This window comes from Xyrauchen texanus, chromosome 11 (genome assembly GCF_025860055.1).
Source record: "Xyrauchen texanus isolate HMW12.3.18 chromosome 11, RBS_HiC_50CHRs, whole genome shotgun sequence".
NCBI classification, from domain to species: domain Eukaryota; kingdom Metazoa; phylum Chordata; class Actinopteri; order Cypriniformes; family Catostomidae; genus Xyrauchen; species Xyrauchen texanus.
In genome coordinates, this window is record NC_068286.1 from 21,118,978 (window position 1) to 21,263,156 (window position 144,179).

Below are 144,179 nucleotides of genomic sequence, written 5' to 3' on the forward strand. Positions count from 1 at the left end.
CGCATACAGACGCATTCAGGGCCATGTATGCGCCATCGCATACATGGAGAAATGGAGAAATTGCGAGGAGAATTCTAAGGAGAAATTGCGCTGTTCATAGAGGTCCTCTTCTGCCCTGTAAAATCTCACCCAAATTTTTTCCACTACCTTGGGGTGGAGTTTCCACTCCCCCGTCGGTATTTTCTGTCTGGACAGTAAATCTGCTCCCACATACGGGCATCCAGGGATATAAACTGCCCTGAGTGACAGGGGCTTGCCCTGGGCCCCAAGGAGAATCTGACGTGCCAGAAATTTACCTGACGTGAATGTGGACCTCCTTGATGGTTTATGTAAGAGACTACCGCTGTATTGCCCACCCGCACCAAGACATGGCAGCCTCTGGAGGAAGAATTTCAGGGCCAGAAATACAGCCATCAGCTCGAGACAGTTTCTGTGACAACCGAGCTAACGACCCTCCCATTCCCCTTGAGCTGGATGACCACTTAACCCTTTCGCATGTACCATCACACTGGTTTGATCATTCCAGAGTGGTCCCTGGGGAGTACCATCAAACCGGTTTGATTAGAACGTTCGTGTCTGACGTCATCAACTGGCAAATTTTAAAATTCAAATCTGCATTCCTGCTGTTTAGCTGCTAATGCTACAGAGGGGGATTGGCTAAGCAATGCAATTTACATGCCTAAAAAAGCCACTTATCTTTTCAACCACATGTTTGTTACAGGCATTCAAACTAACACAAGACTACAAATTTACACAATGTATAACCGTGCAAAACTAACTGAAACTCACCATATCAGCTGCCGTATGGTTTAGTTGCAACATAGCACATAATGTATAAACAGCTGCTCGAACAGTCTTTTCAAATCACATGAACATTTTTATTTTACGTTGTATGCATTCAAACAAACATAGAATACTTACCATATAAGTTTACTGTCCATATCTACACATCGCGTATTACAGCATCAAACTAGATGATAAACTCACCAAATCTGCTTTCGTGTTGTTGTATACACGTAGTTGCCATTGCTATAGAAAGAGTAACTAATAAAATGCTTGTCATTTATGTCTAAAACAGCTGCTCGAACAGTCTTTCATTTTTATTGTAGTCAAATAAACAGAAGTATTGGAATACAATTTTCCAGCGCATATCTACACACTCATGTCTATGACAACAGCGAGAAAAACAATCAAATTTCAAACACAATGTTTTATTCACATGAAACATATGCTGTTAATTATTTTTAATTGTGAATCTGTGTAAATATATATAAAAAAATTCAGACATCCCTGTACTTTAAAAAAAAAAACTAGTAATAAAAAAACATAATGGCTATGACCATAGCCTATCACTAGTCTTCCTTTCCCCCCAGTGACATCACGGCATGTCACTTTTACCTCAGACTCGTATCGGAGCTAGTCATATAACACACACACACACACACAAATTTGATATATTTACAGTTTTATTTACACAATTGCCACAGAAAACTGTCTTTAAAATGAAAACAAATTACAGATGAGGAGATCAGAGACATATTTTTTAATACTGATGAGGAAGAGGTAAGTTTTGACAATGAGGGAAGTGACACAGATGAGGAGATGCCCCCCAATCGCCAAGCCCTTGATGCTGAGGATGAAAATGCCTCAGCAAATGCTCCTACGCCTGTACACACAACACCAAGGGAGGTGGAGGAGGTAAGCTCTTCCTGCTGGAGTTCTACCAGTAATTTGCATTTGATGCAACCCTCCAGAATCACCCAATGAAGTCCAGTGTTTTAAGATGTTCCTTACTGAGGAGCTAATTGAGGAAATTGTTGATGAAACAAACTGCTATGCCTCAGAGCTGCAGGAGAAAACACCACCTGATGTGAAAGGCAAGATTGCAAAATGGGTTTCAACAAATGCTCACGAAATGTACACAATCCTGGTGGCAGTGCTGCTAATGGAAATTGTGAAGAAAAAAAAACTCACTTTGTGATTATTGGAGTACAGATCCCATGCACCTGACACCATTTTTTGGAAACTTTGTTTTCCCAGGACCGCTTCCTTCTGCTCCTCCGCTGACTTCACTTCTCCAACAATGGGATGGCAAACATCAACGACCCCTGCAAAAAATCAGAAATATTTTCACTGCTTTCACGTCATCATTGCGTAACATCTTTGTGCCCTACAGGGATCTGTGTGTCGATGAGTCATTGATGAAATTCAAGGGTAGGCTGGCATTTCACCAGTTCATACCAACTAAACTTCCCAGGGCAGCAGGACCAGGCGGCACTGCAAGGCCTGCCTATCCAACACTCGCAGGACAAAGCAGAGGCGCCTCACCAAATTCATGTGTGTGCCATGCAACACTCCCTTATGTGTTGCCACATGTTTTGAGGAGTACCACACACTGAAGCATTAATGAGTTAATTACTGATTTCTAAATAAAATAAGCACATTTTAATTAAAAATTATTATTCTTGTTATGGCATTTTTATTAGTTATTTTAATATTTCCATTGTTATTTATTGTATTTTTTTTCCATATAATTGGTTAATTATCTAGGAAATGTGTGCATTGCTGGCTTTTGTTTACCACAAATGCAATGTAATTGAATGTAATGAATGCTATTTATTAGTTGTTATGGTTGCTTGTATTTATAAAAATATTTATATTGTTAATCATTATAATGATATTTCTTTAAAACATTTTATCTATAAACAAATACATAATAAAATCATAGATCAATAGATATAATTAAATAAAATAGAATTAAGAATAATGCTAATACTGAACTTATCTCTTGTCTCTCACAGAGCAAAAATGTCATACTAGTAACACATTTGAGCATCTAATGGTGATGTAAGGAAACAGTGTGACTACACTGCATTACAAATGTTAAACATAGTAACTATGCCAATGTCACTTTTACCTCACTGCATTACAAATGTTAAACATAGTAACTATGCCAACACAGGAACAAAAATGGCTTCAAACTTTATTTTAATTGTAGAGCCAATTGTCACACTCTGTTTGATGGAATATGAGCATAGTTGAGCCAAACCCATCTGACACAAGACAGATCATAATCAAAGAGACCTGATTTCAGTCAACTCAATTTTGTAAAATGTGTATTTTGCCTTTTGCATTAGAGTATATTGCTGATGAATTGCAGATCATGCTATTTTCGATTGCAACTCATTCCTAATATTAGCAGTAGAATATAGACTATACTGCACACAACAGCTTTTGTTCGATAAAATATTAGATATGTGAAATATACCATTAACATTAGTGCAGTAAACTTATTTTTATACTTTGACATTCGTGACAATGCTCATACTCATATTCAAGCCAAACCAACTTGGAAATGCATGAATAGGTTTTCTTTGCCTAGCAAAAAGCTGAATTAAAAAAATAAATAAAATTATAATCTCTAAGTCTAAGGGGCCATAGAACATGTTCCCCTTCCAGAGAAAGATTGATTTAATTGATTCCTATAAATCAATTAAACAATTTAACCATTTGATATTATGACATCACAACAAAATAAGAAATGTTCTTAAAAATATCCTTTTGATGAGACAAGACTCGTAATATTCTAATTCCATTAAACTCAATGACCGTTTGACCTAGAGACATTGTTTTTGGGGTAAATTTTCACTACGTTTTATAGATATTATAATTCTATAGTCACTGAGATTAACAGATTTATAGGGATAATTGAATCTGTATAAAAAATAGTGAACATTTACTCCCAAAAACAAGCCTTGTGCTATATGAAGAAAGATATTCGGAGTGTTTTGCAGCTGATTTCATGTCTCTAGGTCAAACGTTCATTGAGTTTAATGGAATTAGAATATTACAAACATTACATTTTTATTGAAAACATATAGAAAGTAAATTCCACAAACAGAGCCTTGTGTCATGAAAGGGATATTTTTAAGAACATTTCATATTTGTTGTGATGTCATAATATCAAATGGTTAAATTGTTTAATTGATTTATAGGGCTAATAAATGTAGTCACTTAAGTTTTTATTTATTTTTAACGTTTCCCTACACTGTTGGTAGGTCCGGTTGTAGCCGTGTGTGGACAACAGCTGAGACACTTCCTGAGAGACTTTTCCGTTTCGCATAACGAGAGGAAGATTTGCACCTTGTTTATTGAACACGGCGTGGTTTTGCGCACGGCAATTACTTTTTACAATTAGATATTCCGTGTCAGAAATCTTTGACGCTGGTAGTGATGATTCTCTCTGACCAATCAGTGATCTGCAGGATTTTGACATCACATTTAGTATTTGCTCGGCTCGCTTGGAACCTCGACCAAGGTGGTACTAAAAAAGTACCAGGTACTATCCACAGTGGAAAACCCCCAAAAAGCGAGCAGTCTCGAGTTGTACTGTGCAGTGGAAAAGACCCATAAGCATGAGATGGAGTTGTGGAGCACGGAACCGTTCTGAAAACACCATAACAATGGTCTAACTTAATCTAGACTGGACAGAGCAGTGCAAATAAACTTTGAAGTGAGCTGACTATTTATTTAATTAAATCGCAACCCTTTGCAATTTAATAATCGCACAAGGTCATATCGCGATTTTGATTTTATTTAGATTAATTGTGCAGCCTTATGTGAGGAAGGATATTGGTATACCAGTTCCACATTCTCCTACGTTACAGGGCCTGTAGTACAGGGGGTGCAAATAGGATAAGAATGACCATGCAAAATGAGCAAAGAGGAAGCATAGTAGTAAAGTAGTAAGATACTCACAGAGTACATGAGAGCTGTGCAACACTCCCATTTGTGTTAGCCCATGTTTTGAGTACCACGCACTGAAGCTGAGAACTGTGAATTAAAATAAGCAAATGTTAGTTATGTTTACAGTTCCATTGTTATGTATTGTAAATGGTGTATTTTTTTTAAATTGGTTTATAATCTATTAACCTGTTAACCTGCACCCCCACTCAGGGGCTCACAGCTGAAAATGACATACCTGAATTAAAATAAATATAGCTCCTGAGAACAGTGTACCACAGGCACAATTAAGGTCTCTTTGGAAAGAAGACACTTGGCACTCTACTAACAATAAATCAGAGTTGATAATGCTCAAACAAATAAAAAGTTATAAAAGTTGAAGTGCCTCATAAATAATGTGAACTTCAAAAAATGTTTTATTATTTCATGTACAAATATATAAAAATAGACCTGGAGGAATCCAATTAGGTAAAGGATTGAAAGCCACAAGTCTCATCAGTTTATAGTTCAAATTTGAGGAAGATATAATGAAAAATGGGGTTCCTGCAAGCTTTTTCCAAGACTATGTCGGTTCCCTTTCTCCCTTCACCTGCCCGAGGCACATCCCCAGAAATGACATCCCCAAACTAAAATAATTGTAGTTACTGAACAATTTGCTCTACATGCACAATTTAGACATATTTAAAAAGAAGACACTTTGGAGTTTATTACCCAAATGTAAAAGTTGAAAAAACTTACACAGACAAAAATTTATAGAATTTAAAGTGTCTTGAAGATAATTTGTACTGCAAGTAACATTTCATTATTTTATGAAAAAATAAATGAAAACAAACCTGGAGGAATCCAGTTAGGTAATCGATTGAAAGCCACAAGTCTCATCAGTTTATATTTCACATTTGAGGAAGATATTATGAAAAATGAGATTTCTGCAATATTTTTTCCAAGACTATGTCCAGGTACCAAGAAGCCTCCTTGGATACCTCAAAAAGCAACCTAATGACCAAATGTTATGAAGGGTACTGCAAGCTATTTTAGTCATCATTATTCACTATTCATACCGATAGTCAGCCCATTCAACATTCAATGGCTGGTGATGGCCAGTGATACAGACAGCATTCATATGGATGGTCAGACATAGAACCAACAATCACACTGATGGCCAGCCATCAGACAAGCCATTTGTTTTATAAGTGCATTACCTTATCTTTTCAGACCACAATGCATTTACCTTATAAATCAAATGGGAAAACAAACACACACACACACACTCTCTCTCTCTCTCTCTCTCTCTCTCTCTCTCTCTCTCTCTCTCTCACACACACACACACACGTATAATGTGTGCATGTTACATAGCAACTCACCGATGTAAAATTGGACCATCTTTTCCGTCCTCAAGCATATCACCCTCGTCGCTGTATTCACTCCTCAATTTCGTCATCGCTGCTTCGAGTGATCTCAAATAAAACATCTTCAGCAGAAAAAAACTTCTTTTGACGATCCATTTGATGAGATAATCCGTCCAGTAAGTAAGACACGAAAACAGATGTTGACTGGGGAACCGTCTTTTTACTATGGCTCGTTTGTTGTGAAATGACGGGGGTGTGGTCACAGCCTAATTCGCAGGTTAGCTCCTCAAGCGTAGAGTGGCTGATTCAAATAAATAAAAAAACATCTTGTTTGCGAGGAATTTAAACTTCCCGGGTATCGTTGGAATCGTGCACTGCTTGGCTACATTTTCTATCAGTCATATCATTTCAATTCTTTCATTGGCTTTCGTTGTAAAGACAAAACAATAGGATCAGCATATCATGGCGTCAAAAAACTGACCGCAGTGTTTGGATATTTTGACCTATATATTGCCTATCTTTGTATTTGTGTGTGTGTGTGCGGTCTTAATTTGTTCATTACACTCTAAGCAACACACCCATATAACGTTCGGCTACCGGGAGTCTGTTTTTATGCATAATTTTATTGCATAACCGACAAGTATGATACTTCACCCTGAAGAAACTTCGATGTAAACAAAGGAATAACCATCGATGTTACAACGTTATTGTTTCTTTGGACTAAAAATGCTCTATGGGATGTTATTCAGTGGACCCTCACCTTTCCATCCAATCTGGAACTTTTAGCAGTGGATGCGTGTGTGGCTCGTTATTACGACACTACTGGTATGTACTCCGTTTTTGATTACGTGTGTTTTGATCTGTATTGCTTACATAAATGCAAGAAATACATTCGTTATAAGCTTTTCATCGAAAAACAGAGCTCTATCATCGATGCTTGAGGCTTACACCTTTAAAATGAAATATAGTTTGCCAAGATTAATGATGTTCTTTCACGTTAAATCTATTCATAAACATTAAACTGGGGGGGCTCTTCGGTGCGACTGCGCACTGGTGCAGGTTAAAGTGTTAAATGTGCATTGTGGGCTTTTGTTTACCACAAATGCCATGTAATTGAATGTTATGAACGCTGTTTAGTAGCTGTTATGGTTATGTTGCTTGTATTTGTTAAAATATTATATTGTTAATCATTATATTGATATTTATATATATATAAAAAGTTGTATTGTCTATAAACAAATGCATATAAAAAGCATAGATCAATAAATAAAATAATTTTTTTTTTAACTCTCACAGAGCAAAGATACATGTTTTTTTTTATAAAGTATACCCAAGACAGATCATAATCAGAGACTTTCTTTTTTACACTTTAAATTTTTATTAGATTTTTATATCAACAACACAGAAAAAACAAAAGGAAAAAAAATAAATAAATAAAAAGAACAAAATCAGAGGAAGCCAAGGAGGAGGTACCTAGTACAATTGAAACAAAAATAGGTCTAGTTGTACTCATCAGAATCACTGATCAATAAACCTTACATTTACAATACTTCTACCATCTTTTGCATAAATTGACCAGAAACTCAATCAGTAGAATCACACAAACTTAACACACAGTATACAGTTGTGTTGGGAAGAACAGTTATGCAGAATCTAGGGTCAGAAAATGGGTCAATTTTCTCCATTTTTCTTTAAATGATGACGCTCTTAACCTTATAGTGTAGGTTAATTTTTCCATTATAAAAATGCTTTGAATTAAACTTGTCCAGGGGTGTAGATCTGGGATGTTTGATTTGAGCCAACATTTAGTAATAGCCTTTCGGGCTGCAGATAATAAAATCTTGGATAAATACAGTTCCTCCTTCCACACATTTTCTGTGATGTTTCCGAGAAACATAACTTTACATTCCTTTGGGATATTGTACCCCAGCACCTTCTGTAAAGTATTGTTAACGATAGACCAAAATGGTTTAATTTTAGGACATGTCCAGAAGATGTGGGCGTGGTTTGCATCCCTACTACCACAGTCCCTCCAACAGTCTTGAGGCATCCCAAGTTGTTTACTCTTCAAATAAGGAGTGATGAAAAACCTCATAAAACATTTCCAATTAAATTATCTCCACTGTTGGGAGTTGGTGGAGGTCTGGAGTAGACAACATGCTTGATACCATTCCTCCTCCGTGATGACAACCTTTAATTCACACTCCCATTTTGCTTTTACATAGAGTGTAGTGTTTTTCAAGTTCTCCATCAGACTCCGATAGAGTTTAGACACAATCTTATTAGTCTTTTGTTGATAAGCCCCACACATTACTTCAATAAGAGGGTTTACCACGTCAGAAGAAAACCCCTTAATTTCTTTGCAGTAGTAATCTCTCAACTGTTAAGTATCTGAATAGATCCTGATTATTTAGATCAAAACTATCCTTAAGCTCCTGAAAACTCTTCATCTTGTTGTTTTTGATAGTTAAGCAGAGAGCTGTCAGGCCCTTACTCATCCAATCTTTAAAAGTACTGTCATAAATAGCCGGTTTAAATCTGTTATCCAGTGCAATCCATCTCAGTATTTTTTGATAATTTTTAAGTTTCAATTGCTTAATCAGAGAGAACCATATCCCAAGGGAAAATATAACAATAGGATTCAGACCCTTACTTAGAGTGTCATCTAGGCCTTCCTCTCCCAACAGGGTTTGAACATTATAATCTGGTACATAAGTCTCAATATCTTTCCATCGTGCAATATAAGAGTTATCACACCAAAGGCACAAAGGTCGTAGTTGTGCAGCTTGAAAGTATAGTTTTAAGTTTGGCAGAGCTATTCCTCCTTTCTCTTTTGGCAGATGCAAAGTAGAGAGACGTATTCTGGGGCGTTTTCGTCCCCATATGAACCTTGACACCATTTTGTCCCATTGTGCAAATTGTTGAAGTGGTATTTCCACTGGTAGCGACTGGAACAGATACAGGAGCCTTGGCAGAATATTCATTTTTATTACATTTATTCTGCTACTAAAATCTAGTGGGTAGGTCGACCACCTCTCCAAATCTTTTTTTATGTTATCATTTATTGGGTTATAGTTTGCTTTATATAGCAGCTCAGGTTTTTTTGTTATGATTATACCTAAATATTTTAGTGTTTTTGTTTTCCAATTTACATTTAATTTATTTTTAATTTCTTTTCCTGGAGAGTAATTAAAGTGAATAATTTGAGTTTTCGTGATATTTAGTTTATAACCAGAGCAAACATGAAACTGTTCAATTACCTCCAAAAGTTTAGGGAGAGAGGTATCCAAATCCTGCAAGTATAGCATAACATCGTCAGCAAATAGTCCAATTTTGTGCTCCATTTGTCCCATAGTGATACCCTTTAATCCCTCCTCTTGTCTAATGGCCTGTGCCAGTGGTTCAATATACAGTGCAAAGAGGATGGGGCTTAAACAACAACCTTGCCTCTTTCCTCTGCTCAAATAGAAACGCTCTGTTAGAGACCCATTCACTTTGATTCTGGCGGTAGGCTGTTGGTAAATTGCCCTTATAATATTTACTGAGTCTTGATTAAATCCAAATCTTTCCAGCGTTTGGTATAGGAATTCCCACCCCATCCTATCAAATGCCTTTTCAGCATCCAGGCTTATAAGAGCTGCACTCGATTTTTCTCTATTGATTTTTCTGAGTATGTGTAAAGTTCTTCTAATATTATCCTGTGTTTGTCTACCTGGAATGAACCCGGTTTGGTCCTCATCAATCAATTCTGTAACAAATGATTCCAGTCTTTTAGCAATAATTGATGTATACAATTTATAGTCCACGTTCAAAATGGAAATGGGTCTGTAATTAACACAATCATCTCTATCTTTCCCCTCCTTGGAAATCAAAGACACAATGGCCTCTTTCCAAGATGGTGGTATGCGACCTTCCTTTATCGTCCAATTGAAAGATCTTAATATAATTGGGTTCAGTTTGTCACGAAATTTTCTGTACCACTCCACAGGAAATCCATCACCACCCGGAGTTTTATTGGTCTTCATTTTTCCCAGCGTCTTATTTAATTCTTCTAGTGAAATCTCTTTAGTGATTGTTTTGTTCTGTATCTCCCCAATGCTAGGTAAATCTAATGAATACAGGAAATCCCTTATGTACCGCTTGTTCACGTTCTCTTCTTGTGAATAGAGTTTCTGATAGTAATCTCTAAAAATCTTTTCAATCTCATCAGGCTTAGTTTCAATTTTCTGTGATATTGGGTTTTTAATTTTGTGAATTGCAGTATCCGTTTGTTGTTTCCGCAATCTACGAGCAAGTAACTTTGCTGACTTGGGACCAAGTTCATAATAACTTTGCTTGACGTATCTTGCATGTTTCTCTACTTCTTGATTAAGTAAATCTTCTATTTGTATTTTTACTTCAGTTATCTGTTTTTGTGTATTTAATTCTCTTTTACGCTTAAATTTATTTTCTAACTCTTTCAAAGTATTCATCAATTTTTCATACTTCTCTTTTCTAACTCTCTTAAATTGTGCAGTTATAGCTATTAGCTTTCCCCGTAGCACAGCCTTCAATGCATCCCAGAGAATTAAGGGATCAACTTCCCCATTATCATTCTCCCTAAGGAATGTATCAATTTCTTGCTTAATGTCATTCACAATTATCTCATTGTTGAGAATACCCACATTGAGCCGCCACACAGAGTTTTTGGGTGTGAAGTCTATTTGGATAGTTAAGAAAATTGCATTATGATCTGAGATATCAGCGACTCCAATTTTACAGTCCAACACTCTATAACATGTTTCCTTTTGCATTAGGAAATAATCAATTATTGTATGTACGGAGTGCGGGACAAAGTAATGGGTATAGTCTTTTGTGTGGGGTGTAATAGCCTCCATACATCTACAAGTCCAGTTTCTTTAAGGGTAGTGTTTACAAATTTTCCAAATTATAATTCAGTATTACATTGAGATCCCCACCACAAATACAAATTCCCTCAGATTCTAGAGAGATCACATCAAATAAGTCTTTAAAAAAGGATCTATCACTATTTGGAGGTGCATATATACAAACTAGCGTCACTATGCTGTTTTCAGCTTTGCCCTTCACTATAACATAGCGCCCCTCTTTGTCTTTTATTTCTTTATATATGTCAAATTTCAAAGATTTCGAGATGAGGATGGCTACACCTCATTTGTGACTATGAACACAAGAACTGCGGCAGATTTCCTTGTATCCAAATTTTTTTAGTTTCTCGTGCTCTTGTGGCAATAAATGGGTTTCCTGCAGAAAGATAACGTGCTTATTTTCTTTCTTTATTTTTGTCATTACCCTTGCCCTTTTGATTGCATTCCCAAGACCGTTTACATTCAGTGACATTATTTCAAGTTTTTGTATCATTAGATAATAATAAAATAAAATATAGCTCTTCCTCCCCCTAATGCCTCCAAAACAAAAAGCAACAAAAATGAACTAATGAACACACACAAGTAATTAACCTGAACACATTGACTTCCAAAATGAGGTATTGGAAATACACTCTGGGTTATAATCCCAACATCAAATGAGGGGGAAAAGCCTCGTACGAAGCGAGGGCCCCCTCCCAGAACTAGTGATAACGCAAAATGAGTTTCACCCATTCCAGCTCAGACTTGTCATCCTCAAAGTAGGGTAAATATATTCATCAAGCCTATGGGGCATGCTGAAATTAAGTTAGGATAGGGAACGTTGAAACTCCTGTAGTCGATCGCGTACGCGTTTAATAGCTCCCTTATCTCTGTGGCGAGGGACGAGTTGCCATGGTGATGCGTTCTCCAGCTGATCCAGCAGGGCAGCCGTGTCGCGTCCTCCGCAATCCTGGGGTTCTTCCACCTCGATTCCCTGATTTCTCATCTCACGTGCGGCCTCCGCCGGGGTGTGGTACAACCGTGGGCCCATGTCCCAATGGATTCGAAGGTTAGTGAAAGGCGATTGAAATCGGATGCCTTTAGCCTTCAACGCGCTCTTTATATGTTTATAAGCTTGGCGCTGTTGCACCGCAGCCGCGGTATAGTCATGGTCAAAATCTACGGGCTTGTCTCGTATGAGCATCTTCTTCTGCCACGCGTTTTTCAGTACAGTCTCCTTGGTCTTAAATTCAAGAAAGTTCACGATAATGGATCGTGGGGGTGCATCCGCGTTAGGTTTGGGGCCAAGGGAGCGATGAGCTCTTTGTATTTGCGGGTCTGTACCCTCGCTGATCAACCTTTCATTTCGAAGTAGGTTTTCAACGAAGGTTATTGTGGAGCTGCCATTTTCTCCTTCGCGAACCCCATAAATTCTCAGATCATTTCTTCTCCCCCTTGATTCCAGATCGTTAATCTTGTCCATCATCTTCTTTTGCTCCTTTAGTGATTGTCTAAGGGCGTCATTAGCTGTCGCTGACCAAGTCTCAAGCCCTCCTATGTGACTCTGGGCTTCTTCGAGTTTTTCACTCTGTTCCTGCACCGCTAGCTTTGTCACTGTTAGTTGTTGATTGATGTCTTGTTTAAGAGTATTCATCTCTTGTTTAATGTCCGCTTTGAATGCATCCAGATCCGACTTCAGCTCCGCCCGTAGGCCACTTATCTGCTTGCTAATAGTTAGCATAGTTTCGTGTAGGGTCTGCGTTGTTGTCTCGCCGTCGCCATCGTCTTCATCAGTGTTCGTATGTGCTTCGTCTTGTTCGAGATTTTGCTGTTCTTTATCTCCTTGTATTCTCCTAGGCCCTCTTTTGCCTCCCCCTGGCATATTTTCAGACAAAATAGTCTTTCAGAAGCAGTCAACTTGAATTTCAGGGGAAAATACAACCCAACTTTGAGGAGTTCAAAGACTAATCCGCCATATTGGTCAGCCGTCCACCGGAAGTCCATAATCAGAGACTTTCAGTCATAACTCAATTCTGTAAAATGTGTTTGCATTAGAATATATTGCTGATGAATAACATATCATGCTACTTTCAATTGCAACCCATTTCTAATATTAGCATTAGAATAGTCTATAGACTATACCTCACACAACAGCTTTTAATCAAAGTGAACACGATAAAACATTAGATATGATATAATCCACAACATTACACAAGCAGTGAACAGCACGAGCTAGTACGTAAATCACATCAAACTACGATAAATACATAGCATATACATATTATTAATGCATTTGTCATGGTCTACATGTGTTTGCAAATAATTTTCAATCGGAAAAGACTAAAAATGTTCTCCTCAGTAGCAATCCTGTAATGCGTTGGCAGAAAAGTTGCATGTGGGAGTGAAATTCAAAGCCCGAGAAAATAAATAAATAAATATCAATATAAACCATTGGTTAAAACATTTATTATAGTTTATACATGTTTTAAACCAATGAGGAAGGGTTTAAAGTGAAGAAAAAAGCGAAACGCTTACCTATACTCTGTCCACCAGCCTAAAGCGTGACAAGACAGCGGTGAACCGTCAACCGACTGCCGAGAGTATCATGTGACAAGCTTGGTGTGTCACACTGGAGTTTTAAATTTGCTACGTTTTAAAATAACTGCTTAAAAAAAATTCACGCTGGGGGGATCAGTTAAATAATTTTGAATTTACGTGCGAAAGGGTTAAGACCGCTACCCAGCCTGTCAGGGAGGCATCTGTCGTTAGCAACCTGCGATGACGAGACGCACCGAGAGTGGGACCCAAGGTAAGAAACCGGGGTCTGAACCAAATAGAAAGGGAATGAAGCCTGTGGCGCGTAAACCTTATTTGCCTTAGGGGACTGGCCCTTGGATAAAATCCCCTGGCTTTTAGCCACAGCTGGAACGGTTACATGTGCAGAAGGCCCGAAGGGATCACCGCAGACACAGATGCCCTGAGACCTAGTTTTTGTTGATATTGACGAGCAGTGCAACCTTGACATAGCCTGACCTTGCTCAGGGCATTCTGAATGGAAATGATTCGTGCGGGAGACAATTGTGCCTGCATTGTGATCGAATTCCATATAACCCCCAGATAAGTGATTCCCCGGGTGGAGAGAGAACGTTCTCTGACGTTGAGTCTCAGACCCGGAGAAACCAGATGAGCTAAGACAATATCCCTGTGCTGAAATGCCAGTTCTTGGAACTGCGCTAGGATCAGCCAGTTGTCTATATAATTCAGTCGCAAAGAGCCAGTGCTGCATCCATGCATTTCATGAATGTGCGGGTTAATAGGGCTAGGCCAAATGGAAGAACCCGATACTGGAAGGCTTCGCCCCCGAAAGCGAACCTCAGGAACTTCCTGTGCTGTGGCGGAATTCCTATATTAAGATATGCGTCCATGAGATCGATGGTGACCAGCCAAATGTGATGTTGGGCTTTCGACACGATCGTCTTGATAGTTAGCATCTTGGACTTGAACACCCTGACTGGGCAGTTCAAGCCTTGAAGACCTACGGTCTGACACAACCCCCCAGCCTTCTTGGGAACCAGGAAGTATTCACTGTAATAACCTGACTCTTTCTCTGGAAGAGGAACATGTTCGATGGCCCCTTAGACTTAGAGATTTCGCAGTTCTTTCCACAGTAGAAATGCCAGGTCCGGTTTACGGTATTGGAGACCACGCCGTTGAAACATGGAAGGCGGCGAGCGAATTGAATTCTGTAGCCATTCTATACATAGAAATACCTGGCAGAAGTTCCCACGCTGCCAGGTTCTCTGAGATGGGTATTAATTTTGACACTTCCTGTTGAGAAGATGTCGAGTGTTCCGCGTCCTGGACTAAGGCAGGAAGCAACGGTACACCCAACTTTTCGTTGGAAGCCTCTAAACTCCCGAAACACCAGAGGCAGCGGGAATGGAGAGGTTTCGTGGAGGTATCGGGAGGGCCGAAGTGGATGATACATGCGCCCCGTCCCAAGGGGGGCTACCCCCACAAAAAACCATCAGGGTTTTTCCCTTTTAGAAATAACTGCCCTGGGTCTTGCTTTGGGGGCTGCTGAGGGCGATGAACTGGACCCCAGTCTTTACGAGGGGGAGTATAAAGACATTATAAAGTAATTTAATTTGTGTAATTCGGATGACAATGTATGTGGATTGTGCTTTTGTACAGATTCTATATTTTATTTTATTACTTTCTCTTACTCTGTAATACATTCGATTGCTTTATATACAACTGTTATGCTGGGTTTTGAGGTTAAACAGAGTATAATGTGAATATGTATGATTGTTTTTAGGGAATGGTTGTATGTTGGTTCTTATGAACATAATTTTCATACATCATTCGTTGTTAATAATACATGTGGAGATAGTAATTGTGTGAAGAATACACAAACATCCATTTTAATTTACTTAATTTTTCCTTTAATATAACAGTAATGTCTTGTTATTCGCTTTAATGTGTATTACATGATATAATTGTAATACTTAAGCCCAGGGCCGGCCCAAGCCTTTATGGGGCCCTAAGCAGAATTTGATTTGGGGGCCCCTCGGTGCCGCCAATATGATTGAATATTGTCAGTGCTTGATTATTCGCACACTATAAATCTAACACACCCCTTATCAATTTGATTAGTTGTAGCTGTGTTGCTTACAACATACCAATGTCTGCCTGGCATAATTTTACCCTTCTACAGTTTTAAATGTAACAGTAGCACATCTATATTTACCCAATCCTGTTGATCCTCTGTTACCAGTTTTGTGTACTTCCTAGAGAACAATTTGCAGCAGAAGCTGTAGACAGTATCATTTCTTTTTGAATAAGTGAGCAGCTCCACTTACATTTTTTCCCCATTAATTAACTTTCTGTAGGTGTAGTGGTAGTGGAAGCTTCAGCCATCAGGTTTTTCAGGGAATGTGAAGTTTTCCTTTATAGGCAGTGGCACTCTGCTTACCAGATCAGTCCTTTCTGAGTCTGACAGGATAGATGACAACATCAGTGGATGCATGTGCTGGGAAGTGCTCCTCGCATGCAGAGGATGGACCTGATGAAAGATGAAAATAATAATAAAAGCTAGCCATGTTAGATGTCATATTAGAAGGTAATGCAACTGTCTGTCAAAAACAAAGGCATGGTTTATCCATATAAATATAATGATCTGGGTTTGTTGAAAAATCATCATCAGCTGTAGCACTGGAACTTGGGGCAGGTGGCGTTGGTTGTGCCCCACGTCCAAAATATTTCAACAGTGCTCCTAGGGAAGTTTCATAAGAGTACATATTTGACAGAATATTTGACAAAATATGTTATTTTCTCAACACAAATTATTATACACAGCAGCAAGCCATCTGTACTCCTAAAACAACAACTCTTAATCTATAACTAGCTAATTGAGGCATAATGATATTGGAATATAATAGCAAAGACCCCAAAATGGTAGACTAATGTAAATAATGTTAAGTTATCAGTACAAAGTTTATGGAACAGAAGCTTATTTTTATTACAAAAATATATACCCAGGAAAGTTATTTTTACACAGAAGACAAAAACTTTAATCTAAAACTTGCTAAGTAATATGTTATACTAATAATATATTAAGATGTCAAGGCTATTTACGGATGATTAATCAAACTTTCCTAAAAAGAAGATATGCTACATAGGCTATGTTAACTAACTAGCCAGCTAATGTTAGCTCATAACTTAGCCTAGCTACTTAACGTACCTTTATCGTGCTGTTTTTTTCTCTTCCTCTGTTTTATTCTTTTTCCTTTTCTTTGCACCAGAGGATATGTCCTTTTTTGTGACATTGCTATTTTGCTGTCTGAATGTGCTTGCATCCTGCAGCCCGTTAACATAATATTGCGTTTTTGTATAATTACCATTGTCCATTGACAGTATAATCACAAAAAAAATAAAAAAGTGCTCTTGGGGGCCCCCTGGTGGCTGCCTGGGCCCTAAGCAGCCGCTTAGTTCGCTTATGCCTTGGGCCGGCTCTGCTTAAGCCTCAGACCGCGAATGGACGCTGGTGAGGCAAGACGCACATTTTCCCCTTCTCTTCTTCCAGTCACTATTGTGTTTAACATGGGAAGAAGTTAGCGCTATGGATGTTTATCTGATCAAGTGTCCCATATGTTTCCAGGGTCAATAAATGGAGGTGTTTGAAGCTATCCTGCTGTCTCTGGTCTGAAATTTCTTATGTACAGAATTGGATTTGCTACACAAGCAAGGCGAGCACGAAGCATTTTGCCTGAAAGCAGGTTGCAATGCTCGCACCCGCCCCGCTCCAACGCGAGAGCAGCATGCTCTTCCCCCAAACAAACAAAGCAAAACTGATGCATACCTCTCCCGGCCATACAGCGTAAACAAAGGAACACGCATCGTTTCCTCCGACTTTCAGTCATTCTCTCTTTTTTTTTTTTTTTAAGAAAGAAGAGAAAGGAGAAAAGTTTCACTGCGCACTGCCTAACCAATTCTAACTCCTAACAGAGGAAAGAATGTTTGACAGGCTTGTAAGACACACACACACACACACACACACACACACACACACACACACAGAATGGCTCTGAAGAAAATAGATCTGAGGACACGCTGGTGACACATCTATTTATAGCCTGGCCACAGGTGCATCCAATGATCTCACCAGCCGAGGCTATAAATTCCGGTCAATGTTCATTGACGTGTTACACACATATTCACAGCTGGTCACAATGTAGGATTGTTCCCAAAGCGCTTTTCTCAGCACAGCATCCTAGTGAAGCTTTCTGTAAAGGGAACAAACAGCATTTCTTATGACCTTATTGCTATATGTTTGTTTAAAACATCCACATTATCAATATAAATATGTTCACAAAAATCCACATTGATTTCCATTGAACTAGAGTTCCTTAAAAGTAACGTCACACTCTTTGGAATTGCGTCGAGAACAATAGCAAAATCTCTTGGTTTAATAGGAAATTGACATTTTTGAAGAAATTCAGTATATGAAAACAAATTTGCCTTACTAAAATAATTCCTTCATTGTACCAAGTATGAAAGAATATAGATTTATTTTTAAATAGTATTTGTTGTTTCATATAAAATAACTGTGTGGTGAAAAATTGTGCTTGTAGATCATATTCCATGCTAGCAGGGTTTGTTTGAGGAAATTGGCCAATTTGACTGGAATTTTGTCAACAGAAAAATTACACTTCAACAAAAAGTTTATACCCCCAAAAGTATTCAATATTTAATTAAGAAATACATTACAAATACTTATTTTATTCTTCAGAAACTCTATCAACCATCTAATTTTGAAAGTGTTATTAAAGAAATAGTTCACCCAAAAATAAAAATTTGCTAATAATTTACACCCCCTCCACGATGAATCTAAGTTTCTTTCTTCATCAAAACAGAATTTAAGATTTTTAGGATTTCATTTCAGGCCTCCTCCTTTAAACAATGCAAGTAAATGTACTCCATTTTTTTATGATCCAAAATGCATATTTAGGGTGCATCAAAATAATCCACATGACTCGTGTTTACAAGAGAAACTTGCACAGACCACAGACCTATCGACGTTCACAAACCAAAATAATGCAAAACAATTTCAAAACAATAAAAAAATTATAAAACAATCTTTTATTTTCAAAATAATAATAATAATAAACATTACTGCAGTAAATAAGCATCCTTTATTTCGGAGCAATGCTGTTGCATTGATTTTCTTCAGCAGAAATATATAGGCTATATTACGGTCAGGAATCCAAGCCACACAAGTTGTAGTTAGTGAAACCAAGTGCGACAGCATAGTTAGTGAAAACAAGTACAACAGCGTTTACCGAGATTCACAGGATTTACAGTGTTTACACAGTGAGATCAATTGTACAGGTGATATCACACAGAATCCTTAGGGGTAGAAGGTTCACGGCACACCCTCCAATATTTGAGAGAATGTAGGGGTGTACTGATATCCTGTTCAGCGTGATAAGCCAGAGCTTCAATTGCTCATTATCATATATAGGGAATCGATTTATTTTTTTAAATATTTTTTAAATGTTTCTGAAGGTTGAAGCATCAAGGAGACACATGCCAAATTACCATTGTGAACAATACACTTATTCAAATACAAATCTACAGCATATACAATTAAACTTTTGTACAGCGCCCCTTCTCTTGTAAACAATGACGTGCTTCCTGCCTCCTCCTCCACTTGACACGCGGCACCCCAGCACTGTTTGGAGGCGTCTGTGGTGACCAGAACATGTCGGGACACCTGCTGGGGACTCCTGTCTGCAGAAAACAGAGGTCTGTCCATGGTTTGAAATGGCCCCTCAGGTGGGGGTGATGAACACACGCCATGCCCATCAAGGGACTCGAGTCTGAAGCCAGTGTTGAAGCGGTCTCATATGCATCAACCCCCGTGGCGCGACCGCCGCGGAGGATGCCATATGCCCCAGGAGCCTCTGGAATTGTTTTAGAGGAATTGCTGTGCCTGGCTTGAATAAGGTGAGGCATTTCAGCACTGACTGAGTGTGCTCATTGGTGAGGCGTGCTTTCATTGAGACTGCATCAAAATCCATGCTGAGAAAAGAGATGCTCTGAACTGGGGTGATCTTGCTCTTTTCCGAGTTGACCTGAAGCCCTAGATGGCTGAGATGCCTGAACACTTGGTCCCTGTGAGTGCACATTGACTCTCGAGGGTGGGCTAGGATGAGCCAGTTGTCAAGGTAATTGAGTATGCAAATGCCCACTACCCTTAGCGGGGCAAGGGCTGCCTCTGCGACCTTTGTGAAGATGCGATGAGACAGGGACATGCCGAAGGGGAGGACCTTGTACTGATACACCTGGCCATCGAACACGCACCGTAGGAAGGGTCGGTGTCAAGGCAAGATAGAGACGTGGAAGTACGTGTCCTTCTGGTGTACATATTTTTTACATATCACGCAGCCCAAAAGCGAAATACAATTTTTCATGAACGACATGAAAAATTCCATTTTGCAACATGTTACTTCTTAATGTTTGCATATTTGTTTGTTTTTGAGTAGTCTATGGGCAATATAAACATTTTATTTAATTGAAACACGTTTTTGAAAATAGTAAATTATTCGTTTGTGGTATGGCTCTTTTGAAAAAATGCATCAACCAAACATTTTTAAATTGGCTCCTGAGTGAAAAAAGGTACCTGACCCCTGCATTATATGGAGGTAAGATGAAAAGAAAAGGCCATCGAAACTTTTCTGAAGACAGTCAGATCCCTTCAGAGAGACATTTATATAAAATAGTCATAAATGTATTGCATTCAAGGGCTTTATTTCAAGTCTTCAGAAGTCATAATCCCTTTGAGAGCACTTGGATTTTATCACAAGTAATTCTGTATATTTTATACTACTTGTCACATTTTAAATAAAGTGTTGTGACTGCAAATCTGGCCCTGGCGGAGGGAACAACCTGCCGCGTTCTTGGGGAACAGAAGGGGTCACCCCCGCCCCTGGCAGCAGTTCTCCTTCTCCAGGCGGTCGGCAGCGAGCCCCTCCCTGCTCGCGGTCGGCGGTCTCAGACCCCACCGCGTTTCAGCGGCTGGTAGGGGACTCCTCCGCCCCTGGCAGCGGCCCTGACCACTCCAGGCGGTCGGTTAGGAGCCCCTTCTCCCCTCGCAGTCATCGGCCGTCGTCCGCTTCCAGGCGGCCGGGCTCCTCGTCCCCGGCAGATGGCCGTGGCTGCTCCGTTGGGGTGGACGTTAGTGGCGAGAACTCTACTACGGCATATACCTCCTCCTTCCCAGGTTTCGGAACCAGTGTAAAGCAGTCAATGGAAAGGAGGAGGCGAGAACCGGCTTGACAATATAAATAATATTTTAATGAGAAACTTCAAAGACAATCACACACATGATACTTCCCTCTGCAACTGGATCCTGGACTTCCTGACTGGGAGACCTCAGTCTATCCATCTCCACCACCACCACACTGAGCACTGGGGCCCAGTGGGATCAGCTAGACTGTAAGGTGCGTGAGAAGAGCCCAACAAGGCAAGTGCTTCAGGAAGCGTGGGGTGAAATGTCACCTGAGTATCTGGACAAACTGGCAGCTAGAATACCAAGGATATGCAAAGCTGTCATTGCTGCACATGGGGGATTTCTTTGATGAAAACTCTTTGAAGTAGTTTAAGAATTTCAGAATGTATACATTTTTTTCAAATTGTAATAGTAATTCCTGTTTGCTTCCGTTCGGGCTTGAGGTGAGAGAGGCTCTCCTCACGGCTAGTCTGTTTACTCCCTCAGACGCTGCGAGCTGGATGATGATTTCACCGCTGCATCGGAGAGTGTCACAGCGGCGTCTGATACTGATGACTCGACTGGGCTGCCACCTCTGGGTCTGCTCGTCTGAGCCTGCTGCGCAGATGTCCGTTATGCTTGGAACCCTCCGTCCCCACCTCACCCCTCACAGCCACGCCCAGGACCATCTGACTCGGCTACGCAATTCAGTTCGCCAGGCCCCCGCCACCCTTTTGGTGGCGTCCGCTTTACCGTGTGGAGATCACAACCCTTCTACTCAAAGACGTGATAGAGCCTTCCCTCTACGCCGCTCGGGTTGATGTATATGAGACCGCTACAGCACTGACTCCGCCAAGGCGGTTTATGTCGCAACTTGCCCATCTCCGTCTCCTCCGGAGTCAGCCGCGACTCAGGTCACTGCGTACAGCTCACATCCCGAGCCATCTCAATGTCACAGTAGATGCTCTGTCACAGCAGGTAATGCTCAGGGGAGAGTGGAGACTCCACCCTCAGGCGGTCCAGCTGATTTGAAGTCGATTCGGCCAGGCACAGGTAGATCTGTTTGCCTCCCTGGAATACTCCCACTGCCCACTCTGGTATGCACTACTTGCATATTGCATATTTAAAGTATTTTGGTTTCAAAGTCGAAGAGTGTGTTAATGCCCAGTTGCCAGATTTCATTCCTGGTATGAATCTTGACTTTGTCTTTATGCTGGCTCACTTAACAGAAGAACTCGGTCATTCCATTCACCAGTATTTGAACACTTTCAAGCTGGGAAAACGTTTCTGTTAAAGCTTTTTCAGCAGGTACAGAGCCTCATAGCCTCTGCAACAGCAGTCAATCCATTGGGACTACTATGGATGAGACCTCTTCAGTGCTGGCTCAGAAGGTGCCCCATCCTTCATGGCGACACGGTCGTTTCTTGTGGTATCACGCATCTGTTAACCATTTGGAAAACGTCCATATTCTATGAGACGAGTGTGACACTCAGTCAAGTGTCCAGACGCAATGTGGTCATAACGGATGCATTGGACGTGGGCTGGGGATCCCTGTACGATGGGCATCCTGCCTTTGGCACCTGGACAGGTGTTCAAACGACCTTGCACATAAATTGTCTGGAACTACTCACTGTATTTCTAGCATTACTGGCTTTCCGACCAGCCATTCAGGGGTTTCATTTCTGATCAGAATCGACAACACGGCGATTGAAAGGAACATTTCCTATTGATACATGTGACACACATTCCAGGTCACCTGAACCACGGTGCAGATTTGGCACAGGGCATGTAAAAAAAGAGAATGGACTCTCCCAGACTTATTAGAGCTCTTGGATGATTTGGCATTCGTAACCTTCAACAAGATGTTTATACATCTTGAAATGGCGAGCGTTCGCTGATTGGTGTTCCTCTCAAGGTGAGGACCCTGAAAAACACACCATACAGCCTATACTTTATACAAGACATTCTAGATGCTTAGAGATTGGACCAGACTTATCAAAAGCTATTCTTAAACCCACCCAGTAAGGCTACGTGCCAAAAGTTTTGACCACTCCTGTGACATTAACCATAGTTCCCTGAAAGGAGGGAATGGCATGTGCGTAAGCTGGCCGCGCTACTGAAGTGTTAAGTAGTGCTGTGTACTGCCATTATATACACCTGCTGACGTGTGTGTGGGAGGCAGAGCACAAAGCGCTATCTGCCAATTAACATAGGCAACATTTTAAAGAGTTTCAGAGATTGGCTATGCCTGCAGAGGTAACCCCATAGCGTCATCAATGATGCATGATTTCATTCCCTCCTTTCAGGGAACCGTGGTTACAGTCTTAATCTTATTGTTTTTGCAGCTGCCCATGCTGTTTTTCAGTTGTTTTCCAATGTTTTTAATTGACTTATAATGAATGAAATATAATAGTACACAGAACAGTTGGTAGTCAGTCTTGCCATGCAAAGCCACATAGGCACCTTGTACCTTTAATTTTTATTAATGCGTTGTTAACATTGACATTGCAGTGACATTTTGTTCACTTATCCTACGATGTTTAACCAACATAAGCTTGGAATATATACTAAAATGTATATATAAAAAATATGCAAAAAAATTTATTAGATATGAGCATTTAGACAATTTAGTTGTTTACACTGTACATTTAACACATTCATTACAATTGCATAGGCCTATGTTTACATTTAAATTTGGCTGATGCCTTTATCCAAAATGACTTACATTGCATTCAGTGTATACGTTTTATCAGTGTGTGTGTTCCCTGGGAATCGAACCCATGATCTAGGCATTGCTAGCACCAGGCTCTACCTGTAGAGCTACAGAAACTGTATGAATGATGTCTCTGACTCTAAACCTATTCTGGTCTCAGCTTGGACTCAGACTTGAAAGAGCTGGTCTCAACTACAACTATGACTTTTCCTTTAAATATGAAACACTGTCACAATGCCATGGGGTTGGACTGCCACCTTCTGCCTGTCTTGAGAAGATGTTTTTAATATTGTATTTTTTTCCTTTATATGACAGTTCAAAGAAAAATAAAATTTGATCCGTAGCAGTTTGTTCTAGAATTTAATTACACTCCGTATTAGACTTGATATATGGTATTAAGAGGTATCTGACCTTGTAACATTTACGAAATAACTGAACTAAAGATACTTTCCCTCACACCCGGCTGACCTCTTGTTGAAAGTCTCTTATGTAAAAAGCAGAGCTCTCTGATGTGTTAAACAGGTGCCAGTCAGTGATGAACACAGCAGGGTCATAGGTTGTAAGGAACTGGTCTTCTCCCAGGAGGTCGGAGGTCATAGGACAACACACAGGGTTCAGAGGGTGTGACAAGACACCTGCAAAGGGGCTGATGGGGCACCAGTGATGCATACCTTTGTGACAAGTTTGACACAGCAGAGGTGGGGGATCAAAAAGATGAGTTCTTGGGTGGGTCATATTTATAACAAGTCAAAGTCACGAAGGCCCTTTGTTGTCCACCGATTCTTTGTTCATGACATTCTATATACATGACGTGTGTTCATGGTTTTGGTTGTGATGATTTATATTGGTCTTTCCCTTCAATTAGCCTATATTCATCGTTTAAGCTGATGGATTTTCAGCTCTTTTTCTAGGCCATTATTAAGAAAGCATGTATTTCCAACAAAGTGCAAAAATGCTGCTTACACCAAATAAACTCCATTGTTAGCCATTGTTATTTGCCAGTCATGATAACGAAATACAGAGCATTGTCTAGTAATTTTGAGGCATTCACTTTAAGATCGTCAAAAAGGCTTCACCAGAGGGAGCCTCTTTCTCGCTCCACAAAGCACTCACTTTAACGTTCACTCAGATATGCATCTAAATGCAGAGTCTTTTGGATTGTACAAGAACTAGGATGGATATAGAAATGATTTTAGAGAGCAAATGTACAATTTTGTTCTGGAAATAACTATTGGTTATTTATAAAAAAAAAAAATTACTGGATTTATAAAGAAATAAACCTCCAATTTGACCATAATTGTTGATCATCAGTGTTGAAGCATATATATATATATATATTTAGGATTATTAATTTATTATGAACATGCACACCTGTGTAAGGGTGGACAGGACTTGTGACAGCACCACGGTCAGGCTGTTTCCCATTAAGGATGTGCGTGTTTGTGTATTTTTCAGCATGCATAAGCACATGTGTTTCAGGAACGTGTGTGGGCTGTCATGATTGACTGTTATCCCTTCAGATTCACAGTGCAGCTTGTAAACTCCAGATTCTCTCGTTTCAAGCTGAGAGTTGACAGACAGTAACGCAACTTACAAACAAAGACAACTGCAACACATGAAATAATCATGCACATCATGGTTTGCTATGCCTGGCCTCATTAACCAAACCAATATACAAACGAGCAATGGTATTCTCATCGTAAACACGAGATGCATGAGTCATAAGCACAAATATGTTGATTGTTTTTTAGTCAATTACATAACACTAAAACATTTATGTGACTGTCAAATGTCATTGCTAGATAGCAATGAAGAGCAAATGGAGAACTTTGCTAAAGTTTCCAGATTTTTCTCCTAAGAAAAACACTCTACTCTATTCTAATGTTTCAGAAGATTTTTCAACAGTATATTAAACTGTTCTTAGATTTGCCAGTATGCCAAATTCAACAATCAAAAGTTAGATATTTAAGTGTGAATAAAAAAAATTAAAAATTCTCAGCAAATTGTTCCAAGACCAAATTGTCTGGGCTATGCTGTCCACATTAATATTATAGCTCCATACTTATTGTATGTCAACAACTGTCTCATTTGTGTCTATTTCTATTCTCTACTTTTAAGAAGGGAAATTTGTAACAGTTAATACACAAATTAAGCATAACTGACATCTTCAATTAGCCTCGTGGTCTTTGAAAGAGTAACCTTTGAACAATAAAACATTCCAATGGATACTTTGAAAAGTAATAGTTCACCCAAAATTGAAAGGGAGTAGACACCTTGAGTGTTTTGTCACTGAAATATAGGACAATAGGCTTCCTGTACAAGCCAAAATACAGGCCGTCCCGGCTAATACCATATAGTTAGCAACCCTAGTAGCCACCATATTGGATACAGCACTGTTTACAGAGTTAATCAATTATTTGATTTGAGAGTAAGAAACAACTTAAATTACGGTCTGTTCAACATACAAAATTATCTTATGCATTGACACTCTTCATGCTTTATCAAGTGTTAAAGTGAGTAACTGTCTACTGCCATTGTATTGAATTTAGCCAGTAAATATTCATTAAATTATCTCCTTTTGTGTTCCGCAGAAGAAAGAAAGTCATACAGGTTTGGAACGACATGACAAATGAGGAGGAACAGTTCACTGAATGGAATTTTTAAAATCAAGTAGGGTACAATGGGGTCAAAGGCTCAATTGATTTTATTTTCTCCCAAAACACTTAATAGCAACAAAATCGTCCTGGTTACTTCCGTAACCTCTGCTCCCTGATGGAGCGAACGAGACATGGTGTCGATGTAGTGACACAAGGGGTCTCTCTTGGGAGCTCGAGACACCTTCTGATTTTTTTATAAAAGGCCAATGGGAATTGACGAGTGATATTTGCATGCCACTCCCCCGAACATATGGGTATAAAGGAGGGGCGTGCATACCGCTCATACATGTTTTTTGCTGAGGAGCCGAGAATAAGGTCCCGGCTATTTCAGTAGGTAGTTCAGCATTGTGGCAGGAGAGACACATCGTCTCGTTCCCTCCATCAGGGAACTAAGGTTACGGAAGTAACCAGGACATTCCCTATCTGTCACTTACTCTACGTTATGTCGATGTAGTGACACAAGGGGTCCCCTACAAAAATGCCACACCTACTGAACTGTGTTACGTGGATCGTCGGTGCGAAGCCAGCATACCAGCCGGCAAGTAACCTCCCCTGATGCTAGAATGAGTGTCGAACACCCCTTTGGGGACAAGTCCACCGCCCAAAGGATAGGGACAGGCTAGTTTCTCTGACAGAGAACGCTTGCAGGTCCCCTACCCTCTTGATTGAGGCGAGTGCCGTCAGGAGAGCAGTCATCAGAGAGAGTGCCTTAAGCTCCGCTGACTCTAAGGGCTCAATGGAAGCCCCTCGTAGGCCTTGCAGGACTACAGAGAGGTCCCATGAGGGAACGAGGTGCAGTCTGGAGGGGTTCAACCAACTGGCACCTCTCAGGAACATGATGATCAGGTCATGCTTTCCTGAGGACTTACCGCCCACTGTGTTGTGGTGTGCAGCTATAGCAGCTATGTACACCTTCAAGGTGGAGGGGAACAGCCGTCACTCTATCCTCTCCTGCAGAAAGGAAAGCACTGAGCCAATTGAGCATCTCTGGGGGTCTTCGCGCCGGGAAGAACACCACTTAGCGAACAGATGCCACTTCAAGGCATACAGGCGCCTTGAAGAGGGGGCCCTTGCCTGAGTGATCATGTCTACCACAGCAGGTGGTAAGCCACTGAGGTCTTCCGTGTCCTGTCCAGGGGCCAGACATGGAGGTTCCAGAGGTCTGGTTACAGGTGCCAGATGGTGCCCCGTCTCTGAGAAAGAAGGTCCTTCCTCAGGGGAATTTGCCAGGGAGGGGCTGATGCGAGGAGTGTGAGGTTCGAGAACCAAGTCTGGGTGGGCCAGTAGGGTTCTACTAGGATGACCTGCTCCTAGTCCAGGAGGCCAGCTGTGTGTCAGCGCGTCTATACCGAGGGGCGCCTCGGTCAAGGCGTACCAAAGCGGGCCATGTGAGGATTCTGGGGAGGTGAAGAGGTCTACTTGTGCCTGCCCGTATCGACTCCAGATCACCTGGACTTAGAGCCCGAAGCCATTTGTTTTGAGAATAATGGCTGGCTCATGAAGTTATTGGCTGGCTAGCCGGCTCAGCCAAAACCTAAATGGCTGCTGCAGCCGCCAAACTTTCCATAGCTGCAAATGGCTGAAGCTGCCACTTCATGTCTACAGATGTCTATGTTATATTGATTTACTAGATCTCAATATTTCCAAGCAATGCATGGCTTACACTATATTTACTTTCACAACGTATGTACATATTTATTTTGTAGTCTGTATAAAAAAAAAACGACGTTTTTGCCTGCCGTGTCTCGCCTTAATATAAACACACACTGTTATCAGTATTATTTTGGACAAAGTTTTGCACATTTCACTTCAATGTACACTGAAGCATGCGCCGTGAATTAGCAATGTGGAAACGGTGGTTTGTTACTGCAGTAATATCACGTTCAGTGCTATAAATCTCTCCGTTCCACAATATTTGTTTCATAACATCAATCTTTGATTCAGGTGTTTGTGCAACCGTGCCCTGAAGATTTAACAAAAGACTGTGTAGGCCTAAGTTAAAAAAAAAAGCAAGTAGGAATTAGGAAAGTATGTGAGAAGTGACATCAAAATTACCTTGCTTGCTTCTTTCCGCCATTTCACCTCAGTGCGAGAAAAAAATGCATCGCTTCTTCTGTACGGAAAACGAGCAATTTTAATTGGTCGTCAATTCACTGTGAGTCTGTGTATCGTAGCAATGAGCACAAGACTGTGCTGTTATGAATCCAGTGGGAAAATAGATCTCGTGTATTGTTTATATATTTCGTGTGTGTATGTCTCTATGTGATAAGAATTATTATTTGATGCAAATCAGACTTTATCAGATGGCGGCTCAATTTGGCTTACGAAATTATTGGCTGGCGGCGGCTGAAATTCTAAATGGCGCAAATGGCGGCGTCTCCACTCTCCCTTGTTGGTGACCTACCATGACAGCGTATCCGCTGTGGTGTTGAGGTTGCCCGGGATGTGAGTGGCTCGCAGCGACTTGAGGTGCTGCTGACCAGAGGAGGAGACGGCGGGTGAGTTGTGACATGCGAGGGGAGCATAAACCACATTGGCGGTTGATATATGCTACCATTGCTGTGTTGTCTGTTCGAGCCAGCACATGCTTGCCAGTCATCGAGTTAGTTGAGAATGCGAATACCCACTTCCCTTAGCGGGGCAAGGGCCACCTCTGCGACCTTCGAGAAGACTCGTGGGGACATGAGGGGAGGAATTTGTACTGGTATGACGACCCTCGAATGCAAACCGCAGGAAGGGTATGTGTCGAGGTAGAACCGAGACGTGGAAATACGCATCCTTGAACCGAGGCGGGCACCTGGCGAACTGAATCACAAAGCTGAGTCGGACGCATCCAAGCGGAGGTGGTCCCATTGGGTCCCCAAATCGCCCCCAGTGCTAGCTGCGCTGGCCTCATACTCGTAGACAGAAGGACCAAGGTGGGGAGCCACTGGGGTGGCATGCTTTCTTACAGAAGCGAGCCGCGACCGAAACGTTGCCATGGTCATGTCCTTGCAATGTCTGAAGGCGAGAGATATTCCGCAACCAGGAATAACACACAAACGGAAGGAAATCTTTTAAAAGACGTTCCGTTGTGTGCCGCTCTTTTAGAATATACTATTTTAGTTTGTTCTGCCGAAGCGCCCAGGGGCGATCTCTGCAGTGCACCAGTGCAGAGAGGTGGAGAAGCCGCTGCAATGCGCCGTCAGAATCCAGCAGAGGCGAGTGGAAGCCGTGGGAATTCAGCTTGCTTATTTATCAATAAAATAACAATCCCTCGGCCACAAAGAGAAAATCTGAATGAGCAGTATGCACGCCCCTCCTTTATACCCGTATGTTCGGGAGTGGCATGCAAATATCACTCGTCAATTCCCATTGGCCTTTTATATTGGCTCCAAGAGTGACCCCTAGTGTCACTACATTGACACAACATCGAGTGAGTGACAGATAGGGAACTACCATAGTACGTTCCTAAACACCTGTTTTGTTACTATGCACTCGAAAATGTTCTGTTCCATGAGATCTTTGCATGTGGTGTATAAAGGTTGATTTTGAGGCAGTTTTATAAAAATAAAAATATTTATATTTTTTAAATGTTACAAATTTATGTAGCTAATGAAAATACCTGAAATTATCACATTTCTATTGAGACAAAATATGTATTTATAATTTCAGTTTTAAGAACATTACATCCAAATTTTTTAAATAAATATTCAATAATTGAAAGGATATTATTTGGGGTAAAAAAAATTATAATTTCATTAGTTGGAAAATATTGCACAATAACTATTGCCCCTATATTTACACGATACCCTAGGGGCCTTTTACCCCAAGTGAGGGAGCCTTTTACCCCAATTGTTTAATAGAAACAATGAATTAATCTTTTTACACTCCATCAATATTCAATATTTTTTTTTTTATATATATTTTTACCTTGATACATTTTGTGACCAGAAAAAAACTAAATTTCCTTAAGGGGTGCCTTCAGCCCCGTTGTACTCTATGATCTTTTTTGGATTGGTTTAGATTGAACCAATTGTATCGATCCAACTCAATCTTGATTGCATTAGTTCCTGTTGCTCAACTCGTAGACCATGGAAAGTTGCTTTGTATACAATCATCTGCTAAATATAAATGGTTTTGTTTCCTGTATTGGAAATGTGAGAGAAATGAGGTCAGTGGCTTCTTTTATGTTTGCATTCCATACTTTGCATGTCTTACATGAGCTTTTTATCACTTCACTTGTGCTGGAATATGTAAAGGTGAGGTCAATTTACTTTTCTACTTTTACAGATGACCTTGCAAGGTCGTTTGTGCACATGTTTAAGCCAAAATCCATCTCCTTTGATCATACTGCAGAAGGTTGGACTGTAGCTTTTGATGTAGACTGTTGACTTTTTAGTTAGGTAAGCTACAGGGGCCTCCCAGATCTGAAAAGTACTAATACAGCAAGTTTGCCAAGATAAATGACCATTTGCACAGGTTAATATAACAATCCGCAATGCAAGTACCATCATAAAACATTTGCATAGCATGTTTTAATGTGTTTGGGAAAATTTGCGGCCATGGTTTAAAAATGCCTCAACATGGAAACTTTTACCTAGGTGGTCCCATTCTGTTGATACCAATTGTTTACTATACCCTGCTAAGGATCACAGTACAGGAAGATGGACAAAAAAGTGTCTCATTGCACAACCACACATCGCCATGATTACAGTGCCACACACACAGCCATGGTCATGCGCACATCCTGCATTTGAAATACCACACAAAAACACAAACTCTTATGACTTCCTCCAAATTGTAATTCACACCCATCCCCCCTTTCTATCATTCTCTCATACTGACATCTACCTGTCTCCTCCTGCCAATCTCCAGTCTTTGTTCTTGGATGGGGCTGGGTGTGTGTTTACATGACAGATTGGGCCGCAGTAGGAACCATAATTGCATCATTTCATGGATGTGAGTCAGGAATGGAGATCCAAGGCCTTGGAGAGAGGTTCTCTATTAGCTAATTAGCCATGTGCAATGTGGTAGAGTGCCTGACAAAAAGAGATTTGTTGTATAGGCAGAGGTATGAAAGTATAGCAGACACCTGTTGAAATATAGGATAAAACCAAAGTCCCTTCCAAGGCAAGTCACTCTATTAAGAGGCCATTTTGGGAATGCTCCCGGACAGCTATTCAATGTAAACAAACGACATGGAAGTACAGCTCCTATCAACTTAAATGTGGAAAGATTGAAATCTCCCAAACGGTTGGTCAAGATTACAATCCAATAACATATCAAATCAGCAGTAAAATCTGAAAACAATGGTAAAATAAATTATGCTTCTTTAGCTGAGATCAAGCTAAAACACAATTTTTCAGGCTGGTCCAACCAGGAGTGGACTGGAAAGAGAAATGGACCCTGGATTTGACATAGAAACCAGCCCAAAATGCCCCCTTCAGCATATCGCGGGGCTGTTTTGCAGCCCTCTTCAGACAGTTGCGACATGTATGGCATAACGTGGGAGCCCGGTTCAGCATATTGCTGCCTATTTGCCCCCGTTTCATGGCCGGCCCAACGGGAAAATTCCCGGTTCTCCCTATGGTCAGTCTGCCCCTCGGTCCAGCTAATGGACATGTGCTTTCTCTATCTAATAGATCAGGGGTGCCCAATACGTCGATCGCGATCTACCAGTCGATTGCAAGAGCAATGCCCGGATTATGCAAAACTGTCTGATTCCATTCAGTGCAAATCATCAGAATAAGGTAAATGCCCTGGCTATTGTAATCTATTGTGCTGTAGGTGTTTTGGGTTTAGTGTTAAAACTGAATGATATCAACGTTGAACATTATTACATATATGTATTTTTTTTTATTAATTACAAGATTAATTCCATGTAGGGATACATGCACTAGTCCCAACAAGCATTGAAAAAAAATGTAACTGTGTTTTGTTTAGTTGGTAGATCTTATTGAGTTGGCCATTTAAAAGTAGATCATCATGCAAAAAGTGTGGGCACCCCTCTAATAGATGATTGGCTTTTTTAAAGGTAAGACAGGACCTCCTTTTTTACATTTGCCATATTGGGCGTACCAATTTCTCCCATTTATTTTAATACAATTACTCTGTCTAGGGTTAAAGAGTCACTGGTATAACACAACCTTTCATGACGGTTTCATTTTCAATACCTTCAAAGCAACACTATATAACTTTAGGCCCTCTAGTGGATAAAGCATAAAACTGCAAGTTACTTACAGAGGAACATTGAGTTGGGCTTTGGCTCTGCTCTTCTATGCAGATGAATCTGATAGTTTAAGGAGTACCGGTGTGAACATGGTTACAGGTAATCATCTTATTAGAACGAATATCACTAATGACATCAAAATTCCCCCCCTCCCCTAAAAATAAATAAATAAATAACAAAAAGAAGATAAAGACAGATAACTGAAAAATATGTCTTTTGTCTTATATCTGCAGGTAAGTAGCATATCTTCCGATGTTGTTTTGACTTGTTGAAAACAATTGTTTAAAAATAAATAACGTTAAAAAAAGATATGAAAATTACATACTGTAGATATAATGATTGCTAGTGATATCAGATCAAGTCAAATGGTGTAAGCTAGCAGGCATAACCAAGGTAGTAACTGGTTGATTGACATTGTTACCATCATAAAGTAAAACATTTTTTATTGTCCTTTTCTCGAAAATGAAATTGAAAGCATTGCTGTACCGCAGTCCATAGAAAAAAAAGTCCCATTAGAGTGGCTAATGCTATCTAACAAACTACTGTGCTAAGAATCGGTCAAACAAAATATCTTACTTGTCGAGCAAGAAAAACTCCATTTCTGGGTCGTTTTTCAAATCTTTTAGATCTTTTAGTTTGTCGCCATCTCTGAAATAGCGAAGCTGATTTTGTTTTGTGTTTTATTATTATGGGTTCTGTCGCTTTCTTTTTTTTTGCTAGCAGACTCTTCTCGGTTCGAGGTCTCTTTATTTTGAAAATGGGTAATTCCCCAGAGGGTTACCTTTTTGAATGGTCAATGTTGCTCATTTGTTGTGGCTACAAGCTTTCAGCTTCAAACTACTACCACACCTATCACTGCACATATATACGTGTTGAAGCAGCTTCGGACCTTCTTTATTTTTTATAGACATGAAGTAAACATTCAGGAACGAATGATGGAATTATGCAATTTCCCACCAAATCCGTCCTGACTGCTCTAAAATATAAATTATTATTACAGGCTTACCATGGTGAAACAGGGTAAGGAAAAAACATAGTTTGAAAGAAAGATTGTTGGTGTAATTGTTCATTAATTACATTTTCTTCATTTCTAACAAAAAACTCTTACACAGTGTAGCTTTAAGGAGGTATCTCTATAGAGTGCAACAGTTGCCATGCATCCAATTTCTCAGCAGTCTTGTTTCCAGAAGTTCATTTTTCCATAAATGTTTTCCAAAGGTAGTTCATAAAAAACATAAAAATTCATAAAGAAAATTAAAAACTGTGAACCAAACCTACCAGCTCTGAGTTGAATCACAACATTGCAAACTTAGATTTGAAGCAAAAAAAACGACAAAGGTACAAAAATGTCTTTCATGAAGAATGAACTACAGTCACAATGAAGCATTGCAAATGAAGTAACTGAATTTAAAACTATGGTAAAATATAAAACTGTTAAGTTAAAGAAGTTGATTATAAGTGTAGAAACAATATATTTTAAGTTTATTGCAAAAGATGCAGATATATGCAAATATATGAGTAGTGTAAAACTGTAGGGAGACCAATTCATTATGTCATTCGCAGTGGTTATTGGGAGTGGGCAGTCACTGCAGAGCTCTTTTGCCGCACATTGTTTGCCACATTTCTCATCTGGATCATGTGTAGTGTAGTTCTTCACTGACATTTTGCCAATAGACAAATTCTTTTAAGAATTAAATTTAAATTATACAGACTGATGACTTCAATTGAAGTATATCCCATTGTTTAACAACCCCAAAGCACATGGTAGGTCTTTAAGTTTTTATTGAAAATCAATTCCCCTAAAAAAAGAAAAAAAAGAAAAAAAAAGATTTGCTTTCCTAACCAGACTGTTGTGAATGAAAACAGATTGCTGATGCATGTTTTCTCTAATTTTGAGGGTGTGTTATGATCCGCAGCTTCATCAGTGAGTCTCTGAGGGGAATTGGGCCTCCTCAGTCATGGCCACACTTACTTCAGCAGTAGTCCTCAATGACTCAGTTACATAAATATATGAGGTAATAGAATATGCTGCTAAAGCAGGAGTGTGATAAAAGTAGACGTGTGTGTGTGTTCTTGTAAATAGATTAAGCATTGCCTTCCTGGAAATTCATCCATATATACAGTATATACTGTTATGTCCCTTATCTTATGTCATTCCCTTATCTAAACCCATTATCTGTCAGAATAAGTCTTTATGCTGTGTATATGATATTAAAAGCGAGCTTTCCAACCAATCTGAGTTTCTCAAATATTTAGTATACAGTCTCCTCATGTTTATGCTGAGTGCCGGGTTACACTGTTTATGAAATATAGCCAGTCAAAGGCCCTTTGGGGAAGAGAAAGAAAACCATTCCAAATGAAAAACAATGATTCATGCCACAGATAGTAGATAAACTAAAATACACCCCTATCGCCCCAGCTCCCAACACAATTTTGATTGGCTCAGAACAACGCACGGTCAACTCAGTATTGCATTACTCTAAATACATTGGGGTGACTATAGTGATGTGGGTGGTCCTCATTCATTATTATAATGACCACTCGAGCTGATTGATGTTTGAAAATGGAATTTAATAACACTATCAACCTACACTCAAGATGTACTGTTTCTGTTTGTGAAGTTTACTGTAAGGCTTCTCAGAAGATGGCATTGTATTGACGTTTGTTAAGTGAACATTTGGTTTTTGTTGCTGAGGGCATACCATATAACACCTTAATTTAAATACCCCACTTCCTCTTGCAACAAGTTTTAGAGAGCAAAGTGTAAGTGATTGACATTCCAAACAGTGTTTTCCACATTGAGAACTGCTGGACTGTGAGCCATGTTGACCTCTTTGGCATCCTATCAGTGTCCCTCTCTGTCCACAGTAGCATGATGGTGGAAAAAAAAAAAATTGGATGGTGACACTAGAAATTAGACACTTTTCAGCACTAAGCCACAACAGATACCAGGGCCACCTTTACTGTATGTATAATTTAATACCTTGTTTCTAAAGAGAAATACTCTCTTATTGATTTACTTTAGCAGTAGAAAACGTCTCGGGTTACATGTGTAACCCTTGTTCCTTGAAAAAGGCGGAACGAGATGTTGCGCTGCTAAGCGCTACGGGGGAACAGCTTTCGCTGTGAGCCGAGCTGAAATAATGTGTGGAACACGTCAATGAACATTGACCGGAATTTATAGCCTCGGTTGATGTAATCATTAGATGCACCTGAGGCCAGGCTATAAATGGATACGTCACCAGGTGTCGTCAGATACTTCTTTTGAAGAGCAGTCCTGGGGCGTCCCAGTGCGGCAAAGCAGCGCCAACATCTCGTTCCGCCTTTTTCAGGGAACAAGGGTTACACATGTAACCCGAGGCGTTCCTTTACAAAAGGCTTCACTTTGATGTTGCGCTGCTAAGCGCTACGGGAACGCAATACCCACGCCGCCGCGACTTGGGGCTGTCCGGACCCCTACGGTTGTGCAGTGTACTCACAAAAACGCGAGAGGTCTCAGACATGAGCTTGAGATGTCGACTCAAGGGCATAAGAGCCCGGAGTAGCATAAACATCTAAACCATTAAATTTTTATGAATGTGTGTGGAGAGGACCAGCCTGCCGCATCACAAACTTGTTCAGGCATGAGCTGAGATGTCGACTCAAGGACATAAGAGTCCTGAGTAGCAAAGCATCTAGCCCATAAAGTTCGATGAATGTGTGCGAAGAGAACCCTATCGCAACACAAACTTGCCATAAAACTGATGAATGTGAGCGGAGAGGACCAGCTTGCCGCATCACAAACTTGTTCAGGCATGAGCTGAGATGTCGACTCAAGGGCATGAGAGCCCGGAGTGCAGAACATCCAAACTAAAAAAGTCCAGTGAATGTGTGCGGCGAGGACAACCTGCCGCATCACAAACTTGTTTAGGCATGGGCTGAGATGTCGACTCAAGGACATAAGAGCCCGGAGTAGCAAAGCATCTAGCCCACAAAGTTCGATGAATGTGTGCGAAGAGAACCCTATCGCAACACAAACTTGTTCAGGCATGAGCTGAGATGTCGACTCAAGGGCATAAGAGCCCGGAGTGGCAAAACATCCAAACTATAAAAATCTAATGAATGTGTGCGGAGAGGACAACCTGCCGCATCACAAACTTGCTGCAGAGGGAGACCTCTAGCCAAGGTTTTAGAGGAGGAGTGCCCTCTGGTAGAGTGCGCCCTGAAACCTACTGGTGAAGCTTGACCGCGCGCCTCGTAGGCCCGGGCAATAATGAGGATGCCTCTTTGAGGGCACCCTGCCCACCAAGCCGTGGCAAACCGCAGTGGCCAAATACAGCCTGGCAGTGGCAAGGCAAGTGCCCGCTGACAGTTCTTTCTACAGAAAATCCAGAACTGAAGCAAACTGGCAGTTAGCTGGTTCTGTAATAAGAACTTTAGCAGAAGGAAACGCATGCAGGCGCATTTGTGTTTCTACGTTCAGCCCCTCCCGAGGGGGACTGGGCGACTCGGGGAGAAGTAGAGGAGACATTAGCTATCAACAGAGGCGAAGAGGTCCTCTTCTGCCCTGTAAAATCTACCCAGATCAGTTCCAAGTGGAGGAGCCCTAGCACTTGAAATGCTCTCGATGACCTCAAGGATGAGAAGGTCCTCCCTGTTCGAATACGCCCAAGGCGAGCCGTCGAGGAGAGGAATTAACTCCGAGAAACATATCCTGTTCGGCCAGCGCAGCTTCATTATTAGGAGGCAAGACCCTTGCTGGTGAACATTGCCAAGACTCCGGGAGCAGAGAAACCGGGAGAGAAACACATACAGACGCATTCTGGGTCATGTATGTGTCTTAACGTCCAGACCCAAGGGGGCTGGGTGATTTCAGGGAGAAGTAGAGGAGACATTGCGCTATTCATAGAGGCGAAGAGGTCCTCTTCTGCCCTAAGATCTCACCCAAACTTGTTCCAAGTGGAAAAAGCCCGGCATTTAAAAAGGTCTCGATAACCTCAGGAGAGAGCCCTGTGTCCCTCAGTTGGTACCCTTAGGGGCCAAACATGAGATTCCACAATTTCGGGCAGGGATGAAATATTGCCCTGTGCCTGAGATAGAAGATCCTTCCTGTTCGGAATCGAGCCATCGAGGGAAGAGATTAGCTCCGAGAACCAAGCCCTGTTTGGCCAGCACGGTGCTATCAGTAAGAGGCAAAAACCCTTGCTGGCGAACTCTGGGCAACTACTACCTTAGGGTGGCGTTCTTAACTCCCCCGTTGGTATTTCCTGTCTGGACCGTAAATCTGCTCCCGTATATGGGCATCCAGGGATATAACTGACCTGAGTGACAGGAGCTTACCCTGGGCCCTAAGGAGAATCCGACGTGTCAGAAATACAGCTGACAAGAACGTGGGTCTCCTTGAAGATTTATGTAAGAGGCTACCGCTGTATTGTCCACCCGCACCAAGACATGGCAGCCTCAGGAGGAGGTATTTCAGGGCCAGAAATACAGCCATCAACCCGAGACAGAGACTGTGACAACCGAGCTGATGACCCTCCTATCCCCTTAAGCTGGACTGACCACTTAAGGCCGCTACCCGCCCATCAGGGAGGCGTCTGTCGATTAGCAGTCTGCGACAACAAGACGCACCTAGAGTGGGACCCAAGGCAGAAAACCGGGGTCTGAACCACATAGGAAGGGAGCGAAGCCTGAGGCGCGTAACCCTATTTAGCCCAGGGGTTTTGGCCCTTGGAAGAAATCCCTGGCTTTTGGCCACAACAAAAGCGGTCTCATGAGCAGAAGGTCCAGAGGGATCACCGTGGGCGCGTTCAGCCCTGAGACCTGGAAATCGTTGGTACTGATAACAGTGCAACCTTGACCTAGCCTGACTTTGCTCAGGGTGATCTGAATGGACTCAATCCTAGCGGGAGACAGTTGTGCCCGCATTGAGATTGAACTCCATACGATGCCCGATAGACAGTGTTCTGAGTGGGAGAGGGCGGCTTTTCTTGGCGTTGAGCCTCAACCCCAGAGAAACAGATGAGCTAAGGCGATGTCCCTGTGCTGAACTGCCAGTTCCTGGAACTGCGCTAGGATCAGCCAGTCGTCTATGTAATTCAGAATGCAGATGCCCCGAGTCGCAAGGAGCCAGTGCTACATCATGCATTGTGAATGTGCGGGTAAAAAGGGCTAGGCTGAGTGAAAGAACCTGACCCTGGAAGACTTCGCCCCGAAGTGAACCTCAGGAACTTTCCATGTTGTGGCAGAACTTCTAAATGAAGTATAGAAGTGCGTCATAAGATCGATGGTGACCAGCCAAGCGAGTTGTAGGGCTTGAGACACGACCGTCTTGACAGGCATCATCTTGGACTTGAACACCCACGGGTAGTTCAAGCTTTAAGATCTAAGCCAGACGCCACCCCTCACCCTCCATGGGAAACGGGAAGTATTTAGTGTAATAACCTAACTCTCTCTCTGGAAGGGGAACACATACCATGGCCCCTTTAACCAGGAGATTGAGTTTTTTTATTTTTTATTTTTTTTTTTAGGGGTTCTCCATGAGAGAAAAAGCTCTTCATGGAGGTTATCAAAGAAAGGGAAGGGACCCATGAGGCGTTCCCTTTCTTAGATTGGAAGATAAAATCTATCCCCTAATTTGGAGCGTTTGGGGGTCTCTTTTTTGCGTGGCCAGTCCAATCTGGCAACCGCACGAGTAACAACATCGAGCAATTCCTCCGTATATTTTTTTATCGCGGACGGAAAGCTCGGAGGCGGAAGAGAATTGCGATCCACCTCATGATCCGAAGAAGCGTCGGAGCAGCCGAGATCATGTGAAGGACCAGCTGGGTTTGGGGAGAGAGTGAGAGAAAGGGATCAACCCGTCTCTTGCTCCTCAGCCAAATCCATGCACGAGCCCCACTGAACGATCTTTTACGTGAGTGCTGACTCCGAAGCAAGCGAGGCGTAACACGACGCACTCTGCCTGTTAAAGCAAATCGCAGTGCTCGCACCCGCCCTGCTGCAACGCAGAGCAGCGTGCTCTTACCCCCAAACAAACAGCAAAAACTGATGTATGCCGTCTTCAGCTATAGAGCGAGAAGAGAGGAACACGCACCGTTTGCTTTCAGTCATTCTCTCTTTTTTTTAAAATATATATATAATATTTTCTAAACAGAAGAGAAAAATAGAACAACATTCACTGCACACTGCCTAACTGATTCTATCTCCTAACAGAGGAAAGAAAGTTTTGAAAGGGTGTGTGAAAGAAACAGAATAGCTCTGAAAAAAGAGTTTCTGACGACACCTGGTGACGTATCCATTTATAGCCTGGCCTCAGGTGCATCTAATGATTACATCAACCGAGGCTATAAATTCCGGTCAATGTTCATTGACGTGTTCCACACATTATTTCAGCTCGGCTCACAGCGAAAGCTGTTCCCCCGTAGTGCTTAGCAGCGCAACATCAAAGTGAAGCCTTTTGTAAAGGGAACAATACATATGCATGCATGTTAAAGAATAGTTGACCCAAAAATGAAAATGATTCCATTAACCTTGTGCTTCCACACCTGTATAAATGTTTTTCTTCTGCAGAATTCTCACTGCAAATTAACTTACATTTCAGCTTGGTTCTCACCAAACCTGTTCTAACACATTGGGCCTCTTTTTAAATGTTTAAGTGAATAACAATCAACTGCCATTGCATTGAAATCAGTGAACAGGACATCCTTTAAAATCCCTGCCTTTGTATTTTGCAGAAGATAGAAAGTGATACGCTAGGAAGAAAACGATGTTGAGTAAATGATGACAGAATTTAAATTTTTCTGTTAGCTATTCATAAGTCTATGGAACCCTGCATTGTTAGGTAGACATAATCAGCTGATATTAACTCTTTTAATGCAGTGTGTCTACAACAGTGTATAAAATTTAAACCTTTTTTTAACCATTTAATGGAATGTTCCGGGTTCAATACAAGTTAAGCTCAATTAACAGCATTTGTGGCTTACTGTTGATTACCACAAAATGTTATTTTGACCCGTCCCTCCTTTTCTTTAAAAAAAGCAAAAAACAAAGTTACAGTGAGGCACTTACAATAGAAGTGAATGGGGCCAATATTTGGAGGGTTTCATCTCAGAAATCTCAAGCTTGTAATTTGATTAAAGCACTTAATTAATTCTGTTAAAACTCATGTATTAAGACATTTTTTAGTCATTTTAGGGTTTGTTGACATTACATCATCATGGCAACACAATTGCCTATAACTTTACACAGAAAAGGTTAGTAAGTGATTTTATTACTTTTGAAAAAGTGAGTAATTTAATGTTTAACAATTGGCCCCCCCATTCACTTCCATTGTAAGTACCTCATTGTAAACCAGATTTTAGCTTTTTTTTTTTTTTAAGAAAATGAGGGGCAAGTGAAAATAAATGTTTGTGGTAATCAATATTATTGCACACATGCTATCGATTGAGCTTAACTTGTATTTAACCTGGAACATTCCTTTAAGGTGTGATGTTAGATCCAAACCAAATAAGTTTTAAAAAACATAATTTAGAAGAAAATAAATAGATTATTTTTGTATTTTTGTGTTTAGAAATAAAAGTAAACAACATATTTTCCAATCCACTACTAAAAGACAAGGGTTTTATGAAAAACATTCAATGATTATTATTAACGGCATCCAGTAGCCATTGAGAGGCTAGGTAGTGGGAGAATTTCCTTGACTTGTTTGCAAACGATCTTCTTTTAGATCAACGAAATTCAAAGCTGTTTCCTTTCTTGAGTTATGTTTTATTTTGATGAGGCATTTGAAACATGGTCAAATATTGTCCACAGAAAGTTAGCTTTCCCGCTACTCACCCCCTCCCTCCATACCAAACAACCAACAAACGAGTCAAAATAAAGGAAACGGAAGTGTTAACATGTGCCCACATGACAGTAAATAACCAATGAAAAATAACAATATATCAACTAAAAACTAATTTGTACAATATTACATTTGACCTTTTTATGTACATGCATATGCAAGTATGTGTATTGAAATGTCCATGTATATAAAACATTTGTATGTATCCTTAAGCCAAAGTCTTCGTCACAATAAAGCAGTGGTTCTCAACCTTTTTTGAACAAACGCCCCCTGACCTCTTTATGATCCTCTTAATGCCCCCTAAAAAAAAACAAAAAAAACAAAAACACTTCAGAAATACTATTACAGCCAAACAATTGCAACACTGATACCTGAAGCCTGAGTTTTTGGTAAAAAAAAACTGAAACAGAAGTTTCTTATTGTATTTAAACTACATGTAAAAGCCTCAAGTTGAGTAATATTGTGTTTGGAAAAAAATGCAAAAACACATGGATTGTTTGAAAGGTATTGCAAATGTATTTAGAAATTCAAACAAATTCAGGCTCACACACAAATTTTTTTAAGATGAACCAATCACGTGAACAATAACGTAACTAACCTAGATGGCCAATGAAAAAGCAGCGGTCGTTCAGCACACTCAATTAGGCAATATATACTAGGCTTCAAATTTGAATAGCCTACAAACGGTCATTTGATTTCAAATGACGAACAAAGACAACAACAGCTCGGCCACCTGAACTGAACCGAAGAAAAACGACGTCAAAAACAGCCACTTTTTTTTTATTAATTACGGTCATTAGTGTGAGCCCTGAGCACTAATTATGCGCCTAATTATGTATTCCGCGTTATGTACAGAAAAAGCCAGTGAAAGCGCGCCTCTATTTTGCGCTGAAAATTCTCCGCCTCTTAAAAGCATCTGTAACTTAGGAAGCGGCTCTCCTGGCATATCCTCCTGGTGAAGTGGCAGCAGTAATCCGAGCAAGACGAAGACATAGGCTAAGGAGAAGAGCTGAAAAGGCCGCCTGTTGAGTACCTCTGAGTAACGCCCCCCATTTGTGCCTGAGCGCCCCCCTCTCTGCTGCCTCGTTCACACCGCCCCCCAACACTGTCCAAACGCCCCCTAGGGGGCGGTACCGCCCCCGTTGAGAAATGCTGCAATAACGTAAAAAAAAAATCCAACTAATCTGTCCATAATGTCACATGATGTCAATATGTCATTGTGCCCTTACGTCATTGAGAGCTCTCAAAATTCAGCAATCAATTTTAGGTCTCTTTGGCTTCAAGAAGTAGACAAACCTTGGTAATTGGTCCATCAAAGCAATTGTACTTTTAATTATTTGATGAATCAAATCTCCCAATTGAAAGTTTCTTTTCTTTACAAGCCATTTCTGCCATATCTGTAACTGAGGTAGGTATTCCCGTATCCATCTCCTCCAAAACAGGTCGGCCATATATCGTACTTGTTGCCACCTGCGATACACATATATGTCTTCCCTATGAAACAGACCAGGGGGTAAGGATGGTTGAGTTTTTAGAAGGAGCAGATATGTAAGAGCCTCTAAAACATTGGAATCCGTGGATGACTTCGTTATAGGACGACCATTGACAATTGACTCTATTTCACACAAAAGCATGTGAAGACCCACTTCATCTAAACTTTGCCCTCTCAAGATGGAATTCATAATTTTCTTCACCGATCTGATCATTTTCTCCCAAACACCTCCATAATAGGATCCAGTAGGAGGAATAAAAATGCAATGCCCTTGTAGTTCCATTTTTTTAATGGCTTCTTTTAACTCCCATTCAGCTCCAACAAAGTTGGTTCCATTATCCACTTGACCTCGTCACGCAATGAACCATCGCAAAGCATAGATAAATTAGTCTGTATCCAATGATGCAGCAACTTCAATATGAATGGCTCTTATGGATAAACAGGTGAAAATGACTCCATATCATTGCACTGTGCTTCGTCCTCATATTATCTATCGAAATAATCTACTCCAACTCGAGTGAAATGTGGTTCATCTGGTGAAACTCTACTTTAAGGTAAATTAGCCATCTGCTGACACCCTGCTGTTCCTTGTAAGCATCTGTACATTCAAACATCTGAATAAAATTCTCAGTATGGCAGAACTGGCTCCTGGAATCCAATATCTTTGATGGAGCTTTGCCAGCTTGTAATTTCGTCCACTGTGTTCAACTTCATTGTGAATATGTTTCAAAAGCAGATCAGAAATATGCAGATACTATCGGGTACTTGGATTCCTCAGGCATGACTGCATTATCAAGATGTCCATGCATTCTTATAACTCCTTACTGGAGTATTGGACTGAGAGAGTACAGAGAACTACTCCGCTTATCTTCTTCGCCTCTTTGTAAAGTTGTCAAATCCTCTGGGAACCTCGTCCTTTGAGAAAAGTGTATGATCTCTTGCTCACTTTCATCTAATGAAAGATAGCTTTTATCCAAACTAGATCATAACCTACGCACGTTTTCCTCAATAATACTTTCTAATTGACACAGATTACAATTCAGAACGTACAAGAGTATCTTTTGATTGTTTTCTTTTTTACGAAGGTCCAGCAGTATTTTCTTCAGCCTAAGGATCCAAGCCACAGCTTTCCTCAGACACGTTGAACCATGTTGGATGCTCACAAGACACTCTGTTAGCAACAAAGCACTTAAATCAGTACTGTTGAATGTATTTCAGCACAGTAGTGCTGTCAGTCCAAAAAATCTTGCAATTCCATCTTTAGATCTCTTTTCCATAACTTGTCCATTCGACTGGCAAGAGTGGCAGCTGTAAGTTTCTTCCGGGGAATGGTGGTACATTTCGGTGGTGCTACTCGAGCCTTACTCGGAAAGAAAGCAGAATATGCAATCTGTTGATGGTTATGGTGAAGCAGGTAAGACACAACGCCATAACCACTCTTACTGGCATCTGAGAAATGGTGCAACTGAGCAGACATAACTTCTCCAAACTCTACAGGTTTCAAACATCTTTTCATCTCACATTTCTCAATGCCATGGAGATCGTCTAGCCAGTTTCTCCATCTTTGAGCATACCTGATGGGTATAGTGCTATCCCATCCAATCCCTTCCCTGCACAGGTCTAACAGTCAAACTACTGGAGACAAAAATACAAGAGGATCGTAGATGGCATTGATCACAGAAAGAATCCCTCTTTGGGTAAAAGGTCTAACTTGAACCACTACCTTGAACTTAAAGGTGTCTGATTCAGCACACCACTGTACACATAATACTCTTTCCCCTGGAAGTATATCATGGTTCATGTCCAGGACTTTTACCAATTTCACTGTGTCTTCTGGTACTCTGTCCTGAACTCTTCCAAGTTCTTACTAATGTTGCCCTTTGGCCCCCACAGAAACCTTAAAAAGTCAGCATCTTCTGCAGTTCCCCGTCTGTCGCTCACTTCGACTTTGTGTCAAAGAAGTGAAACTAGGGATATGCATCTGTTCATTCAGATTTTTTCTTCGGAGCTGAGCGGTTGTGTAATCAGCGAGCTGCAGTCGCTTACTGTTCCACTCATCTCTGTAGAGTGTATGCTGTTAGATCTACGGTGCATATCAGCGGTTTTCTCATTTTCTGCACGACAGTGCAGCTTTGCCCCTGGGCGCTTCGACAGCGCTACTAAAAATGTGAATATTTTCTCTAAAGAGCAATAGACAGTGGCATTGAATGTCCTTTTCAGGACGCATCTTTATAAAGATGCCCTTCTGCCCCTGTGTAGTTCCTGGATGCGGTCGAGTTCTCTCCGCTCCTGACGGTCACAGATGCTGCCTCGTGTGTCTGGGCAGCAATCACACAGAGGCAGCATTTGTGGATGGTTTGTGAACCTCACCATAGCAACATTGCGGTCGCAGCTTTCCTTCTTAAAGAGGAACACCACTCCAGCCGCCAGCCCCCCCCCGTGTTGCTCTTTCACTGCCAGCAACCGACCTCCTCGCTCATCTGCTCTCACTACACTCGACAGCGGAGCGGCCCACAGGTACTCAGCGGTCCCCCAGGTGGACAGAGCGGTTGCGATCCACCTGTGTCCCGAGAACGCGGCCACCTTGCAGGAACGCCTGGTGCGCCCCTCCAAGGCCAGTAGTCCAGAGGACTACTGGCCTTGGAGGGGAGGACTCCTATATGGGACCTCATATACGGGACCTCGTATAGGACTCCTATACGGGACCTCATCCTCAATCACTAACCCCCCTGTCGGGTGTGTGGAGGCAGGTAAGTGTTTTGAGTCTTCTCTCAGCACCAGAGCCTTTTGCCTCCCGACATCACACAACTTGCTCTGCCCCGCTGCGAAGCCTCGCCAGGTACGTAAAAAACTATCAACCCCTTAGTGCCCCTCGCATGGAGCTTGGATGAGTGGCTTTCACTTCCCTACCTGACGCTCTGGTTGACTCGGCTACGCGACTCAGGTTGCTCACATCCCGGGCACCCCCATGCGGTCCAGCTGATTATGGAACGGTTTGCAAATCAAAGATAGACCGGTTTGCTTCCCAGGATACCTCCCATTGCCCTCTCTGGCACTCCATAATGGAGGCTCCCCACGGGACAGACGCACTGGCACACAGCTGGCCCGGGGGGCTGTGCAAGTATGCATTTCCCCCAGTGAGCCTTCTTGCACGGGTGCTGTGCAAGGTCAGGGAGGACGAGAAACAAGTCCCTTTGGTGGCCCCCTACTGGCCCACACGGACTTGGTTCCCGGATCTCGTGCTCCTTACGACAGCCCCTCCCTGGCGAATTCCCCTGAGGATGGACCATCTTTCTCATGGACGGGGCATCTTCTGGCATCCGCGCCCAGACCTCTGGAACCTCCACGTCTGGCCCCTTGACGGGATGCGGAAGATCTAAGTGGCCTACCACCTGCCGTCGTAGACACGATCAACCATGCCAGAGCTCCCTCTACCAGGCAATTTTACGCCCTAAAGTGGCGCTTGTTCGCAAATTGGTGTTCTTCCCTGTCCGAAGACCCGCAGTGGTGCGCAGTCGGATCAGTGCTCTCATTTCTGCAGGAGATGTTGGAGGGGAGGCTGTCCCCCTCAACCTTGAAGGTGTATGTAACCGCTATCACGGCCCACAATGACGCAGTGGACGACAAGTCCTTGGTGCATCGGTGCATGCGTTGCGTACTTATGTGGACCACATGCAGAGCTTTAGATGTTCTGAGCAGCTCTTTGTCTGCTTTGGTGGACAGCGGAAAGGGAATGCTGTCTCCAAACAGAGGCTTTCCCACTGGGTTGTTGATGCCATAGCATTGGCCTATCACACCCAGGCCGTACCCGCCCCCTTGCAGGTTCAAGTACACTCGATGAGAAGTGTGGCATCATTGTGGGTACTGGCCAAAGGCACCTCCCTAGCAGACATGCAGAGCAGCAGGCTGGACAACACCCAATACCTTTACAAGATTTTACAATCTCAGGGTTGAGTCTCCACTCGGCTCCCTGGATGACTCCTCCCTAGCCCTCTGGTCCACAAATTCAGCGGAGGAATTCCCCGACCAGACCCACTACAGGTCCTGAAACTATTCTGTACTGGAAAAGGTGCTCCACAGGATGGGCCCCTGTGTGGATTAATCCCCCTGTGTGTATTTTCTGCAATACGTTCCTCCTATGGGCGGACCCACATCTCCCTCGGGCAGTCCCCAGGTTGCCGTGTTTGTAGCAACTCCTCCCTCGCAGCAGGTAGGATCTACCACCTCACCATTTCCAAATGTGGTCTGAAAACCTATGTGATGTATTCCGCCACTCTTTACCTCCCCCCAGCCTGGGCAGGTGGTGGTCTTCGCTGTGTCTTTTACCCCTGAAAGAATAGGAGTTGGATAAGAACGCTTTCCCCGATGTGTGTGATAGCATTAAGATGGCCCCAGCCGCTTTGACTCTATGCGAGAAACATGATGATTTATCGTATGATGCAACTGCCTGCCCGCAACTGCATAAGCAGTGCATGTACGTGGTTCAGAGCATGGCATGATTGAATATGTACCCCTAGTGTCGCTTCTTCGACACAATGTCGAAGTGAGCGACAGACAGGGAACATCTATGTTACTGTTGTAACCTCCGTTCCCTGATTGAGGGAACAAGACGTTGTTTCCTCGCAGCCACGTCGCTGAACCAAGCCACTGTTATAGCCAAACCTCATTCTTGGCTCCTCAGTGCAAAACCTGAATGGACAGATGCATATTTCCCTCCCTTTATACCCGTATGGCCGGGGAGGGACATGCAAATTCTGTCTGCCAATTTCTCATTGGCCTTTTCTCAAGATCAGAGATGTGTGAGGCTCTCAAGAGAGACCTCTAGTGTCGCTTCTTTAACACAACGTCTCGTTCCCTCCATCAGGCAATGGAGGTTACAACAGTAACCTAGATGGTACCTTTACCTGTTAGAACATGGATTCGATACTGGCCATTAGAGTGACAGATTTCATTCAGAATCCTGTAAGAACACTTATTTTGTCCATTCAATGATATTCCCTGAAATTAAGCAACACAGTCAAAAACAACCCTGATCTTACTCTTTTCTTTGATAATAAACCCCATGATGAGCTATATAACACAAGTGTCCATCATACCTCTTATATTCTTCGGCGAGTACATTTTCAGCATGTCCATTAGAAATCACACCTTCCATGAAAGCTGTGTAATCTGCCTGAAAATAAGTGTCTCTCATAAATTTCCTTTGTATATTCAGAACCCGCTGTTCTGCAACTTGTTTTTTATTTGGCTGGACCACATCTTTATCCCGGAGTGGCAAGTCAATGCAACAATGACCATCTACCAGTTTTACAGACTTAGACACAAGATCTAACTGGTTATCTTCTTTAGACATTCCTACCAGTTCATTTTGAGCATTCTCAGGGAAATCAGTCTTAAACTGCTGTTTCCAAACTCAGAACCGATATACTGTTTGCAGTCAAGTGAGGTTGGTCATTACAGAAAGTTTCACTCCTTTCCATTCCTTTGAGTGGTCAATTCACTGTCCATCCAAGCATGGTTTTTACTGAATATGGTCCATTTTTCTGGCTGCGAATAATTTGCCATAACTCCAGAGCCTTTGGCACATTGGCTCTAATTAAGAGCTCACTCCCGCTTCATTCGAGGTCAAGTGTTTCAGATTTAAATAAGGCCTTTGAAAAAGATTGCTCTGCACGGGATTATTAGATTTAGATACTGGCATACTTTTCTGCATATACACTTCAGGACGTGCACAATAATAAAGTCTGATCCAATCCAGCAACTTCTAAATCCTTGAGAACGTAGCTGCAAACAGACTTATATTGATTCATGGTTTTAAGGAGGATGTACAATTTTTACCCAACAGATTAAGTTTATTCATGTGGCTTTCAGTACAGAAAGATGCTGAGCTTCCAGGATCCAAAAAGGAAAAAGTCTCCACAATCTTGTTTCCATTCTTAGATTTAACACATACTGGAAGAATTGACAAGGCACAAGCATATTCACCGGCCCCAGTAAAACTACTGGACTGAATGGAGACACTGAATGCACTACCCACTGCTTGATTTGGTTCCTCTGGCCTTTCTATTTTTTCTCGGTGGAAAACATGAAGAAAACTTGGGTGTTTAAAACCACACACTTTAAAGACAATCCGCTTCCTACAATCTTTGCTGATATAGCCTACACACAAACAGCCATAACAGATTCCTTTCAACTTAAAAAAAAAATACATATATATGTTCTTTATGAGTTTTCTTAGAAAATGTGGCACAAGAATCCAAAATATGTTCTTCACCACAGCAAAGACAGGTTGTGCTTATTTCTTTATTAGTTTTCCGAACATCTACTGTACCAAGTGCCACAGTGACTACTTCCCAATATTCATAATAAGAAAATTCAGAATATCTTTAAATACACTCCATTCATCTCTGAGCTTAAAGTGCAACTTTGAAAGAATAATTTTCATGTTAGTGGCCAAGTTTAACTCATTCATATAACAAACGTCTTCCATGGCATTGCAAAAACTCTAAGAAAATCCTCAGACTTTATGGGTTTCCAAGAGAGCGCTTTGTCCATGTATGCTGAAGATATTTTCAGCTCATTCCCAAAATGTTACTTAAGAAGAGCCTTGGATTTCAAATAAATCTACGTGGGGGACATATAATTAGAATATCATCAAAAAGTTGATTTATTTCAGTAATTCCATTCAAAAAGTGAAACTTGGATAATGTATACATTCATTCCACACAGACTGATATATTTCAAGTGTTCATTCCTTTTAATTTTGATGATTATAACTGACAACTAATAAAAAAAAACAAAATCAGTATCTCAGAAAATTTGAATATTGTGAAAAGGTTCAATATTGAAGATACCGGGTGCCACACTCTAATCAGCTAATTAACTCAAACCACCTGCAAAGGCCTTTAAATGGTCTCTCAGTCTAGTTCTGTAGGCTACACAAGATGCAGTATAGTTCCTTGTTCCCTTTTAGTTGAAGATTGTCTTGAAACAGGTAAATTTTTACTGCTGCAGTTGCCAAGTGGCTGTAAATGTATTGGTGCAGTGGACAGTAATGATGTCATTATTGAACTCACTGGTTGTAGTACAGAGTGGAGCTGAGAATTACTTATAATTTCTTTCATTTCCTTCTCACAGCTTGTGGCGAATGGTTAACAGGCAGAGGCTGTGACACGGCCTGTGTATCATCTTGATATAAAACCATTATGAAGTATTCTTTGTTTTTGATTTCCTTATATTCAGTTGTACATTGTTCTGATGCAGCAGACCTGTACACACTAACTCTTGCCTTGGATGGAGCTTTTTTTTTTAGTTTGAAACTCAATTTGTTCCTTTTTTTTCTTCCTTAAACTTTTCTTCCACTGCATGCTTATGTTGTAACGTTTGAATTTTCATCATCCTTCACGAGGTCTTTCATTGATGCAATCACATTTTTTATTTTATTCACTTTGGATTTACATTCCTTTTGCAGCAATTCAACTTTTTCTTCCCAAGTCTTTGATGTGCGCTTATGCTCCCTTTTTGCTTTCCATAACCGCAGCAGCCTCATCTTGCTCCATTTTGCCTCATAAAATGCAATTCAACATCACATACACCTTCCAACCTCATTCCACCTAATCAGATGCACAAAACATTGTGCAAATCACAGCGCTGTGTGTCACCTCAACGCACCTCATAAACTCTGAATTTCCAACAATGGTGCACTTGTATCTCAGCAAATTATAGTGTCTCCAATAGACAAGCAGCAAATCCTCTTGCAATCCAAGACTGCACTCCAGTGCGGCAAAGCAAATTTTCTGTTGACTAATATTAGTGGCATCCAGTGGCCATTGAGAGGCAGTGGGGGAATTTCCTTGACTTGTTTCCCTTTCAACGAAATGCAAAGCTGTTGCCTTGAGTTATGTTTTATTGTGATGAGGCATATGAAACATGCAATGCAAATATATAACAAGGTCAAATACGGTCAACAGAAAGTTAGCTTTCCCGCTACTCACCCCATCCCTCCATACCACACCCAACAAACAAGTCATAATAAAGGAAACAGAAGTGTTCACCTGTGTCTATGTGACAGTAAATGACCAATGAAAAATAAAAACAAATTACTGCTCCTATAATTATGGCACTTTTCCACTGCATGTAATGGTTCGACTCGCCTCAACTCTACTCGCTATACTTGTCTGAGCTTGCATTTCCACTGCAGTTTAGTGCCCCTCAACGTAGGTGGGATTATAGGATGATTGTCACAGTTGCGCTGCCTCTACTGCCATGATATCATCTTAAAAATAACTGACCAAAACAATAACACAACCGCTAGCTGTTAGATACTTGTTCATTGTGCTGCATAAAACGGTTGTTTCATGGGGATTCTTTTACACAAGTGTAACAGTTAATTTGGCCTCATTATTTTAGAAGCAAGATTCCAGTAGCTGGTCAACTAAATAAAGCGAAGCTTTCAAGCAGAGTATAGAGTTAACGTAACAAAATGTACCATCATCCATCGTGGTTGAGTCCAGGGCACTCTCCCTCCCATTGTTCGCCAGTTTAGCTAGCTTCCATTGGGTCAAGCCACTTCCACTTTTCCTTGATGGTTCTGTAGTCACTTAAGTTTTTTTAACTGTTCCCTACACTGTTGGTAGGTCCGGTGGTAACAGCTGCCACACTTCCTGAGAGACTTTTTCGTTTCAATCATCGCTAATGAGTGGACCGTCTGCACCTTGTTTATTGACCATGGCATGGTTTTGCGCACAGCCATTTCTTTTTTCACAATTCTAAAGTCGCGTGAACAAATGATACTGTTATCGCTGTTGCTAACTTTAAAACTAGCGAGTTGATCCAGTGACGCTGATAGTTACGATTGTCCCTGACCAATCAGTGATCTGCAGTATTTTGACGTCACATTTAGTATCGGCTCGGCTTGCTTGGAACCTCAACAGAGGTGGTCCCAAAAAAGGATCAGGTACCAGGTACTATTCACAGTGGAAAACCCCCAAAAAGCGAGCAGAGTCGAGTTGAACAGTGCAGTGGAAAATTATTATAAATACATTTGAACCTATCCCAAGGTACAAGGGGAATGAATCCAAGGTGAGTTGCATAATACATATTCAGATAAGATATTTGAAAAAAAAAAAGAGTCTTTCATTAAGTTCTCAAACATGCTATACACTTTAATAAACATATTGATAATTCAAAGAAGACCCCAAGATAACCCTACTTCTATTTACAATAAATGATCATATTTCTTCACATACAACAGAAAAACACATTGTAGACAACTTAAATAACTTGAAGGTGTAACTACTTAAATAATAAAAGAATCAGGGTTATTCACATGACACCTTCCCAGCAGCTCCAATGCAGGTTTCACATTAAGTGCTAAAAATGATTTACAGGATTCCTTACACTTACCGTAACAAGTAACTGAATAGAAAGTCATAAACACTTGTGGTTTGCTGCTGGTATCCTTTTCTTTGGGAGACATAAGTGATAATACATTGAATACACCTAACTTCTAAAGGTGACCTTGAAGAACAAATGACACTCTTACAAGAGGCACATCAAAATAAGGGGTGTGTGTAAATGACTGAATATAACTGGTTACAAATGAGCCTAAAGCTGATCAACAGAATGCATTGGTGGTCCCATTTCTAGTTTCTAGTTCCCCTATCAGGAAAAAAAATAAAAATGGTGTGCTTAAAAAAAACTTGTGCATTTTGCTTGTTCATTTGTTGGATAGAGCGCAACCAAGAGCTTCTACAGAATATGTATAAAAATATAATTTCCCTTTGGAGGGATTCTATGGCATCTTGATGAGGACATCTTACTTGACATCACTCTTGTATAATCTTCTACTCAGAGAATAACTGGCTCTAAAATTATAGCTTGAGTCTGGTTTTAGAAAAAACATCCCAAAGTCTGAAACAAAGATCTAGGTTTAATTAGTTTTTTTCTTTCTTTTTTTTTTCTGTCAAAGCACTCTTGATAGTGAGAGAGCAATGTTATATCTTTAAATTAGAATTTGGTATGTCATTTCTTCAGTGAATTTGTGAAGTCTATAGGTAAAATAAAAAAAAAAATAACACAACACTGCTTACACCCTCCTCTCTCATATATTATTCCTTAAAACATAAACCCTCCTCTATCAAAACAATGGCATGTGTAAGTAGTACACATCTCAGTATAGAACCATATGAAATATACACCAGTCAACAGTCTTGTTCCCTTTTGTAAATTAAATATATATGTATAAAACTGAATATGGTTTGTGGTTTAAAAAAAAACAAACTGTCATGAAGAACAATAAATGAAGCTTGCCTAATGTGAAAGACAAAACAACCTGTGAATATACAGCAAGATTGTAATGTAATTTTTTAAAACCTTTTGAGGGTCTTCCAAATTAAAAACTGTTTGACTTTACACAGAAACAAGATATATGAGGATTTGTAAATGTGATAAAATCTACAATTTGCAATAAAAGCAGCGTGCATGGTCATGAATAACTTGGAAAATAGTATAGCTGATACTGCAACTTTAACCAGAGCAGTGACTTCTTAGAGGCATTTTCCTTTGCAAACTAGTATGTTATCTCCAACTTGTCATATGTATTATATTAATCAAAGTGACTGTCAAAACATTCTTACGAATTCACTTTATGTTTTCAGCTTGACGAAACATCAATGGGATACAACCAAATTTCAGTTTTGACTTATCACAATCCTCATTGATTGTTTTAGCAATTATATAAAGAAAACTGAAGACTTTTTCGCAGATCCTTATTTTAAACAGCATGTAAACTGGCATCAAGTCCCATTCTCCAGTTATACCTCCTAGATAAAACAGTTGTATTGTGGCATGCTGTGTTGACAGCATTTTCTCTGATGCTACTTCCCCTGTTCTTCAAACAGCCTGTGAATCCATGGCAATATTTTTGTTATGGTGCAGTTCAGTTTGGTAGACTGTTCTTTTGACTTTCCTAAATGAGCTTTGTTATGCTTCACATCCTGCCCCTGAAATCTTATTTAGCCTTCTATTTCTAGAGTCCTATAGTTCAAACTGGTGCACATTTTGGGGTTGGACCGAACATCCAAGTTGTTCTCATGTGGGGCCTCCAGTGCTTTGCGAGTCCTCCGACAGTTTTTGTTGAAGCGACACTTGACTTTAAAGTTGACCAGACTTTACACACCATACCAGTAGTAAAAACTCTGGGTTGCAGCCAGCAGGATAACCTCTATAATAGCAGTAAATCCTGCATAGTACCTCCAACATTCGACCCCATCAGCTATGCGCAGTGAGGTTCCAACGGACACTGTGTCATTGTTTCATGTGGATATTTGTGCACAGGGTTGGGAAGGGGAGATGGTGCAGGGGAGCTTGAAGATCAAAAGCCTTTGCCTCATGAAAGAGAACAGTGGTGGGAGAGGAGGATCAGGTGAGGGACAGCTGGAGATCGGGGATGGTGTCCTGAAGGCAAACTCTGAAAGGCCTCCTTAACGTTCAGTCTGCCAACTGGAGTAGAGCACATTATCAACCTTCCATGCTCTTTATACAATATAGCTGGTGAAGTCCAGCAGGTAAGAAGTCATGTCAATGATGTGTCCCAGGAAGCTGTCTTTCTCACTGTCCCCTTGTGTGCCTCGTTCTCCTTTCTCACATTGGGTACCTGAGAAACCTTCCTTGCAGAGACACTTGTTGGGCTCCATGCAGACCCCACCATTGCGACAGGCGGGTTCGCACTTGGCTGCAAAGTATTTGCAAAAACAGAAACAAACTAAACAAGAGGTTTTGTGCACCAGGACAAATTCAGATGCCACTGTCAGTGAGGAAGGCAGTAGAGGCACTTCAGACATGCTTCAGATCAAAAACCTAGGTGTTGTTTGGCTCCATACCTCTTAAGCAGAAGGGACCCTCCCAGCCAGAACTGCAGCAGCACTTGCCAGTGGGTGTGCAATAGCCGTTCTTGCATTCACGGGAACAAACTGTGCTAAGCATCTCTGGATCCTCGACCGGACGTCTACACTCCTTAGGGAACTGTGGTCTGCATGATTCAAAAAGCATTGATGGTTAACTATGGGTCTTTTTGGTCATGCAGTAGTGAAGTAAAGATTTTGGAATACAAATAACATTTAAATGCAGTAGTGAATCCTCTAAATCATCGTTCTCTGTGAGAACGGAATACAGGAGTTACTCCTGAAATTGTGATGATTGAGAAGTGATAACCATAGCAATGTGTCTCGCACCAGTGAATAAGAAAGATGGATGCCACCAGTTTAACTTGTTTGGTATTCACTATTTTTTACCAAATAAATAGTATCCATCGGCTTTTAGTTAACTGCCATAGTCATGCCATCATATTTTGTTTTTGATTGTTAAGAGGCAGTTAAGCATGTCCCGGGTTTTTAGGGGTTACCCTGAAACTTTAGAGCTGGTGAAAGAAACGTGAGTCACGTACTGACATTAAATTCAGCCAATAGGACATTAATTAAATTATTTCATTTTGTGTTTTACAGAAGAAAGAGAATATGTGGAATCACCATCCAGCCCCACCCTCCGCCCTGCCACAACAGGTTTGGAACAAGTAAATAAAGGCAGAATTTTTTGGGGTACATGGAATTTCTGAGAATGTGGTTGTTACACTACCTCAACTTTTCAGGATTTTGTTTTGTTGTACAATGTGGTTGTCACTCGAGTCATTAACTGTGTGACAACTGTATTTAGCTGCATTGTGTACTGTAAGTGGCCTTAGTGTCCTGTTTTTTCTTACATACCAGACTTTCCACTTGTCCCATGTACCTGTTTTCCCTTCCAGTTTGCAAATGAAACACTTGCCAAACATGTAAACATGTATTAATCAAGGGCGTATATACTTTTGGGAGAAGATACACAAACATGCATACATATGGACATCTTATGTTTATAGACAAATAAGCCATCTTATGATGGGCATGACGTCATACATTTTTGCCATGCACAATGTCTGGAAACAATATTGATTTTGTGTGTACTGGATGTCAAATGAAATACCTCAGTGTTACAGTGAGTGGCTTGTGATGAACCAGTCTAAAGTTCAGTTCTCCAAACATTCTTTTGCCTCCCTCAGCTAAACATACTGCTTAATGAGCCAAGCAAATCTCTTCAAGGCTGTCTATTAGTGAGCAGCAGGGCTGTTGACATACCCAACAGGCCAGCACACACGCAAACACACTTTAATTGGACTCCAGTGAAGCAGGAACTGGATGGGAAACAGGCTTGAGAGCTCTTGGTGACTTCACATCCTGTGTTTCTCACTAGAGGTGGCCTATGGGAAAATGAGGTGGTCCGTGATTTTGTGTTAAGAGCTTAACGATGAGGGTTGTGGAAAGCATGGAGGTAAAAGCTCAGGGGCAAATTCACTATACAGTTGTGGCACTTTTGCTCATGTATTTTAGTTTAAAAACCCGCATCTTATTAACTATCCACCTGAAATCTAGTTTAAGCAGGGGAAATCAGTGCTGAAATAGCACTACGTCTTGAGTATGGCATTGTCAAACATGCCTCCTTTCTATGTAAATTAGATTAAGCCATTTGTAGTTTGACTTCCCGAAGAGTGTAAACACAGTGGTTTTTTCACAACTTGTGGCTTAAAAAGACTTTGAGTCAGGAGTGGGTTATGTTTTTGTCCAAAAAGTGGCAGCCAAGGGGCAGGAAAAAGTGTTTGTGAAACCTGTTGGAAACATTGATTATTTTCAACCAATCATATCAGCAGTAATTAATGAAATAAACATCAAATGATGTACAAGAGCCTTATAACCTGATATAAATCTAGATGTGCGGTGTTGTCAAGTGCAAATTTTGCATGTTTAAGTAATGATACAGGTGTCTGGCTCAAAGTGATGCTGTACAGTCCCTGCAGGGTGTGTCAAATACGGTGGTCTGCGGCATCCTCCTATATAGCAGTCTAACGCTCAGAATCAGACTGCAAGATCCGAATTGCGTGTGCATCTGCAGTTACTTCAATGTGAATTTGCCCCTCTGTTTGGTGCCACAAGTGAAGCAGAAATGACTACACGCTGCAGTTTTAATCTCGAAATTAATACAAAACATTTTTGTAAAAAATAATGCCGATAATGTTTGACATGTCTTGACATTGTCATTCGGCACATACAGTAATTAAATACGGCACATACAGTAATTAAATATGACAATAATGTTATTTTCTTTAACTAATATGAAATGCCATTTTACTTAGAGTAGAATGGACTAAAATTCATTAATATGAAATCAAAGTACATTTTTGACAAAAGACTAAAATTATGACTCATAAGGTCCCACAGCTGTGTCTCGTTGCTCGATACAGCGTGTTGCTTTCACCCACCGCCACCCCAACACCACCAGTTTTGGTCCCCTCCTTCTGTGGGGGGTAAGCTCCTCTCCCCTTCAGTCATAAACTTCTGGCAGGTTCTGATGGTTCGAGCGAGAATCCTGACGCTGAACTGTAGGACGGACTTACGCCAAAGGAAACTAATCTGTCACTAACTTCACCCTAGTTTGCTCCAGGCTGACACATCTTAACCAGCATGCAATTCCCATGCTGGTCTAGGCTGGCTTATTCTGGCTAGTGCTGGTCTATCAGGTAGCTTTAGCATTTTTTTTACCAGCAAAACCTAGCCAATCTACTGTACAACATGCCAAATAGTCAAAATAACCAAAACAAGAAAAGAGGTGACAGACAACCTGTCCTGCTGAGACAACCATGAATTTCCATGCTAGATCAAGCTGGCTTATGATGGTTTGGTGCTGGTCCAACTGGTGAAGCTGGTTGAACGAGGAAGTCTTGCTGGTTAAGAAGCCTTGTGAGAACTCCAGCACACCAGCATCCCATGCCAAGACTTAGCATCAAATACACTACATGTTCTAGACCATGCTGATCTTTTCAGCAGAGTGATGCTCCATTAATAATTGGCATCCAAGAAATACAGGAAAAATCGACTCCAGCTTAAAGCCCCCTTTGAAAGCATATTGGCTTACCTATAGAATATGGATCTATGTGTGTTATTTGGGAAGATGTGGGCAGCAACAGGGAATGCATTAATCTCTATAATAGAGGGTGGGTTGTTGGACCTCAGAGGTGCTCTGACAGCTTCAGTGACTGATGGCAGGAGTAGGGAGGTAACAGGGGAATTCTGGCATGATGCACAGGGGTGTTTAGTGGGGGAACAGTTCCCATGCTCCCCTTCACTGCTTTCAGCACCCATATCAGGTCTCCCTTTTCTCTCATCCACACTTTGATTTTGTTTTTTTTGTGTGTGTTGTTGTTGTGACAGGCTGCTATGTTGTTAAAAAGAGAGACAGAAAAGATGAGGGAGAGAAAGAAACTGAGATTGTGAAAAAGAATGAAAGGGAGGGAGGGAAAGGAGAGAAAGAGGCACTCCCCAGAGGATTGGGCTAACACTGTTAATGACGTTGGGGTCAGCGGCGATACTAAACAGTTTGTATTACTGGCAGGGTGGCCTTGAAAACAACACCTGCTGCCGTGGCACTTGACAAAGACAGCTGGGTCAACAGGCACTGTGGGAATGTATCAACTCTGTGAGGCCACATGCATAAAACAGACTGATAAAAAAAAAAAAAAAAACATCTTATTAGTTTCTACCTGTCCTGTAACTTGCCATTTTAGCTGCCCAACCCCTCTTTTTTTCCACAATAGAACAATATGCCAGCCCTGAACAGTTTACCTCTCTATTAAGCAATATCTATCAAGGCTGAAACAGATTTGATCATGTACACTGGAACCAAGGATTTACAGAGATCAGGAAGTCCCTCTGAGCGGATGTGATGCCCACAAGCAGTATTGGAAATCCCTTTGAAAATAAATTACATACTCATTGGTAATGAGTAGGGATGTGCAAAAGTAGTAGAATATTCTAATATTCGCTCTGCAATAATTATAATCTCGCAAAGTTTGCTTTGCTGGCCATATATACAGTGAGATGTATGTTAAATGCTGAACACACAAAATAAAACTGGCAGTTATAACAGAATGCCATGGGTGGCCCTGTTGTGTGTGGATACGAGTTGATCACATTTGTTGAGCAAACAGTTCTGTCACTCAGTACATTCAGATGGACAGCAGAAAAGCGGGTTATTGTGAGAATGTGGCGTACTGTGAGAAAGCTGGTTTCCTGTGCAATGTACACTTTACTCTTGTATATGTGCAGCTCGTCAGAAAGCAGCGTCCCCATAGCAACATAACCGCTGTGACGCTTCTGTAAACAACAAACATGGCATCCGAGAAAGACTTTGTTAGCTGAGGTAAGGGACATTCCATGATTTAAACTGGTGTGTATAATTGAGTATAGTTTACTGAGCATGGGGATTTGCTTGTTTTTCTAAACAAAAACATGGCATGAGATACAATATAAACATGATAACTATTATATACTGAGTATTTATACATGTCCTGTACGTTAACTGCATCAGTCTGCTTCATTAGCGGTTTCTTTTTCTTCGCTTTGCGTGAGCTTAAATGCTTTCATTCTATCCATTTTTTGTTTTCACGCACTGCTTGTTTAAATATATATATATATATATATATATATATATATACACAAAAACACAGGACATGATATAAGCTTGTTTTGATTATAATTAGAAGCTTGTTTTTTTTAATGGTGACAAACTTTATGACTAAAAAATTTTTTTTCAACGTCTCTTTCTCATTAATTACCTTCATTTAAATAATAGAATATTAAAAGATTTGTTTTTATGAGCTTAAATATTAAAATATAAAATGATTGATGAATGCCCATCCAGTCCAGTAGCTGAGAGCTTTTCTTGAGGACAGTTTAATATCTTTTGGCTTAACTTTCTAGCTTTGATAGTAAGAGGCAGTTGAGTTATTTGATGAAAGAGAGAGCGTGAGTAGCAGGCAGAAGGGTTAAGTGTTGTTCAACAAACATAGCAAAAGAAGGCTTCATCAAGCCACTGTGTGACTCTGTCCCTTTTCTCATTTCTCTATTGTTAGCACCCCTTTGTGGTGACATTGTATTAAAAATTTACTGTGTATTGTAGTTGTGGGCTATTCAGTAACACCCCTAAGGGGTTTTGTCAAGGGGTGAACCACGGTTGTGAGTGGGATAGATTTAGGACAGACCGTGAAATAAAGGAGCCTTCGGGTGAGAGATGGGGACTATGTGACCAGAGAAAATGAGCGCTTTTGAAAGTGTTTGTAAATCCTGCTCTTGACACACACACACACACACACACACACACACACACACACACACACACACACACACACATACATACATTTATATCACCTAACCCTAAACCTACCCCTAACCCTCACAAAAAAACTTTCGAATAATAGAATAATATAGAATAATCGACTTATAGAATAATACCCTTGTAATTACCAGTTTGTAAAAAAATAAAGTCCTCGTAAACCACCCAAACCTGTACACACACACTTCTGGAAATAGTCGTAAAGGAATTTGTAACTTCCATAACAATACACCTCGGCAAAGTGCAATAAAAAAGTTCACATTTAACTAACAACATCTTAAGGCAAAAATACACTGTTATATCTGATTTCTTCTGAGGCCATGCCAAACAGACTGATCTCACTGTGAATTTGGTCGAAAGATCTTCAGATGAAATCAGTCAGTACTAAAAACCACTGTGCCCGAAGCTGGAAGTGTTTTTGAAGTATGGACACGTGTGAACTCCAGTATCTGAGCAAAATGTCCATAGAGCAACAAATCAACTTCACGTGTGGTTATATTTCATATTTCGGTTAGTACTACAGCATGCTCTCATTTTCAGTCCCCATTTTCAGTGAAAGAAAAAGGTGTTCCATTGTGGATGGGCCCGGGATTTTACATAGCAACTGGCCCAAAAGTTGAGGGGTGTGTGTATTCGCTGTCCTTTTCTGCATATCGCGATGCCATTTTGTGGTCCGTTCGGCATAACGCGGCTCATTTTAGCTTATCGAGGCCCATTCGGCCCGTTTCGCGGCCGACCCACCAGCCCGCTCGGATCTCCCGATGGCCAGCCCACCCCTGATCGGCCACAAAGTGCGTTGGCCCACCAGGAAAATTCCTAGTATGCCAAATTACCAGTCCAGCCCTGGATGAGAGGCAGAATCAATGTGTTTTCAACTGAAAACTTATTTGTGTGGATGTGGCTGAAGACACCTTCATGTAAAATGTAGATAAATAATAATAGAAACTGTTGTAGCTGTTCAGAAGTCATCCAAATAACACTCAAGTGACACTCACATACATTGTGGTGTAGAGTGTTTCTGAGCTGCATTCCTCATACTTTTCTGGCTGTATACTTAAATGTCTGGATGCTGTCATACAGCTGCCAGAACATACTGCATCTTCCAAAATTTATTTTTTACTAGAACTTCATCTAAATCATGGGATGAACACAGAAATAAACTGAGCTAAATGACCACAATGCTTTTGCTTGCATTAATTGAAATGAGAAACATCAATATTGTATTGTTGTAGCTCAAATGAGTATTTACACAATATATATATATATATATATATTAGTGCAATCTTTTCAGTGATTGCCACTGGCCAGTATACACTCCTACAGTGTCTCTCTTGTTCACACAAGACACAGACATATACATTTCAGTGGATGGTGGCCTATTTATTATTCTATGTTAGTGGACTGATAAACAACCTTGAACGGGTGCAGTCACCCTAGTGAGGTGTGTTTCCTGCAAAATCTCAAGCATTTGATTTCTTTCTACTCTTTCAAATAGCTCTTTAACCCAAATATCCAACGTGATAGATCAAAATCAAAACATGATATGGGTATTTTGAAGTCCTGAATCTCAGTCAGAATGCAAAAAGAGCCATTACACTTGCTACAAGGCTTAGAGGCGCAGGAAAGCTGTAAATGTAGGTAGATAAAATGTAAATGCTGGACCACCCCACTTGACAGTGCTAGTCAACTCAGAATTGTCAAATCACCTTCTTTATTTGGTAATTTAGAAGTGAACCGAACACCGCAGGTCCAACAGACTAAACAACTCCAATCAATGGTGTAAAGAATTGTTCTTTGGAAAAATGCAGCAATGCCAGAAAACATAAATAAAGTACGTTTGAGGGGCCTTGTTTAGGAGACTCATGGAAACATTTGTGGTAATTAATAGCATTAGACTTGGGTGGCACTGTCGTCACCTGGGTATAACGTGCCTTGCAAAAGTATTCAGACCCTTAACTAATTCTCTCTCAATTCTCACTGAATTACATATCCTGCTTTTAACTTTTGTTCTCTGTGATATTTGCATTTCAAAGCAATGAAACTCAAAATTATTTATTGTGACATGTTAAAAGTTTTAATAAAAAATTATAAAATATACAGTTAAGTATTTAATCATCATATTTGAAAGGGTTAGTTTACCCAAAAATGAGAATTCTGTCACGCTTTACTCAACCTCATGTTCTTTCAAATCCATATAACTTTCTTTCATCCAAAGTACACAAAGGGAGATGTTAGGCATGACAACCTCAGTCACCATTAATTTTCATTGTATGAAAAAAGATGCAATGAAAATGAATGGAGACTGAGGCTTAAATTCTGCTTAGCATCTCAATTTGATCTAATGAGTAAAATTTTCATTTTAGGATGAACTGTACATTTAATATTTTTTAAAGCTAGCTTTTGCAATAGTATAAACTTGATTTCTTTCAGGGTAACTATGTACATGTAACAGCTTTGCACACTCTTTAATGAGATCTTTGCCAATGCTTGGGTCAGATAACAACTGAATTTTCAACTACTGCCACAATTTTCACATTTGCATTGGAATAATGTTTAGAGTGAAATCAGAGGTGCGTCCCAAACCACACACTTTTGCACTATTCAATGCCATTTTGTAGTGTAAGTAGTGTGAGTAGTATGTTTACACTGAAAATGCAACAAAATTAAGTGTACTGTGAATACCTGGATTAAGTATGTCTTCAACTGTCAAAACGGGCTGTGGAATGTTGGACACTTCACGCACTTAGCGCTCACGGCTTGATGTAGTAACGGAAGGAGCGGAGTTACCTGGCTGCTGGTTTGACAATACATTTGTAAATAATGAAGAATGTAGCAACTAGCGAAAATTCCGTGAAGACATCGCCTTACAAATGTAAGTTGAACACTTGTACCATCACTCCACACTTTGTGAATATTGTACTTTGTATAAGTGGTGAAGTGAGTTTGGCTAATGTGCTAAAGCTAGCGGCAACACATCACATGCATTTCAAATGTCACTTTCGTTAGCTTCCATGTAGTAAAAAACATTTAATGTTCCATTTGGGACAATACTACACTTTGAAAATGTATACACTACATTGCTGAGTGCATAGTGTATTTTGTATGTGCATAGTGTGCCATTTGGGACACAGCTCAGAGCTTTGACTTGGCTATTGTAGGACATTGTTATTCCTGAGCAATGCTAATTTGTCCTTATGTTTCAGAAAGTGTTTGTGCATAATGATATATGTTCTTTGGCAGTATTTTCCACCATCCATTATTCCCTTTAATTTTAACAAGATGCTCAGTCCCTGTTGATGGAAGGCAGCGCCCCATGCTTACACCAGTATACTTCACTGAAGGTAGTGTACATTGATATGTGGGCAGCGTTGCTTTGGACTTATCTGACCACAACTAGTTTTTTCAGGCATTGCAAGAGTCAATACTATGCTTTAAAAATGCAAACTTCAGACATAGTCCCCTATACAAGATAAGAACTCTTATCTTAGCTGTTAAAATTGTTCTCAGATGCTGAAGCATGTGGCTCCTTCAAAATGATCATCAGTCTTTCTATGGATTCTCTCACAAGTGTCTTTCTTGTTTGTATGGATAATTTTTAAGGAACAACGTACTGTGGGCAGTGTCTGGGTGGCTTCAACCATGAGATAAATGAACCAACAGTGCCAACTGAGACATTCAATGACATTGATTATGTTTTGTACTCTCTGGAATGCTTTTTAGCTTATATTTTTACAGCTTTTCTTCAGATTAAAGAGATAGTTTACCCCAAAATTATTATCATTTACTCACAATCAAGTGACTTTCTATCTTCAGTGGAAAACAACAAGAAATATTAGGCAGAATGTTAGCCTCAGTCAACATTCATTGTACTCAATAAAAGGTACAATTAATGGTGACAGAGGCTGTCATTCTCTAATATTTCTAACATCTCCCTTTGTGTTACATGGTAGAATGAAAGTCATAAAAGTTTGCAACAATATGTGAGTGAGTATGAGGATGTGAAAAGAATTGTAATATTTGAGAGAACCATCCCTTTAACAAACTGAATAAGGTTCTGTGTGATAACTGCAGTATTTTATAAAGTAAATGTGGTAATTAATTTAATGATGCACAGACAAAGACCAATTAAAAAGGCACCTGTGTCCTTATTATGGCCATAGTTTTTTTGATTTTGCAAGGTGGCTCTGTAAAATAATAAACATATTCAAATATATTAAAGGATGTTTCAGCTCTTTGAGTTTCATTACTTTGACATATCACAGACTAAATATGCTAAAAAGATCTGAATCTGAACCATGAATTGGTTAAGGCTCTGAATAATGTTGCAAGACACTGTAATCAACGAGGAGATATTTTGCAGTATTTTCTCAAAAAGAAAAAAAAAGAACAAAAGAAAAGTGGTTCCTGAGGTCATGTTACAATGAGATTATGCTAAATGCTCTTAATTAATTCACCTGATAATTCAGTTTAATTTATATAGTTCCCGTGGTTAAAAAAGTCCCAACAAGTATTTTTAATGGCGAAGAAAGAACAAAAACATGCTTTCTGAGCAATTGGTATGAATTAAAGGCTTGACAGATATGCCTGTGCCTATTATAAAGTCCTTTTTTTCTGGAAATGACATATATGGTCTATTGAAAATGCAAACATTTTGGCAGTTGTTTTGTGGGAATCCATATGCTCTTTTCTAATTGATATGTCTTTCATATGTGCTTGGTGTGAACTACATTTTTTCAAGATCTATCGATAAATGGCTTTTAGTGGTGTAAAACACATGGGGTAAATGGTGCCATTCCTAAAAGTGGCCCACTAGCATAGATAAATGATTAATAAATCCTTCAACTGACCTCATTCACATGTGTTGAATTTCTCACAATGAACTCATGCACATGTATGTCAATTGGATACATTTTGTTCGGTTGCAGATTTGCTAACATATGAATGTAGTCAAGGCTCTCAAGGAAAACATTTGACTCTGTTGAAGACAGGTGTGTAAGGCCAGTCAAAGCAAGGAAAACATCCAACTGACCCCACAGACTCCCTAGCCAACCGGTGCTGTCCGAGCCACCTTGACTGTGTTGGTATTAGAGACACGTTACACTAACATTTGGAAATGGTATGCTTACTCTCCAATTATGGTTGAGGTTTTTGTTGGCTAAGAAGGACAGTTGTGTGATGATTTGTTTAAAGGAAGCTAGAGACCTTGTTCATGTACGTGAGAGAAAAAGAGAGAAAACAAGTAATGTGTTAAGACAAAGCAGAAATGGTCTGATTCCTCACTCTGATTCTTTGAGAACGCTCTTCTCATTCTTGGTATGACCTAACCGCACAGATGTTCAAGCTGTAGCCCAAAAGAAGAATACCGGGGAGTGTGAGGGGTGTTTTTATAAAACAGGATAAAAATGGAATTCATTATGGGAATTTCAATATTAGCATTGCTTTGCAAAGCTATGAGAAAAGAACTCCAGAATTGACAGGAAGATTGTTGCATGAATCCTATTGTATACAATGGGTCTGTTCCAAACATATTGAGCTGCCTCCTGAGACAGTATTTTAAGGTATCATTAGCGCTCCAGATGTGAGGACTGCTCCAACAACATGATCATATGATAAATCGACATGTTGCTTCAGAATGTAGATGTACCCTGAAATGGACCACATTCTGAACAATTACAGACAAGCACCATCACCCATCAGACATTTTGCATCCATTCACTCATGATCAGCTTTCCATCCAGCGCTACTGATGGTGCGTCTACATGGCGTGGGGAGTTGCTGCCTTTGTAGAGTGTTCAAAATCAGTCACTTATGGGGCTCAATTTCAGTTAGGAGTCAAAGAGGCAGCTCACTAGATTTTGGATACAACCCAATATGCTAGTCTGTGTATTTGAAGCTTAAAATACCTTTTGGGATCCACCAACTTGTAGAGCTTTCCGCTGTGTGATTGTGTTGCCATGCTTTTGCTCGAGGCAAGGATGTAGACCTCACCTGCAGAGGAAAGAAAACATGTAAGTCTTTAAGGTATTTCATTTGTCTTCTCTCACCTTCCTTCCTTCATTCTTGTTGTTACACTTGACACTGGTGCATGAGAGGGTTTCAAAAAGGGCTCATTAAATCCTCATGTAAGTAATTTAATGAGGAGCAAGCTTGCAGCTCTGTGCACAGATTGTAAACATGTGTCAGTAGACAGCCATGTGGGTCTCCAGCACAGCCTTCCAATGAATCCCTCTTACAAATCAACCACAAATGCTATCTCTCCCTCAAAGAGGCCCCCTCTTGGCAAAGCGCAAGATTTATTTTTTTGCCACACTTGACCTGGTGTTTGGATCCGAGAGTTTATGTTCCCTGTGATCCACTGAGCTGTGGGGATATTATACGGTTGCAGAGACTACAGCCTAGCAGTGAGTGGGCATAACTTTGCTTTGTAAACCTTACCATCTCAAGGTAATGCGAATTGAGGGGTTGGCAAACAGTTCAAATGAAATGAACCCCATTACCACACCAGTGACCAAATCAATGGTTACCAATGTTAAATGTGCAAGTAGGGAATCAGAGATTGCAGATATAAACCATATCTATGTTTTAAAGTGGGAGTTGGGACAAGGGATTAGTGGGAGTTGGGACAAGGGACTGGTTTTCCATGGTGACTCCTGTTGGCTCTCTCTGTTCTGTATCATTCAGATGAATTTTGAATTTGAGAGGAAATTGTTATTCTCTTTTCTGCGACATCACCCTGCAGTATATATCCTCATCTAAAATGATCCCTTCAATAATAGCTCCTATCAAAACCAAACAAATAATTTCTATGTTTTAGCAAAAGTATTTGGAAACACTTTACAATAAGTTTGTATACAATTAAAATAGTTAATGCTGTAATTAATTTAAACTAACGATATACAATATTTGAACAGCATTTATTAATCTTGGTTACGGTTTATTTGTACATATACTAATACATTTTAACATTAAAAGTAGTTAGCATTAGTAAAAACATTTATGATCTAACATGAACAAACAATGAACAATAGTATTTTTTTTAATTATACATTAAAAATGTTGTTAAAATGTATTGTTTATTGTTAGTTCATTATACCTAATGCATTAACTAATGTTAACGAATAGAACCTTATGGTAAAGTGTTTCTAGTATTTGTTATTTTATGAAATACTGTAAAAACAGTAAATCATTTTAGTGTGATCTATCATACTATGGCATAACCCAATTATACTTTGACTAACATACTATGGCATAACCAATTGCAACAGAAGTTTACAAATTTACAGTAAAATTAATACTCTTGCTTTTTTTTGTTGCGTAAATTTATTGAGCTCTCACTGACCTAATTCATCTTCACCAAACCCCAGGATGTGGCCAACCAACGAGGAACCACAGGAACTGCTACTACCAAGACAAAGAGGCTTCTCTTGCCACGACCTGTCTTCTGAAGGCCTCTGAAGAATTCTAAAATTTCTGAAAGAATTACAAAATCAGGGGTTAAAATCATACCAAGTCCTCAAAGTTTCATATTGGTGACAGTGTTTTGCTTGCTACTTTATAGTTTCCTCCATAATGCCTCAGCAGGGTTGAGTGAACAATGTGATTGTTACCAAACACAAAATTCCACGACAAAACAATAGAGAGAATTTACTGCTTAGTTTTGCCAAGAACCATTTATTTTCTCATAGTTTTCCACAGTTTATCTCTCACTGTTAACAAAAAGAGCAGGTTGATAGTGAAGGAGGATGAATTACAAACCTGCATAAAGTGTGAAAAACATATACTGGCAGCCAACTGACCAGGCAGGAAACCTGCTCTCAATTTACACTGAAAAAGCTCTTTGTGCACACTCTCCACACACTGATAAGGACAATCACAAACACAGGAAAATGTCAGTTTCCATTCACAGCTGAGCGATTACCACAAAAAAAAATAAAAAATAAAACGACAATCAAGAGGACTATCTAAATATGGGAAGCTAAATTCCCATATTTAGTTAGGGGGGGGGGGGGGCAGATACAATTTTTAAAAATAAAACATTTTGAAAGTTTTGAAACACTTCTCTGATTGAGTTTAACTGAAGATATTCAATTCTCAAATCTCACAGCACATCAAGTGGGGAAATAAGGAGTGCAAGGTATATACTGTACCAAGTAGTTTATTATAATTAATAACTAGTTAAGACAAACTTTGACGATGGCTTAAACTTTAAACTACTTTTGAAAGTTTGAAGTTTGATGCTTATACAGATGTTACAGTGAGACAAACCACCAGATAGCTGTATGACTGTATGATAGATGGACAGACAGACAGACAGATGATAGCTAGATGACAGACAGACAGACAGACAGACAGACAGATAGATAGATAGATAGATAGATAGATAGCACTTTAAAACAGATCAAAGGCCTTTTGTGGGTTTGTTTACAATAAAACAAATTGCACCGTTAGGAATTTGAAATAATAAACATTCTGTTTGCCACTTTGAACATTCGGTTAGTGCAGTCCTTTTGATTGTATGCTGTGCAAAAACTGCCTACATTGGACACGAGTGTCGCATCAAAAGCAATAGAACCCATTATAATCAATGATGCTGTCTACACTGGAAGCATTTGTTGCGGCGCGTTACGTTGCACCGACAGTAAATGGGTGTCCAGTTCCACTTTCCACTCGCGCTGTCAATACTACAGCCAACAACACAAATAAATGGTTTAGAAAATGAATGTTGATGCTGCAGGTGTAGACATGGTGTAAGTTTGATTAGTAAGAAAAGACTTAGCACACTATTCCAGGACAGTCTGAAGGTGTATTTAGCTTAAAAGCTCTAGGTGGGGTTAGTGTTAGAAATTTTGGTCTTGGTTTAGGGATTTTGAAAAAACCCTAAACCAAGTTTGTCAAGCCAACATAATTTTAATATAAAATTATGAAAATTATACAACATATTACAATGAAAATTATACAACATACCCATTTTTGTCACCAAATATGTAACTTCCATAAAGTCTTCTTGACTGACACCCTCTGTAGATGAATCCACCGACTGGTGTTGCACCTCCGTTTGACCCCATGTCAAACATAGATGGCTCATTTTCTATAGCAAAACAGACACACCAACAATTCACTAATAATTACCCAGCCAAAAAAAAAGAAAAACAAGTACATTTATGTAATTCATTTATGAACAAATTCATTAAATCTTTAGAAAAAAAGCACAAGTTATTTATGGGGTTACTAAAATTATTTCAGCAGACAAAAACACTAAATAAAAATGTTAAAATCAAATATTGCAAATCTCCTCTAAAGTATAATGAATTTGGTTTTCTAAATATTGTGTATCATAACTCAATTAGAACGCAACAGTAAGAAACATCCATATCCACATCTGGTTGTAAATTACACAAGTTGTATAGGCTGTATATGGGTTCAAATTCAGACTACTTAAATTAAATGAATCACAATCATCTGCATTTTTTAGCAAAATTATATGCACTTGACAAACTGAATGTCTGTGAAAAGGATTTATCACCTCAATCATCATCCTACCAATGTGTTGCACAATAACGCAAAGTTAATTTATCCCCATAATAACAGTTTTCTTTGTTTGTGTAAGGGATATTCATGTTTACCACAATCTGTCAGGAGACCATTAGCACTTAACACATGATGGTTTTAATTAGCTATTCCCTAGACTGTTAAAAAAAACCCTATGTAAACTTGATATGGCTGTGTTAAGTTCACTAAATGTCCTCATTAATATTCAGTTTGAGCTCTGTTATATTCACATGAAGGAATAGACATGTGCGGAACGGAGAAAGGGTGAGGTAATCCTGCAATTACTATCAAGTGTTTGTGTATATTTGTCTAAATTTGTATGGCTACACAGATTACAGCAGTTTAGGGAATGGTGAGTATTATAATGTTACAGTCAGGGCCCCATAAAACAATAAAATGTCATTTAATGAAGTAAATCATTCTCCATGGTGATGGCTTAACATACTGTATTAAATGGCCTGGTGTTTAGGGTAATTTGGCACATTTGTGAAACAATCTTTTTGGGGGTTTGAATGCATTGGTTGGGAGAGAGCCATCTTTGTTTGCTGCCAATGTGTAAGAATATCCATTATATAAGCCATAGGAAGTAACATACATTAGCCTGTGGTATTGATTTAGGGTCTCAGTTGTCACCATAGAGAGATGAGCAGCCATGTTGGTCGTTTTGTGTTTCAGTAATGTACTAAATGACCATATAAATGTTCTTTGACACAGATCAATGATATAAATGCATATGTGCTTACATGAACCCAAGGAATAAAAATAAGTATTTATATATTCAGTGTGTGTTTTCACATTATAATTTTATTTTTTAAATATCCTTGAAAACATTATTAATATGTTTCTCAGGAAAGTCTTCAATCATATTTTTTGGAAACGTACTCTTATTCCGTCTACGACATTCTGTTCTCAGCATAGAAGCTTAAAAGTACTTCATAAAAAGTACATGGACAGAGACAATTTAATGCTTTGAGAAATAAAATACAAGAACTACTGAAGTTCTTGAGCGGTTGCATGGTTGGAATAACAACTTGGCTTGTTGAATAGCGTTTCTTCATGTACTGTAATCCATCATGTTTTTAGTAGCCAACCAACTCTAAAAGACATACCATAGTCTTTCCCTTTGATGACCTGCAGGATTCTGCCCGTTGTTGTATTTTTTCCAACAGTGTCGGTGCACAGGATCAGCAGACTGCCATTGGTGTCCATGTGGAACTTGTCCACTGCACACCTAGAACAGTAAGTAACTCGATTGTAGTGATTTGAAAGAGCAAAACCAATTTGGAAATAAATATTGCAAGACAGCAGCAATGTAAACAACATTGATGAACTTGCTCTATTACAAACCAGTTATTTAGATACAGTGCATCCGGAAAGTATTCACAGAGCTTCACTTTTTCCACATTTTGTTATGTTACAGCCTTATTCCAAAATTGATTAAATTACAATACAAATACTACAAATAATACCCCATAATGACAACGTGAAAGAAGTTTGTTTGAAATCTTTGCAAATTTATTACAAATAAAAAACGAAAAGAAAAAAAAAATCACATGTACATAAGTATTCACAGCCTTTACATGACACTCAAAATTTAGCTCAGGTGCATCCTGTTACCACTGATCATCCTTGAGATGTTTCTATAACTTGATTGGAGTCCACCTGTGGTAAATTCAGTTAATTGGACATGATTTGGAAAGACACACACCTGTCTATATAAGGTCCCACAGTTAACAGTGCATGTCAGAGCACAAACCAAGCCAAAGTCCAAGGAATTGTCTGTAGACCTCCGAGACAGGATAGTATCGAGGCACAGATCTGGGGAAGGGTAAAGAAACATTTCTGCAGCATTGAAGGTCCCAATGAGCACAGTGGCCTCAATCATCCGTAAATGGATGTTTGGAACTACCAGGACTCTTCCTAGAGCTGGCCACCCGGCCAAACTTAGCAATCGGGGGAGAAGGGCCTTAGTCAGGGAGGTGACCAAAAATACGATGGTCACTCTGACAGAGCTCCAGCATTTCTCTGTGGAGAGAGGAGAACCTTCGAGAAGAACAACCATCTCTGCAGCACTCAACCAATCAGGCCTGTATGGTAGAGTGGCCAGACGGAAGCCACTCCTCAGTAAAAGGCACATGACAGCCCGCCTGGAGTTTGCCAAAAGGCACCTGAAGGACTCTCAGATCATGAGAAACAAAATTCTCTGGTCTGATGAAACAAAGATTGAACTCTTTGGCCTGAATGGCAAGTGTCATGTCTGGAGGAAACCAGGCGATTGAACATCTCTGGAGAGATCTGATAGTGGCTGTTCACCGATGCTCCCCATCCAACCTGATGGATCTTGAGAGGTCCTGCAAAGAAGAATAATGTGCCAAGCTTGCAGCACCATACACAAAAAGACTTGAGGCTGTAATTGGTGCCAAAGGTGCTTCAACAAAGTATTGAGCAAAGGCTGTGAATACTTATGTACATGTGATTTTTTTTTTTTTTTCCAGTTTTTTATTTTTAATACATTTGCAAAGATTTCAAACAAACATCTTTCATGTTGTCATTATGCGGTATTGTTTGTAGAATTTTGAGGAAAATAATTAATTTAATCCATTTTGGAATAAGACAAAAAAAAAAGTTAAGCGCCATGAATACTTTCTGGATGCACTTTATATCTTTAGAAAGAACAGCCAGAACATTGATTGACCCTACCTTCCTGGGTCATGCACTCCATGAGCAAAGATTTCAGGGGGCTGATTGGTGCTGTTGAAATAGGGGTTGTTTCTGGGTATAGAGTAAGGGGCATTACAACAGTCCGTGTCCACGTCTACCCTAAGGACAGATCCTGTAAAATCACTATGGCACAAAAACACTCCATGAATACCGTTGGAATGTACACACAGATTTACTAATTAGCAACATACACACTGACCCCAAAAAGTATTTGGACACTTAAGTCACACTTAAAATACCTTTGGAATATAAAATGTATACAGTATATATATATAAATATTGTACCAATCCTCTGATTGGCAATGGTGTCTGAGCCGCGCCCCTGTATGTGCACAGTCAGCCTATATAAGCGGGCACTCAGAATTTTCATCCATCAAGACTGTAATGTATATATATTGCCTTCACAGAATACTTAAATTAGACACACTTTCACTTGGACACAACATAAAACTCAGCACACACACTCGCCAGTGCACACACACACACACACACACACACACACACAGCTCCGTGTGTCGCTCACACTGTTGGCCATCCCAGCCCAACGCAGAATGCACACGTTTGTCAGCTGCATGCATCTCTCTCGCTCTCCCTCTAAATGGCTCCTCTTTATCCCTCTTCTGGCTAATTGGGGTAATTCAGCGCCAGGCATCTATCCTTACAGCCTGGCCATGCCCTTCTCGTCACAATATTCTTATTAGGTTTTAAATTATGAAACAATAGATATAGTGTTGAGAACGAAAAATAGTATTGTGACACTTAGTGGATGTCAAACATTGTTACTATTTAATAGTTAATGTGATGACCTACCTGTGGTTACTCTGCTAGGACACCTGAGCGAACTTGATGGGAACTGACTTCTTACAAACACTAAAAATCAACTTGACACCAGTTGCTTAACAGTAAATGCAAAAATGTCTTAAAAGCTTTGGCATCATTTGTATGAAAATGCCACTTGTTTTGATATTTTGTTATCTAACGCAATGACATTCAGACATTTGTCTGACTTTAGTTGTCCAAAAGTGTCCAAATAATTTTTAGGGCCACTTTGCCTTCGATAGTGCCTTTAAGTGTAAATTATAACAGCTCAAGAATTCTATACACTACCTCAGACCGTCCATCTCCTCCATATCATCCAAAGTGATCATGCCATCACCTATAAAGATGTGCAGAAGTCCATCAGGCCCAAACAGAAGCTGCCCTCCCAGATGCTTGCGGTGGAGCTCTGCTACTTCCATTAGAACTCGGAGAGTCCTCATGTCCACCTGGTTGGGATTTTTCCTAAAACCCAAAATTGTATTACATACTGTACATTACATTAAAAGTAAATCTAAACATAAGATACCAATTTGGAATATTTAATTAGTTTCTGTAGGGATTCTCTTGCATATTTTCAGAAAATGGGGTTAACTGTATCATTTGTAAAGAAAAAAACATTCTAGAGTACACAAAAATATTAAGTCTTTTAGCATAATGTGTTAAATTTACCATCTGCATTACTTATTACTATTTACCAGGCTAGACAAATGATGCGGCCAGACAATGTACAAATGGCTGTGCGATGTGTTTAAGACTAAACAATGTATATACTTAGACTTATTTTATGAAAGCTGGGTGTTTTGGATTGCAGATGGGGATCAAAAGTTGGATGTCAGTTTTCGTGAGAGATCATCTAATTATGTTGTGATTACATATCTCTACAAAACATCCATCACTGTTAGTGAAAGCATTGCATGTGCTCGGCTTCACAAGACTGATCCAAAACCGCATGAAAAACAATAATTGGGCATGCGTGTCCATTTGTAAAGTGTTTAATCCAAGGCCTTAACCACATATTGACGTTGAGGGAACCAAATGTGTTGGTAGGACACCATTTCCTTTCGATTCTGTTCACTCGACATTGCTGCAAGCACTATGGGAGTGTCCTTCACACGACCTTGTTGAAATCCTTATACAATCACACCAATCCTCTGATTGGCAATGGTGTCTGAGCCCGGCCCCTGTATGTGCACACTCAGCCTATATAAGCGGGCACTCGGAATTTTCTTCCATCAAGACTATAAATTTGTCTTCATCTTGGAACCCTTTCTGCTTCACCATCGATATACATTTACAGTGGATGGAACTTCTCAGCAAGAACAGGATGACTTGTCGCCTGTGTTCAGTGCCTGCACTGTGAGGCTTTCTGCTCCCCTGTGTGTTCCGGTGAAGAGTTTTCCACATTGCCTTCAAATATATAATGTATCCATTAAATCTAAATATATATATATATATATATATATATATATATATATATATATATATATATATATATATAATATAATCACACATGTGGCCCAGGCAGTGAACACAGCTCTCGTGCTCATCAGGTGGCGGGATGTGCATGAGAGCTGTGTTCACTGCCTGGGCCACGGTCATGCACAAGCAGCTGTCATGAAGACAGATGCCCTCACTGCGAGGGCATGAATCTCTGGACATTGCACTCTAGGTTCGACCTCATTCAGAAGGAATATCCTGTCTCTTGTGCCCTCCCACCTGCCTCTTCTTTGTTAAGTCTCGAGGGACCACATGAGGTTGAGCTGGAGAATGAATTAGAGGATCTTGAGCCAGCGAAAGCCCAGCAAGCCCCCCAAACTTCCGATCAAACGTCCTCACCTGTGCAATATGTAAGTGAATAGCTCTGGCCCATACAGCCTCATTACGTTTGGTAGCTATGACGATGGGGATGATGCTGTGTCACTCGCAGCTTCAGGTGAGTGGCCACAGAGGATGTTGCCAGCACTTCCCCCCAGCGAGGGTGAAGAACGTGCACAAACTATGGACAAGGAGTTCCTTTGCGTTCTTGTGAGGGTGGTTGAAGAGTCTTGAGTGATCCCCTCCAGAAGAGCCAGAAAGGTCTCGCCTGGATGAATGGTTTTTGGAAATCGTCAGGTCCAGAGGAGGGCACAATTCTTCCCTGAGGTCCACACAGAGCATACAAAGACCTACTGTGTGCCTTACTCTTCACACATTCAGGTCGGATGTGCTGCCGTCCTCAAATAAGTGGACCACGTGAGGAAAAAAGCAACTCAAAGCTTCCCCCGGTGGAACAGGCAGTCGCAGCTCACCTCTGCCATGGGATGGAAATCCTGCCGGCCCACCCATCCAAGCCATGTCGACCGATGTCTGCACTGGCTGGAAGAGCTTATACAGCAGAGGGCCAAGCTGGTTCAGCAGTCTACAGTATGTTGGTGCTCCAGGTTTTTCAAGCTAAACTCCTTAATCAAATGGATGAGCAAGGACCCAAACCAGAGCTGTTCAAAGAGCTCCACACCGATACAAATTTGCTGTTGTGAGCCACGAATGCTACCACTCAGGCCATCAGCAAAGTGATGAGCAACCCGATATATTTGCTTACCACCCCCCTCGGCACCCCGGTGTTGCCCGACGGTCTCTTTGGCTTATCAGAGTGCTTCATTACGATGAAACAGATTCTGCCAAAGAGAAGTAGCACTTCCCCTTTCCCAGCACGCTCCAGATCTAATTCCAGTCAGTGCCCGGCAAAGAATCCATCCCTCACTGCCCCAGCCCAGCCCAGCCGAAAGCTACTACTGAGCCATATGTGAAGCCATGCATACCGTGGCCAAGCATAAGCACCCGAAGTCTCAAAAACATGCTGACAGAAAAACCCCGGTTGGGCAGCAGAAACATTCCTGACATGCCCAGCCATGTGAAGAGGAACCCAGAGCTCACCGTTTTTCACGCTCCAGATCTGAAGGCGCTCCATTTGAGGCACACAGAGTTTCTCCCCTCTTTCTCAATACTGTTCATAGGGAACGGGACATTGTTCAAAATGTCACTTCTGTATGTATTACTCAAACAAAGATTGTTCTCACAAAAGAGAAAAAAAAAATTGGCCATTGTACAAACACAGGACGCTCAAACATTCTCAGAAAAAGGGCCATTTCCTCTTCACGTTCCTCATTCATTCTGTCATCAGCAAAGTCTGAGTGGACATGAAAACAGTTCTGTTAATCGCACGAAATGGCCCAATCAGTCCTGGATTCCGGAGATGATAGAAATACTAGATGGACCACCATGGGAAATACAGCTGAGGAAAGACCATCTCTCTCAAGCACAAGGCACTATTTGAAATCCCAAGCCAGAACTGTGGTACCTACATGTGTGGCCTCGGAACAGAGCACATCGGACGAGCCAGAATTGGCTCAGTCAGTGATGAACACCATTTTACAGGCCATTTTAGAACATCATCCACGAGACACCTCTGTGCACTTTAATGGCATGTGTTTGCAAATTGGTGCTCTTCACTTGGTAAGACCAGGTGAATTGTCCCATAGCTGAGATTTTGACATTCCTTCAAGAGCGACTGAACACTGGTCTTACCCCATCATCGCTCAAGGTTTATGTAGCAACTATCTCAGCATACCACACGCTGGAGGCTGGCTCATTAATAGGCAAACATAATCCAGTCATAAAGTTTCTTAGGGGAGTGAGGCGTTTGAGCCCCCTCGCTCTTCTATGGTGCCAACTTGGTACTTTAATCTGGTGCTAATGATCAGTGGGTGATTTCCTTAAAGACCACACTACTATTGGCTTTGGCCTCATTTAAATGGGTGGGTGGAATGCAGGCGCTGTCGACTGACAGCTCATGCCTGGAGTTTGGTCCAGATCTGTCAAAAGCCACAATTAAATCTAGAAAAGGCTGTGTGCCTAAGGTTTTATCAACGCCCTTCAGGGCTCAGGTGGTTCATTTGCAAGCCTGTTTCCCCCACCATTTCATTTAGATGAAGAGCAATGTATGCATATTTTATGCCTGGCGAGGGAATTGCATACATATGTTGAGCACACACGTCAGTTTAGGCTGTCGGATAAGCTCATTATTTGTTATGGAGGACGAACAAAAGGAATGTCCGTCTCCAAACAAAGGCTCTCTCCCTGGATCATTGATGTGATCACACTTGCTTACGAATCACAGGGCGAGAATTGCCCTATTGGTGTCAAAGTGCATTCAACCAGAGGCATGGCCTCCTCATGAGCATGGACAAACAGTGTGTCCTTACAGGACTTATGTTTTGCAGCAGGATGCAGCAGATTTTATAACCTGAATGTGATGTCCATCTCCATCCAAACGGGTGAGCCCAAGCCCTTATTACGGGTGGGCTACCGACTATAATCAACACAGCCACCTAATTATACAGTATGCTGTTGAACTGCCTCTTTAAAAGTAATTAGCACTCCCATAAGAATAAAATCCTACTTTTCCAAACATGTTGTGAGAGGGTTAATAATCCATACTGTGTATATCTATATGGTTCATATAGATCCCAGACTACATTAATTTCCACCTGGCGTCCGCCATGTGGGATTATTCGTATACACTTTAATTTGACCCCTCAATGTCTATAGTGGTTATGGTCCTTTTCCCTTCACTAGTCAAGTTGAGACAGCAGTGCTATATGACTGAATACTCATTACCTGGACACTGTGTACTCGACCACACGAAGAATGTGGTCATGTGGTCCAATAGCCCAGCGCTCCTGGTTGGTCGTGTAGGAGATGTAGAGCTTTCCATTTTTCTTATAATTGGGGTGGAATGCAAGGCTTAGCAAGCCCCTTTCATCTCCTCCCTGCAAATCAGATGTAGAGCAGAAAGAATCCAGAAGTTAATTATGTCCCTTTTTTATATCGACCTGGGCTGCAAAAAACTAAAGCTGGGCCTTTCCCATGTCTCATTTTCTCTCTGTCTTTTTCTTTTTATGTATCTGTCCATATGGGGGTCAGTTACTTCATGGCCTCTAGCCCCTTGCTTTTTTACATCCCCTCTCCTAAACTACAGCATTGCAAACTATTATAAAACATATGACTTTAAGCAGACTATTAAGCAAAGTCCCCCATCACAACCGCCTTTTCACCCACCCGTCTTGGTTATAGGCGCTTGTATTTGGGGCCGGGCTCCTCTGGGATGCCCAGGCCCTCCTTGTGGCCTCCATTGTGCAAGTGATTTGTGTGTGTAATCTTTAGGGGATATCTATGAATGCGGTGCAGATTGGCTGAAACAATTCATTAGCTTGCTCACAGTTCATAGAGAGCACAAAAGTCCAGGAATTTTTCTGCCCCTCCCCATTACCTTCTCAGCTTCTCTCTTTTTTTTTTTTTTTTCAAATCCGTGCAAAATTTGAGAGAGGCAAGAAAAAAAAATGGACAGAAAAAACTAAACAAGGATTGAACTGCCAACTCCCACTGTCTTGGCAACATGTTTAGAAAACATTGAACTTGTTTGTGTAATAGGTGAAACCTCTCATCCTGGAGGCTACTACATGAGTTGTCACTACTCTGGTGGTCCACTCATCACAGACCGTAATAAGTGCCTATATTGCCTCAGTTCCTGGGGAAAGTAATAAGATTGGAGTTTCCGACTTTCTGGTGACAAAAATAACATGAACGAACAGATTGCCACGTGAATGCCTTATGAATGAATGGGTCTGAGGCTTTTCTCTGAAAAACAAGATTATGATTTAGTGCCAAGCATATGCCTTATGAATGAATGAATGGGTCTGAAGCATTTCTCTGCAACAGTATGATGATCTAGTACTTTGAGATGAGACATAACAGCAGTTTAATTACAGTTCATAAACTAACAATTACATTTATAATTAATTAAGTTATATCTGGAAGTCAAGTAAGTAAAAAAATTCAGTTTTCATGAAATTTGCTAGCTGTGCCATCTCTGCGGCATTCCTTTCTGACTTAGAGAACTTCAGCAGAAAGAGGTCTTCTGTGGATTGTTCAAGTTAACGGTGTGGTTCAGCTCGCAGCACACGCCAAAAAACACAGATCATAAATTGGTCAGGGCGGCTCTGTTGGGCTCTGATTAAGTAATCCATTTCAGATAGGCTACAAGTGCAAGTGCTCCATCTCTGGAATGCTCTGGAGGAGTTCGAATACACGAATAATAACACTCAAGAGTCTTCTTGAGCAGACCACAAAGATAGAAAGAGTTGGGAATGTTGACAGCTTAATAACGAATGCTAAGTTCACACGAGCCAAACTTTTTGGTGCCCATGAAATGTCTCAACAGGATTCAGTTGAATTAACAGCAGGTTGATATTAATTGGCCTTCGATATGGCCTCATATGAAAAGTTCTTCCTTTCCTAGAACTCCCTCTAAACACTTGACCCAAATGTTGGACTCCTAATGTACTGACCTGAATCGCTAAAAAAACACAGACGGAACAAGTCAAGTTAAGAATTCCAGAAAGTCGTATGATCTCAGGCCAGGGACCACCAAGGAACAACTGTAAATGAACTGAAATATTAGCTTTCGCTAATGATCGTTCCTTCAACAAGTAGGCACACCCCTGACTGTAGGAAACAAGCTTTATTTTTCCAGGCTCATTCCTCTGGATGCTTCCAAAAACTTTAAGAAATTAAGAGAAGAAAAAAATCCATGATAGCCTCTCTCCATCTAATATAACACATGTAGACCTGTGCTGTAAACACAATTAACAGCAATGCTGGTTCATATTGCTCCATAACACTGAACCATGCCAGCTCACAGTTTTAGCAGTCACAGCAAATGATATTAGATATTACATCTAAAAATTGTTTAATCACACCTTGGATCATGCTGAAGTCAATAGAACGCAACAGTGGGGTTCAAGAAGTAAAGATACCATTCTCTTTTTCATGGAACAACTGATTTTTAAAGGAAATTGTTAATCAATGATGTATGCATTTGATAAAGCTATCTGTCTGTTATTTCAACTTAATTTTTAAAATATTTTATTTAATAGTGGAATTCCTAGTGAATAAATACACATCCCATGATCCTAAAGATAAATATCTATTACATTGCAGCAAACAAATTGAGACAAAATGAGCTCAACAATTTTAAACCACTCAATTTATATTTTTTCAATCATTATATAATTTTTACATTTGATTATATTGATTATAGATTATTTGATTTTCAGTGCTTCATGGGATTGTAGTGCCTTATTTTTTGCATCAAATCAATGTTTGTAATGCTGTGATTCACTTCAGAGCTGGTTGGTTTGGATTGTGTCATAGAAGTCTTAAATGAAGTTTATTTTTTTAAAAACTCCCATGGAAAAAACTAATGAGAAGAAAGTTTTCTTTTTTTGGTTTTGGCTGCTCTGTGGTTCTGAAAGTTCACGTTCAGAGGTTCAATGCATTGCCTGTAGTTTTGACAGTCCTATTCCTCTCTGAGAAAAGCAGAGAAAGATTAGGTTGTAACGTCATTTTGGTAAGAATATTAGTGAGACTACATGGGGGTTAGAACACGGACCAAGAACAGGGAGCACTTCTGCGCCCCCTCCTCGCCCTCGCCCCCGCCACCCCCATCCGTTTGGCAGCTGCTTTCCTTTCAAAGCTTGATGCATGGCCTGGCTTGCACATTGTTTCTGAGCACCTTTTGATCCTTATTGGCTCAGGCAATCTTACATAAAGAGGCATTCCATCCGAGCTGATTGGAGAAAAACAATGTGTGCCTACCTCAAAGCCAATCTAAAATGTTCACACCAATTCAGAAACCCATTTACTTCAACACAATGAATCCCAAGACCCAAGTCAAACCCCCCTCCTCCACCTGTTAACACACATTTATCCTGTGACAGCGCTGGAGATCTGGGTAAGGATCGTTCACTTTCAAGCTGTAAAATGGAGCAGATCGAATCGTAGGATAACATTCACTCATTACAGCGGCAGCTCTCTGGTGCAAACCACAAATCATCTGAATGTCTCCATCACAGGTTCTCATCCTGTCTCAGGGGTCCTCACAAAGTCTAAAGCTTGGCCAGAAGCTCAATAAAGTAAAGAGGAAGCTATGTGAGATGACAGAGAAGCAGCAGCCATTCCTCAAGGAAAACTTTTAACAGTGAAAGGAGGAGAGAGGAAAAGGTCCATTTGTCAAAGCTAGAGTCGAGAGCCCTCCTGACCGTCTAACTGAAAGAGCTCAACAGCTGTGCATGTCAAGTGACAGAATGCACAACATGCTGTGATGTATTTGTTTCAGCAAGAAATAGTTTTTGCAGCTGGACCCCCTTGAGTTAGCTGATACACTACAATGGAGCTGCGCTCACATTGCGTGCAGATGTCTTCTTCGCTAGCAAGGACAACAGGGCACTACCATACTTGTGTACTTATGCATCAACATGGAATGAATCAGGGTTACATTTTTTATGTTTCTTTTAAAAAAATTTAAAGAAACAAAATACAAAATCCAACGCTTTGGATTTTTCTTGTCACTGTATGCCCTGGACTTCTTTTCACCATCTGGAATACGCAGTTCACAAAACACCCCAAAATAGTTAACTGGCAAATGTACTTACGTTGGTAGTGTTCTTACTTTGTTTCAAGCAATACATGTCAGTACAGCGTTGAGCTTGAAGGCCAGCCACAGATGTGACAATGTAATAAAGTAGTTTGTAATGAATCAAACAGGACCAAATTTCTATGGTATTCTTCCACAGCAGCCAGTGAAGTCCACCTTCGAAATCTAAGTCTGTGCGGTGCATGTAGACATTTGCGGCAAAAGGTCTAGGTCATATTGCAGCTTATTCTGCCCGTGAACCGCTTGCATAGAAGATTACATGACTGACAAGTGAGGGGCTATTCAGAAAGTACATGGTTTTGCGTCCATATTAAAATTTTATTTGAATAATTTTGCATGTAAACATGCACAGCAACGCTGATGTCTTTGACAGTTTCACTGTGTCTCTCTGAGTCTCTTTTCAGAAGAATTTTCTAGATGCAGGGCTCTAGTTTTAATGCCTGCATTAGGTGCAATGTTATGCACTATGACCGTGTACTAACTTTAATCCAATTTTCGTGAAAGTGCTAATTCTAAATGCATTTTTGTGCCTGGGAAACATGCACCTGGGCGTGGGTGGGACTGTTTGCACTCAGTGGGCGAATACATGCAAACAGTGGGTGTATTTAAAAAATATACGGAAGTCCACGTAAATACATTTTTGTCTATTTTTGTGAGACATAAGTCATTGTGCTTAAGACATAAGAAAACATCGTCTATTCTCAAAGTCTCATACTCTGTCCATGCATTTGCATTTAGAGGATTCCTCCATCAGGTGATATCGAAGTGCATGTTCAAGTTGCAATAGCACATAAAATGATGTACCTGAGAATTACAATTAATATTAGCCATGGTTTTCTGTTGGTAGATCACTATGATTAATTGTACTTACATTCTCTTTAATTTAGAAGCCTACATTGAAATAGTCTGGACAAACACCACCTATTCCCCGTGTTTATAAAAAGTGTGTGGTAGAGATATAGCTGACATTCAAAAAGCATGCTGTTACTGCACAAAATATTGTAAAGACACATATGGTCTATATCCTCCTGAGACTTTTCTCCCTTTTTCATTTCCCTTTTTGATTTGTAACTAGTAGCACCTAATAAACAAGCAAAAAATAAAATAAACTTCTAGAGCAAATAGTTTTAATATTTGACGTTGTGAAATTTTAAGTAATACCGAGCTATAGAAAGTAAAATTGTTTTCATCAAATAATTTATGTGTGCAGGAGAGTTCACATTCATGTTTCTGAGACATTACAGCTGATTTTCTATAAAGCTGAATAAATCATTCAGATTAAAAATAATGGGCAGCATCATCAAATCACTACCAATCATGTTAAAATAAAATTTAGCATTATAAAATTCTGAATTTATGGACTAATTATAATTTCCCCATGTGTGCCAAACATGTTGAGTGGTCCAAACATCATCTGTATCCTGAAACTGAACTTCTGGTCGGATTTGAGGAGTCAATGCACTTTGCTGCATAGAAAGCTATGCTGCATAGAAAGATGCACCCTTGCTCCCTATTTACTGAATTACTTCCAGTTTGCGGACTGTCTGCACTGGTCTCAGAACAGTTAAAAATGCACCTTATTTTCATCTTATATTTCATAGTAAATATATTTTCATCCTAACTCCACATAAAGCCTCATAAAGTTTTCAGCTTTTGTATGAATACATATATTCCCAATGTGAAAATGCATAGTAAATATATAGGAATGCTCTTACTAATGTTAATGAATAGAACCATATTGTAAAGTGATAAAAAAATTATATATAACAAAATTTATATTAAATTGAATCAAAATAACGCACATATATTTGTTACTGTGAAAATAACAAACATGTTTTTGGAATATCTGTCAGAAATCCGTTCCACGGCACTCATCCGTGTACTTCATGTTTATCAGCACACCAAAAGGCAAAAAATTAACAAAATATTTAAAGCAGCATATCAAACAAACTAAAGATGCTACTCTTTACAACCAAACAGATTTCAGTGAAAAAATATGAAGAGGTTTCTTACCAGAGGCACTTATGTTGGTGCTGCGCCAATAAAAGCAGTTCATGGAAATCAACGCCATAGTGTTTGGTCACGTGACTCTGTGCATCAGAAGTTTAACCCTTAAAAGACTCCTTAGAGTGTCCAGAACAGTATGTAATGGGTTTAAATAAAAGTAAATTATGCGTTGCATATAGCGAATCCAAAATAGTGAGTCCTCATATGAGGCCGCGGGTCGCACAAGGATATTTCTATTGTTAACTAGCTACCAATGTGTTGCGATGTCTTTAAATATATTGAAGCTACATTGTGCGCACGATTTCACCAACCCACCTATGCTAGACTTTAATGAAAATACTAAAATGTCTTGGTCATGCCCAGTAAATTTGCAAATATGTCATATTGCATAGAACTACAATTTATTTATATAAAAAAGCATTTTGAGACACTACTGTTCTGTTCTATTCTTTGTATTGCATGCATCTAGTTTAGTGCAAGAACATGTTTGGTCTAAACAGCACGTAAAGAAATCAATTGCAGAAAAAGTAACAGAAAAGGTGTAGAAACTGTGTAGGGCACCAAAAACAAAAACCCCATAAAAGCAAATCTTCTCCACTGTCAAAAACAATTAAGCATTAGATTCAGGTGCTTGGTGATAGACATTCATTGGCGGATAAAAATGTTGGCACCTGTATCATCAAGGTGAGAAGGATAAGAGGGCAGAGAATTGGCATGAGAGGCAATGGTGAAAGGACAGCTTCCACCAGGATTTGGTTGCACATGTTTTTAAATTTATAATAAAGGTTTATTCGGTTACTAAACATAAAACAGAATGTATATACAACAAATTCATTACAAACAAAGAAGGTAACCGAACAGTTGTAGGCTGAAGCCATAGAGGAGAGAAGATGAGTAGTGCAAGAAGGAGAGCATGTATTTGCATTTTGTAAACACAAGACTTCTGGCAGCAATCGAAGAGGCATAAGTCTCACAGAATATTCTGTAATGTCACCCAGTTTGTGTGCGTTGGTGGGTGTATGTGCTGGGGGAGGTGAGTGAAGAGATGAGCGTTTCATCAGAGAACACCCACAGAGCTCTGGGAAACACAGCATTGTTTCCAACAGTTTGGCTTAATTTGCAGTAAGGGAATTGGGATTAAAGGAAATACAAAACATTAGAATCAAAGTCACGATAAAAACGATCTTGCCTCTTCATGCCCAAGTTAGGGTCCCAGGTGACTTCAAGCCCTTCCACATGCATAAAAGGTACATTAATGTTGATGTTCTGAGTAAACACGGCCAGCTTGGAATGATAACGGCCAAACTTGACAGAATGGCACTCTTGGGGAACGCCAGTGCTTGAGCTTACTCTAATTGTCATAATGATTGTTTTATCCACAACCAATTATGTTTAATGATGATATGGCACATTGGGGGCCTTTCCTGTGGGTCTGTTGCATGTTGACTCCATAATTGCTCCTTCTCCCTTATTTTTAAATAGCAACGAGAGGTATGCAATTTACATAAACTTCCTGTCAAAAAGCAGGTCTCTTCCTTCATCTGCGGACACTTCCTAAACGAAATGTTCTGAAATACAGAATGCCTCAGTTCTTGTGGAGGCAGATAAACATCTGTTGTGACACGCCATAACTACTATTGACAGACATGCGTGTAAGCAAATGCTAGAGCTGGCAACATTTCAGTGTTTCTCACTGATCCTCTGCTTCCAAACACAGGGTTTCCTCTGATGGCAGTCAGGTTGACAGCAAGCAAACCACACACATTGAAGCCCACATACAGAATCCATTTGTATAGTAATATAATTATCGTGCCAACACTATTTTTGGCTTCAGCATCACCCTACATTGAGGTTTTGATTTGCGGTGGGAGGAGAACAAAAATGGAAATAAATCCATAGAGGATGCTATTGTGCTTCTTTAAGATGTGATTCTGTTACAGGGCTTCATTTCTCCCACCTTAGTTTTGGCAGAGAAGGTGCCAAACCAAAATGATGAACAAAAGATCGTTCAGGTTTCCTGATTTATGAAATACAGACTTTTGTGATGGTGGGAAGTGAGGCTGCATGAATATCAAGTAGTACCAATACAATGCTACTCATGTTGAAAAGACCAGCATTGGTGGTATTATTAGCATGTCTAACATGCTAAATTACTTGTCTTACACTCAAACCAAATATACACATAAGTCACCAGCAGGAAAAAACAAGAGGCATGTCTTGTTGAGTTGGTATTAACAATCTACATTTTCTTTAAATAAAATAATATGAACTCCTGATTCATTTATTGCATTGAATATGGAAAGGCAGTAGATTTTGATAATATCACTTATGTTCTCTGCAGTATTGTGAATCATTTTTAATTTGGAACAAAAATAAATTCCAGAAAACTATGACCCTAGTCATTACAACAATCCCACCAAACAAAAGAGGTAAGTGTCTCTTACCTTTATGCCACTTTGGACCAACTTATGAATGTCCAGAAAAGGTTCTTTTAGGAGCTCCACATCATGTGTTAGGATCCTGACAAAGCCTTCTTTCTCCAAAATGAAAAGGCGCTGTGATCCATCCCCACAATGCACCACATTAACAGGCTGCCGAAGACTACCAAGGATCTCCTGAGCACAGTAGCAGTTGTGTTTATGTTTTCTGTGTGAAGGGAATGACAAGATAAGCATTTTAGTCGCACACTTTCAAACAGTAGTACTTTATCTGAAGGTTGAAACCAAATTTAATTAGAAAAAGGACATAATTTTTTTTTCTTTTAATGTCTATATAGATCACAGTTGTTAACAGTATGGTAAATGTAACATGTGTCAGTCTTCCAAATCCATTTGACTTTATTTATTCCATGGCCTAAAGAATATGTGGCCAAACATTTCCTTTTGTGCTCCAAGACGGACCACTTGTATTTAAATTAATGGGAGAAATTTGAATACCCATTTGGCAGATGTAGAAAAGGAAGTCCCGCCTTACATGTAAAAGAGCCAATCACTTTTTACAGTAGATACAGACATCAACTGTCAGTCAACTCAAAGACAAGCTTGCATTATATTTGAAATATGTACTTTGATCATAATCTTGACCAACCATTTTGGAGATTTCTGTCTTTCCCCAAGTAGATAGGAACTGTACTTTTGACTCTTATATGCAAAGAAAATATAGCAGCCTGGGAACATTCCAAAGATGGCTGCCGAGTGGACTGACTTGCCTTGAAGGCAACTTTATTTTGGCAGAATGATAGTCTCAATCACCATTCACTTTCATTGCATTTTTTTCCAGACAATGACAGTGAATGGTGACTGACATTATTCCCTAACATTCTTCCTTTTGTGTTTCACAAAATAAAAGAAAGTCACATGGTTTGTAATGACATGGTGAGGATAATTAAATCTAGACAACATTTTGGGTAAACTATTCCTTTTAGGATCTAACAGAATCTGTTCAGCTAACGTACTAGTTTGGGAGAAGACGGAGTAAAAGACTGAACAAAATGCCCCAGTGTAAGTTCATGTTACATAGTCAGATTTTGGGTGTCTCTCAAGCTGTGTAACAAGTGTTCCATTAACCAACATTCACATTTGATGTGGGGAAACACCAACTCACATTATACCTTTAACACACAAGGGCATGAAGTGAGGGCGCTCTCTTTAACAGGTCTTGAAGGGATTTTCCATTTTTGTTATAGGGGTAGACTGGGAGCAAATGTGTGTCTGATATCTGTAGAATAACATCATTCTGAATCACTAGCAGTAACTTTCCCTGATCAAATGTGCTGTTTTACAGGCTCTTCACACTGGGAGGTCCAATTAAGAATTATGACGTTAATTTACCACAACTGTGGGCTCAGGGCCCTCTAAAAAAACACAGTGGAATCACAGCTCATCATTATTGGCCTCAGAAGGTCATACAAAGGTGAGGTGTTTATCACTGTTAACACTAAAGTGAGGTCAGTATGAAGGGCACACTTTACTGAAGGTTGTTTTGAAATCAGATTGCTTTAATAACTGATGTGAAGTGAAGTGATGTGAAGGTAAGTGAAATGAGAGTATGAAGAGGAGACAGCAGCTAGGTTACCATCCTTGTATTTCTTTCCAAATTTTGGGATATTGCAATACATTTTGGTACGAAGACAGGCCCATAAATCAAGTGATTGAATAATATGCTCAAAACTGAACCAGCTGATCAATATAATTGCATAGCATCTTAAGTGTTGCTCTGGTCACTCTGAATATCCATAGCCAAAGCCTGTCATCAAAATGATGAGCTACTATTTCCTGCCAGTCTGTTTTACACTCTCAATCCAAGCCACAATGCAACTGTACCGATTGCTAGCAAACATGAAGTTTGTCAGAGCATTTTGTCTGTTCACTCTAAACTCCAAGTAATTACATTGAAAAAAGTGGCTTCCCCAGTGGCTACCACTTCCATTTCTATTTTGAAGTAACAAAATAGTGTTGTTCACGTGGGGTGTTAAATGCTGCTTAATCTGCAAATTTGTTTGCAGTTTTACGATTTTGCACATAAATTACATTTGCAACTTGGGTGAAAACCTGACTAGTGTCACTAAGAGATTATATCTATTGAGTCCTACTACTGGTATAGTAATATTGGTTGTAGTGTGTATTTTGTAGTTTTCTGAATCTGATTTTAGTTGAGCCATACCCATCTGTCACAGCACAGAACATAATCTAAAATACCCAATAACTCAATTTTGAAATAATGTAGATTCTGCGTAGTATTCCCACTTCACATATAAATCCATTATTATAAGTTTGTATAGAGAATATTCAAGCTGTGCTGCTTTTTGCTAACACTAAGGTTACAATAAACAGAATTTGGCTCATACTGTTGCTGAATATCCTATCAAAGCCAGCTCCAACTGACATCTTTCCCTGTGTCCTATCACAAATGGTCAAAGCTTTCTAGCTGTCACCAGCGGATCAGAGCGTATAAGCACTTTCTTTGTGTTGTTAAAGCTGGCTAAACTCATGCTGGACACAAAGCACTGGCTTGGAAAGGGGGCAGTGGACCAGTCAACGAGTACATGCAGGAATGTTGTGACACGGAAGGTTAGTCAGGCGTGTCTTGTCTGTAGTGACCTTGTTCAGTCTGCCCTGCTGACCAAGTCAAAGCAGCTCAGTCGTTCTGGGAATGGGACATGGGATGATGGTGAGGAAGTTTGTCTAATGATGAATGTCATTTCAGAGTTTGTATTCAAACTTATAGGTATAGTTCACCATAAATATATAATGTTTGGCAGAATTACAGCCTCAGTCATCATTCACTTTCAATGAATGGAGAAAAAAAGATACAATGAAAATTAATGTTGACTTAGGCTGTCAGTACATTCTTTTCATGCCCCCCAGAAGAAGAAAATCAGATATTGAGGGTGAATAAATGATGACAGCCTTTTTTCTGAATAACTGTCCCTTTAAGGTTGTGATGAATGTAGATTATAGAACACATTGTGTTGAAATCACTGATTCTGTGTGCAAAATTATACCTGTTTGTCACTTCTATGTTATCATCTAACAGATAGTTGGAATCTCTGCGCAATTGCTTTCGGTGAAAATCTGGAAAGCACAGGCCTCCGTCCCTCCTTCCGTAGTACTGGCAGAACTCATCCACGTCAGCTTGGAACAGTTCTAAAAAACACAGACAGAAAGACAACTGGTCTCAGCCTGAGATAGACACCAAACAGGGTCCAAGGGGTGATGTAATCACCTCCAAAACCAACTGAATCCCCTGCAGTTAAAGCTGTACTCGAGTCAAGTCTCGAGTGAAGCCTCAGCCTTCAGATGCCTCATTGTGTGGGTGTTTTGGTGGTAATTCCAGTGGCAAGCTCAATTCCAATTTTGTCTATGGTGGATTTACTGTATGAAGTACTGAGTAAGATTTGCTATTGCTCTCAGAATTGACAATCGCATGTCAGCTTAATTCTTAGTCATTCATTAAAAATTCACTAAAACATTTAAAGTGTGTAATTTGTGGACCACTAGCATCACTAAACAGAATTGCAAAAATAATATATATTTTTTCAAATAGGTTTTTCAAACACTCCCCCATCTGACATTGGTCGAAAAACATACAGTCCCACCACTGGTAGAGCCAATGTTGCTATAGTATATGTTGGGCAGGTTGGGATGAAGATTACATTAAAAATTTTGTGGTAATAGCATGATATAAATTGTGTCAGGCAATTTTTGTGAATGAAGCACAATCTATAATAAGCATAATTTACATAGAAAGGAGGTGTGTTTGCGCAAAAAGGAATGACAATGACTTTATTTGAATACATAAGAAGCAGTGTAATTTCAGAGATGATTGCGGGATGGTTAGTGAATAAGACGCATGTACTAAAGTGCCGCAACTGTTTAGTGAATTCACCTCAGTGCTTAAATTTTTTGGGGAGAACAAATGGCTTACTTACACCAGTTGATCAACATAGTAAGCTGGGAGAGAAAACATTTATTTTAACATTCAAAGAATTACACAGAACACCTTTAAGGACTGTCACATTTTTCAGAGCCACTTTGACAAACACTTACTTCTGAGTACCACAATTATGTGATGATTGAACCACAGTGTGGTATTACAAACTGTTTCAGACATGTGTGGTCCTTATGTGGAAATGTTACACACTTTAACACTGAGTTTGATTAAAATCAATAAAAAATGCCAAACGCTCGCTCTGTCTGTAGCTCTTTCTCTGTTATATCTTTCAGTAAAAACATGCAGGTCAAGTCCAAATAAATGAGGAGCACACACCCAAACTGATTGATTATGTTTCAAAGATTAGGTTTGCATGCGTACTTTTCAGGGAAAACACCCTTATTTATTTCTCTAATAGTAGCCAAAGTAAATTCAGCATAATTCAGATATCTAGAGTTGAAGTGCAGAATGTAGAAGTGCGATCAAAAACATAGATTTTATTTGTGGCAGAACCTTTCACCCAGAATGCAGAATTTTAGCCTCAACCAGCATTGACTTTCATACATATTTTTTCCAAACAATGAAAGTGAATGATGACTGAGGCTAACATTCTGCCTAAAGGCCCAGGTATACTTTGTTTTTCTGCATTCCGGATCGGATTGCACCCAAGTCAAGTCAAGTTAAGTTAATTGTTTTTTATTGTCGTTCAACCATATACAGTTAGTACAGTACACAGCGAAACGAGACAATGTTCCTCCAGGACCATGATGCTACATAAACATAGGACAAACACAGAATCACATGAGACTACACAGACTTAATAAGACCTACGTCAACTACGTTGCCTTTCAAAGTATACTTTTTGACAACCGAAGTACACTTTGGGCTTAACACCTTTGTGTTCCATGGAAGACATACAGGTTGGGAACAATATGAAGGTAGTTAAATGATAACAGAATTTTTAACTGTTCCTTTCATTTTCATTTTAAACTAACTTTCAAATCTACTCCTTTGAATCACAGTTGGTTTCTAGGAACTTCTTTCTGAATAGACTGACTTGGGGTTGGAATGATGGGGGGAGTGAACAGGACTCGATTTGGTAGGTCCACCATTACCTAAAACAACTAAACTGATATGGATACCCTCTTAGCTAAAGACCCTCATGGGGATGAGGAGAGCAAATACAGAAGTGATAGAAATACTAACACACTCCTCTCCTTCCTTTCATCTCCACTGAGCCCCCCATGCTGCCTGAGGAAGGGGGCTGCATGTGGGAGGTGGCCGCAACAACAACAGAGGTGATAGGATATCCTTAAACATCTGAACACAACAGTGAGATCAAACACACACCCCCCACCTCCACCTCCACCTCCACTCACAATGCTATGCCATCCACACTCAAGCCGCGGTGGTTATCTTGGGCCTGCTGGTGTGAGATGTAAGGTCGGGGAGTTGTTGTCAGAGGTAGCTGTATATGAGAGGTCAGAATCTTTATGTCTCTGTTATGTCTATGGGGTCACTGGGAGCACTGGAGTGGCTGTGGCTGTGCTGCTGTGAGTGCTGATACGTATATCCTCTTTAAGACTACTTACTGGGGCTTTTGCATCTGAGTCTTAACCTTCCCTTTAGTTTGATTTCTTTAATCCAGGACTACTCAAAATTTAGCTGAATAATTTGGTTGTGTGAAGCTAATTTTTCATCGAGAATGTGAAATACAAATGGAAATTAGGGGCTGGATAATAAAACATAAAAAAAACACCTCTTAAAAGAATAGTTCACCCAAAAATTTAAATTCTCTCATTAATTACACACCTTCAGGCCATCCCAGATGTGGATGACTTTCTTTCTTCTACAGAGCACAAATAATTGTTTTTTTGAACTCTGCTCTGTAGGTCCATGCAATGCAAGTAAATGGTGACTAGAATGTTGAAGCTCTAAAAAAGCACATAAAGGCAGCACAGAAGATAGGTGAGAAATAGATCTATATTTACCAGTAAGTCCTACTTTTAAGTTACTATAAATCACCACTTTCAATTCCACAGTTGTTGTCTTTTATTTTCTGTCGATTCACATTATTTGTGCATATTGCCACCAACTGGTTGAGGTTTGTCAAAGGTGAAGATGTATTGCACAAAATGACTTAAATATTGATCTGTTTATCACCACACCTATCAAATCACTTCTGAAGACATGGATTAAACCACTGAAGACGTATGGGTTACTTGTATGCTGCCTTTATGCGTTTTTTGGAGCTTCAAATTTGAGGCCACCATTCACTTGCATTGTATGGACCAACAGAGCTGTGATATTCTTCTAAATGTTCTCCACATTAAGAGAGTGATGTTCTCCAGATTAAGAAAGTCATACACATCTGGGATGGCATGAGGGTGAGTAAATGATGGGATCATCATTTGAATTTCTCCTTTAAGAGAAATAAAACTTGTAAGAACTTATAAGAACTTGTAAAATAGTAGATAAGAATACTTTTATCCATAAGAATGTTTTGTGAACTCCGTCCAAGGCAGGTTATAAAACAGGCTAATTAATTAACCCTATTTTATGTTTAAAAGAAAATCTGGTCACCATATTCTCACCCTTGTGTTGTTTGGGTTAGGGTTAGGTTAACCCTAACCCTAAACCTGTGTGACTTTCTTAATTACTTTGAAGGAAAAAGAAGAATGACAGCCTCTGTCACATTTACATTAATTGTATGGAGACATTTATTTTTTATGTAAGTGATTGGTGACTGACATTAAGACTCTGCATGACCTCTCCGTTTGTGTTCCATAGAAGAGTGTAAGTACACATCCACATTAATCAGTTTTCATTTTAAAACTCTGCTTTCAGTTTCCTAATGTTAACATTTTCAAAAAAGTATGTGGTAATGGAGTGTATTTTTTACAGTTTTCGGTGGAGGCAAACAGCATTCTAGTGTGGATTAGAGGCGTAAACTTAGCGAAATCAATGCGTTTTCAAATCAAGATGTATTAGTGTGGATATGTCCTAAGACATACGGGTAAATAATAGCAGAATTAAAAATTTTGGGTGAACCACCCCTTTAAGTAAACTAATTTGTAGCTTGATAAAATCAAATGAGTAACATTAATTAAGAAAATGAATAATACAATTGATACTTTGCCACTGAAATGTTTTTTGTTGCTCTTAGGGGTTTAAATGTATAAACCGTGGAGGTTTTTTTGCTTGAGTCTTGCACAAGAAACTGTTGAAAGCAAATCTACAATCATGAACCATGGTCTAAAAACATGGTGCAAAATAAGTATGAGAATTAATTATAGTACTTAGAGGACTGTCAAAAATGAACAATTTATTGTTACAACTTCCCAAAACATGGCAAAATCACTGTGTGGCCTCTTAATAAGTTTTAGTTTTATTGTACTAGCCAATGAAAAAACAAGGACAGGGAGAAAGAGAGAGACTCCACATCCTCAGCACTATGGTTATACTTCCATCTGGTTATCTTACAAAGCAACCTGGGTGGCCTCCCAAAGTACTTGACATCTTGATGCACTTCAGCAGTTTTACATATACACAACCTTTGTAGAAAAATAAATGTGTCATTCGTCACCACATATGCTGATTTGGGAGGGGGAGAGGGAAGGGGGTAGAGAAGGTGGGGTGAGTAGTTTGGCCTCGGCTCCTGTTCTGTTGCTTCGACAGAGCCTTGACTGCTATTTTTCCTCTCTCTCTCTCCTATGTGCTTTCTTCCTCTACAAAAAGTTGAAACAGATTGGACACCTTTATTTATCTGTTTGTTATAAAGTCTGTCGGTCTATTTGTATTTCCGTGGGTGTATATGTGCGTGTGACTTGCGTTTTCTGGAGTCTGCTCCCTATTTGCACATCAGACCCAATCTAATCTGTTAAGCTGCGCAGATTGGAAGAAGGTTCAGTCTGGCAGCCAGCTTTCACATAACATTCCATCTGATGGAATGCACCATGCAGCGAACGTTGCAACACCATACAGTTGCAAAGTCAGGCAACTTTTGGATGTTTGCTGCTGATGTCATTCATGTTATGGAGAAAATACGAACCCCATGATAGCTTTAGATCTTTTTGGGTCGTCGGACTCCTCCCCGCTGCCATCTGTTTTTCCCCCTTACGTGTCAGAGGCCTAAATATTTGTCTTTTCATTGAACGTAGGCTATCACCAAGAAAAACAAACTGATTACAGTATGTGAGCATTGCCTTGAACAGGCCTCGTTTTCCGCTGCATCCTGTAAAGCGTGTGTGTGTTCTGCCGGTGAGGTGAGGTGTGAGTGTCAGTCATGTCTAGACCTTAGTCAGACTGTGCGCACACACATACCCACACACATCTTGGCAGGCTGTGCTGAAGTAAAATAAGATTCTTGCCAAAGATCTGAGGGGAAGAAACAGGTCATAAAATAATGCATTTACAGCTACAGATTTTGGGGCTTTGTTTGGGGTGTGTGTCCACTGATGTGTGTTTACAACTATGATGAGTGCTTAACAACTATGATAAATTTAGAAGAGCTAGAAGACTAATTTCAGGATATTGCAGATATTAAAGTTGATAAAACTGAAAGGAGCTCTAAAGTAAATGCCCTGGTCTAAACCTATGAGCCTTTTTTCCTTATGAAGGAATATATTTGAGATTCTATGTGTAAATGAAAATATATTTTTTTGATTCTATAATTTCCACAGAAATAGAGTAAGAGGACATCTCATCCTCTGTTTCACTGCGTGACATTAACACTGAGTGTATGAACCCGCAACGACCAAGAACATTTGCCATTACACAAACGTTAAATTAAATAAACCTGGAACACATTGTGTTCAATATCAAAACCCTTGCTTATATTTTCAAAGGTGTTTGGCACGAACCTCTGCAGACAAGAGAGGCATCAGAGCACTTTAGAAGCAGTTGATCTCCATATGCTCTTCTGGAGCTGCTCTGAGTGTGGTCCGCAATGCAGGTCTGTGAGACAGTCGAATTGAGACACACAAACGCGCCGTTTATGACATTTATATATTTGCTTATTACACGGCTTTCTGGAATAGTCGATTCTAAATGATCAAAGGCACCATCTAGTGTACTGATTTTACTCAGTAACAAACACACATCCACGCATCAGACCGCTCATCCGGGTATCTGAGCCATCTTAACTACTTTCTTGGATCACTGTGCGATCTCTACAAGTGAGCTAATAATTAATTTCAGCTCAAATCAATGTTTCATGTGCACATTTATTTATTTATTTGCCAAGTAGTTTTGTAATAAGATGTGTAATGAGCAGTCAGACGTTCATCAATTACAAAATAAACACAAACAGATCTCAAACCGGAGGTGGATTTCAGCTGTTCACGATTCCTTCCTTGTTACATAATTACACAATTTCAATGCAAATCATTATTTTAAATACTATTTGGTTAGTAGCCATGCAATATGCATTATAATGTACAGTGATCAAGTTTTTATAGCAAAATAAACCCTGTTGGGTTTTATTTTGCAATAACAACCGGCTGACCCTACATGATCCCTTACTTTAAATTCCCTTTATTTGGACAGTAAAATGTGATTGGAAATTAAAGTTTCCAATCTTGTTTATTGTTAATCAATATATTTTATTTTTCATGTTAATGTATTTTGTTTTGATCTTTTTTCGAATTAATCAAGTTTTTTATTATATGTACAAGTAATATGAATGTTATCTGAGGGGTGACTGAATATCTGGTCCATGCCAGGAATGCAGTAACAGTGATTTTTAATTTAGCCTGCATGGCTCCCGTTGCCATTGGGTTCATTTATAAAATGATCCAACCACATCCAAGTGTTTACAACAGTTTTAACAATTTTGCTGTTTTTAAAAGGTATATTAAAAAACTGTTCACAAAAAATTGAAAAATATTTCATCATTTACTCACCCTTTCAAGTAATATAGCGAATAGGCCTTAAATGTTGGTCTGTTTCTCACCTTTTTTTTTGGGAGTAAACTATCCTCAATAAATGCCATTTGCAAAACACTTGATTAACGAATCCCTCCGATTCATTAGAACTTGCCAAGAGCTTCCACAGACTAATTGTTTCTCACACAACGTCACATTGCAGTTTCAGAATTAACATATAGTTCTGAATCTGTGGTTATTTGCTCAGTTTAACTTTAAACTAATTGCAAAAATTGTGCTAGAAGAGGAATTTCCTTGATGTAGATGTTGTAGTAGATCTTGTTTGTTACCTGGTACATGCCCCCGGCAGGTGTAGTAGAACTCTTGGCAGTAGTCCTGGCATAAACGGGGTAGGTCTTGCTCTCTGTGTGGTGCTTTGTCAAGTTTGGGTGAGTGGAAGAGCATCTGGGCATGTGGTGAGCAATGGGCACACTTAATCTCCTGGAGCAGTCTAGAACACTCTGTGTTATTGGTTGAGAAGATCTGAGGACCAAAAGCAACCAGCAAAGATTAGAACTGTAATTCTTAATCCTAGTCCAAATTTGCAAATTCATTGACATGCTAGTAAATGTTTTCGCAGTTTGACATATATTTAGAATGTCTTCTTGTTAATTGGAGGCCAGTCACATTCTAAACGTCTCTCTTAACAAACACCACACATCCATGTGGACTTGATTTCTCCTGATTTGTTTATTTGGCCTCACAAATAGCTAGGCTAGAAATGCACCTCGCATGGCAGTCGAACTCGAGCAAATTGAGGATACTCGAAAATGATTCTTAAGTCACCAAACAAAAGTAAACAATAGATTAAACCCGAGAAAATGAGCAGGCTTATTTATGTAACAAATTAGCTGTAATAAAACAACAATGTAATCTGCTCCCTTCTCCAGACATGCGCCTGTGCCGCAGAAGTCTGGTAAACCTCCTCTCTCTGTGTGAGGTCCATGTGTAAACACCAATTTACAGATAGATGGGCACATCATTCCCGAGCTGGTCTCAACAAATTAGCAGTCTGTCCAAGTCAATTAGACCAGCACACCCAGCGTAGACTTCCCACCTCCTCCCCCAGCCGCTGCTCTGCTGAGCTTAAACCATTTGGGCAGATTTCTTTGATTTTGATTCTCTACACTTGAGATTCTTTTGAGTGAATCTAAAACATCTTGCCTGGAAGATAAAATGGTTTCCAAAAATGCATCAACACCTCAATAAGGTTCTTCATTGAACCAAGTAGTTTGAAGTGAATTTTCAAGCTCTCTTCAGTCTCGGTCTTGCAGTGGTCGGTGTGATTCGCTGGTCTGTGAGTGGCAACTCTCCTGCTTTAAATTGCCCATTGATTTAGTGGACCATGGACTGGCACATGGTCCATGGAGAGAAGCATTTGTGTGCTCTCAACCATGCACTGTTCCCATATGTTGCTGGGATGGGCTCCAATGTTGCCAACACCCACACCAGAAAAAAGAGGACCTTTGTTTTTTGGTGTTTTCTGAAAAATGCCAAAAGTTGTTGCAAATCACAGCATGGTCTACATCATACCATTTTAAGGCTATACATAACTAATGATGAAATGTGCCAGTGCAAATAAGAGGCATTGGAGTTTAAGTCCAACTGTCCATTACTCAACAAAGATTTTTGGAAGCTTGCGCAAAGTAGATTCTTAGTAAGAACATGACATAAATTGATTGATGTAATTAGTGTCGTAAGCATGAACATTTTAATTTATATACAGTTAATCTGCTCAGAGTGATTAATGTTGTTGTGTATAGTGTGATCTGTGCAGCTGTTGTCACGGAAACAGTTGACAGAACAGACAAAAACACACAAAGAATCAATTGAAAACAATACCTTGTTATTTAGTATCAAACAATGTGGACAGCTACAGCCTCACATGTTCTCACTGAGGTGGTAGGAAAGCTGGGAGTAACATTGAATGGCATTATATCCATTAAAAGAATAGTTCACCCAAAAATGAGAGGGGGAGATTTATAGTAACAAAAAAAGGGACTTAAATAAATGTATCTCTTTCTCACCCACAAATATCATATTGCTTCTGAAGACATGGTCATATGTGTTATAGATTACTTTTATGCTGCATTTATGTGCTTTTGGTGCTTCAAAGTTCTGGCCACCATTCACTTGCATTATTTGGACCAAAAGAGCTGAAATACTCTTCTAAAAATCTTAATTTGTGTTCTGCAGAAGAAAGTAAGTCATACACATCTGGGATGACATGATGGTGAGTAAATGATTAGAATAGAGAGTTTCCATCTTTGGGTCAACTATCCCTTTAACATTTGCAAAGTGGAAATTCATAAAGTTGCAACAGTCATTCTATTCAATACTAGCCTATATATAGATTATTTGATGAGTTTAGTCAAAAAATAAAACCACGCCTGAACTAACTTCACCACAAAACCTGCAACCTTGTAATAAACAGCTTAAGTGAAACAATTTCGGCCCTCTGGGAATTGGTTTAAGTTTGTAAGGGGTTGGGGAGTTGGACAAATACTCCCTCAAAGGCATTAACACTTGGACTGAGCCCAGGACTGGGGGAGAATGATGTTCTCCAGCTTCACCCATTAGTGAAACTAACAAACACAATGGTGTTGTTGTTATTCTTTTGCCATAAGCAAAAAGACTCCGTGTGTGGGCAGTGTAGTGGGGAGGAGGAGATGTCGACACTTTTTTGTTCCATTCAGCCTCGCTCTTATTTGCATGACTTGAGCACATTAAATGATGCAATATGGCTTTTTGTCACAAACCGAAGTGCGATGCCACCCAGACGCACATGTCGATTTGCTGAGCTTGTTTACATGAGAAAAGATCGAGATCCTCTTGGCAAAAAATATGTGGTCAGTGATAAAACTATTGAACCTACTAGTGAGATAAATCTTCTCACTTCCATAAAAGCTGCGGCTAAGTACTGATCTTGATGAAATCATGTTTTTGCGTTCACGAGACATTTACTTCCCATCTGTGTTATGTAAATCATTTCCATCACCGCGTGAGAAGCACATGCTGTCACTGAAACATCAGCTTAAAAAGTTGTCCAAATAAATGTCAACGCACTTCTAAACACAAATAAATTACTGCAGGAATACAGCTTTTAAGAGCGAGTCTGATAATGGAACCGCAATAAAATATCAACAGATTAATAATTCGTTTTGATCGAAAACGGCCTGATTTCATTCACGCGCCTCGTGTTGTACCTCGCAACAGGGTGTGAGTGTTAACGGATAGGAGCTATCATGATGAAAACACTGTTAGGGGCCGTTCAGACCGAACGCGTCCTTGCGCTAAAAACCGCGCAACGAATAGAACAGAATGCAAGTGTTTTGATAAGCGTTTTTAAAAGTTTAAGTTATATTTAACTTGAAACGGTGTATAGTATTCGAGACGCGGCGCAACAAATACGTCTGTCATGCGCGTGTTTACATGGAAAACAATTATAAACAGCGCATTTTGAAGCAGAAAATAAAATATAAAGAATTCACGTTCGGTGTGAACTGCCCCTAACGCGTTAAATAAGTTTGCAACCGTGTGCATTCTTATATGTATTGCTTATATGTATTAATATGTTCATTACAAGTCAGTACAGATCATGCATGAAAATCAGAGCATTCCTGTGGCTAATAAATACGAGACTGCAGAAATACAACATACCCGTACATCTCTCCGATGGTGTATCTGATACGGAGCCCTCCTGGACGGACAGCAGGACATGCGAGGATAGAGCCCGTGACAAAACTCCCCTCCGCCGCTTCCCTCCAGTGACAGTTTCCTATCCTTCTTGTTCAAGCGTTTCGGCAGACTTCCATCGTTACATCTCTTCCTCCTTGGACTTAATTCTCCTTTTTCGCCGAATTTAGCATCACTGCATTCCCAAAAATTGGCCGCTATGACCAACAGGAGTACAAATTTCAAATGCTTCATTTTACAAGGGTTAACCAAAAGCGTCACGCGACAGCTCAGAAATAAAAGAAGCAGCTGTATTTCACACCTCCAAAAAGTTTTCTTATCGAATAACTAATTTTTATGAATTAAGTAACAATTCACAAATAACGTAGTCTGAATTAAATAATAGTAAAGATATGAAGAATAAAAAAACACGATAATAAATTAAGACAAGTGCTGGTTATGATATTATTACAGTTGCAAAAAACATGCTCTTTATAATGACCGATTAAAAAATATACTAATATGAAAATCGAAGTAAGTTTCCTTGCCGAAAAGTTAAATCCCGTTGGTGCACAGAGGTTTATGCGTGTGATCAAAAGTTGCACTAAGTTGTCTGTTGCATGCTCTTCAGTTCACTCACATGTTTCTATTAGATCTTTCCACCTTCTTTTTAACTAGCGCGCGAGAAGTGGAACGCGCACGATGACGTCTCTCCAGTCCGGCGGGAACGCGCTTTATCGTTTGTAAAGGAAACGCAAAGGACAAGCTTTTGGGAAAGAGTGTCAAGGAAAAATATTCGCAAGGTAAAAACAATGTCTATGATTGAATATTTTTTTGAATTTCTGTAATTTACAACAATATGGCCTTTTGTAAAAATGTCTACTTTTAGTTACTCAATGTTTCTATGCAAGTCATAAAAAATGGATACACAGTCAAATGTTTTGACAGGGAACCTAAAAATGTGCTAACATCTAAATTAAATGGTGTCCTTCCATTCAAGAATGGTATTTAATCAAAAGTTTACCTGGTGAATTAAGTTACACAAACAAAAGTCATTAGGTCAGGTCAAGTAGAAACTGATCCTTGAGAAAACAAGTGTAGGTTAAATGTTTTTAGTGAAAAGGCATTAATTGTTAATGCATAGTACTCTGGATCTTTCTAATGGCTTATCTTTCATGTAGTGTTTATTTGCTTGTTTGTTTAATTGATTATTTATATTATTTATAAACAACTTCTAACTGCTCTGATCTGCTCTATTTCATGATCTGGGGCCATCGGCAGGACAGTCTGTTGATTAAAGTATCTAAGACCGTTACGTTAACAGGGTTTTGAGAATGTCTGGCATTCTTGCTCTTCAGAGGGTTTCTGATAAGACTGAGCCAAATGCAGGACAAGTCCTCTTTTCTTCTCATCTATAGAGAGATCTTCAGATTGCAGGTCCACAGGGGAATGCCCTCTCTGAACAGACCTCTAGTTGCAATCAGATGCATTAACGCACCTGTTCATCCTTGGGGGTCCAGCACTGACCAGAACACTGCCTGATTATCAGCAGAGATCAGGAGCTGCAGGCATCAACAGTGAGTGGACTGTTGGGTAATTATGGAAATGGCCTTAAGCATTCAACAGCCCACCACCATCCAGCCAGGGCTGTGTTGTGTTCAGAAACAGACCCAGAATATTTTATCTACTTGCATAATCAAAATGACAATGACTTGCATGCAACGGTAAACGCTATGTGTCCGTGAGAGAACTCTTGATCTGGTGTGTGTATTGCTACATTGGCGAGCGACATGAAAACATGTGGGATACAGCTGCGGTTTGGGAGTACATCTGCCTGGAGAGACATAACCATTCCGATTGTACAGAAGGTGCAGAAGCTCTAACATTGTTCTATTGGTAACCTCTTGCCCTTTTAAAGGACTGATAGTATGGCTAATGTAGTGCCGTTTCTCAGAGGAGGCAAGAGAGGCAGTGCCTCCTCCAAAAATTTGGGTGACAAAAATAATCAACTACATAAATATAACAAATGAAATATTACTAAATGTGAGCTCAAATAATGTCTACAGTTACATTTCCAAGTAACACTGTAAAAAAAGTGACACTAGCTAATAAAGTTTCAGAGGGAGGCAGCGTCTCTCTGAGGTCATTGCATTTGCATTGAAATCCTAAAGCATGGCGTGAGCTTGATGGGGTAAAAAGAGAATATAGGCGAAAAGTCACGCAGCGCATCTGCGGATCGTCATGAATGGGAAGAATTTATGGAACTGGAGAGACTATTTAGAGTAAACAACTAACAGACTCAGACATCACTACTTTTGGTCATTTCTAAATGAAAATTTACTTAAAATATTTTAAAACATCAAAATGGTCTGAGACAGATTTTAGTGAACAGAGCACTTGTTCTTAAAGGTACAGCTTCGTGCCATCATTACAGAGGAGTAGAGGACTGATCCTAAAATAAGGTGCCTATTAAAAATAATTGTCAAACAGATAAAAGATGAAACATGCTTGTTGCTGTATGACTGCAGGTATTATTTTTTGAAGCAATGAATATAGAAATTATTATAGAATGCATAAACTTGATGAGTTCTTGATTTGACTAGATTTTTTTAAAATAATCTGTTAATATCAGTGGTGATTGTTCAGGGCCAGCAAAGCCTTCTCTGCTGGCCTAACATGCCAAATAAATAAATAATCACCTTTTTGCCTATGTATTTTTAATCGCTTTCCACTCTTAATTAATCTACAAAGAAATAGAGAAAAACGAAAACTTTATCCAGTCAGAATTTATTCCTTGATACTTACAAGCAAAGTGTGACAACTGTTTCTCAAATCGCATGCCTGAAGCCGAAGCAGCACGTGAGTCTGAGCTTCATCCCCTCAGGCCTTCAGAATTTCTACTGAATCCCTCAACAGTGCAAATGAATGAGCAACTAAAGTCAGATTGTCAGATTCATCAGCCAATCTGATTGATTTATTTGTTCTGGGTGGGTGTGATCTTTAGGATATGTCCCAGTCAAGGCCTTCTATCTGGCCTTGAGTGATGCAATCATGCTTGTAAGTGATGTACATAATTCAAGAGCGAAAAGTGTAAGATCAAGCTGTATGATGAGTCAGCTGTCACTGCCACATCACCACTGAAAAAGAGATCCTTATGGATTTAAAAACACAAGATGTTCTGCATGACCGTGTGATTGCTTAATTTATTAAACAGGAAATGATTTTCACTTCAATTAAATTGGTAAGTGCTTTTTGCATTGTTATAGCAACATCTGGAGTTTTCTAAGAATAAATTAGGCTACTTGATAATTCAGTGTCAGATCATGTTTTCAAAAGTAGTGCTGCATTCCATTCAACATGGAAAGTTGGATTTTACAACTTCCTACTAGGAAAAGTGCAATGGAATGCATCTTGAAGTCAGAATTACAACTTGTAGGCTCATGCAGAAATTCTCAATTCTCATTTTTGCTGAGATGCAGGGGCATGATGTCACACAAACATGTCAACACTCAGGGAGATATACAAAGTAAGTGATAAAAATTCACTTTATTAAGTAATATCGATAAATTAGTTCATTTCCACATTACATGACATTAAACGCATTAAACAATTATATTCTCTTTTGATAATTGTACACCTGAAGCACAAATGCTAGCGTGCAGCATTGTTGATCAGTTGGGTTGCTGGGAGACATCTCTAAAGAGAGTCAAACCCCTGCTAAGGTAACGGGAGCATTGCAGTTCTGAATATCGGGGAATGGAATGCATTTATGCATATTCAGAGATATCGTGAATGGAACGTAGCATAACCGTGTACACTGATGAAACTAAATGTTTTGCAAGCAGCATTTAAATCGCAAATATTATTAGATAGACTTTAAATGCACGGCCCGCCACTGGTTAATATACTACACTCACCTAAAGGATTATTAGGAACACCTGTTCAATTTCTCATTAATGCAATTATCCAATCAACCAATCACATGGCAGTTGCTTCAATGCATTTAGGGGTGTGGTCCTGGTCAAGACAATCTCCTGAACTCCAAACTGAATGTCAGAATGGGAAAGAAAGGTGATTTAAGCAATTTTGAGCGTGGCATGGTTGTTGGTGCCAGACGGGCCGGTCTGAGTATTTCACAATCTGCTCAGTTACTGGGATTTTCACGCACAACCATTTCTAGGATTTACAAAGAATGGTGTGAAAAGGGAAAAACATCCAGTACGCGGCAGTCCTGTGGGCGAAAATGCCTTGTTGATGCTAGAGGTCAGAGGAGAATTGGCCGACTGATTCAAGCTGATAGAAGAGCAACTTTGCCTGAAATAACCACTCGTTACAACCGAGGTATGCAGCGAAGCATTTGTGAAGCCACAACACGCACAACCTTGAGGCGGATGGGCTACAACAGCAGAAGACCCCACCGGGTACCACTCATCTCCACTACAAATAGGAAAAAGAGGCTACAATTGGCAAGAGCTCACCAAAATTGGACAGTTGAAGACTGGAAAAATGTTGCCTGGTCTGATGAGTCTCGATTTCTGTCGAGACATTCAGATGGTAGAGTCAGAATTTGGTGTAAACAGAATGAGAACATGGATCCATCATGCCTTGTTACCACTGTGCAGGCTGGTGGTGGTGTAATGGTGTGGGGGATGTTTTCTTGGCACACTTTAGGCCCCTTAGTGCCAATTGGGCATCGTTTAAATGCCACGGCCTACCTGAGCATTGTTTCTGACCATGTCCATCCCTTTATGGCCACCATGTACCCATCCTCTGATGGCTACTTCCAGTAGGATAATGCACCATGTCACAAAGCTCGAATAATTTCAAATTGGTTTCTTGAACATGACAATGAGTTCACTGTACTAAAATAGCCCCCACAGTCACCAGATCTCAACCCAATAGAGCATCTTTGGGATGTGGTGGAACGGGAGCTTCGTGCCCTGGATGTGCATCCCACAAATCTCCATCAACTGCAAGATGCTATCCTATCAATATGGGCCAACAATGCTTTCAGCACCTTGTTGAATCAATGCCACGTAGAATTAAGGCAGTTCTGAAGGCGAAAGGGGGTCAAACACAGTATTAGTATGGTGTTCCTAATAATTCTTTAGGTGAGTGTATACTGTATGTATATATATATATATATATATATATATATATATATATATATATATATATATATATATATGATTGTATGTTTATTTACTGTTGGATAAAAGATATACCATATGCCTTCCCATACAAAATCTGATATATGGATTAAACTATAGTTAATATATTTGGGCATACATATACATTTTGTTTGTGTGTATTTTTTAATTATTGTATATGTTGTGGCATATACATATGTGCTGGTACATAAGTGCTTTTTTTATATCAGTTTAAACCATACATTAACATACATATTATAGGCATTTGTGTTTTACATATATTGTAATAGTATATATCAAATGCCTGTTTGGGTTTAACCTAAAAACTATTTAAATGTCAAATGGAACTGAAATATTAATTTACATTGGACTTTGAATGAACCTTAAAATGGCAGTCTGCCTCCTACTTTCAAAAGTCCACCACAGGACATTGGGCTTATGATATTACTTAACCATTTAATGTCAGAAGTTGACACATATTCTAACATTTTAGAATAACTGTCCTCTCTTACTGATGACTCAATATGAGTTTACAGTATGAGCTCTAAAATGCAATATGCATTCAGCCTTAATTGTCAGCGCTGCTGTTGTTACAAACACATTCTTGCTATTACAACATCATTACCAATATTTAAACTATTCTATTAGACATCATGAGTAATTTATAATCCTTTACAGATCCCAGTTTCAATAAACAGTTGCTGGTTAAAAAAATACCCCTGACTTTTTATAATGAGAAAACTCTCTAGCAAAGCTGCAGTTTCACATATGCTCTGATTTAGTACTGAGAACATTAGCAATGATATGCATTATCCTTTTTGGCTTTGTATGAAAAGTTACGGTATGCCCTAACCTGAACCTAATATATAGCTGTCAATTGAGGTTGGAGATTGCAGAATATATTTCTTTCTTTGTCATTTGGGAAAGTCCCTGGGTTAGATCTGTTGTCTCATTCAGCAATAACATGGCTCGACTCTGGTCCAATAGCCTTAAAAACAAAATACTACCCACCAAGGGGTGGATAGTCCCTGACCACACAGAATCCAGTAACACCCTTGAAATCACAGATCAGAGGTGGCAAACCACACTCCAGTAAATATTTTAAGAGGCATAAGAAAAGGTGACAACAGACCTGTCGACACCCATATGTTAATGTTCTTCTAACTCGAACATGTTTATGTATAACACTATTTCCCTCAAATCCCTTTTTGCACACAACATAGTTTAATGATGGGGAAGAGAACTGCGAACCATTTGCCTCCATCAAGGTAAAACATTTCAAGCATCTGTACAAGGAAACTCAGATCAACCCCGCAAACAAGCATATAAATAACTGTACACCAGAAAGACTTCTCTCTTTTAGCAAGTGTTCATGGCAAAGCGAGTGGATTTCACTCTGAATTCTCTCATCATAATAACAGGCATGTGGACTGATAAAAGAACTCTCTGACCCTGAATGTAATATTTATTTCCATTGACTGTTGTGGATTGATACATTATCAATTACTTATAGATGTAAAAGAAGGATTAGTAGAATCATTTGTTTGAAGTTTTCAAATAAGTTTAAAGTATGATTTTTACGATCCTTTATTATTGTTGCTTATACTAGAGAGATATAGACCATATGATAGCAGTCTATACTTTAAATACAATAATATATATATAAAAATATACAACAGTTAGTTCCGGTCCTCGAATCTGATTGGATGAGAGACGTTCCATGAGCACTGATGGTCTGACACCATCAGTACTCGGACACTTCACTGTGTGTGTATATCACTCCGCTTGTGTACATGCTGTTCTAAACTAAAGTGTAAGAGTAGTGCATAAGTGTCACTTACATGTATTTGTTTTTTTACATTATATATGTTAGCCAGCAGGTGGTGGCAAAAGATAATTTTTGTGTGTAATATGAGCAGTCGGTCACATGATGTGAATCCATCAGTCATTGTTTTCATACAACAGCACTCCGTGATCGCTCGTATTCCTACTCCTACACAGCTACAGCTAGAAAATAGCTTAAATGGCTTTAAACGAACAAATTCAGCATTATGGCTCATCACAGCTTAGAGACACAACAGACAGATTAATTACACAACTCATTACTTACCTCTTACTGGAGTTTCCACATAGGAGAAAAAGTACTTTTCAAAATGGTAGAGGACATTGCGATTTCTATAGTGAAAGACTGCTTGGACAGCTATTTTTCCACTGAGACAGCTGATCTCCAGAAAGCTGACAACATCTCTGCTTGTTTGTGGCCACATGTGATCGCAAGCTCTCTGTCTCTCTCTCTCTCTCTCTCTCTCTCTCTCTCTCTCTCTCTCTCTCTCTCTCTCTCAAACACACACAAACACAAACACTCTCACTCATTTCCATCTTTGTTTATCCAATAATTGTTTGAAACAGCAAAAGCGTTGATACTATTTCTGAAGTGACATTTTTGAATGGCTTGGATGCATCATTTATTTTGAACCAGCACCGGCAGATTCTGATCAGTTTGCATAAGAAAGTAGTTCCATGCACAACTGCTCTTTTTATGACCATACTCAGTTTTTCCTAATTTAAGAAAATGTACTTGTTCATTGAACTGTTGTATATAAGTAATATCACACTCGCAATCGTGCAATATGGCCCTACATCAGCACTGCTGTGATTATCTACGGCACTCGGCAGTGCTGATGTAGGGTCATATCGCACTCTTGCTCATGTGATATTGCTTATATATATATATATATATATATATATATATATATATATATATATATATATATGGCATGGGGGTCATGCTCTCTGGTCACTCGCACCCCTCTCTGATGCTCTGGTGTGCCTTTTCAGATTTCCTTGCACATCACTATAATGAGAGAAGGGAGTTAGAGATAATTATGACCCAGGTGACGAGCCTTACTGCTCTCCCGCAGACGACACATGACCACTTCCCCATGCCACAATATACACTCACCTAAAGGATTATCAGGAACACCTGTTCAATTTCTCATTAATGCAATTATCCAATCAACCAATCACATGGCAGTTGCTTCAATGCATTTAGGGGTGTGGTCCTGGTCAAGACAATCTCCTAAACTCCAAACTGAATGTCAGAATGGGAAAGAAAAGTGATTTAAGCAATTTTGAGCGTGGCATGGTTGTTGGTGCCAGACGGGCCGGTCTGAGTATTTCACAATCTGCTCAGTTACTGGGATTTTCACGCACAACCATTTCTAGGGTTTACAAAGAATGGTGTGAAAAGGGAAAAACATCCAGTATGCGGCAGTCCTGTGAGCGAAAATGCCTTGTTGATGCTAGAGGTCAGAGGAGAATGGGCCGACTGATTCAAGCTGATAGAAGAGCAACTTTGCTTGAAATAACCACTCATTACAACCGAGGTATGCAGCAAAGCATTTGTGAAGCCACAACATGCACAACCTTGAGGCAGATGGGCTACAACAGCAGAAGACCCCACCGGGTACCATTCATCTCCACTACAAATAGGAAAAAGAGGCTACAATTTGCAAGAGCTCACCAAAATTGGACAGTTGAAGACTGGAAAAATGTTGCCTGGTCTGATGAGTCTCGATTTCTGTTGAGACATTCAGATGGTAGAGTCAGAATTTGGCATAAACAGAATGAGAACATTGATCCATCATGCCTTGTTACCACTGTGCAGGCTGGTGGTGGTGGTGTAATGGTGTGGGGGATGTTTTCTTGGCACACTTTAGGCCCCTTAGTGCCAATTGGGCATCGTTTAAATGCCACGGCCTACCTGAGCATTGTTTCTGACCATGTCCATCCCTTTATGGCCACCATGTACCCATCCTCTGATGGCTACTTCCAGCAGGATAATGCACCATGTCACAAAGCTCGAATCATTTCAAATTGGTTTCTTGAACATGACATTGAGTTCACTGTACTAAAATGGCCCCAACAGTCACCAGATCTCAACCCAATAGAGCATCTTTGGGATGTGGTGGAACGGGAGCTTCGTGCCCTGGATGTGCATCCCACAAATCTCCATCAACTGCAAGATGCTATCCTATCAATATGGGCCAACATTTCTAAAGAATGCTTTCAGCACCTTGTTGAATCAATGCCACGTAGAATTAAGGCAGTTCTGAAGGCGAAAGGGGGTCAAACACAGTATTAGTATGGTGTTCCTAATAATTCTTTAGGTGAGTGTATCTACACACACTGGTGGCCAAAAGTTGCCAAAGTGGCATTCAGCTGATCACAAAGTATAATCAGGACATTACTGATGTAAAAACAGCACCATTGCTATTTGAAAAAAGTAATTTTGATCAAATCTAGACCCATTTCCAGCAGCCATCAATCCAACACCTCATTATTGAGTAATAATGATAAATTCCTAATTTGGTACTAGAAGCTTAACATTGCCGTTGTGTTTGTTTTTGAGTTGCAACAGTGTGCAATAGACTGGCATGTCTTAAGGTCAATATTAGGTAAAAAATGGCAAAAAAGAAACAGCTTTCTCTAAAAAAAAACTTGTCAGTTAATCATTGTTTTGAGGAATGAAGGCTTTACAATGCTTGAAATTGCAAAAGAACTGAATATTTCATACAAAGGTGTACACTACAGTCTTCAAAGGCAAAATTCAACTGGCTCAAACAAGGACAGGATGTGGCCAGATGTACAACTAAACAAGAGGATAAGTACATCAGAGTCTCTAGTTTGAGAAATAGACACCCCACATGTCATCAGCTGCTTTGATATATATATATATATATATATATATATATATATATATATATATATATATATATATAAAATGAGCTTTATTGCCAAGTGTGCTCATGTGGACAAGGAATATTTTTAGGGTGATAGGAGAAACAAGTGCACACAAACATTTCAGTGAGACACAAGAGTATAAAACAAGGTAAGAGTATAAATAGACATACAAATAATAGGATATATAACTTAAAATGGCGTATGTACACGTCCAAGTTGTAATATATGTAAAAGTTATGGGTATGACAGTTACTGAATTAAATATGAGTGAATATACATATGTACATGAGATGTTTATATACATCATGGGGAGACCTGAATGCAGTTTAATCGTTCATGTGGTAAATGGCCTGAGGGTAAAACTGTTCATGTGCCTGGATGTCCTGACCCTGAGTGCTCTGTAGCGCCAGCCAGAGAGCAAAAGTACAACGAGGAATGGGCAGGCTGTGTGGGGTCCAGAGTGATTCTACCTGCACATTTCCTCACTCTGGATATGTACAGGTCTTGGAGGGTGGGCAGGGGGACACCAGTAATCCTCTCAGCAGTCCTGAATGTCCATTGTAGTATATATGAATTGGATGGAAGGATGTGTGGGTGGGTGGGTATGCAGGTAGGTAGGAAGATAGATTCAGACCCTTACAGAATTTCACTGGAGGTTAGCCTCTATAGATTCATCGCAAAGTCAATTAATTGTCCATCGGTGAACATTTTACACTCATCAAAGACTGACGATTTTGCCATATGACCAGTGCTGGTCCTACACCATTTTGGCATCCTAGTTGAGACCCCCGTTTTCTTGAGTATATTGTGTAGCATTATTGTAAATTATTGTAATTGTGATAGTAACATATGGTAATACCAGAGTACTCTTATATTTATCATGGTATTAACATGGTACTCCATAGTTCATGTCCAAAAAATATGGTAATTTTGCAGTACTTTGAAGTGCTTTTGTGTAATGCTAGTGTTTTGGAACACTTTTGTTTGGAAAATGTCTTTATCTTCAGTACAGAGTCCTTCACAGGCTGCAATCACACATCCACATGGTTTTCTTTATCACTGGCAAATAACAGAATGCCTATCATCACAATGACTAACATCTCATGGAGTTTTTTATTCCTTGCCACTATGGCTCGCTCACTGTGGGCCTACAGACTAACAATTTTAAGGCATGAATTTAAATGCCGTATTCTGTAAAACTGCTCAATGTGTACTTAAAGACATTTAAAACATTAGACATTACAGCATGATATTCTGTAAAGCTTTGAAATAATATGCATTGTGAAAAAAATGCTATACAAATAAAAATGCCTTTACTTGATTTGCAGGATTTGTTTCAGTGGATTGGAAATAAATATATATTTCATCCAGTGCTATTTTTGTTCTCTGTCTAATAAAGGATCCTGTTATGGTTTTACTGAGTGAGAATCTGCTCCACATGATTCAGTCCCTGAGTGAAATTTCCAATTGATTCTGATTGATACGCATGCCAGTTCATGATGTTTTTCTAGGATGTTAGACCACTGCACTGAAAACAATCAACTCAAAAGAGTAATTCATTCATGAATTGGGAATTGCTGGTTCAGCTTTAACAGAAAGTAATTTCATATTGAAAGAAAATGAATCTTTAATTTGTCTCATACAGCCCTTTAACTCTTGACAGACCTCCAGTAAAGAGAGACAAAAACATGTGCTTTAGTCCTTTAACAGGGAATGACCTATTCTCCTTTATTCTTATGTCAACACTATTGGTAATTATCTAACATATCATGTACAGGCTTTCATATTCAGAGAGAATGGAATGTGTTCATGATGTTCTCAGTAGTTGTGACATGGCTAATGAGGTCCGGCCATCTGTTTATGGACATTCTGGAGAGAGAGAGAGAGAGAGAGAGAGCGGGGGTATTCAGTAGCTCTTTCCAGCAATGGGTGCAGGCCCTGGTTTCCACTTCACTGACTCTAAACACATAAGGATGTTTTAAGTGCGGTGACTTAGACAGAGAGCCAGCTCCCACTGAGTGTGTGAGAGAGTGAGTGAGTCATTGGTGGTGCTGAGCTGCTGGGCCGCCTGCCCAGGATCAACAACCTCTAAATCATTGGCCTTTGCCATTGGACCACATGACGTTTCCTTTGCTCCCATCCTTTTACTTTGCTTCAGTTTGATTACCTTCCTCTGTTCGTATCTCACTTTTCCTCTCATTTCCAGAAGTCTGGTCGCATCCTCTGTGGTGAGGCTGCCGTAGGCAGAGATCAAACTCGGGTCTGCAGTGCTCGAGTGTTTGGTGTTCTACCACTGAGCTAACCCAAGATAGTTGAACCCAAGAGCAGTAGAACTTAGAAAATATATAATCTTTTCTTGTTGAAAAAAGGAGCAAAGTATAAATAAACTAGGAAAGCCAAGCTTCCACAAAACTGAGAAACAAAATAGACACAAGGGTCAAGAAAGTACAACTAATTAGGAAAGCCGAGCTTCCACAAAACTGAGAAACAAAATTGACACAAGGGTCATTAAAGTATAACAAGGATAACACTTAGCTTGAAAGCTGGTCACTGGAGGCACAAGGCACAGTCTACGGACAGTGTACACTGGTTGGCCATCAATGATACAAGGTACTGGGGCAGGCTTCCTAACAGGAGACAGTGTGGAGCAAACAACAGGTTTTAAGTGTGAAACATGAAAGTGGTGTGAACCTTCATGGACCTGGGCAGACGGAGTCGATAGGAGACTGGGTTGATCTTCTTGAGAACCTTGAATGGGCCAATGTAACGTGGGGCCAGCTTTGGGATTCCATCCGCAGAGGAAGGTCTCGGGTTGACAGCCATACTCTTTGCCCTGGGCGAAGCGTGGGTCCCACCCTCCGTCGTTGGTTAGCCTGCCTCTGTTGTTGTCGGGAGGCTCTCAGTAACGCCGCGTGTGCTCTTTGCCAAGAACGTCGGCACCGGCGGACCATCTGTGTAGCAGCAGGAACTTCAACCTCTGGCTCCTGTCCGCGAAACAGACCATACAGACATTCAAAGGGGACATACCTAGGGAAGAATGGAAGAGGGTGTTGTGTGCAAACTCGGACCAGACTAATCGAGGGCTCCAAGCAGAGTGGTTGTCGGAGACCAGGCATCTTAATGTCCTTTCAATGTCTTGGTTGACTCTCTCTGTCTGGCCATTGGACTGGGGGTGGAAGCCGGAAGACAGGCTGATGGAAGAACCAATGAGCCGACCAAATGCCTTCCAGAACTGTGACGTGAACTGTGGGCATCGGTCGTAAACCATATCCTGCGGGAACCCATGGATTCTGAAGGCGTGCCTCATTAATAGTTCAGCTGTTTGGTTAGCTGTGGGGAGCTTAGGCAAAGGTAAGAGGCGACAAGTCTTAGAGAATCTGTCCACCACCTCCAGAATTACCGTATTTACCTGGGACCAAGGGCATCTCGGGATGGGCAGTGGCTGTAGCAGGCCTTGAGGGTGGGTCTTGGGTTCCTTATTCTGGGCACAGACGGGGCAAGCAACGATGAAGGCCCGGACGTCGCTCTGCAGTTTGGGCAACCAGAACTTCCTCTGGACAAGCTTGCAAGCCCTGGTAGTTCCCGGGTGTCCAGAAGGGAGGGTGGCATGAGCCCACTGCAAAACCTCAAAACGGAGACGGTTTGGAACAAAGAGGCGCCCTGGAGGCCCATTACCTGGTCCTGGATGCTGTAATTGGGCCCTCTTGACAGCCGTCTCGATGTCCCACTGGATGGGGGCCACCACTCTGGAGGTGGGGAGAATAGGTTCTGGACAGAACTCCACCTCTGGTGGCTCAAACAGTCTCGAGAGAGCATCAGGCTTGAAATTCTTGAAACCTGCGTGATAGAAAAGAGTGAAATTGAAACGGTTAAAAAAGAGGGACCAATGGGCTTGACGAGAGTTCAACCTCTTTGCCTCCTGGATGTAAGTGAGGTTCCTGTGGTCCGTCCATATGAAGAAAGGGTGTTTGGCCCCCTCCAGCCAATGCCTCCACACTTCCACTGCCATCTTAATGGCCAGCAGCTCCCTGTTCCCAATATCATAATTCCTTTGAGTAGGGGTAAGCCGATGAGAGAAGAAAGCACAAGGGTGAAGCTTATTGTCACTCTTCTCTGAGACAGGACAGCTCCCACCCCCACATTCGAGGCATCCACCTCCAAAAAAAAGGCATCTCCGGATCAGGGCGAATAAGGATAGGGGCAGATGTCGCTTAAGTTTATTGAAGGCCTGGTTAGCTCAGCTGGTCCACGCAAACGTCTTAGTGCGGAGAGAGGCTCTGCAACAGAACTGAAGTTTCTGATGAACCTCCTATCAAAATTGGAGAAGCCAAGAAAGCGCTGTACCTGCTTCACTGAAGTTGGACAGGGCCAATCCAAGACTGCCCGATTCTTGCCAGGATCCATCTGGAGATTGCCCTTGGACAAACAGAAGCCAAGGAATGAGACTGCCGGAACATGAAATTCACTCTTCTCCAGCTTCACAAAAAGCTTGTGCTTAAGCAACTGCATAAGGACCTGACGAACATGCTGAACGTGTTCTTGGTAATTGTGGGAGAAAATGAGAATGTCATCCAGATAGACGAAAACAAATCTATTAAGCATCTCTCTGACAGCATCATTAATAAAGGCCTGGAAGACGGCTGGGGCATTTACCAGGCCGAATGGCATTACCTGATATTCATAGTGGCCCGTCAGGGTGTTGAACGCTGTCTTCCACTCATCTCCCTCACGGATTCTAACTAAGTGATAAGCATTCCGAAGGTCTAGCTTGGTAAATATGGTGGCACCCTGCAAGATCTCGAAAGCCGTGGACATGAGGGGAAGAGGGTACCGGTTCTTGATGGTTATACGGTTAAGATCTCAGTAGTCAATGCAGGGTTGGAGGCTGCCATCCATCTTTTCAACCAAGAAAAAAACGGCTCCTGCAGGTGAGATGAATCCACTGTCCAGAGATTCCTTGAGGTACTTCTCCATGGCTAATTTTTTGGGACCAGAGAGAGAGTAGAGCCTTCCATGAAGTGGGCAGGTACCAGGAAGCAGTTCAATGGAGCAATCGTACGTCTATGAGGGGGCAGTGAGGCATCTCTGACTTTACTGAAGACATCATGGAGGTCCGCATACTCCGGGGGTACTCGGGATAACTCGGGAAGAAGCGTTATGGACCTGGGTTTCGCCGGCTCCATCTTGAGATGGGCCATGACTTCCGTGGACAGGGTTTCGGGGGAAGAAGTGCAACTCCGCCTGGAGATATCTGGCGGAGGATCTGGGAATGCTCTTAGTAGATTGGGGGTACAGCAGAAGGCGGAGACTGAGACACGGCAGTTGGTTCCCCAGGCTCTAACAACCCCTCGGGACCAGTCTATGTGTGGGTTGTGAGCGGTCAGCCATGGGAAGCCAAGAATTAGAGGTAGCTTAGGAGAGTGAATCAAAAGGAACTGTATCTGTTCCTGGTGTTGCCCCACCCTTAGCTGGAGAGGTGGGGTACATTGACTAACCTGTTCAGAACCCAGAGGACTGCCATCAACTGCCGTAATGTTATGGGGACTCTGTAGGGTTACAGGCTGAATAGAAAGTTTCTTGACCAACTCAAAATCCATAAAACTCCCAGCGGCCCCAGAGTCTACAAAGGCACAGACTTGGTGATGTTGAATGCCGTGGGTAAGGGAGGCATGGATGGTCAGACCAGAGGTAGCCCAGCAGGGAATGGTTCCTATTCTCGCCCTGGCTCCCCTCCTCCTGGACGAGAGTTGGCTTTTCCCGACAACGCAGGACATACAAGGCGAAAGTGGCCTGGCTTGCCACAATAGAGACAGCATCTGTCCCTCTTCCGTCGGTCGCGTTCGGCTTGGGATATCCTAGTTCTACCCATCTGCATGGGATCCTCAGAGTCGCTAGGGGATGAAGGCAGTTTGATAGGGCTGGCGGACTCCAGCAATCTGATCTCCTGCTGTCGCTCCTTTTGGCATTCTCTGAGGCGGTGGTCAACCTGGATGGCCATGTCAATGAGGGATTCAAGATCAGGTGCAGGGTCTCGGAAAGCGATCTCATCCTTGAGCTCAGGGGACAAGGCATGGTGAAAAGTAGCTCTCAGGGCTCGTTGATCCTCTCCGTGGCAAGTGTGCGAAACTCAATGGCAAACTCTGCTGCACTCGGGGTACCTTGAGAGAGCCTCAATATGGGTTGGATTATAGGCTGATCATCATAGTTGCGCTGCCTCTACTGCATTTACATCATCTTAAAAGCAACACAAACACACAACAATGGAGCAATGAATGAATGGTGTTCTTGATTCTCGGCATGTGGCTGTTTTTCACAGCAGAGGCTGACAGTAGCAAAATACTGTGACATCACTGTGCTAGCTCAAAGACAACACATGATGGTAAGCTAACCTGCCATCTAGCTTATAGCAATGATGCTGGTAGTGACGATTTTCTCTGACCAAACAATGATCTGCAGGGTTTTGACGTCACATTTATTATCAGCTCGCTTGGAACCTCGACCGAGGTACTAAAAAATGTACCAGGTACTATCCACAGTGGAAAACCCCCAAAAAGCAAGCAGAGTCGAATCGAGTTGAGCCATACCATGCAGGGAAAAGCCCCAATATTCTCCCTTGAGGGGAATCAGTTCATGCTGCCTCTCGCATGATGTTAACATGTTCAAATGAAAGCAAAACCAATTGTTACTACCTTGTAACTAAATCAAGCTGCACTTCTAGTTGTTTCGTGTACAGTTATCGGGAGAACATGTCAATGCGCTTGCGTCACGCGAGAGTCAGCATGAACTGATTCCCCTCATGGACGCGCATTGGAGAGTGAACAGAAGTAAATAATTATAGTGAAAAGTAGTTGATCTATTTCTTACACAAGTCATATAGATTACTTTTACTAAGACTACATATATGCTTTTTGGAGCTTTAAAGTGCTGATCACCATCCACTTGCATTGAATGGAGATATACTTAAAAAGAAAATTGTGTTTTACAAATTTTGTCATACACTTCTGGGATGGCAAGAGGGTGAGTAAATGATGAGATAATTTTACTTTTTGGGTGAACTAACCCTTCAATATTCACTGTGTTAAGGGTTTATAAAGCGTTCATAAATTACTTATTTATGAATCAAAATTAGCTTTATTGCTAAGTGTGCTTATGCATACAAGGAATTTGTGTTGGCGACAGAAGCTTCCAGTGCACAAACAATACAGCGACAAGACAGAGATAATAATACAAAATATAATTAACTAAATAAACTATTAAAAATTGAATAAAAAATAAAGTATTTGTAGAATACACAGTAGGACTATACACTCACCTAAAGGATTATTAGGAACACCTGTTCAATTTCTCATTAATGCAATTATCTAATCAACCAATCACATGGCAGTTGCTTCAATGTATTTAGGGGTGTGGTCCTGGTCAAGACAATCTCCTGAACTCCAAACTGAATGTCAGAATGGGAAAGAAAGGTGATTTAAGCAATTTTGAGCGTGGCATGGTTGTTGGTGCCAGACGGGCCGGTCTGAGAATTTCACAATCTGCTCAGTTACTGGGATTTTCACGCACAACCATTTCTAGGGTTTACAAAGAATGGTGTGAAAAGGGAAAAACATCCAGTATGCGGCAGTCCTGTGAGCGAAAATGCCTTGTTGATGCTAGAGGTCAGAGGAGAATGGGCCGACTGATTCAAGCTGATAGAAGAGCAACTTTGCTTGAAATAACCACTCATTACAACCGAGGTATGCAGCAAAGCATTTGTGAAGCCACAACACGCACAACCTTGAGGCAGATGGGCTACAACAGCAGAGGACCCCACCGGGTACCATTCATCTCCACTACAAATAGGAAAAAGAGGCTACAATTTGCAAGAGCTCACCAAAATTGGACAGTTGAAGACTGGAAAAATGTTGCCTGGTCTGATGAGTCTCGATTTCTGTTGAGACATTCAGATGGTAGAGTCAGAATTTGGCATAAACAGAATGAGAACATTGATCCATCATGCCTTGTTACCACTGTGCAGGCTGGTGGTGGTGGTGTAATGGTGTGGGGGATGTTTTCTTGGCACACTTTAGGCCCCTTAGTGCCAATTGGGCATCGTTTAAATGCCACGGCCTACCTGAGCATTGTTTCTGACCATGTCCATCCCTTTATGGCCACCATGTACCCATCCTCTGATGGCTACTTCCAGCAGGATAATGCACCATGTCACAAAGCTCGAATCATTTCAAATTGGTTTCTTGAACATGACATTGAGTTCACTGTACTAAAATGGCCCCAACAGTCACCAGATCTCAACCCAATAGAGCATCTTTGGGATGTGGTGGAACGGGAGCTTCGTGCCCTGGATGTGCATCCCACAAATCTCCATCAACTGCAAGATGCTATCCTATCAATATGGGCCAACATTTCTAAAGAATGCTTTCAGCACCTTGTTGAATCAATGCCACGTAGAATTAAGGCAGTTCTGAAGGCGAAAGGGGGTCAAACACAGTATTAGTATGGTGTTCCTAATAATCCTTTAGGTGAGTGTATATATACCTGTATGTATGTACAATATATAAATGCAAATGTGTTATATACAGAATCAAGGGAATATAATGGCAGAAGAGGTATGGTATGTTGGATAAATATAAATAGATTAAGATGTGTATTGCACATAATTATTGTTTTAACTGTTCATGAGATGGATAGCCTGAGGGAAAAATCTGTTCCTGTGCCTGATGGTTCTGGTGCTCTGTAGCACCTGCCAGAAGGTAACAGTTCAAAAAGGTAGTGGGCTGGGTGAGTGGGGTCCAGAGGGCAGGAGGCAACCAATAATCCTCTCAGCAGTCCGAACTGTCCTTTGTAGTGTTGTGATATACGATTTCGTAGCTGCACCAAACCAGACAGTTACTGAAGTGCAGAAGATAGACTCAATGACTGCTGAGTATATAACTATATCAGCAATGCCTGTGGCAGGTTGAACTTCCTCAACTGGTGAAGGAAGTACAAGCTCCGCTGGGCCTTTTTCACAATGGAATCAATGTGGGTCTCCTACTTAAGGTCCTGTGAGATGGTAGTTCCCAGGAACCTGAATGACTCCACTGCCGCCTCAGGGCTGTTTAGAATGGTGAGGGGGGTCAATGTTGGGGTGTTCCTCCTAAAGTCCTCTATCATCTACACCAGTGAGCCAACCGTTCAACCTCCCTTCTGTATACAGACTCATTGATATCTTGGATAAAGCCGATGACTGTTGTGTCTTCTACAAACTTCAGGAGCTTGACAGAGGGGTCTTTGGTGGTGCAGTCATTTGTGTTTAGGGAGAAGAGTATTGGGGAGAGCACACATCCCTGGGGGGCACCAGTGCTGATTGTACATGTACTGAAAGTGAATTTCCCTTATCTCTATAGCTGGTGATCCATTGACAGATAGATGTGAGAACATAGAGTTGGTGTAATTTAGTCTTTAGATTAGCTGGGATGATGGTGTTGAAAGCTGAACTGAAGATCACAAAAAGTATCCTTGCATTTGTCCCTGGTCTGTCCAGATGTTGCTGGATATAATGCAATCCCATGTTGACTGCATCATCCACAGACCTGTTTGCTCGATAAGCAAATTGAAGGGGATCTAGTAGTGGTCTTGGGTTTCTTTGGGACAGGAATGATGATTGAGCATTTGAAGCTACATGGGACTTCACACTGCTCCAATGATCTACTGAAGATCACTGTGAATATGGGGTCCAGCTTGTTAGCACAGGATGTTATACAAGTGGGTGAAAAACCATCTGGGCCCATGCTTTCCTTGTCTTTTGTTTTTGGAAGACACGGCACACCCCCGCTTTGAAGATCTTAAGTGCAGATTGAGTTGATGTTTATATAAAGGGTCATTGGTCCACTACAGAGTTAGGGGTAGGACTCCTGTAGTTAGTAAATGGTTTCAGGCCACTCCATACTGATGGTGGGTAGTTAACTGAAAACTTGTATTCAGCTTATCAGAATAGCTTATTTTAGCCACTCTGATTTCCTTATTCTGTGTTTTCCTGGCCTGATTGTCCAAGATTGTATCCCCACCCCTGTAAGGATCCTCTTTTGCCTTTGAGTTCTGCTGGAAACCACGGTTTGTTGTTGTTGAATGTTAAAGAAGGAATGCAAATATCCTTCCAGAAACTGATATATGATGTCACAGTATCTGTGAGCTCATCCAGATTGGTGTCTACAGCCTCAAAAACATGTCAATCAGTGCAGTCAAAGCAGGCTTGTAGTTCCAGCTCAGCGTGGAAACTTCCATCAACATGAAAACAAGGAAAGTGACAACACAAGGGATTGAAGCCATTGCAATAATGTATATAAACATAAAGTGGACTGTAGCAAAAAGACATAATCCCTCCTTTAAGTCTCACAATAATAATAATCACTTTTTACTGCAATGTGACAAATCATGAATTAGGCATTTTATAATTTTGAATAAAATAATTGAATGAATGAATGAACGAATGAATGAATATTACATTTATACAGCACTTTAATGATACTACACTCATAGCGATATACATAGTGAACAGGGGACTCTCCTCAACCACCACCAGTGTGCAGCATCCACCTGGATGATGCGACAGCAGCCATAGTGTGCCAGTACGCTCACCACACACAAGCTATTGGAGCAGAGGAGAGAGTGGAGTGATATAGTCATAATTCTTAAAACGGGATTATTAGGAGGCCATGATTGAGAACAAGTGTATTTATTAAGCAAATTCAAATGTTCACTATTTGGCAAGAATTGCATGAAAGTCAGCCATTTATTTATTCAACAGTATATCAATGTTTTATAATGCATTTGAAATTACTTATAAGCAGGCCCAGACAGAATTTCTTTCCTGCGCTGATTTTTAGGGAAAAGCAAAAGGTATTCAAAAATAGTAAAAACTGTTAAAGGGAGCTGTGAGTACATCAATGTAAAGTGTTACCAAAAAAAGTGAAAGTAAATGGTGACTGAGAATATCATTCTGCCAAACATCTCCCTTGTTCTAAGAGTTTCTCTAGGGTTTTAAATGGATTAGTGTGGCCTTAAAGGAAGCTTAGGCCTTTAAAGAACACAGATTACTGATCAGTATGGTAAAACCAGGGCTCTCAAGAGACTCTGCCAAACCATGCTGGCTGACCTGTGTGCAAAGCTGTTTTTTCATCATAGAAGGATACATTTACCACACACACACACACACCACATCCAGCCCCACACATTACCAACACCGACCAATCACACGCACACTCACACATGCCTTTCATCATCCATGACCATCTCTTTCGGATTCCTTAGCAGACCACAAGGAACCTGCACTACTTACTATGAGGTCTCGTGGATTGGATAATGTCAAATAAACCACATCATTTACAGTATGTCCATTTTATGCTTGGCCTCTCAAATTTTTTTCTGATCACACAGACATTTTCCCATACTGAAAGGTTAGTATAGGGTTAGCGCACAGATGGATTTTCTTTTTGTCTCATTCTTTTTTCCTGTCCCTAGGCTAATTATTTGTAAATGGTTCCAGTAGGGGCCAACGGCACTACACAAAGTAGACCCATAGATTTGAGCTTCATTCTGATTTTGCATCTTGGGCTTTACAGCATGAGTTAAATGGCCTTCGAGCTTGGTTGTGCGTAGTTGCATTGATGGTGGTCCTTCAACATTATCCCACCAGTACCCCACGGCTGGCCCATCTGTTCCGATTCTGCCTCCTTTCATCTCTATCAGGAAGACTTCTACTTTTTATGCAACCCAAACTGCTTGGACACTTGACCAATGTTCACCAATGTAACCCGCACACACACACACACAAGATGAGACAGTCACAATGTATGTCAAAACTGCGTTTATTTGCAGGCAAACAAAAGTACAGCACGGAAAATCCAGAGGGAGAATGGTCAGGGTAGCGTAGGGTCAAAAGCCGGGGAAGCAAAGTCGAGTAAAGGGGCAAATCTGGGAGAGAGTGGTCAACGAGAGTGGGGAGGTCGAAGCCGGGAAACAGGATCAGAGTAGACGGGACTAGTGGGAGCAAAAGACAGGGGAACAAGGGGAGCTGGCAAGCTAAGAGGAGGACAAGAGGAGTTCAAAACTAGACGAGACTAGAGACTAAAGACAGGGGAAACTAAATACAATAACCAACAGGAGTGAGACGAACGGGTTGTGAAATATATAGGGGCGAGTGCAGGTGTAAACAATGATAGGTGATGAGACGAGTGCAGGTGAAACTAATGTGGTGACTGAGAGCGGGCGCAGGTGTACATAATGTTCTGGCCATTGGGAGCGGGCATGTGAGCCCGAGGGGAGATAGTGTACTGAGCGTGTGAGCTCAGTAGGAGCAAAAACGACGTGCAAGCTCGAGCGAGCAAAAGCGGGTGTGGTAGACCGAGGGAGCAAAGCGAGCGAGGAAGCCCGAGGGGCGGAGCGAGGAGCGGGTCCCCCTCTATAACGGACGGCTCCTGACGGCCGCTGGCGTTGCGAGGCAGCGACCTCTGGGAAGTGGTGCTGGACGATCCCAACAAACAAAAAAAACCCTGAACAGACAACCCACAAAACACACAAACAAAATTGAGGGCAGTCCAAGGGGCACAGAGGGAAATGAGACAGTCCATGGGGTCAATGGGCAGTTTCAAGGCAAGGTCAGGGGAACATAGCGGACAGGCGGGTGGTCGGGAGATCTAGGGGGCAGCCGTGAGGGCAGAGACAGGGTCAGGGGTCTGGAAGGCGATGGAGGACAGGGACTGGGTCCGGGGGTCTGGAAGGTGACCACCGGACAGGAATAGGGTCCGGAGGCCAGGGAAGAGGCCACAGGACAGGGAGAGGGTCAGGAAGTCCGGGCTGAGCCATGAAAGGCGGTGCCGTCAGAGGCGGCACTGTAGGCGGCTCTGGAGGTGGGGTTCTGGAAGGCTCTGGAGGTGGAGCCGAAGGAGGCTTTAGGGGCGAAGGCCTGAAAGGCTCTGGAGGTGGAGCCGAAGGAGGCTTTAGGGGGGAAGGCCTGGAAGGCTCAGAAGGTGGAGCCAATGGAGGTGGCACCGTGGGAGGTCCCCGAGGCGATGACCTGGCAGGCTCTGTAGTCTCGGGGGGTAGAGCCGTAGGAGGCCCGAGAGGCGGAGCCATAGAAAGCTCTGGAGTCTTTGGGAGCAGAGCCGTGAGGGGCTCGGGAGGTCGAGCCGTGGGAGGCTCTGGAGGGGGAGACGTAGAAAGCTCTGGAGTCTTTGGGAGCAGAGCCGTGAGGGGCTCGAGAGGCGAAGCCGTGAGAGGCTTGAGGGGGGGAGGAGCCCTGAGAGACTCGAGAGGCGAAGCCGTGAGAGGCTTGAGGGGTGGAGCCCTGAAAGACTCGAGAGGAGAAGCCCTGAGAGGCTTGGGAGGGGGAGCCCTGAAAGACTCGAGAGGAGAAGCCCTGAGAGGCTTGGGAGGGGGAGCCCTAAAAGACTCGAGAGGAGAAGCCCTGAGAGGCTCGAGAGGAGGAGCCCTGGGAGGCTTGGGAGGAGGAGCCTTGGGAGGCTCGAGAAGAGGAGCCCTGGGAGGCTTGGGAGGAGGAGCCTTGAAAGACTCGGGAGGAGAAGCCCTGAGAGGCTTGAGAGGCGGAGCTCTGGGAGGCTCGAGAGACTTGAAAGGCAGAACCCTGGGGGGCTTGGGAGGTAGAGCTCTGGGAGGCTCGAGAGGAGGAGCCTTAGGAGGCTCAAGAGGAAGAGCCCTGGGAGGCTTGAGAGGAGCCCTGGGAGGCTTGGGAGGAGGAGCCTTGGGAGCCTCGTGAGGCGGAGGCCACGAGGGCTCTGAGGGGCGAGCAGAACCCGGCAGAGCCGTGGAAGACTCTGAGGGCGGAGCAGAACCCGGCAGAGCCGTGGAAGACTCTGAGGGCGGAGCAGAACCCGGCAGAGCCGTGGAAGATTCTGAGGGCGGAGCAGAAGCCGGCAGAGCCGTGGAAGACTCTGAGGGCGGAGCAGAGGTCGGTAGAGCTGTGGAAGACTCTGAGGGAACCTCTGCGGTCTTGAGCACAAGACGAGACTGGGGAGAAGGGGCCCTCTTCCTTCTCTTACGTCTTCGGCCAACAGGGGACGTGGCCATGGGGACGGTAGAGGCTACAGGCGCTGGCTCTGGGGCGGTCGAGGCTACAGGTGCTGGCTCGCTGACCGTGGCAGACATGGGCGCTGGCTCGCCGGCCGTGGCGGGCATGAGCGCTGGCTAGTTGGCCGTGGCAGGCATGGGCTCTGGCTCGTTGGCTGTGGCGGGCATGGGTGCTGGCTCGTTGGCTGTGGCGGGCATGGGCACTGGCTCTCTGGCCGTGGCAGGCATTGGCGCTGACTTGTTGGCCGTGCCAGGCTTCGGGACTGGGGCCGTGACAGGCTTCGGGACTGGGGCCGTGACAGGCTTTGGGACTGGGGCCATGACAGGCTTCGGGACTGGGGCCGTGTCAGGCTTCGGGACTGGGGCCGTCTAAGGCTTCGGGGCTAGTGCCGTGTCAGGCTTTGGGGCTAGGGCCGTGTAAGGCTTCGGGACTAGGGCCGTGTCAGGCTTCGGGGCTAGGGCCGTGTAAGGCTTCGGGACTAGGGCCGTGTAAGGCTTCGGGACTGGGGCCGTGACAGGCTTCGGGACTGGGGCCGTGACAGGCCTCGGGACTGGGGCCGTGTCAGGCTTCGGGACTAGGGCCGTGTCAGGCTTCATGACGAGGGCCGTGGTAGGCTTCAAGACGGGAGCCGTGGTAGGCTTCGAGACAGGGGCCGTGGTAGGCTTCGAGACGGGGCAGTGGAAGGCTTCGAGACGGGGGCCGTGGTGTGGAGCGCTGGTTCATTGTCTGCCTCCCCCACAGTAAACGAGGAACCAGCGTACAGTAGGGTGAGGTCAATAAACTGAGCCAGGTTGAGAGAGCAGCGACCACCAGGCATGAATGATGAGGCTGGCTCATACAGTCCATATTGAAAAATGTCTTTCAGAGCCACCTCATCAAAATTCACCTGGTTAGCCAGGGCACAAAAATCCACAACATAAGCCTCCATGGGTTGGCTCCCCTGGCGCAAAACCAAGAGTCGGGCCGCTGGCTCCATAATGTAAAGGACGGGGTTATGCGTTACACCACCGCTGCCTTGCATGAAAAACTCTTGGCAAAAGATACTCAAAGCTCTCAGGGGGTTGAAGGCTCACGGCGCTCAGAAATGCACTGGAAGCATAAACGGGCTCAGGGGCAGACACAGGTGAAACAGGGTTACATAAATCAGACAAAGGACATACCTGCTGCCCCTGGGCCGCGAGCGCTTGGTCCTGCCTCCAAACTGTAGCTCCTCGCGCCGAATGTGACGTGCATCTCCGCTCTAGTGAGCTGCGCGAATCCTCCGCGTGATACATTGTGACTGTCTATGGTGAGGTTGGTTATTCTGTAACCCGCACACACACACACAAGATGAGACAGTCACAATGTATGTCAAAACTGCGTTTATTTGCAGGCAAACAAAAGTACAGCACGGAAAATCCAGAGGGAGAATGGTCAGGGTAGCGTAGGGTCAAAAGCCGGGGAAACAAAGTCGAGTAAAGGGGCAAATCCGGGAGAGAGTGGTCAATGAGAGTGGGGAGGTCGAAGCCGGGAAACAGGATCAGAGTAGACGGGACTAGTGGGAGCAAAAGACAGGGGAACAAGGGGAGCTTGCAAGCTAAGAAGAGGACAAGAGGAGTTCAAAACTAGACGAGACTAGCGGGGGGCAAAGACACGGGAAACTAAATACAATAACCAACAGGAGTGAGACGAACGGGTTGTGAAATATATAGGGGCGAGTGCAGGTGTAAACAATGATAGGTGATGAGACGAGTGCAGGTGAAACTAATGTGGTGACTGAGAGCGGGCGCAGGTGTACATAATGTTCTGGCCATTGGGAGCGGGCATGTGAGCCTGAGGGGGGAGATAGTGTACGAGCGTGTGAGCTCGTAGGAGCAAAAACGAGCGTGCAAGCTCGAGCGAGCAAAACGGCGTGGTAGCCCGAGGGAGCAAAACGAGCGAGGAAGCTCGAGGGGGCGGAGTGAGGGAGCGGGGTTCGTGACAACCAAATCTATTTCTAAGTGAAAGTTACAAATAAGTGATCTGAACACAATGTGGAATTTGCCAACTTCTCATTTTTTGAGCTGAGAAAATTAATGCGTTTCTGAACTCATAGGCAACTGATAAAAGACACGGTGAAAATGTCACTCTAACATAATATGAAGTACTCATTTTAAAGGGACATTTCACCCAAAATTATGTTGTCATTTACTCACCCTCATGTTGTTCCAAATCTGTGTGACTTTTCTTTTTTCTGTGGAAACAATGTTAGGCAGAATGTTAGCCTCAGTCATCATTCACTTTCATTGTATGGAGAGAAAAAAAGATGCATTGAAAGTAAAGAGTGACTGAGACTATAACATACTGCCTAAATCTAGTTTTGTGTTCCACAGAAGACAGAAACTCATACAGGTTTTATACACAACATGAGGGTGAGTAAATGGGGGCAGATTTATTTTTAGGTGAGCTATGTAGATACACTGATAAATTACATGCCATTTTATGCAGAGAGCAGGTTGATTATGTTGATTTGACTTCAAAGTGTAATTTTCTGCACAAGTGAGCCAGGAATACATCACAAATGTCACTCCTGTTAATTCACTATGATTCCAAAGTAGACAAGCTTGCAATAAGACTGACTTAAGGACCATAAAGCGCTGATCTACAATGTGTGTGGGAATCTGAAATGTGACATGGAAACATTGTTGACTCAGTCTGCCTTTTTTCCAGTAAATGTGGGTGCCCAGATCTGATACTGCCAAAAGGTTCAGATACTCAGTGGGCAAGCGGTAGATCGGTCCATTGTGCGCTGCGCTGAGCTTTCGCTTTTATCTCAGTTCAAAAGGTCATGAGTCTGTAACCATTTTTTTTTTTTGTCCCAGGGAAGGTTCTGAGGTATCATTTGCAGAATATTTCCCCACTTGCCACTCTGGTTATTCTTTTATATCAAAAAGCAAAGTGAAAACTTCCCTTTGACATGCATCTTATTACCAGGAATGAGTCATTCCACTAGTAAGATCAGCTTTCTATGTCCATATATTTTTGTTACTACCTTTTATTACTTAAGGGAGAAGTTAAGTCCAACAGAAACCATAGAAGATTTGGAGTGTTTTTTCAACCTGCCACCCTGAATGAAACACAAACTGTGGCCAATGTTGTATTTGCTGATACAGTCCATGGCGGGTATTTGGTTGCTGTTCTTGATGCCACACAGACAGTGCAAGTCAAGCATTCACACTGAATTCCTTATGTCGCTTAGCCCCATTTGGTCCAAAATGTTTTCCTGCACATTTTGAAAAGTTGCTGACAGAGAAACCGTTTGCTTATTATGCGTGTTATTTCTATAATTTTACCATTATTATTTTTCTATTATTTTACCATTATTATTCTCTATTATTGGACCTGCACATCTGGGTTTTAGTCAGGTCTGCCTGAAGGTTCTCATTAGCTCCCGGTTGATGCGGGTGTTCCTCCAGGTCCACCCAGTGAGCGGTGGCCTGAGTCAATGTGAGTGAGTTGGTGGAGCCGGGCCTCAGACTTTTCACAGCAGGGCCTTCACCCTTGCAAGAAGTGGGGTCATCACCCTGTCTAACAGCACATGATTTCTCTCATTCCTCAGCTGTGTCATGGAGCCAAAAGCCATGGGACAGTCTGTTCTGTTGAACCTAGGCAGGCATGTAATGGCTTCTGTCCTTCAACACACTTAAACACCCATGAAGCCATATAGTTACTCAGTAGGATTTCATACAATGCCTGCACTGAAACAATATGCATATTGCATACATTCAAATTTAATTAGAAGTCATTATAAGCATTATAACCATATTTAACTGATCAGACAATTAGTGCACATAATCAAACCTAGTGTTTTGAAGTAGCATTTTAAGACATCATATGTGCGCTCCTGACACGAAGACTGTTCCAAATGGTAGACAACTTAATTATGCTGCCTCCTAAAATAACTAATTTGGCCAATATATGAATCCATTCAATACAGAAAAGTATTGAAAAAATTGTTTAATATAATGTTTATATTAAACCAATAAAAACAAATTTGATGGCCTGATTCTGGTGTATTTTGCTTAAAGGGTTAGTTTGCCCAAAAATGAATGATCCCATACTTTATGTCTTTCTTCTTTCAGCCAAACACAATCAGAGTTATATTAAAAAAATATATCCTGGCTCTTCCAAGCATTATAATCTGAATGAATTGTACCTTAGATTTTGAAGCCCAAAAAAGTGGAATGCCGGAACTGGACTCTGGTTACCGGAAGCCAGTGATTATAGTTTATAAAGTTAGAAATATGGATATTTTTCTTACAAAATGCAATGCTTCAGAAGGCCTTTATTAAACCCCTGTAGCCATATAGATTACTTTTTTGATGGATGGATGCACTTTTTTTGGATTCAGAAGCTAAGGTACCATTTACTCCCATTACTCCGAAAGCTTAGAAGAGCCTGGATCTTTTTTTATATAACTTTGATTGTGTTTGGCTGAAAGAAGTAAGTCACATACAACTAGGGTGGCTTGAGGGTGAGAAAATTATGGGATAATTTTCATTTCTGGGTGAACTAACCCTTTAACAACAGAAAGTATAACAAATAAAACATTCTGGAAATATGCTAATCACTTTATTGTATTACCATTTTATCAACATATGATGATGATCTGGTCGCAACAGTTCTCGAGTCAACAGTACACTGATCCGGGATAGCAGCTCTCATGTCACAGTACATTGAGTCGATCACAGTAGTTCACGAGTCACCAGTACATTAAATTGAGAATTGTTTCGGACATAATATTGAGAACTGCTGATTAGTGAGCCACTAATGAACATGCATGAACCGAAGACTTGAATAAGGGAGTGAAACGTTTCAGTGGAGAAGTGTACATTTATTTAACTATTGACTGTTGTGCATGTAGATTATATGTGAAGTTGTGATGAGCTGGATCATAGTTTCTGAAAAAAGGGTATGCTGATTAAGGCTAGTTTAATCACTTTATATGCTTAAGACACAAAGAACATCCGTGTATGTATATCAGTGTCAGAATTGGGTGCTTTATGTGCAAAACGTTAATGTAGGATATTGTAAGATTACTACATGAAAAACTGATGACAACAAACACCTTTATCATTATAAAGTAATTGAATAAATTGTAATAATCAGCAATATGCGCTTACATATGGCTTTATTGAATATGTTTGTGCGTGTATTCTATGATGCCTGTAAAAAATGTCAGTAATTTTAACAGTAAAATACTGTAAAAATGCTACAGAAATAAAATGTTAATTTATTAACAAATATTAACTGTGAAATATACAGTAACAATTTTTTATTTTTTTAAAAAGACAATACAGTAGTTTTTACAATAAAATGATGTAAAAATGTTATTTAAATGAAAAATATTTTCCTGTATAATTAATGGTAAAAAGAACAAGAGAGTACATGCACTTTTTTTTACAGTAAATTATTGTTAAAATTACAGTACAAAACAGTAATCGGGCATTCCCACAATTCCCTGCGTGACCCATTACATTTCATTATATTTTATGGGAATAGTTATGTTTCATCATATTTTTAATATCAGTTACGTACACTGGGGTGTTCTGTGTTATATTTGATGTAATTAAGTTAATGTTTACTGCATTATTTAAATCTCATATGTGTTACCATGATGGTGTTTAGTGTTTGTGTGAGTGACATTGAGCACTGTCTCTATACTTTTATTTGTCATTAATCCTTGAAGAGCCACTACAGATGAACTTGCTCTTCTGTAGGTACTACAGTTATTAACAAATACCTTATAAAGTAAATGTTTAGCTTATGTCTAGCATTATGTCTAGCATTAGGGGTCCAATTTAAATCACGCCATGTGCTAAGCCATGTACGTGTACTGCTGACACATGAGCGGGCAGGTCTTTGACGTGCACAGGCGATCAGCAGTGTCAGACTGCACGTACCCTTCCCCAATGCCCCAAAACAGTCATTGGAGTCCTTCTGGTTACCCTAAACAGGGGAACAAGGTGACGCTTGCCAACCTGGGAACGGGGCGAGCCTGGCTGGGCCTCTTTTCTCTCTATGTTTCTCCCCATAGAGCAATAAACGGTCGGGGCCCTTACACACATCGAGGGAAGGGGGCCTTACCAGTTTCCTATTCTTTCAGGAGGAAAAGACACTGCGGAGACCACACCTGCCTTGAAGGGTTTTTTAGGCGGCATGTGGAAATGGCGCAGTGGTAGATCCAACCTCACTAGGAGGGGGGAGTTGTTACAACAGCTGGGACTGCCTAAGGGAGGCGCGGGTCCACTCGCAAGGGGACTGTACCGCGGAAAATACACACAGGGGGAGTCCATGTAGGAGTCCTACCCTGTGGAGCACCTATTCCAGTACAAGGTAGATTAAGTACCCACAGTGGATTGGGTCGGTGAGTTCCTCTGCTGAACTGCGGACCCACAAGGGCTAGGGAGGAATCATGCAGGGATCCAAGGAGTGGTATCTCCTGGGGGAAAAAGCGCCCAATTTTACCTCAGCGACAGAAAGGGCGCTAGGCGCAAACGATCCACCCATTCAGTCCATCAGCGTTACCGAGTTCTACTGGCTCGGACCTGAGAAAACACAGGGTGAAACTGACTCAACCCGGAGATTGTAGAATCTCGCAAAGGTATTAGGTGTTGCTCAACACACTGCTCTACATATGTCTGCTAGGGAGGTACCCCTGGCCAGTGCCCAAGAGGACGCAACACTCCTTGTTGAGTGGGCTCGGATCCGCAAAGGGGGGGGTACGGCCTGGGTGTGATAGACCAATGAAATGGCGTCCATGACCCAGTGGGAAAGCCTCTGTTTGGAGACAGTGTTCCCTTTCTGCTAACAAAGAGCTGCTCAGAACATCTAAAGCTCTGCGTGTGGTCCAGATAGGTACGCAAAGCACGTACCGGACACAGCAACGAAGGGGCTGGGTCTGCCTCCTCCCGGGGCAGCGCTTGCAGGTTCACTACCTGGTCTCTAAAGGGCGTGGTAGGAACCTTGGGCATGTAGCCCGGTTGTGGTCTTAGGATCACATATGTGTCTGCCGGACCGAACTCCAGGCAAGTGTCAATGACAGAGAATACTTGCAGGTCCCTGACCCTCTTGATGGAGGAGAGCGCGATCAGCAGGGCAGTCCTAAGAGAGAGGGCCCTGAGTCCAACCGATTCCCGCGAGGACCACCGAGAGGTCCCAGGAAGGGAACAGGCTTGGCCGGGAGGGATTTAACCTCCGGGCGCCTCTTAGGATCCTGATGATTAAGTCGTGCTTACCCAAAGACTTGCCATCTACTGCATCATGGTGGGCCACAATAGCAGCAACATACACCTTTAGGGTGGAAGGGGATAGCCTCTCTTGCAGAAATAAGAGCACTGACCTAACTGCGCACCTCTGCGGGTCTTCGGCCCGGGAAGAACACCAATTTGCGAACAAGCGGCACTTCAGGGCGTAAAGATGCCTGGTAGAAGTGGCTCTGGCTTGGTTGATCGTGTATACGACGGTAGGTGGTAGACCAGCTAGATCTTCCGCGTCCCTTCCAGGGGCCAGACGTGGAGGTTCCAAAGGTCTGGGTGCGGATGCCAGAGCGTGCCCTGCCTCTGAGAAAGAAGGTCTTTCCTCAGGGGAATTTGCCAGGGAGGGGCTGTCACGAGGAGTACGAGGTCCGAGAACCATGCCCGGGTGGGCCAATAGGGAGCCACTAGTGTGATTGTTCCTCGTCCTCCCTGAACTTGCACAGCACCTGTGCAAGAAGGTTCACTGGGGGAAATGCGTTCTTGCGCAGCCCCGTAGGCTGACAAATGTTAAGTGAACAGCTATACAGAAACACACCACCTTAAATAGTTTTAAACGAGTGTGCCAGTGCGTATTCCCCGAGGGGAGCCTCTGTTCAGGCATACCAGAGCGGGCAGTGGGAGGTCTCTCGGGAGGCAAACAGGTCTACCTGGGCCTAGCCGAACCATTCCCAAATCAGCTGGATCGACTGGGGGTGAAGCCTCCACTCTCCGCTGGGTAAGCGTTGTCATAACAGCGCATCCGCTATCACATTGAGGTTGCCGGGGATGTGAGGGGCACACAGCAACCTGAGTCGCTGCTGGCTCCAAAGGAGGAGATGACGGGTGAGTCGCGACATATGGCGGGAGCATACGCCGCCATGGCGATTTATGTACAATACCACAGTGGTGCTGTCTGACCTGACTAGGACATGTTTGCCCCAAACTAACAGGAGGAACTTCCGCAGGGCAAAGAAAACAGTCAGCAACTCTAGGCAATTGATATGACAGCACAGTGGGGCCCCTCTCCAATGGCCCGCAGCTGCGGGCCCGTTTTACACGGTACCCAACCAGGTCTGGAGGCGTCGGTCGTGACCAGGACGCGTCGGGGCACCTGCTGCAAGGGTACTCCTGCCCGTAGAAAGCAGAGGTCTGTCCAGGGTTTGAATGTCTGGCGGCAGACAGGGGTGATCATCACACAGGCATCTCAGCATCGACTGCGCACGCTCGTTGGTGAGGTGTGCTGACATTGAGACTGAGTCTAACTCCATACCGAGAAAAGAGATGCTGTGAACCGGGGCGAGCTTGCTCTTTTCCCAGTTGTCCTGAAGCGCATAGTAACTCTCGTTGGTGGGCCAGAATAAGCCAGTCGTCGAGGTAATTGAGTATGCAAATGCCGGCTTCCCGGAGCGGGGCAAGAGCTGCCTCTGCGACTTTCGTGAAGACGCAAGTGGACAGAGACATGCCGAAGGGGAGGACTTTGTACTGATACACCTGGCAGTCGAGCGCGAACCGTAGAAAGGGCCTGTGGCCGTCTGAAGCAGAGAGCACTCTACCGCATCCAGGAACTACACAGGAAAGGATGTTCAACGCTGCTGTGTATTGCTCTTTTAGTGAAATATACTCTTTTAGTAGGGAAATCACACTTCTAAACAACTCTTTAGAGTTTCTCTGCGCTGTCGAAGCGCCCAGGGACAAACTGCAATGTACTACCATCGGTTCCGAAGAAAATTTCTGAATGAACTCGACGTATTTCCTCTCCTTTATACCCGTATTTCCAGGGGCGGGGTAGCAAATAACTACTCATTGGCCTTTTTTCATAGATCAGAGGCATATTCAGCGCTCAAAAGAGACCCCTAGTGTCGCTTCTTTGACACAACGTCGAAGTGAGCGACAGACGGGGAACAACAGATTTTTACAGTTTCAGATGGCATGTTTATGAATAATTTTTTACTGTAAATTTAACAGAATTATTTTGTATTATACAGTGCCAGCGTGTAAATTTACAACCATTTTACATATTATTTTTTTTTTACAAAAATATTCTGGCAACCACAGCTAAGAATAATAATGTGTTATTATGATATTTTTTGTAAATCACGGACGTATTAAATAAAATCTATATTATATATAATTATATATATATATATATATATATATATATATATATATATATATATATATATAATTATAGTCTTTAAGAGTGAGCGCTTCAGCATATTCCAATCGCAAGTGATCCTCCCTATGCCCTACTCACTCCGAAGTCCAGAGCCCTTGATGTGGGTACTCTGAAGGAAACATGGCATTACTGCACGAATGTTCCCTTCACTAACAGTTTTGGAAGGGCCCTTCGAGAAAAGATTCATTTTCTCAATTTCATTTTGAACGAGCTTTTGAGTAGTGCCATTCAAGAAAAATGTAGTTTTGATTCGCCCTGGAGCATCGAAGTGCCATTACCTCAGGCGAGTAACAGGTCAAATAAAACGTCGACTCCATGTATTGTGATGTAAGTTCATCAAAAGAATAATACTTGAATGCTACCGCATTTCAGACATCGTGCACCTGCAGTTTAGACTTATTTATTAATTATTTATTAATTATAATGGGAGCGTAGCTTTCAGTGATAGACATTCAAATTGTCTTTTATATAATATTGACATAAACTGAAGTAGCTATCTGGTTCAGCCAAAACCAGTTTGGTTTTGTTGAAACTAATAAGCCATTAGTCTAATCACTTTCAGAAAAATACAATTAGGCTAACACAGTACTGCCTCTCCCTATACGCATATTAAACAGTCTGCGTAGTAGGGCAATAAATCCCTAGAGGGGCACCATCATACCCTAGGGGGGAACCAGAAAAATCCACCGGCTGCCCTTACTCGCATGTTATACGTTATTCAACAACCCTGTAGCATTTGTGGAACACAGTCGATCGCCCTGCGCTCGCCATTTCTCATCGTGCCTTCGCACCTTGCACCACGTTACCAGGGTAATGCCCTTTATTGATCATATCTCACGATACTTTAAAAAATACCATGGTTGTATTTGACACATGTCAAAAACATGGGGTTATCACAGACCATGTCTGAAAATAAATAAATAAATAAACAAGTGCATTATGGTGCTTTTTCTGAGAAATATAACAGAATAGGCTATTATTTGTGATAAAGGAAAAATTGAAAAACAAATATGTACAGCATATATATATAAAAAACAATTCAGTATATATATACTGTATATATATATATATATATATATATATATGCATAACAAGAAAATGGTTGAATACTCAAAAAGCAAAGAAATGAGTTAAGCATTTATAATTACTACTCCTAAAAAAAAAATAAAACAGTGACTTTTTAATCCTTCTGCCCCTGTTAAGGTCTGTGAATGTCACTGATTTACATCACTTACATCACTGCGCAGTGATGTAAATAAACTAGTGAATCGTATTTTTGAACTGGTTCATTGAAACGAATGGTCCGAAAGAACCAGTTCGTGAAAAAACTTCCCATCACTACTTCAACAAATTATATTAACAGTGAGTTTCTTTATAGCTTAACTCTCCAGGATTGTAAAGTTGCAGCATAAAAAAAGATTGCTTGGCAAGAATTGTTTTTTGTTTGTTTTGTTTTCATGTTACACACTTTTCACATCGGCTGCTTTGAAACAGAGGGGTTACCAGGATATCATGTTTGGGAGGGCATTTGGCTTGTTTGGGGGGGCAACATAAACAATTGAAAAAATCGGCACAAAATTAAGCTATACTACACACAATCTGTTTTAGTGCATATCTTTTTCTATGCCAGGAACCCAGAGATAGGCACAGGGCCCCAATTAGACTATAGGGCTTAAACTGGATTTTTGTTGTGTCAGACCTCACTCATCTGCTAGCGATGGAAAAATATGCACAAAACAATCCACTTTTAAATTGTAATTTATCATCAGATGCAGAGGCGTTTCCAGCATTGAAGGACATCTGGGGCTTAGCCCAGACAATTTTATTTTCACACTAGCAACCACTTCCCTGTAGTTCAAAGCTGGTGAGAGGGTATTCTTTGAGTTTTGCTCTGGCTGGGCCTGTTTCTACAGTTCCTAAATCTTCCACTCTAGTACTATCCTCAACATCCTCTCTCCTCCCTGAATCATCTGTGATGCAAAAGAACAGATACAGCACATAACTTATTGCAAATCAGCTTCAAACAACTAATTCATCAAGTGCTACATATGTCAAATTGTGGACCAATACCATTGAAGAAAATGTATTGGGAAGAGCACATCAGTGGGATTGCCCTAAGATCTATCATGATTCTTGAATTTTCATGTACATTACCATAAAGTCATCACAAAAGAGTTATATTATAGTGAGTAAAGTGAGGTAAAAAAAAATATTGAATATAAATAATTTATATTTTTTTACATAAATAGTCAAAATGATGTATAAGATCCTAAGTTAAAGCAATACATGAATGACTTTAGTCTAAGTTCATTGACACACTATGGCATCGAACTGTATATAATTCTCATCATCTATGAGAATAATTCATCTGTCAAAATCCTTTCATTAGGATCATTGAGATAAACAATGTTTCACTTTTAACTTTCTCTAAAGTAAAGTGACTTATTAATTGTTACCAGTTTCCATGCCTGATTCTGGCACAGCTGCTGCTGCTGCTCCTCAGTCTGTTGCTCATCTTTGCTACACTCTACAAAACCATTTAATCAAATCAAAGTGTATATTTCCTACAAACTAATATCACAAAACAAGTCACACATACATTTTATGTTAATGCTTATTGGTTATCCTTAGCGAAAACAACACCTGATAAACAAGAAAAGTACGCTCCGATGATCTTAAGACTTTAAGGACAAAAACAAATTTTTTACCCACTGGCTTCTTTCAGAAAAATCCCCAAAGCCTCATTTGCTTAATTTTTGCTGTCTTTCCTGCTAATTGCCGTTAACTCACCACTAAGTAATGTTAGTTGATATCAACAACTGTGCAAGCTCCTCCTCTACCTGCTGCATATTCAACAGAGAGGAAGAAACGGAGTCGCCCATAGGCTACCGACAGCAAAGGAACTTATTCTATAGGCTAGATTATGCCTATGTCTATTTTTACAGGCTGTATGCAGTATGTGCAAAGCCAAAGCACAATGAAATAAGGCAACTTATGATTTCGGGGGTTTACATAGGCTTTTGTCCGGTTTCATATTTGTCAGTCAACTATTCAAAATACATTTGGGGCTACACTCAAAACATTCGGGGCTGAAGCCCCGGCAAAATCGACTGCCGCCGCCTCTGATCAGATGGACAGATTATTTCTCAAATTCTCAGGGGAGGCAGAGCTTATCCTAGGGGAGGCACTGCCTCCCCCAGCCTCCCCCTAGACACGCCGCTGCTTTGAAACAGATTTAATTTCATGATTCAAGGATTTTTTGTACTATACTTATAAAATGTTCATAATGTTAACAGAACAAGTATGTTAAAATTCTACAGTAAAAAACAGTTAATTTGTTAACTGTTATGTACAGTGAAAAATTATATTTTACAAGACAATATATGCTATTTTTAAAGTAAAAAAAAACAAAAAAAAACAAAAGGAAATAAATGTTAAGTAAACGTGAAACAAAGAAATAGAAATAGAAGTAAAATAGAAATAAAGAATGCAATGCAAAATAAATGTATGCTCATTTTCACTAAAGTTAACTGTTACAATTTACATGTACTTTTACGGTAAACTATTATTAAACGCACATTGAAAAACAGTAATTGGGCACTGTCAGGCCCAGAAGACCCTGTGTGATCTATCACATTTGATTATAGTTTATTGAAATATTTATGGTTCTTCTTGGTGTGTTGTGTTTGTGTGAGTGAGTGACACTGTGCACTGTCTCTGCTCATTTATTGGCCACAGCTGCCAGTTTTTAACCCAAAATGTAAATTTTTTCACATTATAAATTAAGAAAGCCTTACATAATAAATATTTTATGTAACACACACACACACACACACACACACACACACACACACACACACACACACACACACACACACACACACACACAGCCTCTGAACAAACAATATCCCCTTCTCCAGCTCAGCAATCAATTAAGCAGTACCAATGACTATAAACAGACAAGCTCCTTTTGTAAATATCGTTGAGAACAAAGTATAAATCAGGACCAATTCAAACCCTCAAGTTTATCTTCTGCTAATTGCAAAGAAACAGAACTGGGGCTTGCGCTAGTTGTGGTCTGTGCTGAATTTGCTGCATTCCAGATGCTGATAGCACCAGCAGACCACCAAAGACACAAAGTACCCCTTATTGACTTAAGATGTATATACAGTAGACTCAGATAAAGGCCTTTGCACCACTGACTGTCCGTTTTGTGGCCTGACAGTGAGGTCTCTGCTTCCCAAGCAGAGCAGTGTTCTGTCACTGCTTCTGGCTCATCTCTGTCTCTTAAAGGAAGAAATCTAACTCTGTTAAACCGCAGCAATAACTTATGTGCATATTATATATTTTGGCATTGAGTATTACATCCAGGCAACTGAGTGAATCCCAGCATAGCAGTGTTATTCATATAAAGTGTCTAGAAGAGCCCATAGTCTTGGAAGCAGTGCAGGCTTCCAAAACGAACACATGGGGAGAACAGTACATGAAATGGAATCTAGAGGAGAGACATACTACATTATTCAGAGCTGTCATCACTGAGTTGAGGCCCACTGTGTTGTTTGCCAAAGATGGGAATTTTCCATTGTAATAAAAAGCCCTTTCTGAATAGGAGATCATATTGAGAATCAGCTAATGAGTGTGGTGAGCAGGGCTGAGCCGAGAAGCGTCTGGGCCCTAGGCCGGGAATATAAGTGGCGAATGACTTCCACCTGCGCGCCATACCGGCCTCGTGTTCCAGCGAGGGGAGGCGGGAGTATTTAAGGAGAAGAGACAGTGACAGTGGAGAGAGAGATGCACGAATCTTGTCTGCGTTCTTGTGTGTTTTTTATGATTTGTCATAGCTGGCTGAAAAGCAGTGCGTGTTTTTGTTTCTTTACACACTGAAAAGTGTAATTAAATGTCTATGTGTTTGTCAAGCCGGTCCCAGCTTTCTACTTTTCCATCTTTAATTTTTACAATGAGGCATAAATAACTAATTCAGAAGGTATTCACCTCATAAATTGCAGTGGATCTCGGTTTGTGTGTGCATCATATCGTCTTAGTGTTCAATCTCTAAATCAATATCGTATTTGCATGCATCCCTTTGATTCTTGCAAATTTGAGTCAGTCTCTGCTTTTCTGTGTGCCAAGCAACAAGGCCACAAGGTATGTTTTTCATTAAAGGTTTAATGAGCTGAGACATAACAATCGGATGAATTTGGCTTACCAAGTTCACAACGTTCTCTCCGAGAATCTGCATTGCTAAGTTCACGCGGCCCGTTTTGACGTGGTTGATTGATCATCAATAATGGCTGTACTGAAGTTCATCACTTGTCTTTCCTTCGGGGGGGGGACCCTTTTTCTATCACTTTCAACCTGCAGTTTCCACTTTGAGGGAGTCACCTGCCAAATATAAGCAATTTGCAGACTCCAAACATTTGTACGGTCAATTGGACAGTGTTCTTTTGTGGTTGCTGCCCCACGAGTAATGTCCAAACACTTTTGATCTTTCAGAGCATTAACTCTTTAAAGGAATAATACATCCAAAATTGAAAATTCTGTCAACATTTACTCACCTGCATGTTGTTGCAAAACTGTATGAGTTTCTTTCTTCCATGGAATACAAAAGGATTTTTTTTTTGTTTTTTTGGCAAATAACGCTAGTGAATTGTGACTCCAGGCTGTCAACCTCCATAAAGGACAAAAAAATAAAACAAACACACACACCACAGTAATAGTAGTCGAGAAGACCTGCGCACTACCGTATATTCCAAGCCCTAACATCACTTTGAGTAATGAATAGAATTAAATTCAAGTCAATATTCACTCTCAAATCAAATCAATTAATTAAACAAATCCTGTATACAGCACCAAAATCAAGTATGGCTACTAGACATCAATGACATTGAGCGTCATGGGTTCTTGTGACTTGATGGTATGAGACGTAATGGCTACATTTGAGTCCTGTAAACAGGAGTTAATCGATGATTTTATTTTAGAGTGATTAACAACTTAAATTTTGGTCTGTTCATCACACAAAGTAACTGTGTGCCTTCAGAAGACTTAGAACTACTTTTACTGTGGTTTTATGGTTATTATATTTAATATACAGTAAATGCATATAGTTTATTTGTTTTGTTTTAAATGTATCGTGCTTAATAGCAATGAGTAACCATTATTTTTCATTGGATAAAATGTAATATTATGTATTTCAATATATAAAAATCTCCATTGTATGATATGACATGTGAAGAGTTTACTTTTGTGTTCCACGGAAGAAATAAGTCATAACATTTTGGACCGACATTAGGGTGAATATATAAAGAAAGCATTTTCATTTTTTAGGTGAACTATTCTTTTAAATTACATGTCATGGTTATAGATAGATAATGGATATAGATTTAGATAAGATAAACTATAGACCATTTGACTTGAGTTATGATATGAGGATTACGGAATATCCAGAACATAGTTTAACATAATTTTTACTGTGTCATATTTCAGTGTTTAGGAACAGTAAAGCCATATTGACTATTAGTAAAAGTGTTTAGCGTGTAGTTGTTCTAGTTTATCATCTTTGTTAACATGTTCAAGGCTGACCAGAGAGAGATTGTGGGACTATCTCTGTGAAATGTTGGCTTTCTCCTTTTATGTTAGTTTATACTCGCACTCTGAGTCAACTGTTTTGAGTGGTAGGCCAAGTGATGTGAACTCATAACCAGTTAGCGCACATCTTTGCCTCTTTTCATCTCCTCAGGCTTCCCATTCTCTTCACTTTGCTTTTTTTTATGAATGGAATACATGGAAAGGGCTGTGTAGACACTCATCAGCGCATTGAGGCTCAAAGTAGGACATTGTTAATTGTAGTGAACTTCAGAGTCACACCCTGTTTTGAATGGCAGGTGAGGCCTTTTCCGCACATTCCAAATAAGGATTACTTTCCTATTGGCAAAGCAGCCTCAAAGACCACACATTGCAATGGAATGTGTGTATGTCCTGGCTGGGTTGCACGTTAGACCTGGAGCATTGTTATAATTCAGATTGTATTTGTATGACTTTATATGTATAATTTTTAGTAAATCAAGTGGTCCTTTAGTGATAAGAGAATACACATGCCCCTCTGTTTTAAATAGTATTTTCAACAATCACCACAAGAGGCAGAACAGTATACAGATCACATCTCAATAACTGTTTAGCGAATTGTTTGGACTACCAGTCTGTCACATCATCTTAGGGCTGGCTAAATATTTATCAGTTTGGTGAAAAGAGATGGGGAAATAGAGTCAGTTGTTCCATTGACTCTGTGTGCTTGGTCGTGGAGGGCTTGAGTCTCATAGCGGACATCTGTTGGAGCTGGAGTTGACCCTGTTTACCATTGGGAGGCCCCTCGACTGATAGAAGTGTTATTAACCCAAGGGCCATGCATGGCATGTTTGGGATCTGCTGAGTATATCTCAAGCGTTAATCTATACAACAGAGTCAATTATAGCTGTGGAAGGCCAAACAATACAATCCATCAGTAAAGGCAAAGAGTGGCTGGAGTTGAGTAGGGGTGGCCAGTGAACTGGGTGTAAACTAGCCAACCTGGGCATCCCAAGGGTCAGTAGCGGTGTTTGATTGTCTTATTATGTAGGGGCTGATTGTACTGTATAGCTGGCGTGTGCAGAACTCCAAGTGAATGTGTGTTTTGTTCCATTCTGCCCCATGTGTTTATGCTTATTTCAACAGTATGCTTGAATTAGTTTTATCATCAAATCCATATTTGTGCGACAACAAAAATATGTACTATATATCAGCAACTTTGCCTGGACTGTGTTTTTTGCAAATTAAGGGAGCTATAGAGTTCTACATACTTAAGGGAATATAGTTCATCCAAAACTAAAGCAGTAAGCCATGAGTAATCATGAGTTACTGTGATTTTACCATGGGTAAGGGATGTTCTTTGGCCCAACGAGAACGAGAGCCTTAAACCTCCTTTCCCAAGGAAAAATTCATTATAGACCATTTCAAGGATGTAAACAATAAAAAATTAATTAGAACACTACTGGCCTGGGAGCACTTCTTGTATAATTACTGGATCCTTTAAATAAATTAAATAAATTAAAAAGGCTCTTGAGTTAAAATATTTTCTCAAAGAATATCAAACGTTTTTTGAAGTAACTTATCCAGACGTGTTGTTGATACTGAGTGTCTACGCTAGAGAGGGGATGAAAATAATCAACACAGGATACAAAATTATTTTTGGGCGGGTTTAATCTGAACGCTATTTAAATAAATAATTATATGTGTATATATATATATATGTCACAGTCTGTCTTCACCACATTCAAGGAAGTCACTGCCCTGATCACTCCCTCGTTATCCCCACTTGTATGTCATTCCCTTATTAAGTTCCAAGTGTATATATACCCTCTAGTTTTGTCAGTAGTTATCAGTCCTTGAATTGTATTGTTATGTTTGATGTTACTCCTGCATTTGTTCCACTCCAGTGATGGTAATTAAAGGATTTAAAGTTCCTACTCCTGCATCTCCTCTTGACTCCTAGGACACCAAATGTTACTATATATATATATATATATATATATATATATATATATATATATATATATATATATATATATTTTAAATGCTGTTGATGAGACCCTTTTGTATATATAAAAAAGGAAAATACAAAAACTGCAATATGGTACAATGAAATACTGTAGAAGCTAATATCAAATGAAAATACAAACAGGGCATTAGCCTACCCATATGCTTCTACACACTTAATACATGCTTAAACATGTGCAAAAATTCCCAGTATTTTATGCATTTAAGGACTTGCTTAAATCACTCAAAGCAATTTATGCATTTTTAACCAGGCTATAAGGACATGTACTGTATAACAGTTTAAAACAATAACAATTATCATTACACATGGTTTCTTCATTGGAAAATACTCTGGCCTATACATCTTTAAATAAAATATGATTAATTCTAAATTTACATACCCAGTCCTCGCATGAGTGTAAAATGTGGTCAGACTCCATACATCCATATGCATCCTTCAAAAATAACCCATACAAAAATATTCAATTTCTATATATGACTCTTGTGAACATATTTTTAATAACATGTATCAGCATTTTTTGTTAAATGTTATATTTACCCAAGAATTCTCATCCGATGAACAAAACTGGGAGCTCTCTTGCGCAATACATGTTCTCACGATCACACATGCGCAATACAAGAGAATGTGCTGGAATACAGTTGTCGCAAAAATCCAGTTCTTAAAGTCGTAACATCCAATTTATGTCTAGAGTTAAATGTCATAACATTTCTCCACATGGCTACAAATTTATGGAATAATATTCTTCCACTATAATATATAGTGCATTAGTGTAACTGTAGGCTGATTGTGACTGCCGACCAACAAAGCAAAACCATATTAATGTAGAATGTACGGGTCACAGGTGTGGGTTTATAGCAAAATGTTTCTAGCATGTCAGTTCACTGTCTGTCATCTTTGGAAGGCTCACGTTAATTTCATAGGAGGGAACGGTGGGAGAGAAATTCTGGCCCTGTATTAATTTATCCATGGGTCCTTGTAATTTTCTTCCCAGCTGGAGCTCGGCTGGGGACATTCCAATGGTCTCCTGTACTGCTGAATTTATTGCAAACCTTAGTTCAGGAAGGTATTGGTCCCACTTTTTGTGGTTGTCATCTACATATATGGAGATCATTTGTTTTATGGTGCGGTTTACTCGTTCTGTCATGTTGGTTTGTGGGTGATATGCCGTAGTCATTTTCTGAGTGACCCTCCATTTTGCACAGATCTCTTGAAACACAGCCGAAACGAACGGAGTACCTCGATCTGACAAGATGAATCAGGAACGCCCCACCGGGTAAGAATCTCTTTACGGAGAAGTGATGCAACGGTCTGGGCATTGGCCTTCCGCATGGGGAACATTTCAACCCATCGTGAGAAATAATCCACAAACACTAGGAGGTATTCATTTCGTTGAGTGCTGCAGGGCAGAGGACATGATGTCTACTCCTAGCATTTCGATTAGATGTGAGGTGGTGACTTGTTGGATCTTCGCAGCAGGTTTTTGGTTCTCACTTTTATGTGTCTGTCATTTCACACACCTTTTAACATGCTGTTTCACGTCCATCCACATTCCAGGCCAGAAGGTGACATTGTGCAACCTCTTGTATGTCTTGTAGATTCCTACATGACCTCTTAAAGGATGTGAATATTTGGGACGAGGCTCCGAGGAACGTATACCCTGTAATGGACTTGACCACTGGGCAGGTGTGTTGTGTGATATAGTTTATCCTCGATTACCTCATATTGATCCTCCAATGAATTATCTTCTGCTAATTTGAGAAATATTTTTGTGATCTCTGGATCTTTGTGCTGTTCCTCCCAGATGACAGCAACTGAGATGGGAAGTTCTGGATCCTCCTTTTGGGTGGAGTACAGTCTACATCCTGGTCTGGAGTGCCTCCGAGAAAGAGCGTCCGGTGCCTCATTGAGCTTTCCTTTGCGGTACTCAACAACAGTCACATTTTTGTAGGCGGAGACCCCATCGGATAAGACGACTGGTAGTCTTTGTGGAACTCATTACCCACTGGAAAGCTGAATGGTCGGTAACAATAGTGAATAGTGTAGGTTCAAGGTAATGTTGCCACCTTTCCAGTGCCCAAACTACAGCAAGACATTCTTTTTCAGTTGCGGAGTAATTGATTTCTGCTTTATTTAATGTTCTACTGGCATAGGCGATAACCTCTTCGAGACCTTGGCTTCTCCGCTGTGTCAAGACTGCACCCAGTCCAGTGTTGCTGGCGTCAGTATACACCACAAATGGCAGACGTAGATCTGGATGACCCAGGATAGGAGGAGAAATGAGACAAGCCTTCAGTTGTTCAAAAGCTTTCTGACACTGCGTTGACCACTGAAATACACGCCCCTTCTTCTTCTTCAAGGCATTGATGGGCTCAGCTATTTGTGAGAAGCTGGGTACAAACCTGTGGTACCATCCCGCCAATCCGAGGACGTGCTGAACTTCTTTAATATTCGTAGCTACAAGGTAAGAACGTATGGCTTCCACTTTGCTGGAATCTGCGGAAATGCCGTTAAGGTTTACCACATGTCCAAGAAATGTCAGTTCCTGAAGACAGAATTGACTCTTTTTCAGATTTATGGTCAAGCCTGCTGTTTTTAATCGGGAGAGGACAGTTTGGAGATCGTGGAAATGTTGGGTATATGATGACATCGTCAATATATA

General features: G+C 40.9%; 1 protein-coding gene across 3 annotated transcripts; it reads right to left on the reverse strand.

Moving 5' to 3' along the window:
• Positions 1–15,890: 15,890 nt before the first annotated feature.
• Positions 15,891–100,165, reverse strand: LOC127651290 (hedgehog-interacting protein-like). Of its 3 annotated transcripts, XR_007971561.1 has the most exons (14): positions 99,526–100,165; positions 96,156–96,348; positions 89,013–89,154; positions 85,954–86,155; positions 77,626–77,777; positions 73,258–73,431; positions 72,130–72,273; positions 70,539–70,660; positions 68,845–68,968; positions 67,220–67,350; positions 65,784–65,868; positions 54,507–54,655; positions 52,030–54,358; positions 15,891–16,020 (listed from the first exon to the last, which is right to left on the reverse strand). XR_007971561.1 is itself a non-coding variant. In XM_052137069.1 (13 exons), exons 1-13 carry the CDS (start codon positions 99,793–99,795, stop codon positions 54,162–54,164), a joined length of 2,079 nt encoding a protein of 692 aa, XP_051993029.1. In that variant the 5' UTR covers positions 99,796–100,165; the 3' UTR covers positions 51,776–54,161. The 3 variants fall into 3 exon arrangements, 2 of the variants coding, with proteins under 2 accessions (XP_051993029.1, XP_051993028.1); XM_052137069.1 differs by lacking the exon at positions 15,891–16,020 and having other exon boundaries at positions 51,776–54,358; positions 99,532–100,165; XM_052137068.1 differs by lacking the exon at positions 15,891–16,020 and having other exon boundaries at positions 51,776–54,358.
• Positions 100,166–144,179: the final 44,014 nt, after the last annotated feature.

Excerpts from the sequence above, each read along its gene's own strand:
- LOC127651290 (XM_052137068.1), bottom strand. The coding sequence starts at position 99,795 with ATGAAGCATTTGAAATTTGTACTCCTGTTGGTCATAGCGGCCAATTTT. Across the intron at positions 73,432-77,625 it reads GTCGAGTACACAGTGTCCAG|GAAAAATCCCAACCAGGTGG; the intron begins GTAATGAGTATT and ends TTTGGGTTTTAG. Across the intron at positions 72,274-73,257 it reads GAGGAGATGGACGGTCTGAG|TGATTTTACAGGATCTGTCC; the intron begins GTAGTGTATAGA and ends TTTGTGCCATAG.